Genomic DNA, 144,179 nt, shown 5'->3' on the forward strand with positions numbered 1-144,179 from the left:
TTCCTTTCGAAACTTCAAAGGTGGTCCCTCTACCTCTTCCCCTGCTGCTAAAAAAGAGGGGAATTTTACTCAATCCAAGTCAGTCTGGAGACCTAACCAGACTTGGAACAAAGGTAAACAGGCCAAGAAGCCCGCTGCTGCCATCAAGACAGCATGAAGGGGTAGCCCCCGATCCGGGACCGGATCTAGTAGGGGGCAGACTCTCTCTCTTTGATCAGGCTTGGGCAAGAGATGTTCAGGACTCCTGGGCATTAGAAATCATAACCCAGGGGTATCTTCTAGATTTCAAAAATTCTCCTCCAAGGGGGAGATTCCATCTTTCTCAATTGTCTGTAAACCAGACAAAAAGAGAGGCGTTCTTATGCTGTGTAGAAGACCTATATACCATGGGAGTGATCTGCCCAGTTCCGAAAAAAGAACAGGGGCAGGGGTTTTACTCCAATCTGTTTGTGGTTCCCAAAAAAGAAGGAACCTTCAGACTAATTTTAGATCTCAAGATTCTAAACAAATTTCTCAGAGTCCCATCCTTCAAGATGGAGACCATTCAAACTATTTTACCAATGATCCAGGAGGGTCAATATATGACCACCAACTAGCCAAATCTCACACGGATATCGTGTTGGCTTTTCTAAGATCTCACGGGTGGAAGGTGAACGTAAAAAAGAGTACTTATCCCGCTCACAAGAGTTCCATTCCTGGGAACTCTGATAGGTCAGGAAATCAAAGATTTTAACCACCTGCCGAACTCTTCATTCCATTCCTCGGCCGTCTGTGGCTCAGTGTATGGAGGTAATCGGACTAATGGTAGCGGCAATGGACATAGTTCCGTTTGCTCGCTTGCATCTCAGACCACTGCAACTATGCATGCTCAATCAGTGGAAGGGGGATTATGCAAATTTATCTCCTCAGATAAATCTGGATCAAGAGACCAGAGACTCTCTTCTTTGGTGGTTGTCACAGGATCATCTGTCCCAGGGAATGTGTTTCCGCAGGCCAGCATGGGTCATAGTGACGACGGACGCCAGCCTATTGGGCTGGGGTGCAGTCTGGAATTCCCTGAAAGCACAGGGTATGTGGACTCAGGAGGAGGCTTTCCTCACAATAAAAATTCTAGAACTGAGAGCGATATTCAATGCGCTTCAGGCGTGGCCTCAGCTGGCTTTGGCCAGATTCATAAGATTCCAGTCGGACAATATCACGACTGTAGCATATATCAATCATCAGGGGGGAACAAAGAGTTCTCTAGCGATGATAGAGGTTTCCAAAATAATTAGATGGGCAGAGGCTCATTCTTGCCATCTATCAGCAATCTATATCCCAGGAGTGGAGAACTGGGAAGCGGATTTTCTAAGTCGTCAGACTTTTCATCCGGGGTAGTGGGAACTTCATCCGGAGGTGTTTGCACAATTGATTCCTCAATGGGGCACACCAGAATTGGATCTGATGGCATCTCATCAGAATGCCAAACTTCCTTGTTACGGGTCCAGATCGAGGGATCCTCAAGCAGTACTGATAGATGCTCTAGCAGTACCTTGGTCGTTCAACCTGGCTTATGTGTTTCCACCATTTCCTCTCCTTCCTCGTCTGATCGCCAGAATCAAACAGGAGAGCGCTTCAGTGATTTTGATAGCACCTGCGTGGCCACGCAGGACTTGGTATGCAGATCTGGTGGACATGTCATCTCAGCCACCGTGGACTCTGCCACTGAGACAGGACCTTCTCATTCAGGGTTAGTTCCAACATCAAAATCTAGTTTCTCTGCGGCTGACTGCCTGGAGATTGAACGCTTGATTTTATCCAAGTGGGGATTCTCGGAGTCGGTCATAGATACCTTGATTCAGGCTTGAAAGCCTGTCACTAGGAAAATTTATCATAAGATATGGCTTAAATATCTTTATTGGTGCGAATCCAAAGGCTACTCATGGAGTAAGATCAGGATTCCTAGGATTTTGTCCTTTCTCCAAGAAGGATTGGAGAAGGGATTATCAGCTAGTTCCTTAAAGGGACAGATATATGCTTTGTCAATTTTACTGCACAAGCGTCTGGCAGATGTTCCAGACGTTCAGTCGTTCTGTCAGGCTTTAGTTAGAATCAAGCCTGTGTTTAAACCTGTTGCTCCGCCATGGAGTTTAAATTTAGTTCTTCAAGTTCTTCAAGGGGTTCCGTTTGAACCTATGCATTCCATAGATATTAAGCTTCTATCTGGGAAAGTTCTGTTTTTAGTTGCTATCTCTTCGGCTCGAAGAGTTTCTGAACTGTCCGCATTGCAATGTGACTCGCCTTATCTTGTTTTTCATGCTGATAAGGTGGTCTTGCGTACCAAACCTGGATTCCTTCCTAAGGTTGTTACTAATAAGAATATTAATCAGGAAATTGTTGTTCCTTCTCTGTGTCCTAATCCTTCCTCTAAGAATGAGCGTCTTTTGCACAATTTGGACGTGGTTCGTGCCTTGAAGTTTTACTTGCAAGCGACCAAAGATTTCCGTCAAACATCTTCTCTGTTTGTTGTCTATTCTGGAAAACGTAGAGGTCAGAAAGCTACGGCTACCTCTCTTTCTTTTTGGCTGAAAAGCGTCATCCGTTTCGCATACGAGGCTGCTGGACAGCAGCCTCCTGAAAGAATTACAGCTCACTCTACTAGAGGGGTTCCACATGGGCTTTTAAAAATGATGCTTCTGTTGAACAGATTTGTAAGGCTGCGACTTGGTCTTCGCTTTATACCTTTTCCAAATTTTCCAAATTTGATACTTTTGCTTCTTCAGAGGCTATTTTTGGGAGAAAAGTTCTTCAAGCAGTCGTGCCTTCTGTTTAGCCATCTGTCTTGTCCCTCCCGTTCATCCGTGTCCTGTAGCTTTGGTATTGTATCCCACTAGTAATGGATGAATCCGTGGACTCGTCGTACCTTTATAGAAGAAAAGTAAATTTATGCTTACCTGATAAATTGATTTCTTCTATGGTATGACGAGTCCACGGCCCGCCCTGTCATTTTAAGACAGATTATATTTTTTTATTTTAAACTTCAGTCACCTCTGCACCTTTTAGTTTCTCCTTTTTCTTCCTGTACCTTTGGTCGAATGACTGGGGGGGTGGAGCTAAGGGAGGAGCTATATAGACAGCTCTGCTGTGGTGCTCTTTGCCACTTCCTGTTAGGAAGGATAATATCCCACAAGTAATGGATGAATCCGTGGACTCGTCGTACCATAGAAGAAATCAATTTATCAGGTAAGCATAAATTTACTTTTTTTTTTTTTTTTTTTGTCTATTTACATATAATATGAAGTATCTATGAGGGTAAGAAGAAATAGAGAAGGAAAAGAGTTTGTGAGAGGAGAGTAGAGGAGGAAAGAGAGTATAAGGGCTTGCTCCAATGCCTAATTCAGTTCATGACGCATCCAGCTGTCGGGATCAAAGCTATATCTAAATACTATAGTGATGGATTAGCTAGGTTATGGGTTGTCTTGCTTAATATAAGATTCCCAAGTGGCCATCATTTCCGCATACACATACATTTTATTATTTTTAATATAAAAATATTCTTCCAGTTCCAGAAATCCTGAAACTTTGCGTGACCACATGTCGAGAGTTGGGGCCATTTTACTTTTCCAGTTCTTTACAATTAAGAACTTAACACTATTTGACAGTATATTGAATAAATGTTTGTGAGGTTTATGTCTTATTTTGGGGGTTTTACACAACAGCCAAATTAAGGGGTCTAAAGGATATTGAATTTCTAGGATTGATTCTATTTCTGCTATGATTTATCTCCAGAGAGTTTGGATAGAATTACACCACCATAACATGTGAGCTAGACCCACTACCCCTATGTCCACATCTCCAACAATGTTCAGTTTGATGCTGAAATAACCTATGTATTTTCTTAGGTGTTAGATACCATCTGTGTAGAATTTTTAAATTAACGACCATTAATAATGAGATTGATGATCTAACAATGTTCTGGCAAATATCTATGCATGTTTGGGGGAGAATAATAACTCCCAAGTCAGTTTCCCATCTTTCAAAGTATTCTGGAACATATCCAGGCGGTTTTGTAGATAAGATTTTATGAATCATTGATAGAGTATGTGTGATTGGCCGAGTGCGTGTGCATAGAGACTCAAAGTTTGTTAGGGGTCTGATCATGTTTCTATGTTGTGGATGTTGTGAGATAAATCTATAAACTCTGTGGTAATTGAACCAGTTGTGAAAGTGAGAATAGCCTCTGTCCAAAAGATCTGCTTGAGATAAGAGTTGCTCCCCAGAAGTCAGCATATGAATTGTTAGGTCTTGGATATTTGTGTCTACTGTGTTTATTAAGGGAATGTCTCCGACTGTAAATTGACCATTCTCTATAAGGGACATAAGAGGGGATGGTTTCAATGAGACCATCATGAATTTAGGGAGTATATGATCCCATACCGCAAAGTCTCAGTTATCAGTGGAGAACTATTTGTTAATCTATGTGTTAGTCTTTCTGAGCTCCAACACAGTCTGCCTAAGTGTGTGATATTTGCAATTGCGTGTTCCAATTGCACCCATCTTTTATGGTTGTAGTGTATATGCCAATCAACAATTCTCTGTAAGAAAATTGCTTGTCGGTATAAGGATATATTGGGGATACCAAGTCCTCCTTGTAGTTTAGGTGTTTGCATAATGTTGACATTAATTCTCGGTGATTTTCTACTCCACACAAAATCACTGAACGCTTTTTGTATATTTAGGATATAGGCTTTAAGAAGTGAGATTGGCAGTGCTTGCAAAATATATAGTAATCTGGGGAAAATATTCATTTTAAGAACATTTATTTTACCCGACCATGATAACTTTTTAGATAACCATGAAGAGAGATCTCTAATGATAATTTTTCTAATTGTTTCATAATTACTATCAAATGTATCTTCTACCTTTAAAGCTAGGTCAATTCCTAGGTACCGAAGTGTGTTTTTACGCCATGTAAAAGGGGTGATTCTTTTGACTTTGCGTAGGGCAGTATCATCCAGATTAATGTTAAGAACCTCAGACTTATCAGAGTTAATCTTAAAGTTAGATAGGGATTAGAATAACTGAAATTCTTGTAACAGTGGTGGGATTGAGGAGTCTAGTCTTGTGAGTGAGAACAATATGTCATCTGCAAAAAGCGAGAGGACATAAGACTGAGAGCCAACTTGCAAGCCTTTAATGAGGGTGTTTTGTCGGATTTTGGTCGCTATGGTTTCGATAAAGCATGCAAAAAGGAGGGGGAAAAGTGGGCATCCCTGACGTGTGCCATTGGAAATTATAAAAGGGGCTGAGAGGGTTCCGTTTATCAATAGTTTAGCTGTAGGCTGGGAATAGAGGGCGAAAATTCGGGTTAGTAACTTAGAGCCGAAGCCCATAGATTCAAGGGTAGAACGTAAAAATGACCAGTCAACACGGTCAAAGGCCTTTTCTGCGTCAGTAGATAGTAGAATGCATGGCACTCCCCTATCTTGTGCAAAGTGGATGAGGTTCAAGGCCCTGACCGTGTTGTCTTTAGCTTGTCTCTTAGGGATGAAACCCACCTGGTCTTGGTGAATTATGTCTGGCAATATACTGCTCATACGGTTCGCCAACACCTTCGCGTAGATTTTCATATCGGAATTTAAAAGGGATATTTGCCTATAGTGTGATGGATGATCTAATGATTTATTGGGTTTTGGCAACAGGGTTATATGGGCTTCTAATAAATCAGATGGAAGGGAGTTGGATTCTTCAATAAGGTTAAAAAAAATTAGTTAGTTGGGGTATTAATTCTTCTTGAAATTGTTTATAGTATCTGGCACCAAACCGGTCCGGGCCTGCTGCCTTTCCAGATGGGAGATCTTTAATGACTAGTTTAATCTCCTCCGCTGTTATGGGATCGTCAAGTCTTTCTTTTTGGTCTGAAGAAATTTGGGGGAGGCGGAGAGACTTAAGATATGAAGTTATTGCAATAGACTTAGCTTCTGTATCTGATGTTATTTTGTTAGTTGAATCGTTAATTTTATATTGGTTTTGATAGTAATCTCTAAAGGCTTTCGTTATAGTGGTGGTGGAGAAATGGTTCTTGTTGTGTTCGTCTTTTATGTGTAAGATGTATGATTTATATGTTTTTTGTTTTAGGTATCGTGCTAATGCTCTACCTGATTTATTATGCCTTTCATAGTGTGATTGTTGCAGGCGTAAGGTTTGTCTTTTATGCTCTGCATTATAATAGGAAGCTAACTTAAGTCTTTCTAACTGTAGGGCAGTTAGTAAGGGATAATCAGTTGGGGATGCTTTATGGCATAGTTCTAGTGCTGCAATAGATGCTAATAGAGAGGTTAAATATGTACGTTTTTTCTTTAGCATAGAGGCTTTTATACCCATCAATTCCCCCCTTATCACGCATTTGTGCGCTGCCCATATACTAGTGTAGGGTATGTCTTGTGTGTCGTTTAGGGTGAAGTATTCGTTTATAGAATTTGACATTTGTTGTGATACCGACATATCTGAGAGCAACTGTTCATCCAACCTCCATATATAGTCTTGAATCGGTTTAGTTGGCCAGGTCATTGTGCCCAAAATTGATGCATGATCAGACCAAGTTAGTGGGGTAATTTGTGTAGAGTGGAATAAGGATAACCCTGTAACATCTGTAAAAATTCTGGTATAAAGTTTATGAGGATACGAGTAAAATGTATAATCTCTTTTCTATGGATACGAAATTCTCCAGAGATCATGGGCAACTAACTTTTGGAGATATTTATTGGTACGTCTGATTTGTGAAATCGGGATTGAGGTATACGTGGAGGAACAATCGAGTTGGGGGTTTAATGGCAAGTTCAAATCACCACAAAGAATCAAAATACCCTTTTGGTGTTCTAGTATTAGGTTAGTTACTTTTTTAACAAAAATGGCCTGTTTGGAATTCGGAGAATATATGGATACAAGAGTTATCGGTCGGCCATAAAGAAGACCCACTAAAATAATATATCTGCCTTCCCTATCTCTAATGGTATAGAGCAGTGTAAACAGAGTATTTTTTTGAATTAAAATTCCTACCCCCTGTTTTTTAGTTTTTGAGTGTGAAGCGTAATAACTAGTCCCGAATTTAACTGCAAAGGTCACTGGTTCTCTACCTTTAATAAAATGGGTCTCCTGTAGGAAGACTATGTCTGATTTATGTCTATTAAAGTCCCTTAGCGCTTGAGTTCTTTTGGCGGGGATATTAAGCCCTTTAGCGTTTATTGTTTGAATTCTGATGGATTCGAATGATTTAGTGTGTTGCTGAAATTTAGCCATGAGTGAGTAAGTATGTTAACTATAGCGAGCAAATTAGGTTCCCTATGTGGACATGCCAAGATAACTATTAATGTTGCGATGATATGGAGCAAAAGAAAGTAAAGAGAAAAAGAAAGATGATATAGAAGAGAATAAATAGTAAATAATAAAAACATGAACGTTGTCGGGGCGGAGTAAGCTCTGAATCAGTTTGGTCGCATATTACTTCAGCTCCGCTGAAACTGTGATTAAACCTTATTTTTTCGACCATCAGATTCAGAAATAATTCACTACAGAAATTCTACTAACTTGGGAGACTAGCAGTGGCTAATTTTGAGAATCAGCAAATTCGCTACAAAAGAGAAAAGAAAGATTCCTTGGATAGCCCGGCACATAGACTGTGAGCAGACGGCCATTTTCCCATCCACGCGGCAGCCCGTCAGACACGGAGACAAGACTGGAGATCAGACTAGAGATAACGGTTAATTTGGCCCTAACGACAGCTACAACATCTAAGGTGGAGCGCTTAATACATTACAGAGGTACGTCAGGCAGCGCAACTCCGACTAATCACTCCCACGCTACTTGTTATGGAGGACAGTATATTGACCATACAATCCCTTTTCTCAGACTTTGAGGTGGCGTTACTAAAAGACCTAGACAGCTGGCTTGGACCCTCGGCGGCTAGGAGTGCAGAGACCCTTCCGTCCCTGAATTTTACTGATGGGGTATGTGTACCCATAGGTAGTCAAAGGCAAAGTAGTAAGCAGCGCACCAACTCTATCGGACAGACCAGGTCCCCAGGGGCGGCGATCGACCCCGTGGTACGGGCTACAACTAACATTGCTAGCCGCACCTACTGTTCAGTGGACAAGAGTGATAGTCTATTGATCGAGTCATTGCCCTTTGATAGGAGGAGGAATTGGGAGGTGAAGAGGCCTAATGATTCGATTGTACACCTGCAGGTAACCAGGGAAGGGATTCCATCACTTTTTCATGCCGGAGTGAAGACAGATGAGAAGAGTCCCCACATCTTAGCCACATATCCCGTACTGTCTACACAATGGCTAGCCAGGAACATGAATGCTAATAGTTCTCCAGCTCATAATCCTGGAATTGGCTGCAGAGATCACCAGAGAGCTGGAATAGGATAAAGTTTTATTGCCCTGGTCTAGCCCAACTGTGAATATGGGTGGAGTAGGCCACTTGGTACCGGGACATAATGAACCCCTGCAGCTCTCACAAAAGCTTGCAAACTGTGTTTTTTCTTTGCAGCATCCTACAAGGACAGTAATGCTAGCTGGGATCCTAAACATCGTGATGAATATAACTCTGGGTGTTTGTTTTATCTTTATTTTTAGGTTCTGGATTTGTAGTGCTAGGTCAGATATATAATATGTTTTCTACAAGACTAAGCAAGTAACCTAGTTGCTATTATATATAGTATTTAACTTAGGTAATTTTGGACATGTTTAAGGATTCAGAATTGGTCTACTTACTCTTATGTGTATTCTCAACTGAAACAATGCGTCTACTAGACGTTAGTTGCTTTAGTTTAAACTATTACCCTATCTGTTTAAGGTTTCTATAATATGGATATTACTCATACAGTTATATTGGTTATTGTACAGATTACTCATCCATTAGATATAGGTTTAGACATAGTATCGTCCTTATGTGTAAATACATTGCTGGGTCAAAACTAAGATATATCTATCTGTGCCATGTAACTATACATTCCTATAAGAAGGCTCACAACTTGCTGTATAAGGTTTTATATGCTTTATAGTACTTTCTGATATTTAAGCCCCTACAACCTGCTATATGCCTATATACACTATAAACAGGATAATTTATACTTAAGTGTTTTAAGAATGTTGAATTATACTTATAGTTTAAGTATCCTGAGAATGTTGAACTATAATTATAGTACTGTTGGTTTTCTAAGGCCCTATAATATGCTTCATGTTTATATATACTATAAGCAAAGGCACCTGGATTTCAGTATCTTCAGAATATTGGATTGTATCTATGGTTCTGTTTGTTCTCTAAGTCCCTACTACTTGCCCCATGCCTATATACACTATAAACAGGGTAAGTTATATATATATATATATATATATATATATATATATACATTTTGCTTTGGTCCTGGGGGTATAGGGCCCATACTCCTAGGGCAGAGTTATAATACACCCAATGTTAAATGTGACTCTAGCAGTAATTCTACTGGTACTCCTCAGTGGTAAACATATGTCTGATGCTCAAGTCTTACTTTAGTCGCAAGTTTTTGCTAGCAGATTTCAATGCTTACTCCTAATCCTTATAGGACAGTTTACACTAGAACATATAGCTCATATTCTGCCAAGATGCGGTTTAATCTTGTAACTAGTTAAATGAGTGCATCCAGCACCATCCTGTTATAACTTAACTTGAATATCTGTATACAGGTATTTTTTAATATGACCATTATGAGATTGACCCCCTATGTCCGCCCCCCCTATAGCTATACCTGCTTACTGGTTAAGCACAGGGACACAGATTCCATCGCCCTTTTTCCGAAATCTTCATATTTGTTTTAATTTTAGTAAGCACACGTTTCTTGCAGGTAGTTTAAGTGTAATTAGATTTTCGATAGGTGCATAGAGTGCATAGAGTAATGGTTTCTAGACAGATATTACATAAATCATGGACTTAACACTTGTACTTATTTCTTTACTTGTATTCTTAACCGTTAGCATACTTTAGTTTTGTTCTTTGACAAACAGATAAAACAAAACCCTTCGGTATTATGCAATTCTACTTAGCTAATCTTACAGTATAATATATTTGTATAGCACCTGTTAGACCTGTATAGCATTAGACGTGTGCTTTATCTACTGTTGTTACAATATCCCCCTTCCCCCTTTTCATACTGACCTGACCACCCATACTCATTTATCATAGTGGATATTTTTTGATGCTAGATAGAAAAAGTGTGGTTGTTAAAACTCAAGTTTGTTGACAAAACTACTATTTTGGAATATGTATGAAAAGAAAATCTATTTGAGGTTGTATTAATATGTTAATATAGGTGTATCAATATGCTTTGAGTTCCACTGACAATGAATCATTTCAGGCTCTGTGTACTTTGAAAATTATATACTGACTATTTTTGCTATTTACTAGATATGTATGGCATTTTGTTATGTTTACATATACCTCAATAAAAAAATTTATAAAAAAAAACAAACAAAAAAAAACATGAACGTTGTCAAAATTGACATTTGTGAGGCCGCGTTTTTTACTCCGTGGCCCATATTAAACATTAGAAGGGTGTTTGCCAGAGAAATAAACAGAATACACAACAATATCAGGAGTCATGTTCTGAGACTCTCAAGAACAACATTCAATTGAATGAAGCAAACAAAACATTTTCAACATTTAATACATTTTCACATAACTAAGACAGTATTAAGCATAGTTCACTTTTATAGGGTATTTTCTAAAATATATGTCCTCTAAAGCTCTATTCTGAACAAAACAAAGCCCCCACAAATAATCCTGAACGGGAGCATTAAGCTTAATGAAACAATAGAAACTCACAGTCTTTGAATCACCCATAGCACCGTCTAACATTTAACTATGATATAACAATCTTTTGCTCAGGAATGGTATATATCATTTTATCCTAGTAGTTCTGGCCAGTTAACATTTATCCTGAGTATCTATAAACATTGAATACTAACTTTTCTGCATTAGGTCAAAACAACTTTAGCTAATGGTGTTGTAGGTCAGTTTTATAAACATATATTTGTAACATATTAACATGGAATATACGACCTGTTCTTCACGTATGCCATTGTTGGTACAACATGTTAAGCAAAATAAGAGTTCCATCATTTATTTGGTAGATCTTTATTTCTTCGTCTAGAGACAAGAGACCAAATTGAATCTCGCTGCTGCCGAGGAGCTTTCACAGATTTGTCTTGTGTGCCTTGACGTCACCTCATTGGAGAAGAGTGGATACCCCTTGAAATGCCTCTGAAGACATCTAATTTTTCTGTGGCCAATTGTGGAGATATATAAATGAGCCCCAGCACTGATCAAGCAAGAACTATATGGAATGTTACAGGGTCATTGTTCTTGATCCTGCATTTTGTACTCCAGTCTTTCTGGGGGAAGTCGAAAACCACAATTTATTTATTTAATTTTTAGAGTTCTAATATCAGGCAAAATAATTAAAAAGCATTACAATCGTTTTACTACCCCAATTAAACTTTTTAATGAGGAATTCGCTTGATATTAATAACTTTACCATTCTTATGACGTGTACATTCAATTAAATGCAAATTAATTGTGCCCATAATATTACAACAACCAGATTTTACTATTTTTGGAGAATCATTTATGTGTGTGTAATATGTAGTGGGACAGTTTAAACCAAAGATGAAAGCTACAAGTTTGCAGTGAAACTGAAATAAAACAGACCCATATTTAATAACAAATAATCTTTTGGACTTGTCAGCTTTACACGGCCTCTTGAGTTAGCACGACTGGAGAAATATTTTCTTAACTGCACAGCTACTAAAATAGTCAATTATATCTTGCAATAGAAGATCTTTATCTGCATTTAAATACATAGGGCAACATCATGTTGTGATTTCAGAAACCAAGAGCAAATGAAAGAAAAAAAATAAATCTGTTTCTCACTGCATCTTTATGTAATAGTTTGCAGCTGTAGAGAATGTGAGATCCAGCCTGGTCCCCAAGAGAGCGTGAGTGGATGTTCTGTTATGGCAACTGGTTTTTATCACATGGGATCTTTCTGCAATACAGTCACATTATGAAAGCCCATTGGCTCTTTATTGGGCTATTCATAATTTCTTTGTGTTTATATTTTACCTAATACTTTTTGAATAGGTGTGGTTCTATGGTACATAGTGTCATTAATATTTATTGGTTTATACAAAATCTAGTTATAAAGATCAGTAAGCATTCGCTTTTTTTTCCATATGTATTGTATGTACTGGAAAACCTTACTTTTAATTTGCATACTTTTTCCTATCATTAGTTGTTTTTTCTAGTCCTAATAAATCAGCGATAGACAAAATGCAAGTAAATAGTGTATTTTAAAATGTTTGATCTGGTAATAAAAGCTGCTTAAAGGGATATGAAACCCAAATGTTTTCTTTCCTGATTCAGATGGAGCATGTGATTTTAAACAACTTTCTAATTTACTTCTATTATCAATTTTTCTTTGTTCTTGTGGTATCTTTTGTTGAAAAGCAGGGACTTATGCTTAGGAGCCGGCCTATTTCTGGAGCACTATACGCAGAAGTTTTGCAAGAATGTTATCCGTTTTCAAGAGCACTTAATAGCTGCACTATATCCTCCCATGTAGTACTCCAGATGTCTACCTAGGTATCTCTTCAACACAGAATACTATGGGAATAAAGCAAATTTGAAACTTTATTTATTTTTATTGAGGATATCCAATACAAGTATCAAGGAAAAGAGTGCTTTACAAACACGTTTCATATGCTTCAACCCATATATAGTAATTAAATATATACATCTATGCATAGGTACACAAAACATCAAGGAAGAGATGAACAATCATATTGTCGTGCAGGCAATAGTAAGAGAGGGTACTAACAGGAGCTATGGGTACTAACAGGAGCTATGGGTACTAAACTGTGTAGAATATTATAAGTTAGACCCACTAAGATATAGTCAAATATAGATTCAAATAGGCGCTCCATTACTATATAATCCTCAGTTTTACTTATATTTGAAGGTTGAAATGTCCTCCTCGAACCAAAGAGGCCTCTCTTGGGCCTCAACAAACTAGAAAACTATTGTGGAAAAGAGGGGAACAAAGCTATTTGCATTGGAATAATAGAGATATCTAGTGAAAGGAATAAACATATGAAATCAAACCTGTAGATGGTTAATATGGTATAGGAAGTAGATAACCATTTTTGGGTTACACTATACTATAACTTTTGTGTTTGGACTTTAAATTATTGGATTAATTGCGATCATTGCGAGAGAAACTGCTCTATAGGTATCCGACTAAATCCAAAAATGTTTAGACACCTTTAGGTTGATATGTGGAGAGTGTGACTAGGCAGCAAATTGGAGTGTGTTATACATATGGACAGGACCTTTAGGGAGCTTATGTTAGGAACATATGTAAACAGAGTAGGTATTTTGCGAAATAGCGATTAAAGGCAGTGATCAATGTTCTTTAAACTTAGGGGTTATCACCCACTCAGGCTGTGTATATCCTTAAAAATTGCATTATGGCTAGAAGCCCTCAAAGCATAAAGGTTAGAGTATTATAGTCTGATCCTTGGGTATTAGCTGAATTAGTTTAATGACTTAATTGTAGTAGTGGATTAGTTTAATTTGTCTCTATTTAACTAATGTATAACTCTAGCTATTATAACCAAAGTGATTTTCTCTTTGAGAAGGGAGGTAAGTATGTGAATGAATATGACCCCCTTTAGAGTCAGGAGACTAAAATGGTACATCTTGCTGTTTTGGCCGCTAACAGCGTAATTTAAATTCACCTTACTGTTAGAGGGGAGAGAGATCGCTAAGTGGCTGTTCTAGAGTTAAGTGTGTCTCCTTGTGGTGAAAGTAGAGTTTATACTAGCTATAGTTCTCCCAAAACAGAGCATGTGTAATCAATGAAATTGACTCTATGGGAATATATATTGTGTATTTCTAATCTAAGCTCAAAATGGGTACAGGTGTGCTTTTTATAAGATATATAGAAGTAAAACCATTTTAACCTTTATAGTCATGTTAACGTGTGAAGTTATGAGAAAATAAGCATACAGTGCATTGTGTATACAGTGTCATTATGCTTATATATACTGTACCTACTGGGTGTTATGAAAGGAATCACTAAGGTTTGCATTACCTAGGGATATAACACTATTTAGGGCTAAATATGATTTGACCATGAACAATATCTTATACTAGCTTTCGCTAACAACTGTGGTATATATGGAAAGTTGACTATAGTCCACAAAGCCCCTTGATAATGCTTCAGCAAATCTTTTCATAGACCGGTATATTCGGCAACCTTACAGACTTTGAGATAGGAGATTGTCACTAAAAGAGGGAGACTAGTAGGTGAACTTTTAGTGATAAACCACATTTAATATGTAGAAACAGTAAATAGTTATTTAAATTAAAGATCTGTACATTTGTTCTCATGTTAGTCTGGACACATGGTCAGTGAAATAAAATATGTTTTGGGAGTCTAGCTAACCCTGCAAGACTAACAAGTGTAAAGTAAATTATATTCAATCCAGATCAAGTTTGAGCAGTGCTTATTCACATAGGAGTCGACAAGCAAAGTCAGCATTTATCGATGTGCAGCGGACATGATACCCTACATCGTATCATGTCCGCTCACACTTTCATAAATATGCCCCTTAGTCTGTACTTCAAATGAGTAGCAAATTTTGAAGTTAAGTCTTCAAGGGCTTAGAAATGAGCATATAAGCCTACCTAGGTTTAGCTTTCAACAAAGAATACTAAGAGAACAAAGTAAGTTTGATTATAAAAGTAAATAGGAAAGTTGATTAAAATTGCATGCTCTATCGGAATCATGAAAGTTTAATATTGACTAGACTGTCCCTTTAAGTCACTGTGCTTCTTATGGAGGTCCCTACACTGAGCACCATGTGAATAATCACAAGCTATATCCTATATGAAGAACTGTGCAATCCTTCTCTTTAGCAAACATCATTTGTAGGGGAGGATACATCTGATGAGGAATTTATTTTTACATATATGGTGGATCTTCTTTATACTTAACCTGTAAAAAGTCTTCAAGAGCTTCAGAGTTTGGAACTGTCCTGGCCCATCCGATATGAGTCTGTAGCGTCCTTCATTCCTGTTTCGCTGCAGGTGGTTTCCCTCAGTAATCAGTGGGTTAAGATTGCTTAGGAGAGGATTATCACTGAGCTTTGTATGTGGATTTCATACTTGATGTATCTTGGTCACAGAGTGGTGGAGACCCTTATCATTGTGTAGCACTACCCATGTACTAAAGCTATGGAATCTGGCAGCATTTTACAAATGCCCCTTGTTAATGTGTTGAGTACACTCTACCAGATGAATTCTATGTGGGAGATCTGTAGAACAAATTTTTCTTAACCTAACAGTCATAAAGTTGTTTGTCTATTTCACATAGATGATGTGGTGCAATTCCATTAGCTGCAATATTGCTTGCCAATGTGCTATCTAATGAATTAGGTGCACTATATGACAAATCAAGGTGCCATTGCATAGCTGTCTTTCATTTGAGAGTGTTGATATATTTTAATTTTTATTTCCTTATTCGAAGAAGTCCAAAATTGACCATTTAGTATTTGCTTTCCTTCTAATATATCATTTACCATAACTATTACTAAGAGAGACCTCTCTAATATCAGTGAAGAAACTCTGTATTTTTCTGCCGAAGTGTTATATTTATGGATGTTCCTCCCTTTTTGTAATGTTTAAAATTCAAATTATGTAAAGAAAATGTAAAGTCAAAATTAAACTTGTGTGATTCAGATAGAACATGCAGTTTCAATCAACTTTCTAATTTACTTCTATTATGAAATTTGCTTTGTTCTCTTGGTATCCTTTGTTCAGGGGTAAACCTAGGTAGGCTCATGAGCAGCAATGCACTGATTGGCGCTAGCTGGTGATTGGTTGCTGCATGTATATGTCTCTTGTCTTAGGCTCATAAGATATGTTCAGCAAGCACTCAGTAATGCATTGCTGCTCCTGATCCTTCTCTTCACCAAAGAATACCAAAAGAACAAAAGCAGCTTTGACAATAGAAGTGAGGAAAGTTGTTTAAAATCACAAGCTATAGGGAAAAGTTGTTTAAAATGATATTCTCTTGGGAAGCTGGTGGGAGGAGCACAAGCACAAGGGCGCGCAAAGGCTTGTTCTCTGTCTCCCTGCAAGAGCTACTGGCAGGAAAATTCCGTGCTCTAAACCCTGGTCCCTGGGTGGCTCTCCTAAGTAATATTCCATATACTGCCAGCACCCCAGCAGTGACTTGCCATCTCACTGAGCTGCTACTAGCAGCAAAATTATAGACTGACCTAAATTTCTTTTTTTCTGCACCCCCCCCCCCCTGTAACGGCGCTGACACCAGTAAGGGAAAAACTTACACTTTGTACCTACTCCACCCTCCCACCGGTGTTGCGTGAGGGTGAGAGCATTTTTGGACTGGAATCCATGGTGGTGCGGCGCCCTGTGTAGCGGGGAGAGAAGAACATCTGTGAACTGCCCTAGCCTTTGTGAACCGCCCTTACCCTGTGCGGATGGTTCCGACTTACAGCGCTGATTAGACGGGGGATGCCCCGCCGAACTAAGGTGGTTCCTGACTGCACTGTGGAGGAAGCTTGCGGCCGCTTGCCCTGAGGTTTGGAGCCACACGTGATTGGGGCGGTCCTTCTCAGCCTGAACAGAGGACCCAGGTGAGCCTGGAAGACGCTATAGATCCTACGCCGCGCAGACCCGGCGAGGTGCCGGGATTGGAATAGGCTGGGTCCTTGACTCGCTCCCCCCCACCGATGCTGCGTGGGGGAGCTCTGGATATAAAGCAAAAGCTCTCCTTTTTTCCAGCAAAGTCGCCCCTTGGAACTCAAGAAAATTTGAGAACTGTGCCAGGTACCGAGCTGAAGCTGAAATCCCGTGGGTAAGATTCACCTCTTCTATCGGTCGGACTGACCTGGTTCCTCAGATTTCACTGAGTTCTTTTTTTTTTCCCTGCCTTGGCCCTTAGTAGAGGAAAGAGGGGATACTGCGGGACTAAGTGGAATTTGCAAGCAGACTCTCGTAGGAAACGGCCCTCTTGTTAGGAACATTAGCATTATTTAAGGCTGAAAGACTGAAGAGTGTATATTATATTAACACACTCTATATAAACATGTTACTGGACTATAAGGAAAGCCTCAGTTAGAGTGGGAGCTTCCCTTTTGTTTGTGGGTCTTTCTCTTTCCTTCCAGACTTTGTGATTGTATAATATGATATTATGTAACTATGATACGGATGAAGGAATAATATGTTTCCACAGTATACTAAAATTCCTTTCCTGGGACCGAGGGTTCATATGCCTAACTAATACTGCATAAATCCTTGTCATAGATTATCTTGTCTGTATAGAAAACCGGATAAGGCTCATTTATTTGAAGATAGGATAAAAAAAAAAAAAAAAAAAATATATATATCCAACTTGTCTGGAAGGCATGAATAACTACTCTTTCACAAGGGTTTTTTTTTTTTTTTTTTAGGTTAGACAAGAAGTTGGAATAGATATATAAAACCTTAAAATTTTCATTCTGGTTGTTGAATCTAAGCCAAACTGTTATAATTTTGCGCTCAATCTGTTTTCTATGTAACAGCACACTCTAGAAAAATCTGTCTGTAAATGGTTTTTTGAACTAAACTTTTTTTTAGTTTCAGTGGACTAAATAAAAGGGGAAAGAAAGGAGAAAAAGACTAGGAGGGAGTTAGTGTAAAGCTGAGGTAATAAGGTAAAACTTTCTTATTGGTTGATAATCCTTAGAAAAAACTTTATCATATTGTATATTATCACTGTATATAAGAACTATCCCAGTACATAGTTGTTCTGAATAGACATATTGAAGAACTGACAAGGGATTATAAAACTTAAAATCTCCTGTAAAAGTTTTTGAGATTTCTATGACCGGGGAGTAAGTTACCTACTTACTTCACAGATCACTTTTTTTTTTTTTTTTTTTTTTTCAGCACTCTTCACTAATAACCACTTATTTTCACGTATCACACCTATTTTTTTTCTTTTTTTTAACACTTTCAATAAGATCCCTACACTTTCACAACCCCTAATTCACACAAGTAACTTACATATTTATGGATAAATATTTCACCCCACCTGTCAAAACTTCTCCATCGGTCATGGCAGCAAGACAAAAGGAGAAAAGAAATAAAAATACACAAGAACCTCTAGTAGAAACACAGTCCAGCAGTAACGTTTCGCAAGTGAGCGAATCAATTGATTTACACGCTTTAGTGATAAAAATAACTGAGGCTCTATCCCCTAAATTCGATGATCTGAGGAAAGAAATTAAACATGATATGAACTCTCTTTCCACAGAAATTCGTCATTTTGCTAATAGAATGGCAGAGGCAGAACAAAGAATATCTGAATTAGAAGACACCTCAGTAAGGCAGAGTGCGGATTTAAAAGAGTTAAATGCTAAACTAATAAAAACCGAGTTAAAACTAGTAGATTTAGAAAATCGCGCGAGAAGAAACAATTTAAGAATAATAGGTGTACCTGAGGACAAACAATACGAGGATCTTGAGAAACTTCTTTCTTTAACAATACCACAGCTATTACAAATACCACAAACACAACCACGAATGACAATTGAAAGGGCCCATAGGATAGGTTGGTATAACACTGAAAAAAGGAATACTAGACCAAGACCAATTATTGTTAAAATGTTAAATTACCAGGATAAACTTACCTTGTTGCAACATTTTAGGAAACATCAACCTATATTCTTAGGAAACGCTAAAATATTGTTGTTTCAGGACTTCTCGGCTGAGACTTCAGCCAAGAGAAGGACACTGTCACCAATTTGTTCCAAACTAATTAATCAAGGGTATCAAGCTTCCATAATATTTCCAGCTAAATTGAAAATTACAATAGACAATAAGACTCAAGTTTTTGAAACAGCCAAAGAAGCTGAAAATTTCATAGCCCAATTACCACCCACAAGATGAGGGGAAGATTCAATTTTAAGGGTAGAGAGGTAGCAGAGGGAAATAATGCGATCAAGTGGGTCTAGGGAAAGGTTCACTACAATTGTATTAAAGAGAATGAGAATTTCTTGTTTGTTATTTTTTACACATGGTCAGTCTGTAAAATGGGTTGACAAATGGGGCACCGAGGATAGTATTCTCGGAGGGGGGGTGGGGAGAGGGGCAGAGGGGTCCTTCCTGTTTGGGGTTTTTTTTTTTTTTTTTTTTTTTTTTTTTCCTTCCTGGTGTGTCTGTCTTGGTTTTTTCTTGTCATGTCTTGCTTTATCTGGTCTGGTTTTGCTCTGTCCTGTTTTTGTTCTGTTCTGCACACTGTGGTTTTGTTGTGTTTTCCTTATCCTAAATAAATAATGGCTATGGATGACAATTTTAAGATGGTTTCCTGGAATATAGGAGGTTTAACATCTCCTATCAAAAGAAAGACAATTATCTCTCACTTAAGAAAGTTAAATACAGATGTTGCCTTCCTCCAGGAAACACACATGAAAATAGAAGAAATATCTAAACTTAAAAAATCATGGGTACAGGAAGTTATTGCTGCCCCAGCTCTGGGAAGGAAAGGGGGAGTAGCAATACTAGTTGGTAAGAAAGTTAAGGCAGAAACTTCAGTCCTTGAAATAGATCCAGGTGGGAGATTTTTAATATTAAAGGCTAAGATCGCAAAAAGTACTTACACACTCTGTAACATATATGCACCAAATATCATTGATTATAAATTCTGGGATTCTTTGCAAAATACAATACTTGCAAAAAAGGAGGGCTTATTGATAATCGGAGGCGATTTCAACATGACCCCACAGTATGCATTAGACAGATTAAGGCAAGATGTGCGAATTCCAAGAACAAAGAAAGATAATTTGGAAATTAAAATATTCTCTAAACTGTTTACAACTTTAAAAGTTAAGGATATTTGGAGACTATATAATCGTGATACTAAAGGCTACACGTGTCTCTCGAAGGCGCATAAAACGCTTTCGAGGATTGACTTATTCTTAGTAGACGAGAAATTTTTAAACTTAAATGTAAAACCTGAAATCCTTCCGATCACAGTGTCGGATCATGCCCCGATAACCTTTGAAGTCCGCATACAGGATCTTAGAAACAAACACCCACGATTTTATTTCCCAAAGTATCTGGCCACAGACCCAGAGTTTAAAACAATGCTGAGTCTAAAATTTCAAGAATATTCCGATTTAAACTGTGAGTATGTTAACCGACCAATAATATTCTGGGAAGCTGCAAAAGCAGTCTTACGGGGGGAAATTTTAGCGTACAATATTAATTGAACAAAAAAATATAAAAAGAAGGAAGAGGACATCTCAAAAACACTACTAAACACTTATAATAACTATATACTGAACAAAACCCCTGAGACATGGAATAGTTATACGCTAGCTAAAAAGGAAAGAGATACCTTCCTCATACATAAAACTTCACAGAAAGAATTAAAACTTCAAGCGCAGTTATTTAAATATGGAAACAAAGCTGGCAAGCTTCTTGCCAACTTGGTTAAACAAGATAAAGGAACTGCCCCAATTGAAGCCATTAAGAAGGAAGATAAACTGATTACAAAGCCAGATGAAATCTTAAATGTTATGGCAGAATATTATAAAGATCTTTATTTATTAAGGGCATCAAATATGACTGAACGTGGGAAGTTTTGGGAAAAGATTTCTTGTCCAAAAATAACTGAAGACTTAAATGGAAAAATGAACTCTCCTATTACGGAGACAGAGGTTAGGAAGGGTATTGAGGATATGCCTATTAATAAAGCGTCAGGCCCTGACGGACTGCCAAGTGAATTCTATAAAATAATATCGCCACTGATAGTTCCGCATTTGACAAGGCTATTCAATAGCATGTACATCGAGGGCCAATTGCCCTCGGCTAGCTTTTCAGCTTCTTTTACAACATTATTACCAAAACCAGAGAAAGATCTAACTCAGAAAGAATCATATAGGCCAATAGCCTTGTTAAATGCGGACTATAAACTTATGACTTCCATCCTCGCCCAAAGAATGCAAAACTTATTACCAACTATAATTCATAAAGATCAAGCAGGCTTCATGTTGAATAGAAATTCCTCAGCTAAAATACGAGAGTTATTTCTTACTATAGACTATTTTTCAGATCTAAATAAAGGACAGGAAAGAGATCGGCTTAACCATGATAAGGCAGTGATCACAATCGATGCCGAGAAGGCATTCGATTCAGTTCATCACGACCATCTCCTTCATACACTAGGTCAGTTTGGTTTTAAGGGCCAATTCTCTAATTTCATTAAAAATCTGTACAGCAATGCATCTACAAGGTTAATAGTAAATGCCAGACAATCATCAGATATATGTTTAGCAAGGGGCACAAGGCAGGGTTGTCCTCTTTCCCCTTTGCTTTTTAATGTAGCAATTGAACCCCTTGCGATTCTGATTAGGCAAGAGATTGAAGGAATAGAAATAGGCAATAAAGAACTCAAAGTAGCACTTTATGCCGACGATATTTTAATATATATAAGCCATACTCAGATAAATCTACCTAAGTTATTGGCAACTATAAACCAGTTTAGTTTGTTCTCTGGCTACAAAATGAACGCCTCAAAATCCGAATTATTCTGGTTAAAAAGACCTGAGCAAGTGGGGGAACATATACCATTTAAAATTGTTAACGAATCATTTAGATACTTAGGTATCATAGTATCACACACACCTGACAAATGGTATAGCCTTAACATTCCACCAATCTTAAAAAGTGTAATGTGTACAATGAGAAACTGGCAAAATCTTCCCATCTCACTCTCAGGGCGTATTGCCTTGTTCAAAATGATTTTATTTCCAAAAATCTTATATGTTATTCAAAATGTTCCAGTTCTTTTGAAGGTTAAAGATGTCAAAGTTTTAAATATCGCTCTTAGAAAATTTATCTGGCAGGGCAAAAAGCCTAGAATTTCGTTAGACAAACTTAGTTTACCTCAAAAAATAGGAGGCCTAGCCTTACCAGATCTTTATCTATATAATCTGGCGGGGCTGGCAAGAATTGTAATTGATTGGGTCTCCCTTAAAGACTATGTAACGGATAATGATCTAGAAAGAAATATAACTTCCCCATATCTCCCAACAGCATTAATACATAGCGAACTAGACGGGTTACCAAGGGCAATCAAGAATCTTAAAGCTATTATTACCCCGATTAAAGCTTGGTCAAAACTATGTAATCTTCTGAAAATAGATAAAAAAACTTCCAAGTATTTACCATTGAAAGGAAATCCCCATCTAATAATGGGTCTGCAATCAACCCCATTGCAAAGATGGCAAATGGCGGGTCTAGATAAAGTAATACAATTAATAGATATACCAGGGAGGTTTATCAAAACTTTTGCTGACTTAAGAACAGAGTTTGATATCTCCCATAAGGAATTTTATGTTTACTTACAGGCTAGACATTATATCTGGAAATTGATAAACCATTCAGGATGGGATTGGTCACTAGGTCTATTGGAGAACTGGCTGAATCAGGCCAAAAAGGGAAGATTAACAATTACATATTGTTATCAAATTCTGATCTCAGAAAAAGGGAGAAATAATTTATCAAGTATTGAAGCTAAGTGGGCGCCCAATCTAGCTCAGGAGCAAGTGGAGGTAGACTATATACAGACATCTATATCAGAGGTCAGACGAACAACTCTCTCTGCAACCTGGCGGGAATCCCATATAAAACTCTTATATATGACTTATTACACCCCTGAGAAAGGGTATAGATGGGGGAACCCTCAATTTAATAAATGTCCGAAATGCTCACTAAGGGCGGCTAACTTAAAACATATGATATGGGACTGCCCAAAATTAAAATCGATGTGGAAGAAACTGGAATATTGGTTAAATAAAAGGGTCGGAGTCCCCCATCTGGATCTATCATTTTTAGAGATAGTGTTTCTTAGGTTAGACCCAGGAGTGTTAATAGATAAAAAAAAATTGTTAATATGGCTATTTTAGCAACTAGGTATATAATTTTCAAGAAATGGAAGGAGAGGTCTGCTCCGTCTATCCCAGAAATAATTAACTCTATAAAAAAACAATGTATTCTAGAGCAATATAACACAAAACTATATGACACAAATAGTGTGTGTAGCTTTTTTCAAAAATGGTCTGCATTCATAAAAACTTTGTCAAAACAAGAAATTGATCATTTAGTTTACCCATTCAGACATTCAGAACTAGTTATACTGGGTGTATGGTAAGGAGAAAGGAAGGGAAAAATTGATATATCACCCAATTGGAGATACTTAATCGACAGCAGACAAATATTTTAGGTGTGTGTTGTGTTTCCCCTTTTTTTTTTTTTTTTTTTCTCCTTCTCCCCCCCCTTTTTTTTCACCCCCTCTCTGAGATAAGATAACAATGTTGGTATCACATGGTCAAAAACAGGATGAAAGATTAAACCGAGTCCCTACCCTCTATTTAGGAATCAAAATGTTTTTCTTTTTTTTTTCTCTCCTTCATATAAATATTCTAAGATAAGATGGTTGTAAAATGGGTAAGGACTCAAAGATAAAAGGGTTCTTATGAGCTTTCGTTTGTTTATTTGGTCATGTTTCTCCTGGTTTTTTTTTTTTTTTTTTTTCTTTTTTTTCTTTTTTTTTTTCTCTTTTCTCCCCTTGTGCTTTTCTGGCTATATTATGACAATGTATTTGGGGAATTTGTATGAGACAATATAAGAAAATAAATTTTTGTGTTAACATGTTGAAAATCTAATAAAAATATATATATAAAAAAAAAATCACAAGCTATATCCAAATTGTTTAAAGGGACAGTCTAGGCCAAAATAAACTTTCATGATTCAGATAGGGCATGTAATTTTAAACAATTTTCCAATTTACTTTTATCACCAATTTTGCTTTGTTCTCTTGGTATTCTTAGTTTAAAGCTTAACCTAGGAGGTCCATATGCTAATTTCTTAGACCTTGAAGGCCACCTCTTTTCAGAATGCATTTTAATAGTTTTTCACCACTAGAGGGTGTTAGTTCATATGTTTCATATAGATAACACTGTGCTTGTGCACGTGAAGTTATCTGGGAGCAGGCACTGATTGGCTAAACTGCAAGTCTGTCAAAAGAACTGAAATAAAGGGGCAGTTTGCAGAGGCTTAGATACAAGGTAATCACAGAGGTAAAACTTATATTAATATAACTGTGTTGGTTATGCAAAACTGGGGAATGGGTAATAAAGGGATTATCTATCTTTTAAAACAATAACAATTCTGGTGTAGACTGTCCCTTTAATTTTTACTTTACTGTTCCTTTAAAAAAAAAAGGAAACATCCATCAGCACAATGCAGAACATGCCCAGTGTTTAGAATCTAGAATCTGAAAATTGTTGTTTCAACGATCTTAATATTCTGTTACTCGCAGTTGTTACTTAGATCATCCTCTATAGAAGTGATGGCCAACTTCCTTGCACACAGGGGCCGCAGATCAATATTTTAGCCTTAAAGGACCAGTAAATACAGTAGATTTGCATAATCAAGAAATGTACGATAAAAAGACAATGTAATAGCACTTAGTCTGTACTTCAAATGAGTAACAGATATTTTTCGGACAAATTTCGAAGTTATGTCTATTTCCACTCCCTCTGTATCATGTGACAGCCATCAGCCAATCACAAATGCATATACATATATTCTGTGAATTCTTGCACATGCTCAGTAGGAGTTGGTGACTCAGAAAGAGTAAATATAAAAAGACTGTGCACCTTTTGTTAATGAAAGTAAATTGAAATATTTTCTTTTTATCCATAAATGTACAGTAGGTACATTGTCCACATGTCATTTTACCAAGCTATTTCTCCTTAAAGGGCCATAAAACCCCAAATTGTTCTGTCATGATTAAGATAGAGCATATCATTTTAAACAACTTTCCAATTGACTTCTATTATAATTTTGTTGTTGTTGCTGTGTCTGCAGCACTATATAGCAGCAGTTTAGCAATAATGCTATATATTAGCAAGACCACTAGATGGCAGCACTATTTCCTGTCATGCAGTGCCCCAGCCATGTGCACGCTAACTATCTAACAAGCTTTCTAATAACGTTGCTAGCTCCTTACCTCTTGGACTGTGCATGGGTATATCGTTTGTGGCTTTAATAAGGATGGTATATTCTAGATGTGCTAATAAAATTGGATATGTTTATTTTTAAAAAAAGAGTGCAGAAATCTCTTTTTTTGTAAGGTTGAGTAATTGTTCAAACCTGATTTTTCTTTCTATATTTCATATTTAATCAATATATTTATTTTAAAATACTTTTTATTGAAGATTTTTGCAAAATACATACAAAGAAAGAAGTACTTTCATCATTACTATGACATTCTCATCCTTTCTGACATATAGGTATTCGGGGCCCTACAATAATCCTTACGCCCACCTGTATACCCATCCAACTAACATATTACTAACTTGGGTAATCATTCCTTAGCACGTTTGCCCCTTGATCTTGACCTATCTTATATAACCAGAGAGGTAGGTCTCATAAATGTGGGATGAGTAGCGTTCATATCAAACATAATAAGGTCACTTAGGAAAGTAACAACTATAAACAAACCAAACAATTTCTCCCTCCTTTCATATATACAACAGTGTCTCTATTTAAGAATAGTACAGTACCTGGGTATTGGAGACACTTCTTCCCGCGGCGCACCCCCGTCAACCCCGTATCAGCTCATGTGAGTTTCAGACTTTAGACGTTTGTTCTGGTCTGCCTATCCAGTATAGCCATACCTTTTGTACTGTTTCTCTATTGTTAAGAATTCCTGCTGCTTCCTCGTACATGGTGTAGGTGTATTGTATTTTATTATATATTTCTGTCCATGTCGGTGTCCCTATCTTCCAGTATTTCGCGATACATATTCTTGTGACTGTGCATAGAATTCTAATGAAGGTATTCAGGTGTCTATGATAAGTTTCTATGGGTTCATGTAGTAGTGCTTGTTGTATGGTAAGAGTCACCTCCTCATCTAACATCTGGCCTATAAACGAAGATAGTTTACTCCATATTTCTTGTACAGCTATGCAATCACACCACATATGTTTATATGTACCTTTCTGTCCACATCCCCTGTAGCATAAATTATTCCCTTGAGGCTTGAAGTGTCCCGACCTAACTGGGGTCAAGTACCACCTGAAGGCTGTTTTTAGTGTGTTCTCTTTTAAATCAACGCTTAGTAAGCCCTTATCTCCTGATTGAAATATTATCTCCCACTCCTGTTTATGTTTTACTATGTCCAGCTCCCTTTCCCATGCAAGCATTACTTGTGTTTTGGGTTCAGATGGGGGGGATTGGATAGTTACATATAGCTTGGATATTGAGTGTTTGGGTCTATGTGGGCAAACACTAAAAATTTCTAAAGGTGTGGAGACCTTACTAGGCGCAGTTTTGAGGAACTCTCGGAGAGAAGATTGCAGCTGTAAATATATGAACCAGTGTAGCTTGAGGGGGGCGATCTTCTCTTGTAGGTTAGTGAAAGGTATCAGTGCTCTCTTCTCTATTATGTCCGCTACCCTATAGAGACCTTTGTTTTCCCATTTTTCTAGGTATTTATGTGTATCTCCCTGCAATAGGTATCTAATTGGGGTCAGCAATGAGTTTTTAGGGAAGATGTCTTCTCTTTTCCTAGTTGTTGACCATAATTTAATGGTAAGGTCTCTGGTATGTGTATCTGAATGACATTTGTCAACCTTATTCTGCTGTGTGGCCCACAAAATGGAATCTGGGTACGTCCTTCCCTCTAAATCCGCCTCTAGGTTAGTCCAAACAGCTTCTCCCTCCCTCTTTAATAACATTGCATCTTGTGCCAATCTTGCTGCTCTATAGTAGTCCATTAAATTAGGTCCCCCGACCCCACCCAATGATCTATGTTTATGTACTAGGTGTCTAGAAATCCTCACCATTTTAGTACCTCTTATGAAGGCTGAGAGATCCTTCTGTAGTCTTTCGATATCAGCATTGATAATCTTTATTGGCAGTGCTCTAAATAGATAGAGCAATCGAGGTAAAATGGTCATTTTGATGGCAGCCATTCTTCCCATCCAGGAGAAGTTATATTTATGCCATTTTGCTATATCTCGTCTGATTTTTTGAAACAGAGGTGGGTATTTATATTTATATAAGTGTTGTGTTTGTTGTGAAAGATGAATCCCTAGGTATTTAAGTGTGTGCTTAACCCATCGAAAATCAAAGTTTAGCTCCAGTAACTTCTTAGTCTGGTGAGGAATAGCAATAGGGAGAACCTCACATTTGTCTGAGTTAATTTTGTAACCTGAGATGGTCGAAAAGGATGCCAATACTGCGTATATGTTGGGTAGGGAGATGAGAGGTTTTGTAATGGTCAGTAGGATGCAAATAGGGTCAGTTTATATTCTGATTGTGCTACTTTAACTCCCTCTATGTCTGGGTGCATTCTAATTCTTGCTGCCAAAGGTTCAATGCAGAGCGCAAAAAGCAGGGGCGACAGGGGGCACCCCTGCCTCGTGCCGTTAAGTATGGGGAATATAGCGGATCTGTATCCTCCCGCAGTCACCTGAGCTTGGGGTTGCGAGTAGATAGCTTGAATAGCTGTCATAAAGGTGCCCTCAAAGCCCATTCTCAGTAAAACCTTGGTCATGAACCTCCAGTCAATTCTATCGAACGCCTTCTCCGCGTCCAGCGATAGTAGCAGAGAAGGCGTCCTCTGTTTTTCTAGATGGTAAATAATATTAGTAATTCTTCGTAAGTTGTCTGGGGCTTCCCTGTCTTTAATGAATCCTACTTGGTCTGGGTGGACAAAGCTGGGGAGAATCTCCTTAAGACGATTTGCTAATATCTTAGTAAACAGTTTCAGATCCTGATTTATTAATGAGATTGGGCGATAGTTTTTACATCTTTTATGATCTCTTTCGGGCTTGGGGATCACCACTATTTTGGCTAGCAGCAGCTCGTTCGGGATAGAATTCCCTTCTAATATATAGTTACAGAATTTGGTTAGGTGTGGTATTAAAGTGCCGCGAAACAATTTATAATATTCTCCCGTGAAACCGTCGGGGCCTGCTGCTTTACCAGGTTTAAGGTCTTTTACTGCTTTCACCACTTCCAAGGCAGTGATTGGGGCATTTAGAGTATCCTTTTGTTCTTTAGTGAGAACTTTTAATGGGCTATTTGCAAAGAATGATTCGGTGTGTTTATCTGTCTCCATATTATGTGAGACTTTTTTCCCGTCGTACAATTTGCTATAGAAGGTGGTGAATGTGTCAACTATATCTTGTGGGTCCGAAGTCAGTGTTCCCTGTTCTGTTTCTATTGTAGGAATGAATGTAGCCTTGCCTCTTTCCCTAATCTTGTGTGCCATGAATTTATCTGGCTTGTTGGCGTAGATAAAATAGTGTGCTTTTAATTTTTTAATTGCTCTTGCAGCCTGGGAGTTTAAGATTTTTGCTAGCATGGTTTTCTTGGTTTGAAGGGTCTGTAGTGTTGTCTTTTTCCCTGTTAATTTATGTTGTCTTTCTAGAATTTCTATTTCCTCTTGTAACTGTTCTAATAGATGTCTATTTTGGCGATTTAATCTGGCTTTCTCTTGTATCAGTTGTCCCCTGATCACTGCCTTGTGTGCTGCCCATGTGTTTATAGGGTTATTTGTGGTATCTATATTTATTCCCCAGAACTCCACCAGCGACTGCAGAATTTTGTCATATCTCTGTGGATTTTTCATAAGATTCGGGTCAAAAGTCCACAATCTTTTTCTATTGCTATCGTTCAACCCACTTAACTCTAATAACAGGATAGAGTGGTCTGACCACACACAAGTGTGGATTGTCGAGTTCTGCAGCAACGGGTGTAGCGCCTGACTGACATAGATGTAATCCAATCGTGTATAGGTTTTATAAGCCGTGGAGTAAAACGTGGTGTCATTTGTCGCTCCGTATAGCGTGTGCCAAGAGTCCATCAGGGTGTGTGGAGTTAGGGAATCCTGTATCGACTTGACTAGTCTATTATGTCTATGTTGTTTGTTGGATAAGGGAATATGTTTAGTTCCTACCAGTGGGGCCATAGATATATTAAAATCTCCCGCTAGTATAATTTTAGTTTGGGACCATTGGGTTAAGAGATTGGAAATGTGTCTGAAGAAATCATGTTGGTTTTTTCGTTGGGGGCGTAAATGTTACATAATGTAACCTCAGTATCTAGCATCCTCCCTCTGACTATTAAGTATCGGCCCTCCGGATCTGCCGTGGTGCTTTGGTGGGTAAAGTTCACAGAAGAGTGTATAAGGATTGAGACTCCCCTTTTTTTTGTGGCCGCAGTGGCATGGAAGTAGGTGCAGAAAGGTTTTGACCAGTATTTTGGGATATTGGTATTAAGGAAGTGTGTTTCCTGAAGAAACAAAATATTGGCCTTTATGCGTGTGTATTGGGCCATAGCTACCTTTCTTTTGGTGTCAGTATTGAGCCCTCTGACATTGTGTGAAACTACATATATATTAGTAGGCATAATAATTTCCCCTGTCCCATAACTGTGCTCTGAGAGTGTCGTGTGTGTCAATGATTACCTTCAGATGAGAAGTCTGACTGGCAGTGATGCTTTGTTTCGGAGCCCGGGTCCACAGGAGTGTGCCGTGGAGGTGTCGCTAGAAGGAGAAAAAACAAAAACAAGGGGGGGAAACAAATCCAATTATTGGGGGATATAACCAAAACTGCATCTTTGGGATTGAACATTTTATATAAAGAACTTGTTAACTGTTGCGAGTTCCCTGTTTATCCCTTGATTAGAGGGAAGGGCTGGGGGGGGCCCATCTAGACAAATCAGTTTTATCATAATAATTGAGGAAGAGAGAGGGAAGATGTTGCTAAATAGTAGAACTAGAACAATAACATTAGCATAACCCTCGCCCCTCATGAATCATGCAACTGTGTAGAACTTTTCCTGTAACTTTGAAAATGTCAAGCATGAATGATACATAGCCTGCCTCACTCTGTCAACTTTTTCTGCCACCTAGGTATCTTGTTGCAGGAGATACCCAGAAGAAGTCTTGCTTTCGGACTCTTGTTTTTAATTTTTACTTCAAAACTCCTTGTCTTTGAAGGTTGAGAGCTGAGATAATAGTCAAACTTCTTTCTCTCTATGTTCCTTTGTCCTCCGTTTCTTGTATTTTGATGTGTGCCACTTAGATTGGTCCTCTGTCCGCATAGATGGTGGTTTAGATGTCAGGGTCGATTCTCTCTCAGGAAGCGAGGGGGTTTCCAGACCTAGCACCTCACATACTTCGGGGATATCCTCTGGTTCTTTAATAGTAATTACTTTAGTGTCTTTAGTTATAAGTAATGCGAAGGGGAAGCCCCATCTGTATGGTATCTGCTTTTGTCTCAGCAAGGAGGTGAGTGGACGTAGGGCGCTTCGCCTCTGCAAGGTCCGAAGGCTCAAGTCTTGATAGAATTGAATCACATTACCTTGGAATTTGAAAGTGGGTTGTTTTCTAGCAGCTTGGAGAATCTTCTCTTTGTCTGGAAAGAAGGTCATTTTAATCACGACATCTCTGGGAGGAAGGCCTGCTTTCGGTTTCGCTTTCAATGCTCTATGAGCTCTTTCGATGTGGAAGGTATAGTCCGAGGGAGAGTTTGTGATTTGAGTGAAAAGCTGTGTTAGGTAGGCTGGAAGTTCTCCCCCTATTATTTCTTCTTGGACTCCTTTCAGCCTGAGATTGTTTCTTCTGCTCCTGTTTTCCAGGTCATCTAGTTTATCCTGGAATTCTAGCAGCTGTTGTTGCTGTGTGGAGACCATATTAGATATTTCATCCACATTTTCAACCATAGCATCTTTCTGGTCTTCAAGCGTGTATATCCTATTTCCCATATCTGTTAGGTCGGATTTAATCTCTGAGAGACTACTAGTGACCGATGAGTGAATGGAGTCGATTTTCTCCCATAGTTTCTCAAAATTATCAGCGATGTCTTTTTTTGAAACTAAGGTCTGTAGGTCTGCCTTAGTTAGTAGGTTATTATCTTCTGGTGGTTGTATGGAGTCGAGATCCGAATCCTCCTCTTCCTCCATGTCCTTATTGAGTTTGGCTGGTTGTGAAGATTTAAAGAAGGAAGATACTGTAGAAGATTTAGAGACCTGTTTATCACCTTTTGTCATTCTCCCCTCGAAAACATTGTGTTATTAAGAGGCGTATACAATTCTGTTGGGTTGGATAGTGTATTCCCACCTAAGGGGAATCGTATTTAGTATCTTGTTTATCAGGACCTTTACTTGTGGCAGAGTAGCAATGTTGTGGAGGACAAATGAATGTTAATATCTCATAGATTCAAAGGGCTTAGCTTCTTCCATGCATTACTGTGCGAGATGGACCCTCTCTTGTGAGGCTATCATATAGATTACATGTCAATGGTTAAAGCACAGGCAAATGAGTGAAGTACAGCCTTGTAGCTCCTTTAATTTATAGGGTTAGTATGAATGATAGGCAGAGGCTTTTAAACTGGTGTGGCTTTTCCTCCGATTCCCCCTCCAGAGAGCCCTACTTTCAGAGAGAGTCCTTCTCCCCAGGGTAGTTGCCCTCACAGGACGATCACGGGAAAGGGTATAGGGGGTATGACCTGCCACCTGTTTAGGATGACAGGAAAGGGAGGGGGAGAAGGCACTGAGGGTATCTGCAATTCAAGTAATATTAGGCTGTGCTGTGGGACTCAGCTGTGTATATTGCCCCTGAAGTTATATTTTTGATGTGCAAGGGGAGTTTACCCCACGGAGCTGCCAAATTCTGTAATTGGGGATTTATTTTTTTAAAAGTTTATTCCCCCCCCCCCATGTAGACTGTGTATTAAGCGTGTTTCTGTGCACCTAAGCACTCACTTTTATTGTCCTGTTGTGCTCAATCCTGAGAAAGTGTCCTGTGTATGAGGAAAGTTATTGCCCAGGATCGCTTTGTCACAATTATATAACCCTGTAATTTTCCGGGTTCCACTCCTTGTATATGTGGTAACTTGGGTATCTCAAAACCGCCCCGGTCTTACTGTGATTTAGCCCGTCTGAGCCCCCACGTGGACTTCTGCTTACAGTCTCTTTAGGCCTTAATCTAATCAATATATTTAAGGGTCTGCATTTAAATTATAATATATGAATAACGAACAGAAGCGCCACATGGTCTAGCATTGTATATACTCTTATAAGATGGTAAATGAGAAAATGACACTCACATTTGGTGAAGCACCCCTTGTGGTGCAAAAAGAGCAGGCTGGAATCTAACAGTCACCCAGCAGACTGACCTCCGGTGTGGCTCGAACTCCAGCAGTGCAGGGAACGATATCCCAGCAAAATAACACCTAGTGTCAGGTGTAAGGCAGAGAAAAAGATGGTATATAGGCAAGAAGTCAGTGTAACAACTTCATTAAAACAGATAAAAACAAGCAACGCGTTTCTCAGTCAACCGGTGACTGTTTCATTCTAAGCCTGATGAAACAGTTACTGGTTGACTGAGAAACGCTAATTTCTAAGCCCTTGAAGTCTGCCTCTTATCTGAATGCATTTGACAGTTATTCACAGCTAGAGGGTGTTAGTTCATGTGTTTCATAGAAATAATATTGTGCTCATGCACGTGGAGTTATTTAAGAGTCAGCACTAATTGCCTGAAATGCCCGTCTCTCAAAAGAACTGAAATAAGGGGACAGTCTGCAGAAGTTTAGATACAAGGTAATCACAGATGTAAAAAGTATATTTCTATAGTGTTGGTTATTCATAACTGGGGAATGGTAAATAAAGGCATTAGCTATCTTTTTTAAACAATAACATTTTTGGTGTTCACTATCCTTTTAAGCCTAGTTTCCATAGCTTTTGTAAACCGATGGTAACAAGTATCGCCATCAAAGTCAATGTGGATGTTTTATGTTACCACCATTTTAGACAGTTTACAACAACAATCGAGACTAGACCTTAAGTGACACAATTCATGATATTCATGTTTAGCATCTAGTGTCCATGTATTGTGTTATTGATACGCCATGATATTTCAAGTTTAAAGGGACATGATACCCAAATGTTGAAGCACTTGAAAGCTGTAAAAAGCTGACTAGAAATAAAACTTGAACATCTCTATTTAAAAAAGGAAGATATTTACCTCAAAATGTCCTATGTATTGAGACTTTAGTCCCAGGACTTCCAAGGGAGTGTGCATCTGGCATGTGCAGGCACAGTCATGTTATTTTCAAATTCAGTTTAAGGAAGTGTAAGTGAAATCTCATGAGATCACAGCAAAATAATGCAAGGCCTCGGCGCTACTGATGCTCATTGGCTATTGTGTTTGTTTTTTGTTTTTTTCAATTTGCAGATTTACAGCAGCTATAACTGTTCACAGAGCACTTACTTTAGTGAGCTGAAGAAATTTGGAGGTATAATATCTTCCTTTTTTACATAGAGATGCTCAGGTGGTATTTTCATGTCAGCTTTTTACAGTAATGCTGCATCACTTTCAGGTGATTTAGCATATGGGTATTATGTCCCTTTAATTAGAATAAGGACATGGTTTGACTTATAGATTTCAAATCTAAAGTCAAATTCAAATAAGTCAAACCTAAAGTTTTATTGCTCAGACAGAGCATGTACATTTAAAGAGGCTTTTCACTTAACATCTATGGTCAATTTGACATCCTTTTATCTGTTATTGGAAAGAATGCCTACAGTATAAAGAGTCAAGTGCAGCAATGCTGCTGACTGATGGCTACACACATATGCCACTTGCATTAATAAAATATTCTAACATATTAGAACATTTTTTGCTCTTTTATGTCAATTTGAAACTCAGTTTACTGTGAGCTCTAAAACTAACGTGTTATTGCATGTTCTCAAAATTTCCAATCTTCAAAGGGAATTTCCCAATTACAAGCTGGTGTGAAACAACCCTCTTGCTATGACTTGCTGCAGAATGGGGAAATACAGTATGGTTGAACAGACATGAAAAAGTGTGATGTAAAAGCTAAAGTTTAAATAAATACTGCTGTATCAAGTGTGCACTTCCTACTAACACTGATTGGTTGATAGGCGATTCCTAGTAACACTCATTGGTTGATAGGTGATTTCTACTTATGCTCAGTGGTTGATAGGCGTTTCCTACTAATGCTTAGTGGTGATAGGTGCTTCCTACTTACACTCATTGGTTGATAGGCGCTTCCTACTAATGCTCAGTGGTTGATAGGCACTTCCTACAAATGCTCAGTGGTTAATAGGTACTTCCTACTAAGACTCATTGGTTGATCGGCGATTCCTACTAACACTCATTGGTTGCTAGGCACTTCCTACTAATGCTCAGTGGTTAATAGGCACTTCCTACTAATGCTCAGTGGTTTATAGGCATTTTCTACTAATGCTTAGTGGCTGATAGGTGCTTCCTACTAATGCTCATTGGCTGATAGGCGCTTCCTACTAATACTCATTGGTTGATAGGCGCTTCCTACTAATGCTCATTGGTTGATAGGCGCTTCCTACTAACACTCATTGGTTGATAGGCGCTTCCTACTAACACTTGGCTGATAGGCATTTCCTACTAATGCTCCGTGGTTGATGGGTGCTTCCTACTAATGCTCAGTGGATGGGGGCTTCCTACTAATGCTCAGTGGCTGAAAGGTGCTCCCTACTAACACTCATTGGTTGATAGGCACTTCCTACTAATGCTCAGTGGTTGATAGGCGCTTGCTACTAATGCTCAGTGGCTGATAGGCACTTCCTACTAATGCTCAGTGGCTGATAGGCACTTCCTACCAATGCTCAGTGATTGATAGGCACTTTCTACTAATGTTAAGTGGATGACAGGTGCTTCCTACTAATGCTCATTGGCTGATAAGCATTTGCTATTTATGCTCATTGCCTTATAGGTGCTTCCTTCTAATGCTTAGTGGATGACAGGTGCTTTCTATTAATGGTCATTGACTGATAAGCACTTCCTACTAATGGTCATTGGCTCATAAGCGCTTCCTATTTATGGTCATTGGCTGATAATTGCTTCCTACTAAGGCTCAGTGGCTGATAAACACTTTCTACTAATGCTCAGTGGTTGATAACTGCTTACTACTAATGGTCATTGGCTGACAAGCGTATCCTACTAACACTCATTGGCTGATAAGCACTTCCTACTAATGCTCAGTGGCTGATAAGCACTTCCTACTAACACTTATTGGCTGATAAGCACTGCCTACTAATGCTCAGTGGCTGATAAGCACTTCCTACTAATGCTCAGTGGCTGATAAGCACTTCCTACTAATGCTCAGTGGTTGATAGATATTTTTCACTGTTTTAGAACATACTGTAGATGCTCAGCATCAGTAATGTCCCATATCGAGTGCAAGTTGCAGGGCTCTGTAAGCACCTTCTATACTCATCCAGCAGAAAGCAACAGCACCTTGGTATATTCCAAAACTATTTCTTTATTAGAACAGCATATAAAAAAAACAATGTTTCGTCTATTGTATACAACATGATTTAGGATAGACTTTTAAATAGATTGCAGAAAATTTGTGAGTACAGTGTCTCTTTAAGGAATTAATCCTTTTAAAGTCATCTTTTCCCCCAGATTACCAAAATATATTATTAGATTTTATATACACTTTATACACTTTCTGATTAATCCCACATTGACTCATTTAAACTCCCAGCTATATCCCAGAATTCACAAGTGCTCTAGAGAAGTTTATATATTCTGTGGAACTGCCCACTAATGGGTGTAACAGCCATGCCCTGAGCCACATCAATTCTCTGAAAGTATTTGGAAATAATCTGGATTAAATTTAGAGATAATAATAAATCTAAAATTAAGTAAACAATCACTTTTTGATCTGAAGAATAGTAGGTTTGTTGTACTTGGTGCTAACTTTAAATTCCAAATGTTTCTTCTTCAAGACTAAGTTACCCTTCCTGATCCCCTATCCAGGATTTTGGAAATGTAGCAGGTTTGTCCAGGTTTGTCCAAAGTTAGTCCTCAGAGTAAGTGTTGAGAGTTCCCTGTGTAACCAGTAGCTGTATGTTATCTGTGCCCTCCACTGAATTTACTTAAAATGTGGGCTTTATCAATGCCCTCAAGGACTAATCTTGAACTAGAGTCCCTCGTATTTCATGCTCTCCTTCATTACAGAATCCAATGTGATCACTATTGACACTGCAAATCTAAGTGCTTATCCCCTGCAAAGTCAAAATTAAACTTAAAATGATTGGATAGAGCATGAATTTTAAACTACTTTCTTAAAGGGACAGTAAAGTCAAAATTAAATGTTCATAATTTATATAGGCACATAATTTTAAACAACTTTCCAAATGTGTTTCTATTTTAATGTTTGCTTTGTTCTCTTGGTATCCTTTGTTAAACAGTAATCCTAGATGAGCTAAGATGAGCCATCTGGTAACAGTGTTTTCAAGAATGTTTTATATATATATATATATATATATATATATACAGCTATGGCAGCTGTGTTTGCAACTATGGTCATTGCTATAAACATTGTTGCAAACACTGCTGCCAGATTGCTAAAGACCACGTGCACTTTCCTGAGTTTACCTAGGATTGCTGTTTGTCAAAGGATACCAAGCGAACGAAGCGAAATTGATAACAGAAGTCAAGTGGAAAGATGTTTAAAATGTCATGCACTATCCAATTTATTTTACTTTAATTTTGACTTTACTGTCCATTTAAGCAGTCTGGCAGCAATATTTGCAACATTGTTCATGGTAATGTTGTACATAGTTACAAACACTGCTGCCATAGACTGCTATAGATATGGGCGTGCTCCTGAGCTCCTATTAGCCTACCTAACTTTACTCTTAAAGAATATTAAGAGAACAAAGCAAATTTAATAATGGAAGTAAATTGGAAGGTTCTTTAAAATGACATGCTCTATCTGAATCGTGACAGTTTAATTCTGACTTTATTGTCCCTTTAATTAGCTGCCTGTTTATGCTCAAATGAGTTTATTTCACTTTATTTCCCTCCAGTACAGATAGGTGACCACCTCCCTATACATTTAAGCTTAAAATATTAAACAGATCGCTTCCCCATTGTATTCCTCAGGGAACATCACACATTTATTGCACATCTGTTTCAAATCTAGTTTAATATATAGTACACTGTTGTTTCTTAACAATACCTAGGATTTCCATAAAATGCAAAAAGGAAATGTTACAACAGTCCATTTGGTTTTACAAATTCATTTTTATCTCTATGTGTTAGATTTGCAATACAGTAATCTTCAGTGTAACACATTTTAGAGTTTTTTAACTAAATCTTAAATATGGAAATATACATGCTTAGAATTCTATTTATTAATAATTATATTCAATAACACTCACAAGGTATACTCCAGTTGCTTGTCATGAAATATATATATATAAGTGTGTGTGTGTATTGCAAGATAGATTTACCCAAATGAAATGTGTTGAGAATTAACATGAAATTATAAAGTTCTGAAAAGTATGAAAAAATCTAAATTTTAAATTTATAAACATATATTTTTTGTTCCAGCTCCTATGGCTATGATTATGGCAACCTGCCGAAACGCGTAAACCTGTGTGCTACGTTGTACACGATTTTGGATTTCTTCCTGTAAAGCTGTTTTAAGCTGTTTTAAACCGAATAAATAAAATCGAGTTTTAAGGAGTGAACCAATTCTTCATTATTCACTTATCTATAGCCAGTGGGTTCTACTCTATGTGTGACTGCTGTAACCTGGAACCAGCTCCTCCCATTGCCAGATGACGTAATCTTGAGTGCCTGCATGCCAGGGAGCAACGGACAGCACGGACCGCCGGAAAGCCAAGAAGGCAAGGGGTAAAGCTCGCCTGGATCGTGTTCATGGAGGAAACGGAAACCCACTGTGCCTTGGCAGCAAGACCGGATGGGAGACGGTAAAGTGCATGCTTCCAGAGCAGAAGGTATACTTTTGAATTTGGGAAGGCAATACTAGGTTCAGGGGACTCAATATTATTTTGTGCCTTGTCCAGGATTCTGCGACTTTGAGAATACTCTACCGTTAACTTTCTCTTGAACTTTGGTATGAAATAATTGCCATACAGGGGCGAGATTACATATGCGGCGTCACCTGCAAAAGCCGGCGACACCAGTTTTTTTGAGAATCAAGCTATCACATATACAGCATAGCATACAAGTTACGCGTGTATATTTTACCCGTCACCCGCATATTTACTCCTGTAAACTAACATAGAACTGGCGTCGCCAGTCGGTATCCTATATTCAGCGCAAGGAGTTACGCACGCAGATTTGTAAAAACGACTCCATTTTCATCTCGCCACGCATAGGCAGGTGCAGCAACCCTTGCACTGACTACAAAAGCAACGTAACTCCCTGGAAGCCTTAACAAACACATACATTTAAGCAGCACATCTCAAATAGTTAAACCTTGCTGCTCATTTAATTTTTAAAAGCAATATTTCTTCTCTGCAATTCTATCAAATCAATCACAAACAACACAACCTTTCCCCCAGAAGCATTAAAACACCTGACACACAAAGCACACCCTTATTACCCACCATCATATCCTGAGACGTGAGAGGAAGTATTTGGAGAGGCTAAGTTATGAGGCACAAGGAGCTGGCACCAGCCCCAGGCGTGTCCCCTGTTGTTCCAGCTTCTGGTCCTGCTGGTCACGGCATGCTGGTCCTGCAAAGCCTAAAGCCTGCAGGTGTAATGGTATTAACATGTCATGGGATGTGTTTGTTAATTTGCATACAGAATGTTGATTGGCTGTTGGTCTTTCTACCATATATGGTAACAAGTTCAGTTAGGATAATAAACAGTTAGTGACTAGATGCAGATCTGTGTTCTCTGAGTTATTCCTTGGTAAGACACTAGTTTGAGTGACTACACAAGAACAATACAACAGGGCACACGTCTATTGGGGGCATTGAGCATCAGCAACATTATGTGATGTTTATAACTGAGGTTGTGGACAGGGGGACACTGAGCAGGATTACATGATCCAAGAATAATTCACATTTAAGTTACATGTTCTTAAGGACACTAAACCATATTGGTCACAATAATTAGGATGTATGGGTAATGTGTATATTACATATTTTGCATGATCTCATACCGAGGATTCACATTTAATGTAGATTCATCTACAACATTCCACACCCCTTCCCATAACCCCCCTAATTCATGCATATGTCTCATTGTGTTATTCATGTTTAGATGTCACTTTTAATTTCATATGTTTATGAATGGAAAAACACATGTCTCATCCCCATTTTCCATAAATAGATATCTAATTTTATAACCATCTATTACATATATGCCTGTGTGAATTTGTTTTGTGTGTGTAACATAGATACATATACTTCTATAGAATATTACAATCTGTGCCCATGATACACAACTATGTTGTGTGATTTAGAGTACAATATTATATCATATAGATAATATTACCTGTGGTGTAGTGCCACTCAAACACAGGACATATAATCATTATATTTAATATTAGTGTACTCTAACATCCATAACATGGATGTGTATTACATTCAAATGGTAAATAACAGAGGACAATGGTTATGGTGAAAGGGAAATATATTTATTTTTATGTGGCTTTTTTGTTGAGGGAGCTGAGGTGCCTGTGGTTGATAACCTTGTCCTCCTTCTTTCTACAGATGCTGGGGTTTCTGCTGGTATGCTGGCGACAGATGATAGGCTTGAGGCAGTGTCCTGTTGGTGTGTAAAGTGCTCAACCAACACACCTAAAAGCTGATTTTGTTTTCTCCATCTATTGTTCATCTGCATATCAGACAGAATTTGCATAATCTGTGACTGGTTTTGAACACTTGCACTTAACGATGCTGCAATGTTTCTCTGCAGCTCTATGAGGAGCTACGTCTGTAACCTCTCTTGGCCTCTGAAGAACCTCTCTTGGCCTCTGTGTAAACTCTCTGTGCTTGTAATGAGCCTCCTCTGGAGTGTAATGTATCCCTCACCCAGGGGAGAATACAATGCATCCACAGACTGTTGAGCAACAAGGATGGCAGTTGTTTGAGGGCCACGATATTGTAGAAGAGGTGATGCTGGTGTATGTGCTTCTGCTTCTGGAGGTGGAGGTGCAGCTGTAGCTTCTGCTTCTGGAGGTGCAGCTGTAGCTTCTGCTTCTGGAGGTGCAGCTATAGCTTCTGCTTCTGGAGGTGCAGCTGTAGCTTCTGCTTCTGGAGATGCAGCTGTAGCTTCTGCTTCTGGAGGTGCAGCTGTAGTTTTTGCTTCTGGAGGTGAAGCTGCTGCTGTAGCTTCCGCTGTAGTTTCCTCTGTAGATGTTGGAGCTTGTCCCAGGGAAGAAGATGGTGGAGCTCGTCCCACGGAAGAAGATGGTGGAGCTTGTCCCAGGGAAGAAGATGGTGGAGCTCTCACATATGATTGATATTCCCACTGAGGAGCAAGTGTGACCACTCAGCCTCTTCAAAAGGCACATCCTGAGACATTGTCCATGGGTAATTTTCATGAGTGACTTAAGACTGTGATTGTGTTGGGGGGGTGTAAATACATGGACCCTTTGTGCCGGCCTTGGCTCCCCCTCAAAACTTAAGGCAGGATATTCCTCTGGCCATGAATGTTGCCAGGGGTCATATGGCAATGTCAGTGGCATCACTCCTGGGTCCTCAATTGAAGCCATCCAACCATGCTTATGTCTGGGAGCACACTGTTCCTGCGGTTGCCTGAAGACTGGTGTTGGTTGTTTGTGGTGGTGGCATGGCTGTTTGTATCCTTGTCAAATTAGAAAAAATTGACCTCAGCGCCTAATATCAACCTATATGCCCGGGGAGGGGTATTCCTAGCTTTTACCCAATGAAAGAGAAGAAGAATGAGGTATAACCCCAGGCGCCTACCCTAAGGAGGCTAGGTGAATAAAACTGTAAAATAGAATCTAAACTTCAGTGTTGTCTAAAAATTGTGTTTTAATACATATGTTTAAAATCTTTGGAATGAATGTTTTACAAATTAAAACAAGTTTACATACAAAACTTCATGGATCCATGATGAATAACAAATAGAATAAAAAATAAAATAAAAACAATGAGATAATACTTGAGCAATAATATACAATAGCAGCGATGAAGAAATAAAAAACAGTTGCAGACAATTCTTGGTACAACTTCTCAAAATTGTTCAAAATTGAATTCAAGGTGAATAAATTATGGGGAGAAAAAAGTGAAAAATTGTAAAAAATCTGTGAGAAAAACTCCTCGAAATATAATCCAAAAAATATATATGATCCAAAAAAATGTGATCCAAAAAAATGTGTATAATAAAGGTGAAAGTCTGAAAAGGTGAAAGTCTAAAAAGTAGTCCTATTTAGTCCGGTGGCTGAAAATCCCAAATCACAGTGAAAATGGTGTATCCAAACTGTTACAAAATCAATGCAAATGATACAAACTTAGGTGTAGAAAATGTCACAATAGAAAATGATGTTTAAAAATAAAATGTGAGTGCTCCAATATTCCTCAAAATGCTTATCTTCAAACAAAAATCTTCAAATCAAATTAGGATGAGTGCATAAAAAGCGAAAAAAATGAAAAACAAAAACAATAACCTGTGGAGAGAGAAGAAAAAGAATATAGTGTAGATTGTCCTAAAAGTTCAGCAAACAATGAAATAAGGCTTACCAGTGCTGGTCAATGCGTTTCGGCCCGTGCTAGGCCTTTCTCAAGACTGGTTTTAGTTTACAAGTGGTAGCCTTATATAGGGTATTTGACCGGAAGTAGTTTGATGTTTACTTCCGGTTTGCCGAATTTAATTACTTTTTTGGCTAGATGTTCTTAGATTATATCTAGTTGTGTATAATTCTCTTGCCTTAGTTCAACACAATAATAGAATGCTTCCTCAGCTTAACCTATGTTGTTAAAAGGGGTTTTTTATTTACCCCTTCCTAATACCTCCGTGAGTTACGTGACGTCACTTCCGGTCTAGGTAATTTTACGATCAGTTTGTATAGATCGTATGCTCGAATTGGGTAATATATGTTATAATGGAAGTGGGGTGTATATATTTTTCTTCGTTCCTTACCATTTTGGGTTTCTTTAGGCTGCTGAAATTAGGTCCGTGATCGGACCGACCTGATTGGTCATGACGTCACGGCCTCGGGTTGGCGCCTTTGATTGGCTCTAAGAGGTGGGTTTGCCTAATCCTGCCTTGCTATTGGTGTATTTGTGGGCTATGTTAATGGCCCTGATTAGAGGCGTGTGAATGTTTTATCGTTCTGGTTGGATATAAGGATTATATTAATCCTAATGAGATGGTGTTATCTAATATTAATCTTCTAGGAATTTCTCTTGGGGATTTCTTTATTTGGACGATCTTCAAATAGAGGTCTCAATTTTAGGATGTCAGATATAACTATCGTATCTGTTTGTTCACAATAAATTTGTTTGTTCCCAACAAATTTTGATGATGTCGATAATAATAGATTTTTAACATATTCTTAATATATTTTTTAAAAATTGTTTAAAAATTGTGGAGGGAACATTTCTTGTTCCAATAGGTGGTATGTCACTTTATTGAAAATCTTCGTCAATGGAAAAGGGAACTTTTTTGGGAAAAAACTGAACTATTTCTGTATATATAACATGGGAGGTAGAATTTGGTTTTAAACGTAACCAATTGAGTGACAGGGGGAGGGGAGTTAGACCCTATATTCTCTTTCTTTGTACCTAATAGTGGGGGATATTTTCAAAAGCTCTTTGTGCTTTTAGAAGTCTGGAATTTAGTAATTTGAAATGTTCTTCTTAGAGAGGATTCTGCTTTATAGGGTATCTTTCCTAGTTTCGTTGCTACCTTTTGGTGATGGCAACGTGAAAACGGGATGTTATCATACTTCCTACTTATTCTAATTAGTACTAAAAATAAGATTAAGGAATAAAAAGAGATATGTGTACTATACCTAAATGGATAGTTATCTATATGTATTTTTCTCGTTAAAATAGATAATTCATTACTATGAGGAAATTGAAGGGGATATATGTTCCCTATAGAACTTTAGTATGGGCTTAGGAGACGTCAAGGTTTGGGGACTTAGAGCGGAATTTGGGTTTTGGTCTAACTAGAGTGTAACATTGTTCTCATTTAACTTTTCACTCTTTGCGTGTTTTTTGATGTTTCTTATCAAGGCTTGAATCATGAGATGTAGTTTGAGAGAGAGTGTTTTGGTCAAAGGAGATTCATTTTCTGGGGAATCTGTTTTCGATTCAGAATGTCTGGTATAGTGAGGACAATTTGAGAGAAAGTGGTTTGGTCAAAGGAGATTCATTTTGTGGGGAATCTGTTTTCGATTCGGAATGTCTGGTATAATCAGGCCATATTGAAAAGATGCGATAAATCTTCTTTATTATTAAGACCTCTTGGGTGTAGACAATCTAGGTTAAAGATCCACCTGGATTCTGCTGTGAGGAGTCTTTTTTCATAATTCCCTCCTCTCCAATCCTTTTTGATCTTTTGTATCCCTAGAAAGGTAAGTTCTTTAGTATTACCTTTATGTTTATCTGTAAAGTGTTTGTATAAAGCTGTGTCTACATTTAATTTTTCGATCAGTAGCAGATGTTCTCGCATCCTATCCTTCAGGGTTCTGGAAGTTTGACCCACATATTGTAGGCCACATGAGCATTGAAGCATGTAGATAATGCCTTTGTCTTGGCATCTGATTAGATCCTTGATCTTGTGTGTTTCCTTGGTGTTGTGACAGATGAAGGATGCTGCTTTTATGCCGTGTTTACAAGACTTGCATGATATGCACGGGAAAAATCCTTTTATTTCTTTTCCAAACACATTTGTAACTCCAGGGGTCTTTTTCTTAGGTATACTCGGGGCTAGTTTATTTTTCAGGTTCTTGGTTTTTCTATAAATGAACCTAGGTTGAGTAGGGAGTTTTTCGCCTATTAGATCATTGTCTTTTAGTATACCCCAGTGTTTTTTGAATATTTTTTCAATGATATTTTTATTATCACTGTACTCTGTGATCATCGCTATGTCAAATGACTCTTCATTTGTTGTTGTTTTGGGTTTTTTATATTTTGTAAGTGTCGATCTGTCGATCATCCTGACTTCTTGAATTTTCTGATCCAACTCTGTCTCGTTATACCCTCTCTCAAGAAATTTACATTTTATCGTTGTTGCCTGTTCTTCCCATTTATCTGCAGTAGAACAGTTTTTCCTCATTCTCAACAATTGACTCTTTGGTATGTTATTTTTCCAATTGAAGTGATGGCAGCTGGTCATATGTATATAGTTGTTGCTGTCTACTTGTTTAAAGTGGGAAGTTACTTCGATTTTCAAGTCAAGGAAGATTATATCAGTCTGGCTGCTGGTATATGTAAAATGTAGATTGTTCTTGTTTCTATTCATAATTTCAAAGGTGAAGTCAAGATCCGATTGTGTCCCCTTCCAAACTATTAGTATATCGTCAATATAACGACGGTAGAGGACCAGGTCCGCGCTAGCTGGGCAAGATTCCCAAAAAATATGCTCCCATTTGCCCATATACAGGTTGGCATAGCTAGGCGCGAACCTGGTCCCCATTGCTGTTCCACAAATTTGTTGGTAATATTGTCCGTTATTGCAGAAATAGTTGTGTTGTAGTATATACTGAATACTATCCAGAATAAATTTCCTTTGTTCATCTACGACTTTGTTATCCTTTTTTAGGAAATATTCCACCCCTTCAAGTCCTTCTTGATGAGGAATACAGGTGTATAATGAGGTGACGTCACAAGTGGCTAAAATATAGCCTTCTTCCCATATTTTATCTTCCAGTAGATTTAAAACCTGGGTAGAGTCTTTCAAGTAAGAGGGAAGTTGTTGAACATATCTCTGTAAATTCAGGTCAACGTATTCAGATAGATTACTACTGAGTGATCCGATACCTGAAATAATTGGTCTTCCGGGGGGTTTTTGCAGTGATTTATGTATTTTGGGTAGATGATATATCACAGGAGTTATATGATGATTTATGTTGATGTAATTATATTCTTTCTCGGTAAGGATCCCTTTCTCTTTTGCCTTATCCAGTATGCTCAATAGTTCTCTCTTGTATGTTCCCAGCGGATTTGAGCGTAGTTTGCAATAGGTGTTTTGGTCGCTCAATATTCTTTCGTTTTCCGATTCATAGTCACTCCTGTTCATGATGACGATGCCTCCTCCCTTATCAGCTGGTTTAATGCTTAGGTCATAGTTATTTTCGAGTTCCTTAATTGTTTTCAACTGTTGAGTTGTTAGATTGTGTTTCCTTATTTTGAGTTTCCTCTGTTGGATATCTCTAATTTCTCGACATACTAAATTCTCAAATGTTTCTATAGCTACTCCTTTGCTCGCAATTGGATAAAAAGTTGATTTAGGTTTAAGTTTGATTTTGATGCCGAAAAGGCGTTTGATTCGATTAATTGGGAATATTTATTTAGTTCAGTATCAAAATTTGGACTTCAAAACCAAATTCTGTGTTTTATTCGTAATCTGTATAAGATCCCTATTTCCTATCTGCTGGTGAATGGCTCCCTTTCATCAAAAATTATAATGGGTAGAGGCACGAGACAGGGTTGCCCGCTATCGCCACTATTGTTTAATTTAGCTGTAGAGCCTCTTGCAATATGCCTTTGTCTTGGCATCTGATTAGATCCTTGATCTTGTGTGTTTCCTTGGTGTTGTGACAGATGAAGGATGCTGCTTTTATGCCGTGTTTACAAGACTTGCATGATATGCACGGGAAAAATCCTTTTATTTCTTTTCCAAACACATTTGTAACTCCAGGGGTCTTTTTCTTAGGTATACTCGGGGCTAGTTTATTTTTCAGGTTCTTGGTTTTTCTATAAATGAACCTAGGTTGAGTAGGGAGTTTTTCGCCTATTAGATCATCGTCTTTTAGTATACCCCAGTGTTTTTTGAATATTTTTTCAATGATATTTTTATTATCACTGTACTCTGTGATCATCGCTATGTCAAATGACTCTTCATTTGTTGTTGTTTTGGGTTTTTTATATTTTGTAAGTGTCGATCTGTCGATCATCCTGACTTCTTGAATTTTCTGATCCAACTCTGTCTCGTTATACCCTCTCTCAAGATATTTACATTTTATCGTTGTTGCCTATTCTTCCCATTTATCTGCAGTAGAACAGTTTTTCCTCATTCTCAACAATTGACTCTTTGGTATGTTATTTTTCCAATTGAAGTGATGGCAGCTGGTCATATGTATATAGTTGTTGCTGTCTACTTGTTTAAAGTGGGTTGAGGTTTCTAACTTCCCATTTTTTACTTCGATTTTCAAGTCAAGGAAGATTATATCAGTCTGGCTGCTGGTATATGTAAAATGTAGATTGTTCTTGTTTCTATTCATAATTTGAAAGGTGAAGTCAAGATCCGATTGTGTCCCCTTCCAAACTATTAGTATATCGTCAATATAACAATGGTAGAGGACCAGGTCCGCGCTAGCTGGGCAAGATTCCCAAAATATATGCTCCCATTTGCCCATATACAGGTTGGCATAGCTAGGCGCGAACCTGGTCCCCATTGCTGTTCCACAAATTTGTTGGTAATATTGTCCGTTATTGCAGAAATAGTTGTGTTGTAGTATATACTGAATACTATCCAGAATAAATTTCCTTTGTTCATCTACGACTTCGTTATCCTTTTTTAGGAAATATTCCACCCCTTCAAGTCCTTCTTGATGAGGAATACAGGTGTATAATGAGGTGACGTCACAAGTGGCTAAAATATAGCCTTCTTCCCATATTATATCTTCCAGTAGATTTAAAACCTGGGTAGAGTCTTTCAAGTAAGAGGGAAGTTGTTGAACATATCTCTGTAAATTCAGGTCAACGTATTCAGATAGATTACTACTGAGTGATCCGATACCTGAAATAATTGGTCTTCCGGGGGGTTTTTGCAGTGATTTATGTATTTTGGGTAGATGATATATCACAGGAGTTATAGGATGATTTATGTTGATGTAATTATATTCTTTCTCGGTAAGGATCCCTTTCTCTTTTGCCTTATCCAGTATGCTCAATAGTTCTCTCTTGTATGTTCCCAGCGGATTTGAGCGTAGTTTGCAATAGGTGTTTTGGTCGCTCAATATTCTTTCGTTTTCCGATTCATAGTCACTCCTGTTCATGATGACGATGCCTCCTCCCTTATCAGCTGGTTTAATGCTTAGGTCATAGTTATTTTCGAGTTCCTTAATTGTTTTCAACTGTTGAGTTGTTAGATTGTGTTTCCTTATTTTGAGTTTCCTCTGTTGGATATCTCTAATTTCTCGACATACTAAATTCTCAAATGTTTCTATAGCTACTCCTTTGCTCGCAATTGGATAAAAAGTTGATTTAGGTTTAAGTTCCGTATGTCTATAAGAGTCTGTATATTCTCTTGGTGTATAAGCCAATCTCTCAGTTGGAGACCTCGAAAAGAACCTTTTGAGTGTGAGTTTCCTCACAAATTCCTTGGTGTTAATAAATGTTTGAAATTTATCTAGACTCTTAGTAGGAGCAAAGGATAAACCGAACTTCAGGACTGAGTTCTCATCTTTCGTCAGGGTGTGTGAACTAAGATTAAAAATGCCGCTGTTATTTTTCGCATTTTTGTCTGGTTAATGTCCCTGGTTTGATTTCATGTTTGGTTTCTTGTTTAGTTTTATTCCTCCTCTTCTTCCTCGATGAGTCTTCTTTTTGATGCTTTTGGTTTTTCTGGTCCTAGGTTTTTTTGGGTCATCAGTAGCTTGTCTTTCTCTTTGCTGGGTAGATGTTCCAACCCTAAAAAAGAGGAGGATGAAGATAGGACCTCGATGTTTGGAGTAGTGGATGTTTGTGGATCAACTCTTGGTTCTGTTCTTTTAATGCAATGTTGAATCCTCCACTCTTCCTTTGTGTGTCCGTCGTCTAGTGTCTTCCCAGGGTGTTCTTCTCGAGCTGTCTTACGACCTCCTTTTATTTGGGGTATCTTGTATGCCTCCCTATGTGTATAGTTGGAGTGGTCTCTTCTTTTGTATTCTTCAAAATTAGTATTTTCTCTTTGTTGGTAAAAGGCAGGTTTCCATTCGTTTTGTCTGTTTCCTTGTGTCCTCCTATAGTAGTGTTGTCTCCTTTGTGGATAATATTCCCCTCTCCAGTGGGTTTGATTGTTGAAGTTATGATGTTTTGGTGTCCTATTGTCATAATGATCCCACCCATTGTTCCATTGGTTTGTCCTTCTATCTGGGGAGTAGTAGACTCTAGGCCTCGTATCTCTCCTTCTTTGGGGAGTGTAACCATAATCATTTCCCCTTCTTTCGGGAGTATAATTATCTCTAGGTCTTCTGTCTCTGTTATCATTGAGTTCCCTGTAGTTATTGTAGTCGTTGTATCGCCTCCGGTTTTGTCTATACCCGGGCTTTTGTCCACGATTTGGATAAGGTGATCTTCTATGGTCATTTGCTCGCATCTCATAATTATTATAATTAGATGTGTTGGACTGTTCCTGTTTATGGAGTCGTCTTTTATATTCTTGCTTGTTCTCTGAAACTTGTATCTCATCTCTATGTTTCAGTGTGTGTGCAGTTTTTGTAGTCAGGCTTTCGCTGTTGACTATCTCTGCCTCAGTGTTCTCAATTTTAGTAGTGGGTTCCTTTGTGTCGTCACTACTTTCTTTATTTTCTTTGTTTTCAAGCTCCCTCATAAGTTTTTTGGTTTTCTTTTGGATAACATCTTCTCTGGCTTTTTTGACTCTCTTAACCAAATTGTCTCTCTTATCTGTAAGGTCTTTGGACTCATGTCCGGAATGTTCTAAATTTAGCAAGATTGCTTAGTTTTCTTTAATCTCATAATCCATCTCCGTGGTGAGAGATTCTCTATATTCGATAATGAGCCTCATTAACTGCCTTGATGTGTTGATTAACACCATTTTCCATTTGTCAGAGATCGAATTTGACAAGGGGAAGGCACACTCTTTATGAGTAATTAATCCTTTTGGTATGATGTCCAATTCAAGACATTTTTTTAAAAAAGATATTTCCGCTTTAAATTTGACTTCTGAAATTAATAGTTTTTCTAAGTCTTTAAAAATGGACTGAATCTATAGTTTCCTCTTCCTCAACTTCAATACTTATTAATTTAGTGTGTTGGTTAACTTCTATAAGTACATCTTGTCTCAATGAATTAAATGAATCCATCTTATTTGAAATATTTTAAAATATCTAAAATTCCTAATTTAATTGGCTGCTAAGGACTTGCTAGGTTATGTCAGAGTCAAATTAGAAAAAATTGACCTCAGCGCCTAATATCAACCTATATGCCCGGGGAGGGGTATTCCTAGCTTTTACCCATTGAAAGAGAAGAAGAATGAGGTATAACCCCAGGCGCCTACCCTAAGGAGGCTAGGTGAATAAAACTGTAAAATAGAATCTAAACTTCAGTGTTGTCTAAAAATTGTGTTTTAATACATATGTTTAAAATCTTTGGAATGAATGTTTTACAAATTAAAACAAGTTTACATACAAAACTTCATGGATCCATGATGAATAACAAATAGAATAAAAGTAGAATAAAAAATAAAATAAAAACAATGAGATAATACTTGAGCAATAATATACAATAGCAGCGATGAAGAAATAAAAAACAGTTGCAGACAATTCTTGGTACAACTTCTCAAAATTGTTCAAAATTGAATTCAAGGTGAATAAATTATGGGGAGAAAAAAGTGAAAAATTGTAAAAAATCTGTGAGAAAAACTCCTCGAAATATAATCCAAAAAATATATATGATCCAAAAAAATGTGATCCAAAAAAATGTGTATAATAAAGGTGAAAGTCTGAAAAGGTGAAAGTCTAAAAAGTAGTCCTATTTAGTCCGGTGGCTGAAAATCCCAAATCACAGTGAAAATGGTGTATCCAAACTGTTACAAAATCAATGCAAATGATACAAACTTAGGTGCAGAAAATGTCACAATAGAAAATGATGTTTAAAAATAAAATGTGAGTGCTCCAATATTCCTCAAAATGCTTATCTTCAAACAAAAATCTTCAAATCAAATTAGGATGAGTGCATAAAAAGCGAAAAAAATGAAAAACAAAAACAATAACCTGTGGAGAGAGAAGAAAAAGAATATAGTGTAGATTGTCCTAAAAGTTCAGCAAACAATGAAATAAGGCTTACCAGTGCTGGTCAATGCGTTTCGGCCCGTGCTAGGCCTTTCTCAAGACTGGTTTTAGTTTACAAGTGGTAGCCTTATATAGGGTATTTGACCGGAAGTAGTTTGATGTTTACTTCCGGTTTGCCGAATTTAATTACTTTTTTGGCTAGATGTTCTTAGATTATATCTAGTTGTGTATAATTCTCTTGCCTTAGTTCAACACAATAATAGAATGCTTCCTCAGCTTAACCTATGTTGTTAAAAGCGGTTTTTTATTTACCCCTTCCTAATACCTCCGTGAGTTACGTGACGTCACTTCCGGTCTAGGTAATTTTACGATCAGTTTGTATAGATCGTATGCTCGAATTGGGTAATATATGTTATAATGGAAGTGGGGTGTATATATTTTTCTTCGTTCCTTACCATTTTGGGTTTCTTTAGGCTGCTGAAATTAGGTCCGTGATCGGACCGACCTGATTGGTCATGACGTCACGGCCTCGGGTTGGCGCCTTTGATTGGCTCTAAGAGGTGGGTTTGCCTAATCCTGCCTTGCTATTGGTGTATTTGTGGGCTATGTTAATGGCCCTGATTAGAGGCGTGTGAATGTTTTATCGTTCTGGTTGGATATAAGGATTATATTAATCCTAATGAGATGGTGTTATCTAATATTAATCTTCTAGGAATTTCTCTTGGGGATTTCTTTATTTGGACGATCTTCAAATAGAGGTCTCAATTTTAGGATGTCAGATATAACTATCGAATCTGTTTGTTCACAATAAATTTGTTTGTTCCCAACAAATTTTGAGGATGTCGATAATAATAGATTTTTAACATATTCTTAATATATTTTTTAAAAATTGTTTAAAAATTGTGGAGGGAACATTTCTTGTTCCAATAGGTGGTATGTCACTTTATTGAAAATCTTCGTCAATGGAAAAGGGAACTTTTTTGGGAAAAAACGGAACTATTTCTGTATATATAACATGGGAGGTAGAATTTAGTTTTAAACGTAACCAATTGAGTGACAGGGGGAGGGGAGTTAGACCCTATATTCTCTTTCTTTGTACCTAATAGTGGGGGATATTTTCAAAAGCTCTTTGTGCTTTTAGAAGTCTGGAATTTAGTAATTTGAAATGTTCTTCTTAGAGAGGATTCTGCTTTATAGGGTATCTTTCCTAGTTTCGTTGCTACCTTTTGGTGATGGCAACGTGAAAACGGGATGTTATCATACTTCCTACTTATTCTAATTAGTACTAAAAATAAGATTAAGGAATAAAAAGAGATATGTGTACTATACCTAAATGGATAGTTATCTATATGTATTTTTCTCGTTAAAATAGATAATTCATTACTATGAGGAAATTGAAGGGGATATATGTTCCCTATAGAACTTTAGTATGGGCTTAGGAGACGTCAAGGTTTGGGGACTTAGAGCGGAATTTGGGTTTTGGTCTAACTAGAGTGTAACATTGTTCTCATTTAACTTTTCACTCTTTGCGTGTTTTTTGATGTTTCTTATCAAGGCTTGAATCATGAGATGTAGTTTGAGAGAGAGTGTTTTGGTCAAAGGAGATTCATTTTCTGGGGAATCTGTTTTCGATTCAGAATGTCTGGTATAGTGAGGACAATTTGAGAGAAAGTGGTTTGGTCAAAGGAGATTCATTTTGTGGGGAATCTGTTTTCGATTCGGAATGTCTGGTATAATCAGGCCATATTGAAAAGATGCGATAAATCTTCTTTATTATTAAGAGCTCTTGGGTGTAGACAATCTAGGTTAAAGATCCACCTGAATTCTGCTGTGAGGAGTCTTTTTTCATAATTCCCTCCTCTCCAATCCTTTTTGATCTTTTGTATCCCTAGAAAGGTAAGTTCTTTAGTATTACCTTTATGTTTATCTGTAAAGTGTTTGTATAAAGCTGTGTCTACATTTAATTTTTCGATCAGTAGCAGATGTTCTCGCATCCTATCCTTCAGGGTTCTGGAAGTTTGACCCACATATTGTAGGCCACATGAGCATTGAAGCATGTAGATAATGCCTTTGTCTTGGCATCTGATTAGATCCTTGATCTTGTGTGTTTCCTTGGTGTTGTGACAGATGAAGGATGCTGCTTTTATGCCGTGTTTACAAGACTTGCATGATATGCACGGGAAAAATCCTTTTATTTCTTTTCCAAACACATTTGTAACTCCAGGGGTCTTTTTCTTAGGTATACTCGGGGCTAGTTTATTTTTCAGGTTCTTGGTTTTTCTATAAATGAACCTAGGTTGAGTAGGGAGTTTTTCGCCTATTAGATCATCGTCTTTTAGTATACCCCAGTGTTTTTTGAATATTTTTTCAATGATATTTTTATTATCACTGTACTCTGTGATCATCGCTATGTCAAATGACTCTTCATTTGTTGTTGTTTTGGGTTTTTTATATTTTGTAAGTGTCGATCTGTCGATCATCCTGACTTCTTGAATTTTCTGATCCAACTCTGTCTCGTTATACCCTCTCTCAAGAAATTTACATTTTATCGTTGTTGCCTGTTCTTCCCATTTATCTGCAGTAGAACAGTTTTTCCTCATTCTCAACAATTGACTCTTTGGTATGTTATTTTTCCAATTGAAGTGATGGCAGCTGGTCATATGTATATAGTTGTTGCTGTCTACTTGTTTAAAGTGGGTTGAGGTTTCTAACTTCCCATTTTTTACTTCGATTTTCAAGTCAAGGAAGATTATATCAGTCTGGCTGCTGGTATATGTAAAATGTAGATTGTTCTTGTTTCTATTCATAATTTCAAAGGTGAAGTCAAGATTCGATTGTGTCCCCTTCCAAACTATTAGTATATCGTCAATATAACGACGGTAGAGGACCAGGTCCGCGCTAGCTGGGCAAGATTCCCAAAAAATATGCTCCCATTTGCCCATATACAGGTTGGCATAGCTAGGCGCGAACCTGGTCCCCATTGCTGTTCCACAAATTTGTTGGTAATATTGTCCGTTATTGCAGAAATAGTTGTGTTGTAGTATATACTGAATACTATCCAGAATAAATTTCCTTTGTTCATCTACGACTTCATTATCCTTTTTTAGGAAATATTCCACCCCTTCAAGTCCTTCTTGATGAGGAATACAGGTGTATAATGAGGTGACGTCACAAGTGGCTAAAATATAGCCTTCTTCCCATATTATATCTTCCAGTAGATTTAAAACCTGGGTAGAGTCTTTCAAGTAAGAGGGAAGTTGTTGAACATATCTCTGTAAATTCAGGTCAACGTATTCAGATAGATTACTACTGAGTGATCCGATACCTGAAATAATTGGTCTTCCGGGGGTTTTTTGCAGTGATTTATGTATTTTGGGTAGATGATATATCACAGGAGTTATATGATGATTTATGTTGATGTAATTATATTCTTTCTCGGTAAGGATCCCTTTCTCTTTTGCCTTATCCAGTATGCTCAATAGTTCTCTCTTGTATGTTCCCAGCGGATTTGAGCGTAGTTTGCAATAGGTGTTTTGGTCGCTCAATATTCTTTCGTTTTCCGATTCATAGTCACTCCTGTTCATGATGACGATGCCTCCTCCCTTATCAGCTGGTTTAATGCTTAGGTCATAGTTATTTTCGAGTTCCTTAATTGTTTTCAACTGTTGAGTTGTTAGATTGTGTTTCCTTATTTTGAGTTTCCTCTGTTGGATATCTCTAATTTCTCGACATACTAAATTCTCAAATGTTTCTATAGCTACTCCTTTGCTCGCAATTGGATAAAAAGTTGATTTAGGTTTAAGTTTGATTTTGATGCCGAAAAGGCGTTTGATTCGATTAATTGGGAATATTTATTTAGTTCAGTATCAAAATTTGGACTTCAAAACCAATTTCTGTGTTTTATTCGTAATCTGTATAAGAACCCTATTTCCTATCTGCTGGTGAATGGCTCCCTTTCATCAAAAATTATAATGGGTAGAGGCACGAGACAGGGTTGCCCGCTATCGCCACTATTGTTTAATTTAGCTGTAGAGCCTCTTGCAATATGGCTTAGGGATATAATATCAGGAATAAAGTAAGGTACGAGTAAATTAAAAATATTACTGTACGCTGATGATTTATTGATTTTTCTTCAGAACACTATAATAGTAGACACTTTACAGTTTTTTGCATCATTTTCCGGGTATAATATTAATTGTAATAAGAGTGAAATTATGTGGTTAAATAAAACTAATACTAGTCTGCAACAGATCCCGTTTAGAACCACTGAAACCCTTAATTACTTAGGCATTAAACTCAGCGCCAATCCTAATAAGTGGTACACAGAAAACTTTTGTCCTTTGATTCAAAAAATTAGTGCGGATTTAAAGTTATGGGTATCTTTGCCCCTGTCAATTTCAGCCCGAGTAAATCTAATTAAGACTATTGTCTTCCCTAGACTATTATATTTACTCCAAAATCTACCTCTTTTTATTAAGACTTATGATCGACGGAGAATTAACTCTGCCTTTTCTAATTTTATATGGAAAGACAAGAAACCAAGAATAGCGTTAAAAAAGATGATGCAACCCTATAAAATGGCAGGTCTTGCCTTACCAGATATTCACCTCTATAATATTGCCTTTTTAGCTAAAATAGCAATTGAGTGGTTGATAGATATAAATAAGGTCTCATCAAATGATATCGAGAGTTTTTTTGTATATCCTTTTTCTTTGAAAGCGATTTTACATTGCCCTTTGAAAGTACTCCCGAGGAATATAGATTGCTTAACATCCATTAAGAATATCATCATAGCTTGGTATAAAGTGTGTAGCATACTAGATATGGATCCATATTATTCAGATTTTCTTCCTATAAGGGGTAATCCTAGTTTTACACCAGGAATCAATCAAGATATCTTTAGAAAATGGGCAGACAAAGGAGTGAAGTATATTAGCCAGGTATTAACGAATGATTGGTGTGTTGTCTCCTTCGAAACCCTAGTATCACAATTTGAATTACCTAGAACTAGTTTTTTTGGTTATTTGCAAGTTAGACATTTTATAGAAGATATGAGAAGGGATAGGAATCAGTTTAAGGAATGGACAGAAATTAAAGGTTATATACATCAATATATGGTAGGCTCTACATCTATCTCTTTGTTATATGATATTCTACTTGCTAAGCAAAGCCTTATTCCCTTGAATAAAATATATGATAACTGGAAATATAATTTTCCTAATTTAGAGTTATCAAGAATGAATACAAGTCTTCTGACTACAAGGAAGTTAGCTATACCTATGAGCTGGAAAGAATCCCATTATAAACTTATTAATAATTTTTATCTAAACCCAGCCCGATTGACGAAAATGTACCCAGCACAAATTGCTAGCTGTCCGCGTTGTAATTTTTCGAAAGCGGGCATATGTCATATGTTTTACCTCTGTCCTAAAATGAAGCAAGTGTGGGAGAAGTTAGTTTATTGGATAAATAAACTTTATAATTCAAATATATTTATAGACATGGAAACAGTTATGTTTTTAAAAAGGTATACATCGGATCTAGGATTACAAGTTAAAACTTTAAATACACTTATACTACTGGTAAGACATTTGGTCGTAAAAAACTGGAAATCTATAGTTGCACCCTCATTGGCCAGGATAATAAAGGAAATTCAAAACCATATTGTATTTGAATCATTCCACATGAAGAATGTTAAGGAGCATAAAGTAAAAAGATTTATATTAGGATGGTTACCTATAATTAAAACATATACATTACAGATTCAGAAACAAATTTTGTATCCCTTTTTAAGTTCTGAGACGTTTGCAGAACTAGTTATGTTAGACATATTTCCAGCGAATTGGTATTCTTCAAGTAGAGAAATTTAGCTCTCCAAGTCACGAAGTACTAGTAAGATAGGGTTTTTTTTTTTTTTTCTTTTGAAATATTAGGAATAGTAGTGTTCTTTTTCTGGAGACTCGTGGCGAGAGGAGTCTTATTTCAGTTAAGATCACGAGAGGATAGATTTGGACGAGGGGATGAAGGGGGGGTTTTGCTTTTTTTTTTTTTTCCTCTTTCTTTTCTCTTTTCTTTTTTTATGTCGATTTTGTTTTATATAATTGGAAAATTTGAGGAACACATTTGGGTTAACAGAAAAAATATATATAATACAGGGAAAATGTGAGACAAATTTGAAAACAAAATGATGTTTAAATTTTTTTGGATGTTTATATATGTTTTGTCCTAATGGAAAACAATAGGCAATGTATGCCTTAAAATGACCAAGTCTCTGAGCCATGATTGTATTATTATAAATGTGTCTCATTCAATAAAGAAATATTAAAAAAATGTTTTTTTGAGATTGTTGTGTCTACAGTTAGAAAGCTAGTTTTCTTTTGGATTGTGATAATTTATATATATATATATATATATATATATATATATATATATATATATATATATATAATATCTTTTTAATTTTACACTAATTCCTTAATTTTGTGAATATCTAGCTAGTTGAGACTGTTATCCACTGAAAGTTCTTTTTATGGAAAAAAAAATTCATAGATAAATAAGAAAAGCAAAGGCTCTGTTTTTGATTAAACAAAGTGAGGATGTTAAAAAGAATCCGGGTAGTAAAGGGGTTAAATGCTGTGGGGGGTTTTATATGGATGAAAAAACATGGTTCTGTAAGTTCTGAAGGTTGTTTCTGTACAGATGTTATCTATCTCATTAGAAAAGAAAATCTATACAATAGGGTTACACTAAACAGTCTATTAAGATTATTATAATCTAATTGTTAATTTAATATACAAGCATACTTGCATAAAATTGAAGATACACAAATGTAGCTTGTCCAATATCTTAAGTCTTGCCAGACTATATGACAAAAGAGACCACGTTTCAAGGTTCCACCTCTTCATAAGGTCGTGGACTAAGTTAACTTTGTTAGCTGAGTTTAGATAAACCCCAGAACTGTGACTAATGGTTCACAGAGCCAATAGTAATCAATCTCCCATAAACAACATGAAATATATACTAATAGATGACATAACCAAATACTAATAAAATGATCAGAAAGATCATAAAAATTCAATAAACAGAATGACACCAAAATTGACATATGTTTTAGCCAATCATATAATACCACACATAAATGTTCTATTTGTATCAAACAATTAAATTAGCCCAGATATAGTTAAGCTATGGGCTCCTAGGAAAGCCCAATATACATCTAATAAGGTATATGACACCCCTAAAATAATTACTTTTTTAAGTAGTGCAGTACCTAAGTTCTCCAACAAGGGAACCAATTCTATAATTGAACACTTAGTGACCAATAAAAATGCTTTATTCATAATGAATGTTACAAGTGAGCAGTCAAAAATTGAATTACTACCCTGGGTATTTGAAGGTAAATATAACAAATTCTTTGCTTCACTAAAGGATATGAATATTCATTCCTGGAATGAGACAAAACGACAGTGCAGAAAGGAATTTGGGCAATATCGCACTAAAACTGCAGCGAAAATAGCTGTATACGGTTTAAAATGTAGTGTGATTGAGATACTCTCTCACATCAAAAATGTACTAGGCTGTTCTCTGCCTAATGACCCCAAGATCCTGTTATACTTATCACTGCCCAGGGTTGATAGTAAAGAGCATAAAGCTTTATTATTGATCATGCTGAATAGCGCTAAAATGCTGATTCCTAAAAATTGGAAATCACATGCTGCCCCGACTTTAGCGGATTGGAAAAGACAGGTCATTATGTTACTTCAACTTGAAAGATATCACCACCTAGTGCAGGGTTCCACTGACACACACGAGCTCATGCTATTAACCTGGGCAAATGGAGAAGCACACCACACAGACTAAATTATTAGATGACAGTAGAGAAACATACATACGAGCTTGCCGATGGGACACATCCTCTCTTTCCCTCCTCTGTTCACATTTTCTCTATCAGTGAATAAGCAATGCAGGCGTCTTAAGTGTTATATGAATGTGCTTTTGTTTTTTCTTTTTCTTTTTTTTTAATAATATATCATTGTTTGCAGCGTGTTACAATGTTGTTACAAGACTTGGTACTTACTAGGTCCTTCCGGTGATAGCACTGGAGAAGAGGATAGGAACCTGGACATTACAAATATTCAACTTGTACTTTTTGAAAGACTAATAGAATGCAATGTGCCACTTGCTATGTTTGTTACACTTTTGTTTTCAATAAAGCTTTTGAAACTGAAAAAATAATAAAAAAAAAAAATTAAATGTAGTGTGAATCAAAGTCCTATGGAATTCCTTTTTGTACTAAAAAGTGCGTACAGTATGGCTGAAGATTACCCCAAATTTGAATGCTCAGAATTTGTGAATTTATTTTTCGAATTTATTTTTCGAATTTATTTTTCGAAGCATTGCCCGCGCCCATCAAACTTAATTTAGCTAGAGATTTTGATGAGAAATGCTCATTGGACTGGCTGATCAAAGAGAGTACAAAATTATACTCTATTCAGCAGTCCGGTGAACAGGGGGTTAAAAGGGAACCAAAGCCCAACCCCAAAATTGTGGCAGAAACACAGGCCATCCCCACAAAGTTTTAACTCTGTCCCTCCCTCAACACGGGCTTAGGTGCAGAGAGAATATACTCAAAATGGGGGGCATACCCAAATAAATCATTTTCCCCAAAGAGAAGAAAACCCACAAGGTTATCGGTATCCCCATAAAAATAAATACCAAAAGTGGCGAAAATACTCTCAGGGTAACCAGACACCCCAAGTAAATGCTCCCCAAAGTATTAACGCTGAACAAGTTGAACCCCAAAGACAACCACATCAAAATAGGAACAATAGCTATGATTCTGAGGGATCCCAACGATCCAGGAATCAATACCCTGGGACATCAAAAAATCGGTCCATGGGTAAAGATAGCTTGTCCATTCAAGTGGGCCAACTCAGTACGCAAGTTAGATAATTATGTACACTATTTACTAATATGAGTCAAGTTTTGATTGCTCAAAACCCTAATAATCCTTTTTTAGGGGTACAGCCAGTGGCCAGCAGTGGGCCACAGGCACAGTCATAAATACTGCAGTATTACCTGAAAGAGAAGGGAGAGATATACCAAATGAAATGATAAATATCAATAATGGTACTAATCATATTCTCTCCCTACAGACCAGAAACGGACAATTTGATGTGATGACGAGCAACCTCAGCCTGAAAGCACTAACAAATCTCTTCTTTTGCAGTATTCTCTTAACCTTATTTCCACAGATGCAGTACACAGGAACCCTGTTGATCCTATTACAGAGGGATGGACTGGTAAGAATGAAATTTTTTCTGCATCAGGTAACACGGAGGATTCAGGTAACACGTGGTGAAGCCCACAATTGTGTAATCATGCCAATTTTATGTGTGAAATGGTAGAAACTGCAGGGAGATATTATGTATTAGCTGAATTCCAGGATTCAGTCTCCAACCCTATCATAGGATTAATTGATACTGGATCTCAGGCAACTATTTCATCCCACAGGTAAAATTATTAGGAATGTGAAATATGCTGTGTTTGTATGAATATAATGCCAGGATGTTAAATACTATGATTCTGGGGAGAGCAAATAATTGACAGTGCAATTTCTTATTAATATGATTTTTAAACGCATTTTTAATATATCATAAGTTGAATATTTTCACTTTTTGGTCTTAAAATGATCAGAAAAAAATGGTACTGTGTGATCCATTTGTATTTGAACATGTGACTTATTAATACTAAGAAATTATAGTATGTTGAATGAAAATATATAAGTGTGTTAAATGAACACTTTAAAATAATATATTAAGCTGTGGCAATAATTGATTGTGAAACTGCATTTCTGGTCGTTTGCTGCCCCCTAGGGGATTAAAAATGGTATGACAGCCAAAAGGAATTGACTGTTCAAAACATATGTTTCCAGTAGGCCAATTAAATGTTTCAATTCTAAGGGCGGACCAGGGAAAAGCACCGGATAAAGGGCCAATCCCAATTCTGTGGGAGCGATTAAAGAAACAGGGGATCAATTCTTTATTCTTAGAATAAAGGTCCAGACATCTCACTGCTAAAGGACAGACACAGACTCAAAGAGGCATTAACTTTGGAGAGAAAATACACAGGCTTTGGGCCCAGTATTTTCTTTGCCATCTTGGAACACTTTCATGAACAAAGAAAGATTAACAATTTGAGAGCTGTACTCGCAGCCTAAGCTGGGAGTGGAATACGCTGCTGCAATACAAGCTGTGCAAGACAACCACCTTGCGCCTGTTACCCAGAACCAGAAGGGAGGTGTCTCGTCTGGAGCCGTGTAAGAAGAGGATCGGAGGAGGGGGTCGGACACTGAAGCCTATATCATCAGCTTGGACTCACTGAAAAACGCAAGTATCACCCCTTGTACAGGGTGTTAAAGTACAATTGCATGTGTGCCTGTTAGATGAACATTATAAGGAGCTGCAGATAGATAAAAACTTGGGCCAAAAAGAAAAAGGAAAAAAAAAAAAAAGTTGGGGAAAGTGTTGATCGTGAAATAAGAAACATCCATTCTGATTACAAGTGTTGTTTGCACTTTGAGGGCCAGAGCGTGCAGACGAAGTTTGGGCCATATTGACATAAGTTACTATTAACTTTAAAACCCCTGGAAGAAATTATAGTGCCTTTCTTTGCATTTATTTTTTTCCAACGATACAGTAGTCTTGGAAGGCAGTAAAGGTATACCGCTTTACTTTTATCTATCAAAGAACTGCTGCTAACGTATAGAGGAGCCAAGAATAAGACCTAGGGAGGAAGAGCAGATAGCTCACTTGGTGTATCTGACTGATCTGAACACTAGGTCTGCCAGCAGTCTAAGTCAGAGATATCACAGGCGGTTGCAGAGTTAACAGATAAAGCCCTGTTAAGGAAGTTTGAACCATAAGCGGAGGAGCCAGACATGTACCAGCTAAATCTGAGAAAACTTGTACTTTAAACAGAGCATAAGGCAAAGAGTGCAAGCCCTCAGAGGAAAGGAGCACAAGAGAAGGAGTAGTAAAGAAGATTGGCAGATAACTAGATGATGTATTTTTTCCCTGACAAGGGTGCCCCAATCTTTCAGTTGGTACACCGAAAATCCTCATAAGTGACACTCTTGTCGGGTATACTGTTAAGCACGCTCTGTCTAGATCAACTCGCTAGGAGCGCTGGACTCTATTAAGCCCCACAACAGTAGGTGGTGGGCTTTAGATGTAGTTGCCAATTTGTATACAAAGAGTAACGCAGTTACCAATGTTTGATTTAATTATCTGATTTATTTACTTGTTTGTGGTTTTATTTCTGCAACCTGTTTTGCCATTATTGCATATTTGTATAATAATCATTTATAATATCTGATTATAATTTAAATTAGGCTGGTATTTCAGTAGCCTCTAGATTTAGGGGTGAAGAGTTAAGGGAGAGGTACTGGATAGTACAGGGCGTTCAGACAAGAGCTAGCTGTACAGGGCAAGGTATTGAAGTTCTGTGGAATAGCAAAATGTAGGGTACCAGCTATACAGGAAAGCTATCCCAAGTAAACCAGACAGGATAAAGGGCAGGTTGTGAGAATACCTGACTAAGATTTTGGTGAATCTATACACTAACACTAACTTTAGTTATTTCACATATTATTCACAGCGAGATCCTTTTTAGGGATCTCTATATTAATACTTTTTTGAATCAATATATCACTAATTGGAGTGGCACATTGAAGCTATTTATTTACTTGTTCGTTGTTTTATTTCTGCAACCTGTTTTGCCATTATTGCATATTTGTATAACAATCATTTATAATATTTGTTTATAATTTAAGTTAGGCTGGTATTTCAGTAGCCTCCAGATTTAGGGGTGAAGAGTCAAGGGAGAGGTACCTGATAGTACAGGGCGCTCAGACAAGAGCCAGCTGTACAGGGCAAGGTATTGAAGTTCTGTGGATTAGCAAATTTAGGGTACCATCTATACAGAAAAGCTAGCCCAAGTAAACCAGATAGGATAAAGGGCAGGTTGTGAGAATACCTGACTAAGAATTTGGTGAATCTATACACTAACACTAACTTTAGTTATTTCACATATTATTCACAGCGGGATCCTTTTTAGGGATCTCTATATTAATACTTTATTGAATTAATATATTACTAATTGGAGTAGCATATTGAAGCACAGACAGTCAGTAGGTTTATATAAGACCACTACGGTCCAAACTTTTTCTTCCATTTTCTCTTTACACTATTTTCTTATTTTTATCATCCCCTGCGATCACCTTTTTTCTTTTTCCAGTAACACTACAGTCACTTTCACTCTATGGAAAAATATATCCCTAACCTCAAAGTCAGGTTTCCCACCATGCCCCCTAAGAGAGATAAAAAGCTTAAAATGACACAAGAGATAGGATCTGAGAGCAACGCGGACTTACAGGTTCTAAGCTCAGATAAACAATTAACATTAAATCAATTAGCAGAAATGATATTACCTCAATTTGAAGCGGTGAACAGAAATTAGATCATTCTCAAATAGGATACTAGAAGTGGAGGAGAGAGTATCAGATTTAGATGATAGACTAAATGCTCACGAGACAAACTGGACAAATTATGAAGATAAAATAAAAATGATGCAATCTAAAATTGAAGATTTAGAGGATAGATCTCGTAGAAATAATGTATGCATTGTTGGTCTACCGGAAACAAGTGATTATGAAGATCTGATACTATTTGCCTCCACAACTTTACCACAACTGCTGGGGATGCAAATATCAGAAAAAAATCATATAGAAAGAGCACATAGAACAGGAATGGTAAGGAAGTTCTAAGATGGTAGCCCTAGACCAAGGATGGTAATGATCAAATATTTAAACTTTCAACACAAGGTACAGATAATGAGACACTATAGGAAAACTCAGGGTCTCAAGATAGGCACGGAAGCTATACATTTATTCCAGGATTTCTCTATGGAGACATCCTCAAAGAGAAAGATAATGGCACCTTACTGTACTAGCCTAATTAAGGCGGGAATTAAGGCAAACATGAGGTATCCGGCCAAGAATGTAATAAGTAATCCAGATGGGAATGCTCTTCTATTAAATACTGCAGCAGAAGCAAAATTATATTGTACAGAGAAAGGAATAGAGATCTGATGTAGTAATTATTAGTGCTATTGTTTCTCTCTTTTTTTCTTTTTCCTTCTTTCCACTATGTGGGTTTTTAGGCTAACATTAAGGTATAAGTCTGATTGCCTTTTTTTTTTACTTGTTTTTCTTTGCTCTTTGTTTTTCTTTTTTTTTTTTCTCACTTCGCCCCTCCTTGTCCTATCCTTTTCCCTCTTCCCCTTCCTCCGGGCCAAGGGGCAGACTGACTTGTATGCCGTAGTAGAAATTCGAAAAATGTTTTTTAAATATATTGATTTTAAAATAAATATTAAAACTATATGTTGAAGTGTGTTTCGTGGAATGTGGGGGGTGTAACCTCCCCTATTAAAAGAAAGAATATTCTGAGAATGCTTAAGTGCCACACCCCAGATGTCATGTTTCTGCAGGAGTTGCATTTAAAGGAAGAAGAAATACATAAATTAAAAACAAACTGGATTGCTGAAATTATTGCAACTTCATGCAGCAGCAGGAAGTGTGGGGTGGCTATAATGTTTAACAGAAGCCTGATATACAGTATTAAAAGTCAACTGTTAGACCCACACGGAAGATTTATGATCATACAAGCCGAAATTAATAATAGGTTGTGGACATTTTGTAATATCTATGGACCAAATGAAATTGATATAGAATTCTGGGAAAAAATTAAGAAAAAACTAACACATTATCTAGGGCAAAATATAGTTATGGCAGGGGATTTCAACGCCACGATGTGGCCAGAGATAGACAGGTTAAGATCTGGAGCCATTAGCAGACATAATAGAGAGGCAAAGCTACTAAGGGAATTTGCGAAGTCCTTAAAGTTAAATGATATATGGCGTCTACAGCATCCAGATGAGCGTGATTTCTCTTGTTAGTCTAAATCGTTCAAACATTTCTCTAGAATAGATATGTTTCTGATAGACAAGAGGTTATTGACCTTAGATCTGGTATCACAGATGGATGAGATAATAATATCTGATCACGCGATAATTAGTCTAAAGATAGATGCTGGAACAATAAAGAGTAATAATAGAAATTCATTCAGCTTCCTCAATCATATGATACAAGATGAAAATTTCCAGAATTTCTTGTCGGAAAGTTGGAAAGAATATTACAGGCAGAATAAACCAGATGCAAGCAGTACAGAAATACTTTGGGAGGCTGGGAAAGTGGTATTACGGGGCAAGATAAAAAGTTATGTGATAAAAAGGAAGCGGAATTCTAAAGCCAGAGAGATTCAAATAGCGAACCAACTAAGGAATTTATATGGTAGGTACTTGAACTCTCCAAATTCAAGTACCTGGAAGAGTTACAAAACAGCTAAACTAGAGAGGTAGATCTTCTTGAGAGAAAGATGGGCAATAGAAGATATGCGGACAAGAGCATATTGTAAGGGGCTTCAGGGGATCTCTGCAAAATATCTTGCTAAAATAATTAAATTCCGAAGAAGAAATAATCTAATTCCAATAATTAAAGAAGGTCCGAAAACATTTACGCAATCAGTTGAGATAAGAGAGGCCTTTTATAGGTATTATCAGAATCTATATTCTAGTGTTGGAATTGATGAGACTAAAAAGGCTGAATTTTGGCGAATGATCAAGGTACCAAAAATAGCTAAAAGGGACTTATTACAGATTAACTCGCGGATAACAGAGGAGAGAGTTAAAATTACAATTGATAGAATTAAAGTTAATAAGGCATCAGGGCCAGATGGCCTTCCGGCAGAATTCTATAAAATTATCAAAGAAGATATTGCGGGCACGTTGGCAGAGGTATATAATAGCTATTATTTGCAAGGGAAGCTAAACTCACCATTCTTTGCGGACTCCATCATTTCATTAATATACAAGAAAGGAAAAGCTCCGGAAGAGCTGGGGTCATACAGACCAATTTCACTCCTGAATCAAGATTACAAAATATTAATGTCAATTATAGCAGATAGACTGAAGAAAGGGATGGGAAACTTAATACACAGCGATCAATCAGGATTTATCCCAGGCAGAAACCCAGTACGCAATATGCAGAGAGCCTTAGTAATATTAGACCATTATTATAATAAGTCCCAGAACGAGAATCAAAAAAACAATCAGATTTGGCTATGCTTACAATCGACACGGATAAAGCGTTCAATTCGATAATCTGGGATCATTTATTTACGGCACTTAAGGAATTTGGTTTTGAAGGTAATATGGTACATCTAATTGAAAGGATATACACTAGTCCGCGGTCTCAATTGTTGGTGAATGGAGAACTATCCCATTACATAACTTTACAGAGAGGGACTAGACAGGGATGTCCCTTATCACCGTTATTATTCGATTTGGCTCTGGAACCATTGGCCATTTTATTCAGACAGGACATAGAGGGAGTGGAATTCAGGGGACATAATTTACTCATCTCCTTATATGCTGATGATATTATGTTACTTTTAAAGAACACTAAATCAAGTATTCCCAAATGTCTTGCGATCAATAATAAATTTAGTCTTTTTTCAGGGTATAAAATCAATGAGAAGTCTGAATTAATATGGATTAATAAAACAAGATTGAGTCATCTGCACCATGGATTTAGGGAGGTTAAGTCAATAAACTATTTAGGAAACAAAATAAGCAAAAACCCTAAAGACTGGTATGGCCTGAATTATGCTGAGTTTTTCAACAATATAGAGGGAAGACTAGGTAGATGGAATATCCACTACTTATCACTTTCCGCGAAAATAGCATTGATTAAAACAATTGTATTCCCGAAGTTATTGTTCCTAATGCAAAATTTACCATTATGGATCACTAGACGAGATGTAGCCAGGTACAATAGAGCTTGTGCGCTCTTTATTTGGGGTAAGAAAAGAGGCAGATTAGCAATGGAGAAACTTACTCAAAGTAAAAAATATGGCAGTTTTACCTTGCCGGATATTGTAAAATACAATGTTGTCGCGTTATCTAAATTCGGAATAGACTAGATAACAGAGGCTAATTATGTGACTTATTATAAATTAGAAACAGCATTGATAAAACCCTTTGATCTGAAGGCAATTCTACATCACCCGTATAGGAGTTTACCAAGTAACATAAGTAGTCTAGTATCCTTTTCTAATGTGGTTAGTGCTTGGCAAAAATTCTGTGGGTATGTGGGTCAAAATTTTCAACTGAAACAATATTTACCTATTATTGGTACCCCGGATTTTTCACCTGGGAGGAATAATATGGTCTTCAGAATATGGAAACATAGAGACGTATGCTATTTTTACCAGCTAATGCAAGCAGAAGGGCAAGTGGTGCAAACATTCGAGACACTCTCAAGACAATATCAATTACCGACAAAAAGTTTCTTTGCTTATTTACAGGCCAGGAGCTATTTATATAAACTACTACAAACGTATCGAATCACATGAGACCCAGGTATTAACTCAGGAGTGAAATTATATGTAGCAGGTAAAAGGGCAATCATTCTGGTATAAGATACTGCAAAATCTCTCAGGGAAAGAACATATAAACAGAATAAAAGAGTTTGTGAAGAGTTATGATAGTTCTCTACAGGGTGAGGAAGCTGTGAGGAGTATAAAACTGGCAGAAACAGCAACAAGACTGGTAAGTTGGAAAGAATCGCAGACTAAACTCCTGAATAATTATTATTTAACGCTTAAGAGGATAAGTAAATGGGCACAGAATGGGCATAAAGGGAATTGTTTCAAATGTATTAAAGAAGGGGCAGATCTGAGACATTGTCTCTGGGAATGCCCAAAAATCAGCCAATTCTGGAGTAAAGTTCAATATTGGGTGAACAGGTTCGTGTCAGAAGAGCTTAAGCTGTAGCCGCGATATATTCTTCTCTTAAAAGAGTACGGACGAGTGAAAGGTGAGGGACAACTAATTAATATGGCCATTCTGGCCCTTACTTTGTGCGAGTTTATCAACACCATAAAGTCACAAATAATGATTGAAAGACAGTTTCTGGTGCAAGCGTCTGAAAAGACTTTCAGATTATTCTTTGGTAAATGGAAGAATGTAATTTTATCATGGTCCAGGGTGGCACAGACCCAATTTGTCACCCCTTTGAAAAAGAATGCAAATTTCATATCTTTGGTGGCAGCAGAAATACTCCCCATACATTGGCTCTGAATATCCCTGTAGGGATCTGGGGTCATTCTGGCCTATAAGTATCCGGAGGCAGGGAGAGGGAGTTGTGTTTCCCTTTTCTTTCCCTTTTTTTTTTTTCTCTTTCTTTTCCTTTTTGTATACTTAAGGGAACTAGATTCCGAAATAGCACTTATCCACATGAATGTATTATTAAATGTTGATTCCATCCTGTTATATTGATAGATTGAAATATCATATACAAAGAGCCAAGATGGCGTATATTAGGCAATTTTTTTGTTGTTAACTTTGAAGCACATGAATACAGCATAAAATGTTGAATTTATAATTTAAAGTGAAAATTTTCATGCATTGTATTCAGGAATCATCATGACAAGTATTAGGATACTTTTTGTTATTTTGGAACCGTTGCTGTTCTAAGGTTTTTGTTTCTGTTATAAGATATGTTTTGTTAAATTAAATAAAACTTATGGAAAAAAAAAGAATTTATTTCAGCTCAGATAAATTGGCATAGAAGTTGGTTGTTTACACAAATAATATATATAATTTCTGATTATTTAAATTAGAGTTATAGAGGATCAATTGTAGGCTAAGTAGTTTAGTTGTACTGGTCTGAAAGTTAGTGGCTCATACTTTGATTTGGGAGATTATTGTGAGTAAAGTTAATTGTGAAGGTATATTTGGTTTGCTTTGTAAAGAATATTGTAACAACATAAGTGTGTATCATTTTATTCATAATCTGGTTTCTATAAATATAATTCAATGTGTCTATAACTTTAACTTATCGTAAAGAACTTAGAAATAAATATTGTATAATTGTTTCATATATGCATTTTAATTGGAGGTTATTTTAAAGAATAAATTATTAAGGAAATTGCTTATAACCCTGGTATATACTGACAGAACCAACATTGACCATTTTGTACTTCCTTTTAAAGTTTTAATAAAAATCTATTTTAAAATGTATCATACCATAATAACAAAAATAAATATAGCTGCAAGCAGCAATAGAGGTGGCCAGCGCATTATTTTTGCAATGCCATATAAGTAGTTATGTCACAAAATAAAGCTATATAACAACTGTTTACAGTTCTAACATAAGCATTTGGAAAAAAAAAAAAAAAACATTTTCGAAATGTTTGCATTTTTTAAAATGGCTGTCACACCATATGACCTATTCTTTCAACATAAACAAATGTAACTCTAGGTGACAATATATGGTTATACAGCAAATTTCACAGTTTTAACATAAGCGGTTGGAAAGAAAACACAGTTTCAAAATTTTTGCGTAAACCAATATGGCTGCCACAGCTTGTGACTAATTCCTTCAACATGAACAACTGTGACTCTAGGTCACAATATAAGACTTTACAGCAAATTTCACAGATCTTACATAAGCGGTTGCAGAGAAAATAGACTTTCGAAATTTTCGCGTAAACCAAGATGGCTGCCCGATCGTAAGATATACAGCCTCTATATTATGCACAATAGTGCTCACTATAGATGTCAATAAACATGGCAAAAATAAAGCATTTTTGTAAAACGGTTTTTGTTTTATTATGAATTTAAATATATCGTTAAGCAATTTTGAACAATTCAAAATGGCTGCCAAACCACATGACGTATCAACTTCTCTTGAACAAATCTGAATGTTAGTCATAAGATAACTCTATAAACAAAATTTCAAGTCTGTCCCATAAGCGGTTTCGGATAAAAAGATTTTTATAGTTTTTAAAAATGGCGCATACAAAACAAAATGGCCGCCAAGCTATGCAATGTATGGCTTTCAAATTGCACATACTAATGCTCACTATAGACCTCTACAATTTGCAGAAGTTTCATGAAAATTTGCAAATGTTTTATTTCACGAAGGCGACTGCGCTATGCGAATTTTAACTGCAATATTGTCTTTAAGGGTTATGACTATGTGTAATCATGTGTCTATTACACTGTAATATTGTTAAATATTGTAAAACTAATGTATAAAGTGCAAAATTACGCAATTAAATGGCGATAAAAAGGTTAATGTCTCACAGCAGCCATGTTGATTATGGAAAAATCGCAATTTTAACAATCTTGGTAGAGGACCTTGCAAGGAGCATACGTGCAAAATTGCGCTTTATTGCACTAAGCGGTTTAAGAGAAGAAGATGTTTAAAGATTTTCGCAAAATGCAAGATGGTTGCTACATCATGTGACCAAGTTACTTCTGTTGAGCAATGGAAAATCTAGGTCATAGCATCACTAAGCTCAGCAAGTTTCAAAGTTGCAACATAAGCAGTTCCAGAGCTAAAGATTATTAAGTAGTTCTCGAAATTTGTCGCAAAAAACAATATGGCTGCGTAACCTTATGACCTATGAGTTCAATATTGCATGAGATGTAGCATTGCAATAGGCTGTACCAGCATACCTGATTTCAAGAGTTTAGCATAAGTAATTTGTGTTTTGTGAGCAATTGACTCAAAAGAGGAAGTATTGAATTACAAATAATTACGATAAACATAAAACCGATATTGCTACCGCATCATGTGACTGATTCTCTCCTAATGAGCAATTATGAATCTAGGTAACAATATAAGACTGTACAGCAAATTTCACAGTTCTTACATAAGCGGTTGCAGAGAAAATAGACTTTCGAAATTTTCACGTAAACCAAGATGGCTGCCTAATCGTAAGATCTACAGCCTCCATATTACGCACCATAGTGCTCACTATAGATGTCAATAAACATGGCAAAAATAAAGCATTTTTGTAAAACGGTTTTTGTTTTATTTATAGTTTAAATATATCGTTAAGCAATTTTGAACAATTCAAAATGGCTGCCAAACCACATGACGTATCAACTTCTCTTGAACAAATCTGAATGTTAGTCATAAGATAACACTATAAACAAAATTTCAAGTCTGTCCCATAAGCGGTTTCGGAGAAGAAGATTTTTATAGTTTTTAAAAATGGCGCATACGAAACAAAATGGCCGCCAAGCTATGCAATGTATGGCTTTCAAATTGCACATACTAATGCTCACTATAGACCTCTACAATTTGCAGAAGTTTCATGAAAATTTGTAAATGTTTTATTTCGCAAAGGCGATTGCGCAATGCGAATTTTAACTGCAATATTGTCTTTAAGGGTTATGACTATGTGTAATCATGTGTCTATTACACTGTAATATTGTTAAATATTGTAAAACTAATGTATAAAGTGCAAAATTACGCAATTAAATGGCGATAAAAAGGTTAATGTCTCACAGCAGCCATGTTGATTATGGAAAAATCGCAGTTTGAACAAACTTGGTAGAGGACCTTGCAAGGAGCATATGTGCAAAATTGCGCATCATTGCACTAAGCGGTTTAGGAGAAGAAGATGTTTGAATATTTTTGCAAAATGCAAGATGGCTGCCACATCATGTGACCAAGGCACTTCTCTTGAGCAATAGCAATTTCAGGTCATAGTAGCACTAAGGACAGCGAGTTTCAAAGTTGTAACATAAGCAGTTCCAGAGCTAAAGATTTTTAAGCGTTTGTCGAAATTTGTCGCAAAAAGCAATATGGCTGCCAGAGCATGTGACCTATGAGTTCAATTTTGCATGAGATGTAGCACAGCAATAGGCTGTACCAGCATACCTGATTTTAAGAGCTTTGCAAAAACAGTTAAGCAGTTATGGGCAATTGAATACAAAGCTTGGCGGAATAAAAAGAATAATAATAATAATAAATATAGCTGCAAGCAGCAATAGAGGTGGCCAGCGCATTATTTTTGCAATGCCATATAAGTAGTTATGTCACAAAATAAAGCTATATAACAACTGTTTACAGTTCTAACATAAGCATTTGGAAAAAAACACATTTTCGAAATGTTTGCGTTTTTTTAAAATGTCTGCCACACCATATGACCTATACTTTTAATATGAACAAATTTAACTCTAGGCGACAATATATGGTTATACAGCAAATTTCACAGTTTTAACATAAGCGGTTGGAAAGAAAACACAGTTTCAAAATTTTTGCGTAAACCAATATGGCTGCCACAGCTTGTGACTAATTCCTTCAACATGAACAACTGTGACTCTAGGTCACAATATAAGACTGTACAGCAAATTTCACAGTTCTTACATAAGCAGTTGCAGAGAAAATAGACTTTCAAAATTTTTGCGTAAACCAAGATGGCTGCCCGATCGTAAGATATACAGCCTCTATATTATGCACAATAGTGCTCACTATAGATGTCAATAAACATTGCAAAAATAAAGCATTTTTGTAAAACGGTTTTTGTTTTATTATGAATTTAAATATAAAGTTAAGCAATTTTGAACCATTCAAAATGGCTGCCAAACCACATGATGTATCAAATTCTCTTGAACAAATCTGAATGTTAGTCATAAGATAACTCTATAAACAAAATTTCAAGTCTGTCCCATAAGCGGTTTCGGAGAAGAAGATTTTTATAGTTTTTAAAAATGGCGCATACGAAACAAAATGGCCGCCAAGCAGTACAATGTATGGCTTTCAAATTGCACATACTAATGCTCACTATAGACCTCTACAATTTGCAGAAGTTTCATGAAAATTTGCAAATGTTTTATTTCACGAAGGCGACTGCGCAATGCGAATTTTAACTGCAATATTGTCTTTAAGGGTTATGACTATGTGTAATCATGTGTCTATTACACTGTAATATTGTTAAATATTGTAAAACCAATGTATAAAGTGCAAAATTACGCAATTAAATGGCGATAAAAAGGTTAATGTCTCACAGCAGCCATGTTGATTATGGAAAAATCGCAATTTTAACAATCTTGGTAGAGGACCTTGCAAGGAGCATACGTGCAAAATTGCGCTCTATTGCACTAAGCGGTTTAAGAGAAGAAGATGTTTGAATATTTTCGCAAAATGCAAGATGGTTGCTACATCATGTGACCAAGTCACTTCTGTTGAGCAAGGGAAAATCTAGGTCATAGCATCACATCAAGTTTCAAAGTTGCAACATAAGCAGTTCCAGAGCTAAAGATTATTAAGCAGTTCTCGAAATTTGTCGCAAAAAACAATATGGCTGCGTAACCTTATGACCTATGAGTTCAATATTGCATGAGATGTAGCATTGCAATAGGCTGTACCAGCATACCTGATTTCAAGAGTTTAGCATAAGTAATTTGTGTTTTGTGAGCAATTGACTCAAAAGAGGAAGTATTGAATTACAAATAATTACGATAAACATAAAACCGATATTACTGCCGCATCATGTGACTGATTCTCTCCTAATGAGCAATTATGAATCTAGGTAACAATATAAGACTGTACAGCAAATTTCACAGTTCTTACATAAGCGGTTGCAGAGAAAATAGACTTTCGAAATTTTCGCGTAAACCAAGATGGCTGCCTGATCGTAAGATATACAGCCTCCATATTACTCACAATAGTGCTCACTATAGATGTCAATAAACATGGCAAAAATAAAGCATTTTTGTAAAACGGTTTTTGTTTTATTATTAATTTAAATATATCGTTAAGCAATTTTGAACAATTCAAAATGGCTGCCAAACCACATGACGTATCAACTTCTCTTGAACAAATCTGAATGTTAGTCATAAGATAACTCTATAAACAAAATTTCAAGTCTGTCCCATAAGCGGTTTCGGAGAAGAAGATTTTTATAGTTTTTAAAAATGGCGCATACGAAACAAAATGGCTGCCAAGCTATGCAATGTATGGCTTTCAAATTGCACATACTAATGCTCACTATAGACCTCTACAATTTGCAGAAGTTTCATGAAAATTTGCAAATGTTTTATTTCACGAAGGCGACTGCGCAATGGGAATTTTAACTGCAATATTGTCTTTAAGGGTTATGACTATGTGTAATCATGTGTCTATTACACTGTAATATTGTTAAATATTGTAAAACTAATGTATAAAGGGCAAAATTACGCAATTAAATGGCGATAAAAAGGTTAATGTCTCACAGCAGCCATGTTGATTATGGAAAAATCGCAGTTTGAACAAACTTGGTAGAGGACCTTGCAAGGAGCATATGTGCAAAATTGCGCGTCATTGCACTAAGCGGTTTAAGAGAAGAAGATGTTTGAATATTTTCGCAAAATGCAAGATGGCTGCCACATCATGTGACCAAGGCACTTCTCTTGAGCAATAGCAATTTCAGGTCATAGTAGCACTAAGCACAGCGAGTTTCAAAGTTGTACCATAAGCAGTTCCAGAGCTAAAGATTTTTAAGCGTTTGTCGAAATTTGTCGCAAAAAGCAATATGGCTGCCAGAGCATGTGACCTATGAGTTAAATTTTGCATGAGATGTAGCACAGCAATAGGCTCTACCAGCATACCTGATTTTAAGAGCTTTGCAAAAGCAGTTAAGCAGTTATGGGCAATTGAATACAAAGCTTGGCGGAATAAAAAGAATAATAATAATAATAATAATAATAATAATAATAATAATAAATATAGCTGCAAGCAGCAATAGAGGTGGCCAGCGCATCATTTTTGCAAAGCCATATAAGTAGTTATGTCACAAAATAAAGCTATACAACAACTGTTTACAGTTCTAACATAAGTATTTGGAAAAAAAACGCATTTTCGAAATGTTTGCATTTTTTAAAATGGCTACCACACCATATGACCTATACTTTCAAAATGAATGAATGTTACTCTAGGTGACAATATATGGTTATACAGCAAATTTCACAGCTTTAACATAAGCGGTTGGAAAGAAAACACAGTTTCAAATTTCTTGCGTAAACCAATATGGCTGCCACAGCTTGTGACTAATTCCTTCAACATGAACAACTGTGACTCTAGGTCACAATATAAGACTGTACAGCAAATTTCACAGTTCTTACATAAGCGGTTGCAGAGAAAATAGACTTTCAAAATTTTTGCGTAAGCCAAGATGGCTGCCCGATCGTAAGATATACAGCCTCTATATTATGCACAATAGTGCTCACTATAGATGTCCATAAACATGGCAAAAATAAAGCATTTTTGTGAAACAGTTTTTGTTTTATTATTAATTTAAATATATCGTTAAGCAATTTTGAACAATTCAAAATGGCTGCCAAACAACATGACGTATCAACTTTTCTTGAACAAATCTGAATGTTAGTCATAAGATAACTCTATAAACAAAATTTCAAGTCTGTCCCATAAGCGGTTTCGGAGAAGAAGATTTTTATAGTTTTTAAAAATGGCGCATACGAAACAAAATGGCCGCCAAGCTATGCACTGTATGGCTTTCAAATTGCACATACTAATGCTCACTATAGACCTCTACAATTTGCAGAAGTTTCATGAAAATTTGCAAATGTTTTATTTCACGAAGGCGACTGCGCAATGCGAATTTTAACTGCAATATTGTCTTTAAGGGTTATGACTATGTGTAATCATGGGTCTATTACACTGTAATATTGTTAAATATTGTAAAACTAATGTATAAAGTGCAAAATTACGCAATTAAATGGCGATAAAAAGGTTAATGTCTCACAGCAGCCATGTTGATTATGGAAAAATCGCAATTTTAACAAACTTGGTAGAGGACGTTGCAAGGAGCATATGTGCAAAATTGCGCTTTATTGCACTAAGCGGTTTAAGAGAAGAAGATGTTTAAAGATTTTCGCAAAATGCAAGATGGTTGCTACATCATGTGACCAAGTCACTTCTTTTGAGCAATGGCAAATCTAGGTCATAGCAGCACTAAGCACAGCAAGTTTCAAAGTTGCAACATAAGCAGTTCCAGAGCTAAAGATTATTAAGCAGTTCTCGAAATTTGTCGCAAAAAACAATATGGCTGCGTAACCTTATGACCTATGAGTTCAATATTGCATGAGATGTAGCAATGCAATAGTCTGTACCAGCATACCTGATTTCAAGAGTTTAGCATAAGTAATTTGTGTTTTGTGAGCAATTGACTCAAAAGAGGAAGTATTGAATTACAAATAATTACGATAATCATAAAACCGATATTGCTGCCGCATCATGTGACTGATTCTCTCCTAATGAGCAATTATGAATCTAGGTCACAATATAAGACTGTGCTGCAAATTTCACAGTTCTTACATAAGCGGTTGCAGAGAAAATAGACTTTCGAAATTTTCGCGTAAACCAAGATGGCTGCCCGATCGTAAGATATACAGCCTCCATATTATGCACAATAGTGCTCACTGTAGATGTCAATAAACATGGCAAAAATAAAGCATTTTTGTAAAACGGTTTTTGTTTTATTATTATTTTAAATATATCGTTAAGCAATTTTGAACAATTCAAAATGGCTGCCAAACCACATGACGTATCAACTTCTCTTGAACAAATCTGAATGTTAGTCCTAAGATAACTCTATAAACAAAATTTCAAGTCTGTCCCATAAGCGGTTTCGGAGAAGAAGATTTTTATAGTTTTTAAAAATGGCGCATACGAATCAAAATGGCCGCCAAGCTATGCAATGTATGGCTTTCAAATTGCACATACTAATGCTCACTATAGACCTCTACAATTTGCAGAAGATTCATGAAAATTTGCAAATGTTTTATTTCACGAAGGCGACTGCGCAATGCGAATTTTAACTGCAATATTGTCTTTAAGGGTTACGACTATGTGTAATCATGTGTCTATTACACTGTAATATTGTTAAATATTGTAAAACTAATGTATAAAGTGCAAAATTACGCAATTAAATGGCGATAAAAAGGTTAATGTCTCACAGCAGCCATGTTGATTATGGAAAAATCACAGTTTGAACAAACTTGGTAGAGGACCTTGCAAGGAGCATATGTGCAAAATTGCGTGTCATTGCACTAAGCGGTTTAAGAGAAGAAGATGTTTGAATATTTTCGCAAAATGCAAGATGGCTGCCACATCATGTGACCAAGGCACTTCTCTTGAGCAATAGCAATTTTAGATCATATTAGCACTAAGCACAGCAAGTTTCAAAGTTGTAACATAAGCAGTTCCAGAGCTAAAGGTTTTTAAGCGGTTGTCGAAATTTGGCGCAAAAAGCAATATGGCTGCCAGAGCATGTGACCTATGAGTTCAATTTTGCATGAGATGTAGCACAGCAATAGGCTGTACTAGCATACCTGATTTTAAGAGCTTTGCAAAAACAGTTAAGCAGTTATGGGCAATTGAATACAAAGCTTGGCGGAATAAAAAGAATAATAATAATAATAATAATAATAATAATAATAATAATAATAATAATAATAATAATAATAATACGAACAATAACAATAGGTTGTCCTGCAACTTTGTTGCTGGCCACCTAATAATAATAATAATCCGAACAATAACAATAGGTTGTCCTGCAACTTTGTTGCTGGCCACCTAATAATCCGAACAATAACAATAGGTTGTCCTGCAACTTTGTTGCTGGCCACCTAATTAGTGTAACTTAAAATAGTACCCCATTAAAGTGATTAAACATGTATTACAACAAAGTTATTTAAAAAATATAAAATACTCCCTAATTGATATCCTGTGCAGCCACAAAGTCGCATCTAATCATTGTGGAGGCCCAGTGGACAGGGAACCAACCCCAGCCAACTTGGGGACAGTGCCACTCCCTCATGCCTCCACACCACAGAGACACCAAGGGAACTTGCTACAGGATTACACATTTTAGGGAGAAACTAAACTAAAACATTCTAAACACATAAATTAAATGGACAGTCATGTCCAAAAAAAACTTTCATGATTCAAATAGGGCATGTAATTTTAAACAACTTTCCAATTTACTTTTATCACCAATTTTGCTTTGTTCTCTTAGTATTCTTAGTTAAAATCTAAACCTAGGAGGTTTATATGCTAATTTCTTAGACCTTGAAGGCCACCTCTGCATTTGACATTTTTCTTACCACTAGAGGGCATTAGTTTATGTGTTTCATATATATAACATTGAGCTCATGTTTGTGAATTTACAGAGGAGAGAGCACTGATTGGCTAAGATGCAAGTCTGTCAAAAGTACTGAAATAAGGGGGCAGTCTGCAGAGGCTTAGATTTAAAGAAATCACAGAGGTAAAATGTGTATTATTATAACTGTGTTGGTTATGCAAAACTTGGGAATGGGTAATTAAGGGATTATTTATCTTTTAAAACAACAAACATTCTGGTGTTGACAGTCCCTTTAATATGTATGAATTATATCAATTATATGAATCAAACAATATAATTCATAAACTCAAATAAATAACACATAATAAATGGAAATAAAATGCTAAACACATGATTAAAATAACCCAACAATGAATTACAAAAATGACACTAAATCATCAAAGTTTTCATTAAGTTCATTGGTTCATTTGGGATGCAAGGAATTCATCTGTACAATCCAATACATTTCTCTCTTTTTGAGTTTCATTCATCTGTCACCCCTTCTAGGTTCAGATTTAATTCTCTCAATAGCAAACATCACAAGGCCACCAGTTTAACGATTGTGTACCTGATCAAAATGTCGTCAGAATCCTTTTTAAAGCCATATTTAATATTAAATAGGTGTTCATACATTATATTTACAATTTATTTCCTATGTTTCTTAAAAAAAAAAACTTAGTTAAATTTACTTTTATTATTTTTTTGTTTTGTTAAAAAGAAAATATCAGTTCTGCACAATATTTATAATGATGATGATAATAATAATAATAATAATTATTATTATTAATAACATTAGTAATAATAACAACAACAATAATAATAATAATAATAATAATAATAATAATAATGATGGTGATGATATTATTGTTAATATTAATAATAATAATAATTACATTAAGAAATAATAATAATAATCATCATCATAATAACAATAAACATAGTAAAATAATAATAAAAATAAAATAATAATAATAGAAATAAAATAATAATAATAAAATTAATTAGTAGTAGTAGTAGTATTAATATTTGCAATATTAAATGCTCTTTAAGATTCAGAATAGCTCATAATGTTTAAACTTTAAATTTTCATGATAAAAATATTTAAATGACGGTTGCTGTCAGCGGCACTTGTAATTACCTGTGACTTGGTATATACCACTTTGCTGAAAGTTCACATCTGCTCAATAGGTTTGTAAATGTTACTCCTAAAAAATACAGATATCCCACACCACCAGAGCTTGTATTTAGATAGTGGATGCTGTTTTATTGACTGGCTGTTCAGTTGATGATTATTAACATTTCATTTTATTCGTTTCTGCAGGACACATTTTTATTACATCTTATAGCACATTTTTGGCAAACAAAACCAACATAAATCCACAGAGGTCCATTTGGGGTGTCTGTTTTAGGCACAGAGCTGATACGTTTAGCAGGATTCCTCTTTTCTCATATTGTGCTTGAGACAGGTGTAAGTTTATTGTGTAATCTATCTGTTTTTGTAGCTTTGCCAGATGACATCTCATGTAAAAATGTTACTTTGACTTAGCAGTATGAAGATACATTTGCTGCATCATATAAAGAGAAGGGAAAATGTATTGGCCTATAATACTAAGTGGTTAATCAGTTGGATGGAAAGCATCCTCATAAAATGTTTTTTAGCCCTTATTACAAATTTTATGGATTAGTTTGAAGCAGCAGCAAAGAACTACTGGGAACTAGAAGAGCACATAAGGTGAGCCAATGACAAGAGGTATGCAGCCACCAATCACTAGCTAGCTCTGAGTAGTACATTGCTTGATGCTCCTGAGCCTACCTTGGTGTGCTTTTCAACAAAGATATCAAGAGAACAGAGCACATTAGATAAAAGAAGTACATTGGAACGTTGTTTTTTATTACATATTCCATCTGAATCAGAAAAGAAAAAGTTTGGGTTTCATATGCCTTTAATGGTGAGACTGAAAGTTTCCAGACCTCTATGGTACAACCATGAAACCCAAATGACTTCATGGATGAGCTACAGTAACTTAAATGCTTTTCTAAATGTTCATAGAATCAGTATATAGCGTTCAATGTATTCTTGAAACTATTAGTCTAATTTAATTGCTTTGTTGTGGGGGTGTAGTCAGAGCAATAGTTTAAACCACAATATGGAAAAACTTGTGGTTTTCTGTTAGCAGTGGATTTGTTCTTTATATTTCTCAGTAATATTAAAAGAGTGCCTTAAAGGAACATATTTTATCTCAAAAGTATGCGGTTTTAAAATTGATATTTTCATGACATCGATTTAAATTTTGCTTATTAACAGCACAAGGGAGAAATGAGCCTTGCTATAAGCTCAGAGGTCTAGTTCATTTCCAGATAATTCTGTCACTGACTACCTAGCTGATTTGAACAGCCAATAGGATTTAAGCAGCTCTCATCCTATTGGCATATTTGAATATTTCAGCCAATAGGAATACAAGGTACCCCAAATATAAAAGGGGTACCTTGCATTCAATCGTCAGTGTGGGGCGGAGATCGCATGAAGAGTTGTCGTTGATGCTGCCGCGGGTCCTGCTCAGCTCCGCGCCAACACAGTTCCGCACCACTGGGATCAAGATAGAAGATGCCCCCGCGATGGATGAAGACTTGTCGCTGCCTGGATGAAGATGGATGTCCAATCTTCAGGAACTTTAAGTACATTTTTTGGGGTAAGTGTTAGTTGTTGTTTTTTATTTTTTCTGGTGTTTTTTTTTTTTAGATTAGGGCCTTTTTAAATTTTTTATGGTCAGCAAAAGAGCGGATTGCCCTTTTAAGGGCAAAGCCCATACAATTGCCCCTTTAGGGACAATGGGTACCTTAGGTTTTTTAGATTTAGGTTTTTTTTATTTTGGGGGTTGGTTGGGTGGGAATTTTACTCTTAGGGGGTACTTTGACATTTTTTATGTAAAAGAGCTGATTGCTTCAGGGCAATGCCCTACAAAAGGCCCTTTTAAGGGCTATTGATAGTTTATTGTTAGATTAAGGGGTGTTTTTATTTTGGGGTTGTTTTTTTTTTATAGGGGTATTAGATTAGGTTTAAATTTTTATTATTTTGCATAATTTCGTTTATAATTTTTTGTAATCTTAGATTTTTTTGTATTTTTCATCATTTTAGTGTGTTTTTTTGTAATGTTAGGTTTTTTTAATTTTGCAACTTAGATTTTTTATTTTTCGATTATTTAATTTTTTTTAAATAGTTATATTAGGTTTATTTATAGTTTAAGCTTAGGCTTTTTTAATTTCACAGGTAAGTTTTTTTTATTTTTTAAAGATAGTTATATTGTAACTTTTAATAAAAGTTAGGGGGTGTTAGGTTTAGGGGTTAATAGCTTAATTTAGTGTGTCGCAGTGTGGGGGCTTGTGGATTATTCTAAAGCGTGAACAATTTCAGTTCCCATTCGAGCCGTTTCCTATGTGTAAGTTCCCAATCAGGTCCATTTTGTTATTTCCCATCACGTGTGCTTATTTGTCCAATCAGTGACCATCGGTAATGTCCCATGAAAAAAGTTAATTTTTATCATCGGCTGCTATTTTTTATTTATAGTTTAAGTTTAGGCTTTTTTAATTTCACAGGTAAGTTTTTTTTATTTTTTAAAGATAGTTATATTGTAACTTTTATTTAAAGTTAGGGGGTGTTAGGTTTAGAGGTTAATAGCTTAATTTAGTGTGTCGCGGTGTGGGGGCTTGCAGATTAGGGGTTAATAGGTTTCATATAGTATTTGCGATGAGGGGGATGGCGGTTTAGGGGTTAATAGTGTAGTTTAAGGTTGTTAGTGTACTTTGTAACATTTTTGTTATGAGTTTTGTGAAACATTTTTGTTTTGCAAAATCCATAACTACTGGTCTTTGATCGCAAAACGGATCGTGGCGGTATAAGCTACAACGTGAGCGTAATAGCCTGACCAAACTTGTAATACGGGTGACCTGAAAATTCCACACTTAATTAAAAGCCATTTTTTGAGTGCAGAATGGAGAGTTGCGGTACAGGCTAAAACGCTAGCGGTATAGCTGTACAACCATGACTTATAATACGGGAGACCTGCCATTCCACGCGCAAAGGCCAATTTTTCAGTGGTATAGGCGTACCACACAACTTGTAATCTTGCCCACAATTTTGTACATAGATGGAATTTTCTTATATGAGCCAGGGGGTGATTAGTACAGGGCTTGACAAATTTATTTTAAATTTAGGAGCCATATTAACATGTTAGTAGCCAGATTTTATTTTATTTGCCATGGGATAATGTGCAACTAGTAATTATTATTTATCACCTTATATTACAGTCCCAAAATGATCCCAGTCCTGTTGCTATTAATTGTGCAGTGGCTGCCTCACTTCTAATTTCTCTTCCTAATGGCAACAATCTCCTGGGTTAGACAATGGAGAAATACATATAAATTGTGTGCAATATGCAGCTGTTCACAACCTCTTTACAGTTTACACTTAGAAAAAAAAAGCTCTGTAGTATCATGGAGCAGAGCTATTAGATAAAAGCAGATGCTGTTAACTCCATGGCTGCAAAACCGCTGCAATGTATTGCAAAAAAATGTATTGTAGCGCTCTTGGTTAGCCAAAGGGTGGGGGAGAGGGGGCAACCGTCACTTTTACAAAATGTTTGCACTGTGTAAGGACGCAGAGGTGGGGAGAAAGTGACTTGCGATATTGAAGGAAATGCACACCATGCAAATAGTTGTGTAGCAGTATGTCCTGCACCTCTCCATAAGAGCAGGCCCATTTCCTAGGCGCCCTGGTGCATGGGAAATTCGAGCCCTGGATATAGGGATTTTAATTCAAAATGATGATGAAGATGTGTGTTTGTAGACAAAAAGCTGTATGATAAACAAGATTGTTTTCTGTATGGAATAATTTGGTGTACCCCTATTGGACTTAAACCTTTATAAGGGAATCATATTTCAATGCAGAAACCCCCTTCTTTTTGGAATATAAAAACAAAATAATATACAATACGGATATGGACTACCCTCTGGTTTCAGAACCGCTGCCTTCCCACAGTCTCTCCCAATGGCTGTTCAATCGATTACTGGATGTAGAAGGAGGCGCTGGTTCACCAAAGGCCTTAGGATGATTACTTTGTAGACCCCACGGTTTCTTTAAATTCTCATCAGGATATAGTGGCTCCTGTTACTGATTACAGATATCACATTGGTGTGTTGCATCCATACACCATAATAAATAGTGTAGATACTCACAGAGTAGTTTAGGATAAATGGCTTCTTTATGTTCAAGGAAATGTTCACCAGCTTTTATGTATAAAAAAACAGCTTTATTGTGCTGAACGTGTTTCAAGAGCTTTCAAAGATAAAATTGCTTTCAAAACTTGCATAAATACCGCAACGCAGGCGGCTTTAAATATACAATGATAGACGCAATCTGTTGCCTCATTGGCTGAGGTCAGATTTACACCCGCTATACTAAATAAAACCTATAAAAAACTTAAAACATTAATAATATCAAAAACATTAATGTAAAAAATCAGCACTATGTATCATTATACAATTTATCGCAATTAACAAAGGTTAAAATGTTAAATTGATTCTTAGCGACCAATCAGAATTCATAAATTCAAAATTACTTCATCCTATTCTAAAGTGTGAACAATTTCAGTTCCCATTCAAGCTGTTTCCTATGTGTAAGTTCCCAATCAGGTCCATTTTGTTATTTCCCATCTCGTGTGCTTATTTGTCCAATCAGTGACCATCGGTAATGTCCCATGAAAAAAGTAAATTTTTATCATCGGCTGCTATTGCCGGAATAAGCAAAATAATAATAAGATAAAAAGAGTGTAGCTATTATTCTTGTAATCACAATTGACAATGATATCTTACGTGAAAATAGCCACCCTCAGAAATAATTACCTTCTACCATTACAGTCAAATTACGGAGAAGACAGAAAATTGAATAAGACAAATAAACATATGTATATATTCTTAGCATTCAGTTTTCATGAACCACATTGTCATTACCCTAAAGAACAATATTTATCAGAAATATTTAATATTTACCAGGGATGTGTTGAAAAGGCTTCAATATTTACATCCTAAGATATATATAGCCTAGGTACATCTATTCAAGTATTAATAGATATTGTTGTTCTGGTGACATTACTATCACACACCATAACAGTATGTGAGGCAGTGAGAACAAAACATGAAGACTCGTCTAAAATCAACATTTTATCTGCAAACTACATTTGTATAAATTGCAATATAAATGTTCCTTATCAACAATAAACTCACTATAAAAAATCGAATCGCATGTCAGGCCAACATAAATCGATATATAATCTATATAGATAATATATAGATTTATACAAAAACAGCAATTCTAGTGTCCGTATTAAGACCCCATTGTGCATATGTCTTAAGTGTGTGGATCCATCTCAGTTCTCTTTGGTCTTTGGTCCAATTCCTTTCCTATATCACCCCCTCTCCAATGAACCTTAACTTTTTCTATTCCCAGCTACAGAAAGGTCTCTTTCTTAAAATATTGACAGTTATTACAATGTAGTGGTATTCCATGATCATCATGCTCCTTTAATATTTTATTGCGATGTTCTAATATCCTAGTCTTAAAAACCTTACGTTTGCCACAAGTATTGATTTTTACATTCACAATGCAATAGATATATCACATTTTTTGTTTTACGTTATAAAATCCTTTATTTCATATGTTTTCCCAGTAACAGAAGAACTGAATGTTGTACATGTTCTTCTAGTGTAGTTACATCCCTTGCATTTACAACATGTGAAGAAGCCTGTCATATTGCTCATTTATAGTTTTATTTGGTATGATCCCTTTGATCATTGAGGGTGCTAACTTTTGTTTAAAATGTTGTCCTTTTATAAATATAATTATGGGCTTACTAGGTATCATTGAACCCAAAAATTCATCCTCCTTTAGAATTGCCAGTGTTTCTCTATAATTTTTTTAATGGATTGATGTTCAACATTAAAAGTGGTTACAATTTTGGGGAAATTGTTCATTTTGTTTTCTCTTTTGGTTTGGGTAAGAAACTCTGATCTATTCCTATTTCTTACTTCATTTTTCTCTGTCTCAAAAGTCATGTTTCCATAGCCCTTTTGTAAAAATCTCTGTTTTAGGATGTCAGACTGTTTATCATATTTTTCTATCATGCTACAGTTTCTTCGAATCCTGAAGAACTGACCTTTGGATACTGCCTTTAACCAGTTTGGATGATGACAACTGTCATGTTTTATATATGTGTTCGTGTCACATCGCTTAAGAAAAGTTCTTGCTATGTATCATGTTATTATTGACATATAGAGTCAAATCCAAAAAAATTATTTCATTATTATGGTGTTTAGCCTCCCTTCCTTTCCAAATACAGATTACGTCATCTATGTATCTATGCCTGGACACCAGGTCTGCACCAAATTCTTTATTTTGCCATATATGTAAGTTCTGAAAATAATCCATGTAAATATTGGCATAACTTGGCGCAAACCTGGTGCCCATGGCAGTTCCACATATTTGTAAAAAATATTGTTCGTCACGCCAAAAGAAATTATGATGTGAAAATAAAATCTATCGCTTTGATTATAAAGTCCAAGAGTTTGGGTTCTAGTTCTTGATCAGCTGAAAGTTTCCACTTAACATGCAATACCACTACATTTAATAACTGTCAATATTTTAAGAAAAAGACCTTCCTGTTGCTGGGAATAGAAAAAGTTAAGGTTCATTGGAGAGGGGGTGATAGTGAAGGAGACAGAGAGTCAAAAGGTATAGATACACTTTTTATAACTAATTTTAATAAAGATCACAAAGTAATTAACAAAATTCTCAGAAAACATTGGCACTTAGTGCAGGGGGATCCGTTTATAGGGGACAAAGTAACACCATACCCAAGAGTGATTTATAAGAAAGCAAGAAATCTTAAAAATATACTTGCACTAAGTGAGTTCAAACAAACTAACAAGACTCCAATTAATGTCAGCTTGCAGGGGGATACAATCAAAGTTTTTTTTTCCATGTTACACATGCAAAGCTTGCCAATATGCAAATAAAGTAAAGAAATTCACTGCTACTCAAACAAAAGAAGAGTTTAAAATTGAGGAAACCATAAGGTGCACAGATAAAGTGATTATCTTACTGAATGTTCATGCAAAATGCAGTATTTGGGGGAAACTACAATAACCCTCAGAAAAAGAATTGGGGAACACCTTAGTTGCATTAAAAATGGAAAACATGACACATTTATATACAAAAACTTTAGGGAAGTCCACAACAATAAACCAAATTATTTAAGATTCTGGGGGGGGGGGGGGAGGTGTGTAAAATAAAACTGGAGGGGGGGGGACCTTGAAGAAAGACTACTATTGAAAGAAGACAAACTAATAAATTAAAAGGAAAACCCTCCAACAAAGGGGGTTAAACTCTGAAATAGAAGTGGGCCCCTTCCTTTAATGTAATGGCTACCCCCACCCGCCCCTTTGAATGCACTATAATGACAAAATTATAAAAAAGGAATTGTAACAAATATTTGGATATACCAATATTAAGGTCCTATATGTTAAACACCTATCTCAATTTAAGACCTATTATTATCTATTTCTCATATTTCTAATGCCTTTTAAGGCCATTGGTGTATATTTTTGCCCTTTAATATGTGTTCTTCTTTAACTTGTACTGTTGTATATGTTTTTATATCTAGATATGTCCCTTTATGATAGTATATATAGGATCATAAGGGAAGAATATATGTGTCCTATATGTCAAAAACATGATTTAACTTTGTATACATACTTCTATTTTAAGATTGTTCATATTAATATACTTGTGTAATTTTATTTGTATATGTTTGCTAAGATCATAAGATTGCTAGTGTTTAGTTAGTACTATGCTCAGTTTGAGTACACTAAATCTCAGAAGGAAACCTACAAAATAAATGCCTCCTCTTTTTTGGATATACCATCTTAACTGGAAAGATGTACGCATTCTGGGACATTACCACCTTAAAAATTTGACTAGAAACTGGGCAAAACACGTTGATTAAGAACTGTGGAGAGCCAATGTGATTGCTGTGAACATTTAACTACAGAAGGAAACCTTGTAGCTATTTTACTATTAAAATTCAAAAGTCCGTTCTTTAGCCAATGGAAAAAACGACCTCAGGTCAGGTGACTGGTATTGGATGGAACCGTTACACTGAGTGGAACGCTACGCAGGGAAGCAGAGAGTCTCACCAGGTTCACACAAAGTGTGCTACGGCTTGGGAGATGTGGAACTCGCTGCTGTGGGATCGTAAGGCAAACGGAGGATACCAGGGTCAGGTAACATAAGCGGCTTTTGGCTACTCTAACTCTATTTGGAACTGAACTTGAACTGTATGGAACAATGATATGGAAAAGTGACACTGTACCCAATTATACACTGGAACGGTTAATAGTAACCGCAATCTGCAATACAAGTAAACGTGTTTGTTTTGTGGAATCACAATTAACTTTTCCTCAAACTGAGTCATAGAAGGTTTTTCTTTTACAAAGATATGACGAGTCCATGGATTTCATCCTTACTTGTGGGATATTAACCTCCTGCCAACAGGAAGTGGCAAAGAGCACCACAGCAGAGCTGTATATATAGCCCCTCCCCTTCCCCTCCACCCCAGTCATTCTCTTTGCCTGTGTTATACTAGGAAGACATGGTAAAGTGAGGTGTTAGTTTTAGTTTCTTCAATCAAGAAGTTTTTATTTTAAATGGTACCCGTGCATACTATTTTCCTCAGGGGGATATGGAAGAAGATTTCTGCCCTGAGGTTTGATGATCTTAGCATTTGTAACTAAGATCCACGCTGGTTCCCACAAGACTTCTGAAGGTAACCATGAGACATCTTCAGTGTGGAGACCGGTTTCATGCTACAAGCAGCATTAAGGTATGTGCAGCCTTTTTTTCTGAGGAGACTTGGTGTATCAGAACTGGCTGGCATTATTTCCCTGTATGGGAATGGGGTAAGCAGTAAAACCTATTTTAATAAGAGGGGTGTTACTGGAGTCCCTATTTTATATTTATCATTAGTTGATATTTGGGCATTATGTGACATGGGAGACATTATAAAAAACGATGTTTCATGTTTTTTATTTTTGGCACTTAAAACTTATTGGTTTTATGCTTGAGGGTTATATTGTGTGTGTATTTTTACTTTAGTGCAAAACTGCATTTCCATGCAGTGTTGTTTGGGCCTACTCCAACGTTTGACCTTAAGGGGCGGAGCCTATTTTGGCGCAATTTCTTCAGGCTTAGCAGCAGCAAACAGTAACTCGGTGGCTCCTGGACTGTGTAGCTGGTCTGAAGGGTTGGAAACTTGATTCGAAGTACCCTGGGGGCAGGTAGGCTCCAAAGCAGAGCTGTGGCGAGGTGCAGAGTGTATTTTTATCTATCTTTTGACTACATGTTGATATAAGTACTTCTAAAGCCTTATTTCTGCCCTTGCTTCTGGTTGCAGTAATTTTTGGATTAACCAACGATATTAAGTTAAATTTGAGAATAATTTAAAGTTTTTGTGCATTTTGGAAAAATTGTTCACTTTTTCTTTTCTTAAAGGCACAGTACATGTTTTTTCTAATGTTTATTTTATGCTATAAATAAGTGTTTAAATGACTTTTGTGGTATTACTAGTCTGTTCAACATGTCTGACATTGAGGTTTCTTATTGTTCTATGTGTTTAGAAGCTATTGTGCAACCCCCTCTAACATTGTGTAACTTTTGTACTGAAAGGGCTTTACAATGTAAAAAGCATATTTTAAATAAAGTAAGTGTGCCTAGGGATGATTCTCAGTCTGAAGAGAATCAGGATATGCCATCCAATTCTCCCCAAGTGTCACAACCTTTTATGCCCACACAAGCGACGCCTAGTACTTCTAGTGCGTTTAATTCCTTTACTCTGCAGGAGATGGCTGCAGTTATGTCAACTACCCTTACAGAGGTATTGTCTAAATTACCAGTGTTGCAGGGTAAATGCAGTAGGTCAAGTATTAATGTAAATACTGAATCCTCTGATGCTTTATTAGCTATTTCCGATGTTCCCTCACAGTGCTCTGAGTTGGGGATCAGGGAATTACTGTCTGAGGGTGAAATTTCTGAATCAAGGAATGTTTTCCCTCACACAGATTCGGATGCGATGTCATTTAAATTTAAGCTTGAACACCTCTGCCTGTTGCTTAGGGAGGTTTTAGCGACTCTGGATGATTGGGATGCTATTGTGATTCCTCCAGAGAAATTGTGTAAAATGGATAAATATTTGGAAGTTCCTACTTACACTGATGTTTTTCCGGTTCCTAAGAGAATTTCGGAAATTATTAGTAAGGAATGGGATAGACCAGGTATACCGTTTTCTCCCTCTCCTAATTTTAAGAAAATGTTTCCTATATCAGATACCATTCGGGACTCATGGCAAGTGGTCCCTAAGGTAGAGGGAGCTTATATCTTCCCTAGCTAAGCGTACTACTATACCCATTGAGGATAGTTGTGCTTTCAAGGATCTTATGGATAAGAAATTAGAGGGTCTACTAAAGAAATTATTTGTTAATCAGGGATTTCTTTTACAACCTACGGCTTGCATTGTTCCAGTAACTACTGCAGCAGCTTTTTGGTTTGAGGCTCTAGAAGAGTCTCTTAAGGTTGAGACTCCATTAGATGACATTCTAGATAAAATTAAGGCTCTTAAGCTAGTTAATTCTTTTATTACTGATGCCGCTTTTCAAATTGCTAAATTAGCGGCAAAAAAATGCAGGATTTGCTATTTTAGCACGTAGAGCATTGTGGCTCACATCTTGGTCTGCTGATGTGTCATCAAAACATAAGCTTTTAGCTATTCCCTTTAAAGGTAAGACCCTTTTTGGGCCAAAATTGAAGGAGATCATTTCTGATATTACAGGAGGTAAGGGCCATGCCCTACCTCAGGATAGGTCAGTTAAAATTAGTACCCCCACGCTTCTTCCACAAAGCAGCATGAAGGGGTGGCCACCGATCCGGGACCGGATCTAGTGGGGGGCAGACTTTCTTTTTTTGCTCAGGCTTGGGCAAGTGATGTTCAGGATTCCTGGGCACTAGAAATAGTGACCCACGGTTATCAATTGGAATTCAAGGATTTTCTCCCAAGAGGGAGATTTCATCTTTCAAAATTATCTGCAAACCAGATAAAGAGAGAGGCGTTCTTACGCTGTGTAAAAGACATTTTTACTATGGGAGTAATCTGTCCTGTTCCAAAATTGGAACAGGGACAGGGGTTTTACTCAAACCTATTTGTGGTCCCCAAAAAAGAGGGAACGTTCAGACCCATTTTGGACCTCAAGTGTCTAAACAAATTTCTAAGAGTTCCATCATTCAAGATGGAGACAATTCAAACGATTTTGCCAATTGATACAGGAGGGTCAATATATGACTACCGTGGATTTGAAGGATGCTTACCTTCATATTCCAATCCACAAAGATCATCATCAGTTTCTAAGGTTTGCCTTCTTGGACAAACATTATCAGTTCGTGGCTCTTCCTTTCGGGTTGGCCACAGCACCCAGAATCTTCACAAAGGTTCCAGGGTCTTTTTTGGCGGTTCTCAGACCACAAGGGATAGCTGTGGCGCCTTATCTGGACGATATTCTGATTCAGGCGTCAACATATCATCTGACAAAATCTCACACGGACACAGTGTTGTCTTTTCTGAGAACTCACGGCTGGAAGGTGAACATAGTGAAGAGTTCACTTGTTCCATAGACAAGGGTTCCTTTTCTGGGAACTCTGATAGACTCGGTAGCCATGAAAGTATTTCTGATGGAGGTCAGAAAATCAAAGATTTTAATTACTTGCCAAGCACTTCTGTCCATTCCTCGGCCATCAGTGGCTCAGTGTATGGAGGTAATCGGATTAATGGTAGCGGCAATGGACATCGTTCCGTTTGCTCGCTTTCATCTCAGACCACTGCAACTGTGCATGCTCGGTCAGTGGAATGGGGATTATGCGGATTTATCTCCAAAGATAATTCTGGATCAAGAGACCAGAAACTCTCTTCTTTGGTGGTTGTCGCCAGATCATCTGTCCCAGGGGACTTGTTTCCGCAGACCCTCGTGGGTGATAGTGACAAACGATGCCAACCTTCTGGGCTGGGGTGCAGTTTGGAACTCCCTGAAGGCTCAGGGTGTTTGGACTCAGGTGGAGTCTCTACTTCCAATCAATATTCTGGAACTGAGAGCAATATTCAATGTGCTTCAGGCGTGGCCTCAGTTGGCTTCAGCCAAATTCATCAGATTCCAGTCGGACAACATAACGACTGTGGCATATGTCAATCATCAGGGGGGAACAAGGAGTTCCTTAGCGATGATAGAAGTATCCAAGATAATCAGTTGGGCAGAGGCCCACTCTTGTCATCTGTCAGTGATCTACATCTCAGGGGTAGAGAACTGGGAAGCAGATTTTCTAAGTCGACAGACTTTTCATCCGGGGGAGTGGGAACTTCACCCGGAGGTATTTGCCTCATTGATTCTCAGATGGGGCAGACCGGAATTGGTTTTGATGGCATCTTGTCAGAATGCCAAGCTTCTAAGATACGGATCCCGGTCAAGGGATCCTCAGGCCGAACTGATAGATGCCTTGGCAGTACCTTGGTTGTTCAGCCTAGCTGATGTGTTTCCGACATTTCCTCTCCTCCCACGCGTGATTGCTCAAATCAAACAGGAGAGAGCTTCAGTGATCCTGATAGCGCCTGCGTGGCCATGCAGGACTTGGTATGCGGATCTAGTGGACATGTCCTCTCTGCCACCGTGGAAACTTCCGTTGAGACAGGACCTTCTCATTCAAGGTCCTTTCCAACATCCAAATCTAATTTCTCTGCAACTGACTGCGTGGAGATTGAACGCTTGATTTTATCGAAGCGAGGATTCTCTGGTTCAGTTATCAATACTTTGATACAGGCTAGAAAGCCTGTCACTAGAAAAATCTATCATGAGATATGGCGTAGATATCTTTTTGGTGTGAATCCAAGGGTTACTCATGGAGTAAAGTTAGGATTCCTAGGATTTTGTCTTTTCTCCAAGAAGGATTGGAGAAAGGGTTATCAGCAAGTTCCTTAAAGGGACAAATTTCAGCTTTGTCAATTCTGTTTCACAAACGTTTGGCAAATGTATCAGATGTTCAGTCTTTTTGTCAGGCTCTATCTAGAATTAAGTCTGTATTTAGACCTATTACTCCTCCCTGGAGTTTGAATTTAGTTCTTCGAGTTCTGCAAGGGGTTCCATTTGAACCTATGAATTCCATAGATATTAAACTATTATCTTGGAAAGTTCTGTTTTTGGTTGCTATTTCTTCTGCTCAAAGAGTTTCTGAGCTTTCAGCATTACAGTGTGATTCGCCTTATCTCATATTTCATTCTGATAAGGTGGTTTTTACGTACCAAACCTGGGTTCCTTCCTAAGGTTGTTTCGAATAAGAATATTAATCAGGAAATTGTTCTTCCTTCCTTGTGTCCTAATCCTTCTTCTAAGAAGGAGCGTCTGTTACATAACTTGGACGTGGTCCGTGCCTTAAAGTTTTACTTACAGGCAACTAAGGATTTCCGTCAATCATCTTCATTATTCATTGTTTATTCTAGAAAGCTTAGGGGTCAGAAAGCTACGGCTACCTCTCTTTCTTTTTTGGCTGAGAAGTATCATCCACCTGGCATATGAGACTGCTGGACAGCAGCCTCCTGAAAGAATTACGGCTCATTCTTCTAGGGCTGTGGCTTCCACATGGGCTTTTAAAAACGATGCATCTGTGGAACAGATTTGTAAGGCTGCGACTTGGTCGTCCCTTCACACTTTTTCCAAATTTTCCAAATTTGATACTTTTGCTTCTTCTGAGGCTATCTTTGGGAGAAAGGTTCTTCAAGCAGTGGTGCCTTCCGTTTAGGTTCCTGTCTTGTGTCTCCCTTTCATCCGTGTCCTATTGCTTTGGTATTGGTTTCCCACAAGTAAGGATGAAATCCGTGGACTCGTCATATCTTTGTAAAAGAAAACTAAATTTATGCTTACCTGATAAATTACTTTCTTTTACGATATGACGAGTCCACGGCCCACCCTGTTCTTTTTAAGACAGTTTTTCTTTATAGTTTTTTGTAAACTTCAGTCACCTCTGCACCTTTTTAGCCTTTCCTTTTTCTCTTCCTATACCTTTGGCCGAATGACTGAGGGATGAGGGGAAGGGGAGGGGCTATATATACAGCTCTGCTGTGGTGCTCTTTGCCACTTCCTGTTGGCAGGAAGTTTATATTCCACAAGTAAGGATGAAATCCGTGGACTCGTCATATCCTAAAAGAAAGTAATTTATCAGGTAAGCATAAATTTAGTTTTTCACTTGGCAGACTTCTGAAAGCAGTATCTGCATTGTGTTCTATTTAAATGTTTTTTTTTTTATTGCGCTTTATATTAGATTTATTAATTTGTCTTATAGGTAGACATCCCTTTTTTATAATCATACTGCGATCTATGATATATGAACATTGATTTTTAGACCTGTTTTTAGAAAAGTATTAAATACAGAAGATTTCTTGAAGCTTATCATCTCATATTATTTACTTTTTATTCAATAGTTTACTCATGTGTTAGCTGTATAGCGCCCTCTTCAAACTACACATTTTTCCTTGACTTTTTTTTTATAAGCTATTGAGGAGCTTATTCTGAAGAGTGGCTATAACACCCCCAGTGCCTACCCTAAACTTCTCACTACTAAACTGACTGGACAGATAAGCACACGGGATCGGAAAGAACAGAATAGCCCTGATTGGGAACTTACACATAGGAAACGTCTCGAAAGGGAACTGAAATTGTTCACGATTTAGGATAGGATGAAGTAAGTTTGAATGTATGAATTCTGATTGCTAAGAATACATTTAACTTATGTATAATTCTAAACTTTGTTAATTGCGATAAATTGTATAATGATACAAAGGGGCACATTTATCAAGCGGATGGAGCTTGAGGGCCCGTGTTTCTGGCAAGCCTGCTCCATAACCTGCCTGCCTGCTCTGAGCAGGGGGACACACATCGCTGAAAATCAACTTGATCGAGTACGATCGGATTGATTGACACCTCCCTGCTGGCGGCCAATCTGCAGGGGGCGGCGTTGCACCAGCAGCTCACAAGAGCTGCTGGTGCAATGCTGAATACGGAGAGCGCATTCAGCGAGGTCTGGCGGACCTGATCCACACTGTCAGATCAGGTCCGCCAGACCTTTGATAAATATCCCCCCATAGTGCTGATTTTTATATTGATGTTTTTGATATTATTAATGTTTTAAGTTTTTTATAGGTTTTATTTAGTATAAACGGTGTAAATCTGACCTCAGCCAATGAATCAACAGATAGCGTCTATCATTGTATATTTAAAGCCGCCTGCGTTGCGGTATTTTATGAAAGTTTTGAAAGCAATATTATCTTTGAAACCTCTTGATAAAGACGGTGTTAGCCGTTGAAACGCGTTGGGAAAAATAAAGATGCTTTTTTATTCATAAAAGCTGGTGAACATTTCCTTGAACATATAGAAGCCATTTATCCTAAACTACTCCGTGAGTATCTACACTTTTTATTATGGTGTATGGATGTAACACACCAATCTTTAATTAGTAACAGGAGCCACTATACCCTGACGAGAATTTGAAGAAACAGTGGGGTCTGCAAAGTGATCCTCCTGGGGCCTGTGGTGAACCAGACCCTCCTTCTACAAACAAAAATCATATATGGAATATGTAGCAAGCATCTATACTGATAGGAGTAACAACAATAGTAAGCTATACTTATTAGCTGTTTTTTGGATCCATGTGGTTGCGTTGCGTCTCAAAGATTGTTAAGAAATAGAACAATGTAACAAGTAAGACATTTCTGGGCAACTCACCAATGACTTACTCGATGTCTCGCAAACAAAATTGCCCCTCTATGTAGGACCTGCGACACGTGCTAGTGAAGATTGCTGAGTTTGTAGTTCAGGACACTCCTCCTGCCAGTAACACTATAGCGGGATTTCCAGCAAGATCGATTTTACGCGTTTCCTGCATCAACGGCACTTATTCAGGGTTCCCTGACTAAGTGCTGTTGAGGCAGGAAACATGTATCTAGTGGCTTGGTGTGAGGAGTGGTGTTCCCTATGAACTTTAAACTGAATTAATAAATACTGCTTTCTTTCATGTAATTAGCAAGAGTCCATGAGCTAGTGACGTATGGGATATACATTCCTACCAGGAGGGGCAAAGTTTCCCAAACCTCAAAATGCCTATAAATACACCCCTCACCACACCCACAATTCAGTTTTACAAACTTTGCCTCCGATGGAGGTGGTGAAGTAAGTTTGTGCTAGATTCTACGTTGATATGCGCTCCGCAGCAAGTTGGAGCCCGGTTTTCCTCTCAGCGTGCAGTGAATGTCAGAGGGATGTGAGGAGTATTGCCTATTTGAATGCAGTGATCTCCTTCTAAGGGGTCTATTTCATAGGTTCTCTGTTATCGGTCGTAGAGATTCATCTCTTACCTCCCTTTTCAGATCGACGATATACTCTTATATATACCATTACCTCTGCTGATTCTCGTTTCAGTACTGGTTTGGCTATCTACTATATGTAGATGAGTGTCCTGGGGTAAGTAAGTCTTATTTTCTGTGACACTCCTAGCTATGGTTGGGCACTTTGTTTATAAAGTTCTAAATATATGTATTCAAACATTTATTTGCCTTGACTCAGAATGTTCAACTTTCCTTTTTTTCAGACAGTCAGTTTCATATTTGGGATAATGCATTTTAACATTTTTCTTACCTTAAAATTTGACTTTTTCCCTGTGGGCTGTTAGGCTCGCGGGGGCTGAAAATGCTTCATTTTATTGCGTCATTCTTGGCGCGGACTTTTTTGGCGCAAAAATTCTATTTCCGTTTCCGGCGTCATACGTGTCGCCGGAAGTTGCGTCATTTTTTGACATTATTTTGCGCCAAAAATGTCGGCGTTCCGGATGTGGCGTCATTTTTGGCGCCAAAAAGCATTTAGGCGCCAAATAATGTGGGCGTCTTATTTGGGGCGAAAAAATATGGGCGTCACTTTTGTCTCAACATTATTTAAGTCTCATTTTTTATTGCTTCTGGTTGCTAGAAGCTTGTTCTTTGGCATTTTTTCCCATTCCTGAAACTGTCATTTAAGGAATTTGATCAATTTTGCTTTATATATATGTTGTTTTTTCTCTTACATATTGCAAGATGTCTCACGTTGCATCTGAGTCAGAAGATACTACAGGAAAATTGCTGTCAAGTGCTGAATCTACCAAAGCTAAGTGTATCTGCTGTAAACTTTTGGTAGCTATTTCTCCAGCTGTTGTTTGTATTGATTGTCATGACAAACTTGTTAAAGCAGATAATATTTCCTTTAGTAAAGTACCATTGCCTGTTGCAGTTCCTTCAACATCTAAGGTGCAGAATGTTCCTGATAATATAAGAGATTTTGTTTCTGAATCCATAAAGAAGGCTATGTCTGTTATTTCTCCTTCTAGTAAACGTAAAAAATCTTTTAAAACTTCTCTCCCTACAGATGAATTTTTAACTGAACATCATCATTCTGATTCTGATGATTCCTCTGGTTCAGAGGATTCTGTCTCAGAGGTTGATGCTGATAAATCTTCATATTTATTTAAAATGGAATTTATTCGTTCTTTACTTAAAGAAGTCCTAATTGCTTTAGAAATAGAGGATTCTGGTCCTCTTGATACTAAATCTAAACGTTTAAATAAGGTTTTTAAATCTCCTGTAGTTATTCCAGAAGTTTTTCCTGTCCCTGATGCTATTTCTGCAGTAATTTCCAAAGAATGGGATAATTTGGGTAATTCATTTACTCCTTCTAAACGTTTTAAGCAATTATATCCTGTGCCGTCTGACAGACTAGAATTTTGGGACAAGATCCCTAAAGTTGATGGGGCTATTTCTACCCTTGCTAAACGTACTACTATTCCTACGTCAGATGGTACTTCGTTTAAGGATCCTCTAGATAGGAAAATTGAGTCCTTTCTAAGAAAAGCTTATCTGTGTTCAGGTAATCTTCTTAGACCTGCTATATCTTTGGCTGATGTTGCTGCAGCTTCAACTTTTTGGTTGGAAACTTTAGCGCAACAAGTAACACATCGTGATTCTCATGATATTATTATTCTTCTTCAACATGCTAATAATTTTATCTGTGATGCCATTTTTGATATTATCAGAGTTGATGTCAGGTTTATGTCTCTAGCTATTTTAGCTAGAAGAGCTTTATGGCTTAAAACTTGGAATGCTGATATGGCTTCTAAATCAACTTTACTTTCCATTTCTTTCCAGGGTAACAAATTATTTGGTTCTCAGTTGGATTCCATTATTTCAACTGTTACTGGTGGGAAAGGAACTTTTTTACCACAGGATAAAAAATCTAAAGGTAAAAACAGGGCTAATAATCGTTTTCGTTCCTTTCGTTTCAACAAAGAACAAAAGCCTGATCCTTCATCCTCAGGAGCAGTTTCAGTTTGGAGACCATCTCCAGTTTGGAATAAATCCAAGCCAGCTAGAAAGGCAAAGCCTGCTTCTAAGTCCACATGAAGGTGCGGCCCTCATTCCAGCTCAGCTGGTAGGGGGCAGGTTACGTTTTTTCAAGGAAATTTGGATCAATTCTGTTCACAATCTTTGGATTCAGAGCATTGTTTCAGAAGGGTACAGAATTGGTTTCAAGTTGAGACCTCCTGCAAAGAGATTTTTTTCTTTCCCGTGTCCCAGTAAATCCAGTAAAAGCTCAAGCATTTCTGAAATGTGTTTCAGATCTAGAGTTGACTGGAGTAATTATGCCAGTTCCAGTTCCGGAACAGGGGATGGGGTTTTATTCAAATCTCTTCATTGTACCAAAGAAGGAGAATTCTTTCAGACCAGTTCTGGATCTAAAAATATTGAATCGTTATGTAAGGATACCAACGTTCAAGATGGTAACTGTAAGGACTATCTTACCTTTTGTTCAGCAAGGGAATTATATGTCCACAATAGATTTACAGGATGCATATCTGCATATTCCGATTCATCCAGATCATTATCAGTTTCTGAGATTCTCGTTTCTGGACAAGCATTACCAGTTTGTGGCTCTGCCGTTTGGCCTAGCTACAGCTCCAAGAATTTTTACAAAGGTTCTCGGTGCCCTGCTGTCTGTAATCAGAGAACAGGGTATTGTGGTATTTCCTTATTTGGACGATATCTTGGTACTTGCTCAGTCTTTACATTTAGCAGAATCTCATACGAATCGACTTGTGTTGTTTCTTCAAGATCATGGTTGGAGGATCAATTTACCAAAAAGTTCTTTGATTCCTCAGACAAGGGTAACCTTTCTGGGTTTCCAGATGGATTCAGTGTCCATGACTCTGTCTTTAACAGACAAGAGACGTCTAAAGTTGATTACAGCTTGTCGAAACCTTCAGTCACAATCATTCCCTTCGGTAGCCTTATGCATGGAAATTCTAGGTCTTATGACTGCTGCATCGGACGCGATCCCCTTTGCTCGTTTTCACATGCGACCTCTTCAGCTCTGTATGCTGAAGCAATGGTGCAAGGATTACACGAAGATATCTCAATTAATATCTTTAAAACCGATTGTTCGACACTCTCTAACATGGTGGACAGATCACCATCGTTTAATTCAGGGGGCTTCTTTTGTGCTTCCGACCTGGACTGTAATTTCAACAGATGCAAGTCTCACAGGTTGGGGAGCTGTGTGGGGATCTCTGACGGCACAAGGAGTTTGGGAATCTCAGGAGGTGAGATTACCGATCAATATTTTGGAACTCCGTGCAATTTTCAGAGCTCTTCAGTTTTGGCCTCTTCTGAAGAGAGAATCGTTCATTTGTTTTCAGACAGACAATGTCACAACTGTGGCATACATCAATCATCAAGGAGGGACTCACAGTCCTCTGGCTATGAAAGAAGTATCTCGAATTTTGGTTTGGGCGGAATCCAGCTCCTGTCTAATCTCTGCGGTTCATATCCCAGGTGTAGACAATTGGGAAGCGGATTATCTCAGTCGCCAAACGTTGCATCCGGGCGAATGGTCTCTTCACCCAGAGGTATTTCTTCAGATTGTTCAAATGTGGGAACTTCCAGAAATAGATCTGATGGCGTCCCATCTAAACAAGAAACTTCCCAGGTATCTGTCCAGATCCCGGGATCCTCAGGCGGAGGCAGTGGATGCATTATCACTTCCTTGGAAGTATCATCCTGCCTATATCTTTCCGCCTCTAGTTCTTCTTCCAAGAGTAATCTCCAAGATTCTGAAGGAATGCTCGTTTGTTCTGCTGGTAGCTCCGGCATGGCCTCACAGGTTTTGGTATGCGGATCTTGTCCGGATGGCCTCTTGCCAACCGTGGACTCTTCCGTTAAGACCAGACCTTCTGTCACAAGGTCCTTTTTTCCATCAGGATCTGAAATCCTTAAATTTAAAGGTATGGAGATTGAACGCTTGATTCTTGGTCAAAGAGGTTTCTCTGACTCTGTGATTAATACTATGTTACAGGCTCGTAAATCTGTATCTCGAGAGATATATTATAGAGTCTGGAAGACTTATATTTCTTGGTGTCTTTCTCATCATTTTTCCTGGCATTCTTTTAGAATACCGAGAATTTTACAGTTCCTTCAGGATGGTTTAGATAAAGGTTTGTCCGCAAGTTCTTTGAAAGGACAAATCTCTGCTCTTTCTGTTCTTTTTCACAGAAAGATTGCTATTCTTCCTGATATTCATTGTTTTGTACAAGCTTTGGTTCGTATAAAACCTGTCATTAAGTCAATTTCTCCTCCTTGGAGTTTGAATTTGGTTCTGGGAGCTCTTCAAGCTCCTCCGTTTGAACCTATGCATTCATTGGACATTAAATTACTTTCTTGGAAAGTTTTGTTCCTTTTGGCCATCTCTTCTGCCAGAAGAGTTTCTGAATTATCTGCTCTTTCTTGTGAGTCTCCTTTTCTGATTTTTCATCAGGATAAGGCGGTGTTGCGAACTTCTTTTGAATTTTTACCTAAAGTTGTGAATTCCAACAACATTAGTAGAGAAATTGTGGTTCCTTCATTATGTCCTAATCCTAAGAATTCTAAGGAGAAATCGTTGCATTCTTTGGATGTTGTTAGAGCTTTGAAATATTATGTTGAAGCTACGAAATCTTTTCGTAAGACTTCTAGTCTATTTGTTATCTTTTCCGGTTCTAGAAAAGGCCAGAAAGCTTCTGCCATTTCTTTGGCATCTTGGTTGAAATCTTTAATTCATCTTGCCTATGTTGAGTCGGGTAAAACTCCGCCTCAGAGAATTACAGCTCATTCTACTAGGTCAGTTTCTACTTCCTGGGCGTTTAGGAATGAAGCTTCGGTTGACCAGATCTGCAAAGCAGCAACTTGGTCCTCTTTGCATACTTTTACTAAATTCTACCATTTTGATGTATTTTCTTCTTCTGAAGCAGTTTTTGGTAGAAAAGTACTTCAGGCAGCGGTTTCAGTTTGAATCTTCTGCTTATGTTTTTCGTTAAACTTTATTTTGGGTGTGGATTATTTTCAGCAGGAATTGGCTGTCTTTATTTTATCCCTCCCTCTCTAGTGACTCTTGTGTGGAAAGATCCACTTCTTGGGTAGTCATTATCCCATACGTCACTAGCTCATGGACTCTTGCTAATTACATGAAAGAAAACATAATTTATGTAAGAACTTACCTGATAAATTCATTTCTTTCATATTAGCAAGAGTCCATGAGGCCCGCCCTTTTTTTGTGGTGGTTATGATTTTGTATAAAGCACAATTATTCCAATTCCTTATTTTATATGCTTTCGCACTTTTTTATCACCCCACTTCTTGGCTATTCGTTAAACTGAATTGTGGGTGTGGTGAGGGGTGTATTTATAGGCATTTTGAGGTTTGGGAAACTTTGCCCCTCCTGGTAGGAATGTATATCCCATACGTCACTAGCTCATGGACTCTTGCTAATATGAAAGAAATGAATTTATCAGGTAAGTTCTTACATAAATTATGTTTTTATATTTCTTCTTAAGCACGGTCTGGATTTTTTGCTACTTTCTTTGGTTTGACAAAAAGTTGAGCACTGTCCAAGCTCTATGCTGTAATGTCTGGCAGTAGTGCAGCTGGCGCCCCAGGCAGCTGCCTGGTTCACCCGCCCCTTGAAACAACCCTACACACACACTACACACAAAAAATGCACACACACACTATACAAAAAACATACACACACACTACACACACGCTATACACAAAACATACACAATACTCCGGTAACCTGTTTGCTTGCCCTATTGCAAAGTCTACTGGAATTTTTTTTTTTTTTTAAACGTTGGCAACTATGCAAGTATTCATTTTGTTGGGAGAGGGGGGATTAGGATCCTTGCTTTTTTATCTTTAAATTACTTTTTTTCAACCCACAAATGCATCTATATTCAAACCAAAATCCAAACTGTTTCTTTTAATACAACCTCTTAAATGATTAAAAACTATTGCACATTTGTATCTAAATAAAACACATGATTAAATTTACTATTTATGCAATAAAATAAAACCAATATGGTTAAAAAACTATCGCCTAGATTTAGAGTTTTGTCGGTAAAGACCCGCGTAGCTAACGCTGCTTTTTTTCCAGCGCACCCTTAAGACAACGCCCGTATTTAGAGTTGTCTGAGTGGCTGCTTTAGGCTCAGAAAAGGGAGCGTTGAGCCGAATTTAACGCCACTTCAACCCTCAATACCAGCGTTGCCTACGGTAGCGGTAAGCTGGAAAAACGTGCTCGTGCACGATTTCCCCATAGGAAACAATGGGGCAGTTTGGGCTGAAAAAAAACCCTAACACCTGCAAAAAAGCAGCGTTCAGCTCCTAATGCAGCCCCATTGTTTCCTATGGGGAAACACTTTCTAAGTGTACACCTAACACCTAACACCCTAACATGAACCCCAAGTCTAAACACCCCTAACCTTACACTTATTAACCCCTAACCTGCCGCCCCCGCTATCGCTGACACCTGCATTATACTATTAACCCCTAATCTGCCGCTCCGGACACCGCCGCCACCTACATTATCCCTATGAACCCCTAATCTGCTGCCCCTAACATCGCCAACACCTACATTATATTTATTAACCCCTAACCTGCCCCCTCCAATGTCGCCGCAACCTAACTACAAGTATTAACCCCTAATCTGCCGACTGGACCTCGTCGCCATTATAATAAATGTATTAACCCCTAAACCACTGCACTCCCGCCTCGCAAACGCTAGAATAAATTGTATTAACCCCTAATCTGCCCTCCCTAACATCGCCGCCACCTACCTACAATTATTAACCCCTAATCTCCCGCCCGCAACGTCGCCGCTACTATAATAAATGTATTAACCCCTAAACCTAAGTCTAACCCTAACCCTAACACCCCCCTAACTTAAATATAATTTAAATTAAACGAAATAATATTCCTATAATTAAATAAATTAATCCTATTTAAAATTAAATACTTACCTAGAAAATAAACCCTAATATAATTTAATTGTATCTATTTTAGGATTTATATTTATTTTACAGGCAACTTTGTATTTATTTTAACTAGGTAGAATAGCTATTAAATAGTTAATAACTATTTAATAGCTACCTAGTTAAAATAATTACAAAATTACATGAAATAAATCCTAACCTAAGTTACAATTAAACCTAACATTACACTATCATTAAATTAATTAAATAAACTACCTACAATTAGCTAAACTAAAATACAATTAAATAAACTAATCTATAATACAAAAAAAAAAACCTAAATTACAAAAAATAAAAAAATTACAAGAAGTTTAAACTAATTACACCTAATCTAAGCCCCCTAATAAAATAAAAAATCCCCCCAAAATAAAAAAATGCCCTACCCTATTCTAAATTACAAAAGTAATCAGCTCTTTTACCAGCCCTTAAAAGGGCTTTTTGCGGGGCATTGCCCCAAAGTAATCAGCTCTTTTACCTGAAAATAAAAATACAATACCCCCCCCAACATTACAACCCACCACCCACACCCCACTACTCTAACCCACCCAAACCCCCTGTAAAAAAACCTATCGCTAACCCCCTGAAGATCTCCCTACCTTGAGTCGTCTTCACTCAGCCGAGCCGAATTCTTCATCCAACCGGGGCAAGAAGATGTCCTCCATCCGGTAGAAGTCTTCATCCAGGCGGCGTCTTCAATCTTCATCCATCCGGAGCGGAGCCATCTTCAAAGGAGCCGACGCGGAGCCATCCTCTTCAACCGACGACTTCCCGGCGAATGAAGCTTCCTTTAAGGGACGTCATCCAAGATGGCGTCCCTTCAATTCTGATTGGCTGATAGGATTCTATCAGCCAATCGGAATTAAGGTAGGAAAAATCTGATTGGCTGATGCAATCAGCCAATCAGATTGAAGTTCAATCCATTTGGCTGATCCAATCAGCCAATCGTATTGAGCTTGCATTCTATTGGCTGTTGCATCAGCCAATCAGATTTTTCCTACCTTAATTCCGATTGGCTGATAGAATCCTATCAGCCAATCGGAATTGAATGGACGCCATCTTGGATGACGTCCCTTAAAGGAACCTTCATTCATCGGGAAGTCGTTGGTTGAAGAGGATGGCTCCGCGTTGGTTCCTTTGAAGATGGCTCCGCTCCGGATGGATGAAGATTGAAGACGCCGCCTGGATGAAGACTTCTACTGGATGAAGGACCTCCTCTGCGCACCTTGAATGAAGGGTTCGGCTCCGCTGAGTGAAGACGACTCAAGGTAGGATGATCTTCAGGGGGTTAGCGATAGGTTTTTTTAAGGGGGGTTTGAGTGGGTTAGAGTAGGGGTATGTGGGTGGTGGGTTTTAATGTTGAGGGGGTTGTATTTTTATTTTCAGGTAAAAGAGCTGATTACTTTGGGGCAATGCCCCGCAAAAAGCCCTTTTAAGGGCTGGTAAAAGAGCTGATTACTTTTGTAATTTAGAATAGGGTAGGGCATTTTTTTATTTTGGGGGGATTTTTTATTTTATTAGGGGGCTTAGATTAGGTGTAATTAGTTTAAACTTCTTGTAATTTTTTTATTTTTTGTAATTTAGTTTTTATTTTTGTATAGTGTTAGGTGTATTTGTAACTTAGGTTAGGATTTATTTTACAGATAATTTTGTCTTTATTTTAACTAGGTAGCTATTAAATAGTTATTAACTATTTAATAGCTATTGTACCTAGTTAAAATAAATACAAAGTTGCCTGTAAAATAAATATAAATCCTAAAATAGCTACAATGTAACTATTAGTTATATTGTAGCTATATTAGGGTTTATTTTATAGGTAAGTATTTAGTTTTAAATAGGAATAATTTATTTAATTATAGGAATATTATTTCGTTTAATTTAAATTATATTTATGTTAGGGGGGTGTTAGGGTTAGGGTTAGACTTAGGTTTAAGGGTTAATAACTTTATTATAGTAACGGCGACGTTGGGGTCAGGAGATTAGGGGTTAATATTTGATGGTAGGTGGCGGCGATGTTAGGAAGGGCAGATTAGGGTTAAATAAAATTTATTATAGTGTTTGCGAGGCGGGAGGGCGGCGGTTTAGGGGTTAATACATTTATTATAGTGGCGGTGAGGTCCGGTCGGCAGATTAGGGGTTAATAAGGGTAGTTAGGTAGCGACGACGTTGGGGGGGCAGATTAGGGGTTAATAAATATAATATAGGTGTCGGCGATGTTAGGGGCAGTAGATTAGGGGTTCATAGGGATAATGTAGGTGGCGGCGGTGTCCGGTCGGCAGATTAGGGGTTAAAACATTTTATTAGAGGGTTTGCGATGTGGGGGGGGGGCTCGGTTTAAGGGTACATAGGTAGTTTATGGGTATTAATGTACTTTATAGCACTGTAGTTAGGAACTTTATATTCCAGCGTTAGCCCATAAAGCTCTTAACTACAGACTTTTTTTGGCGGTAGGAGTCTTGTCGGTAGAGGCTCTACCGCTCACTTCTTCCAAGACTCCAAATACCAGCGTTAGGCAAATCCCATAGAAAAGATAGGATACGCAATTGGCATAAGGGGATCTGCGGTAGCCTGGAGTCGCGGTAAGGAAGTGAGCGGTAGACCCTTTCCTGTCTGACTCTAAATACCAGCAGGCGGTAAAAAGCAGCGTTAGGACACCTTAACGCTGCTTTTGACGGCTAACGCCAAACTCTAAATCTAGCCGTATGCTTCCTCATACCTTAAATATTAATTTTAAATTCTCTTAAAGTGAGTGGTAATGACAGCCCACAAAAGCAGGCTTGGTTTATGTAAATTTAGCTCCTGCCCCATTCATTGGCAGAGTGTCTGCGCACGGTAATTTAAATATTTAGATGTTATACTTTCTGTCCACGTCGCATGTACATTTGCTTTGTATGTAATTCACATGCACACTACTGAAAGAATACCACAGCGGTCATATTTGGTTTTACTTTACCTTGTGTCATGTCATTAAAGCACCTCTGAATCATACAACATTTGTTTAACTAAGGAGAGAGGACCCAGGAGAAACAATATGCGCATGCATTGGGAAAATGAAGCTTACAATGCGCATTAGGGCCGCCATGATGTTTCTACCTATGTAGAACATCGTAACAGGACCAGGGCAGCACAAAAGTTAAATATGTCACCACCCTTGACAAAATTGTTCAGGATTTTATAAAGCAGCAAATGTACATTTTTAGATAAGATAATGTACACACAACTTATGGTTCTTACCTGCTAACACGTCTATGTTTTCAGTTTTTAAATAATTATGCTGACTTGTTATTTTTGCCTGTTATAAAAATATTCCCAGAACAGCACTGGGCATTCACACTCTGTAAGGGTAAAGGGTTACCTAATTTATCTGTCTCCGGTTCTGCCTGTCAGAAGTGCCTATATCAGAGCATTTCTTTCTTTCAAGCACTTCTGCCCTACAGACATATTAATTTAGATGGGGTTGTCCACAAAGAAATGGCTGCTCTGTCATCACTCTTCTTAAATTAGCGCTTTACTCTGTGCTCTAATTCACACGCTGTGCAATGGGACTCTCTGTTACCTGCACCATCCCAAGGGGATTCATTTTAGCAGCTCTTGTCTCTCAAATTCTAGCAAGTAACCTTATCTCCATCGCTCAAGCTATTTCCTTCACTCTTATCATAGATATCTGTTTGTTGTTATGTTCATTGATTACAGGCCTTTTTTTCCATTGAATCATTTTAATGAATTTTGCATATATTAATGAAATTGGGATAGCGATAAGTATGTGTGTGTGCACATGTGTGTGTATGTGTGCTTGTGTATATGTGTGCTGATTATGAGTGTGTATGTATGCATGCATGCATGCATGTGTGTATGATTGAGTGTGTGTGTATGTGTGTATATGTGTGCACGTGTGTGTATGAGTGGGCGTGTTTATGTGTGCGTTTATGTGTGCGTGTGTATATGTGTGTTTTTGTATGTGTGTGCTTGTGTGTATATGTATGCATGCGTGTGTGTGCCTATGTGTATGCATGTGTGCCTGCATGCGTGAGTGTATGTTTATGCGTGTGTGCATGTGTGTTGTGTATGCGTGAGTGTATGTGTATGTGCACGTGTATGCGTGAGTGTATGTGTATGCGTGAGTGTATGTGCATGAGTATGCGTGAGTGTATGTGTATGCGTGAGTGTATGTGTATGCGTGAGTGTATGTGCATGTGTATGCGTGAGTGTATGTGTATCCGTGTGTGTATGTGAATGCGTGAGTGTATGTGCATGTGTATGTGTATGCGTGAGTGTATGTGTATGTGCATGTGCATGCGTGAGTGTATGTGCATGTGTATGCGTGAGTGTATGTGTATCCGTGTGTGTATGTGTATGCGTGAGTGTATGTGTATGTGTATGCGTATGTGTATGTGCATGTGTATGCGTGAGTGTATGTGTATGCATGTGTGTTGTGTATGCGTGAGTGAATGTGTATGTGCATGTGTATGCGTGAGTGAATGTGTATCCATGTGTGCATGTGTATGCATGAGTGTATGTGCATGTGTATGCGTGAGTGTATGTGTATGTGCATGTGTACGCATGAGTGTATGTGTATCCATGTGCATGTGTATGCGTGAATGTATGTGCATGTGTATACATGAGTGTATGTGCATGTGTGAGTGTATGTGTATGTGCATGTGTATGCGTGAGTGTATGTGTATGCGTGAGTGTATGTGTATCCGTGTGTGCATGTGTATGCATATGCATGTGTGTTGTGTATGCATGAGTGTATCTGTATGCATGTGTGCATGTGTATGCGTGAGTGTATATGTATGCTTGTGTGCATGTGTATGCATGTGTGTATGTGTATGCATGAATGTATGTGTATGTGCATGTGTATGCGTGAGTGTATGTGTATGTGCATGTGTATGCGTGAGTGTATGTGTATCCGTGTGACCATGTGTATGCGTGAGTGTATGTGCATCCGTGTGTGCATGTGTATGCGTGAGTGTATGTGTATCCGTGTGTGCATGTGTATGCGTGAGTGTATGTGCATGTGTATGCGTGAGTGTATGTGTATCCGTGTGTGCATGTGTATGCGTGAGTGTATGCATGTGTATGCGTGAGTGTATGCGTGTGTGAATGTGTATGCGTGAGTGTATGTGTATGCGTGTGTGCATGCGTGAGTGTATGCATGAGTGTATGTGTATGTGTGAGTGTATGCGTGTGTGCATGTGTATAGTGTATGTGTATGCATGTGTGCATGTGTATGCGTGAGTGTATGTTTATGCATGTGTGCATGTGTGTTGTGTATGTGTGAGTGTATGTGTATGTGCATGTGTATGCGTGAGTGTATGTGTATGCATGTGTGTTGTGTATGCGTGAGTGTATGATTATGCGTGTGTGCATGTGTGTTGTGTATGAGTGAGTGTATGTGTATTGTGTATGTGCATGTGTATGCGTGAGTGTATGTGCATGTGTATGCGTGAGTGTATGTTTATGCGTGTGTGCATGTGTGTTGTGTATGCGTGAGTGTATGTTTATGCGTGTGTGCATGTGTGTTGTGTATGCATGAGTGTATGTGTAGGTGCATGTGTATGTGTGAGTGTATGTGTATGTGCATGTGTGAGTGTATGTGTATGCATGTGTGCATGTGTGTTGTGTATGCGTGAGTGTATGTTTATGCATGTGTGCATGTGTGTTGTGTATGCGTGAGTGTATGTGTAGGTGCATGTGTATGCGTGAGTGTATGTGTATACTTTAATATTACACCGAATACAAATCAAATGATGCTGTTTTCTGTGCACTGTACCTTACATTTGCTGTTATTTTTATATGCATAGGTTTTTCTTTCAGAGTAATTCATTTTTTAAGTATTTTGATAAATGCTCACCACCTTTTAGTTTGCGAGAAAAATCAGTGAGATCTGTAGGGCGGAAATGTTTACAGAATTACGCTGGGATGTAAAAGCTAATTTAATTCACGCCCATGGAATGCCCATGTTCAGCCAGTGTACTTAAATTTTCACCGTGCATATTTAATATGATTTATTCCTGTGTAATTTGCATACAAATGTTATGTTTTTGATAAAATACGATTTTTGGTGAACAATTTTGTTACAGATTTTTAAGCACCTTAGCAATACAATTTTCCTGTGTATTTTTGTGTGAATAGTTACATTATTTGTTTTTGTTTGATTTTTAAATGATGAATTTTATTGTGCACTTTGTAAACTATGCAACTCATTCACATATGAAAATGCAGTATACAGCCTCTAGCGAGACGCCCTGTTTTCAGGGTACAAAGTGGCTTTATATAATTCCACCAGGGAAATAGAAGGACTGACGAGCACCAGCCCAGAGAGCTTTTCTGAATCAGACCCTAAGTATTAGCAAATAATGGGGAAAAAAGGTATATATGACAACTAAGCTATATTTATCAGGTGTTTTAATGAGAAATATTTAATGATAATATAAATAATTCCCTTATCTTAAATATAATTTACTTATATTATCAAATTTGCTTCATTATCTTGTTATTCTTTGTTGAAGATATATCTAGATAGGTAGCGTGCACATGACTGGAGTACTACATGACAGGAAATAGTGCTGCCCTCTAGTGCTCTTGCCAATGTACAACATTTTGCAAAACTGCTGTCATATAGTTCTACAGACACATGCACACTCCTGAACTTTACCTTCCTGCTTTTCAACAGAGGATAACAAGAAAACAAAGAAGATTTGATGAGAGAAGTGAATTGGAAAGTTGTTTCAAATTGTAATTTAAAATGAAGCAAATTTAATAATAAAAGTAATTTGGAAAGTTGTTTTTTCTTTGTCTTTATTTAAATAAAACTTAAAGGGACATTATACACTAGATTTTTCTTTGCATTTGGTTTGTAGATGATCTGTTTATACAGCCTAAAAATGGATAGTTTTGCTTATTTTTAAATAACATTCCTCTGATTTTCAGACTCCTAACCAAGCCCCAAAGTTTTAGGGGAATACCAAGGTATACCTACTCCAGTTTGATTCTGTTTGTGTAAAGGGTCTTTTCATATGCAGAGGAAGGGGGAGTGTCTGCTATTTCCCACTTGCAATGAGTGTTCCAGTAAGCTTTTAAACAGAGCTAAACTGGAAGCTTATAAGTAAGTTTTTAAAAGGTTTTATACTGGATTTTTATATCAGTATCTGTGCATATTATTCTTTATAATAGTATCTATTACATGCAGTTATATGAAAATTGGTGTATACTGTCCCTTTAAGTGCAAATATAGAAGCCTGAAAGGCTAATAATAGGCATGTGAATTCAGTAGTTTCGTTAGCTGCCGAATGCCGAAGAAGCTGGCCGCTTGCAGCATTCGTCTCTTTTCAGAGACGGCTTTCTTCTTGTGAAAGTGTAACACACATATCTGGATTTGCACACGCTGTGAGCGTCCGTCTTCTTCTGCATTTGGCAAATAACGAAATTGGCGAATGCACATGCCTAGCTAATAACAATCAACCATTGTTACACACATGAAATGCACATTGTTATAAATCTCTTACTGACACCAGTTTAATTATGATAAAATAAAAACAAATCAATATAATTCTGTGCAACACCCAGGTCCATTTTGTAAACATGAAATAGGGAGACTCCTCTAAGATAAAATATCTTTTTTTTTTTATATACAATGAATCACAAACACGTTTTGTTTTTTCCTTCTATCATTTTTGGTATATGATGGATCACAAGTAAATGCTTTTTGATCACATTTTTCACTTTTACATGATGAATCACTAGTAATGTACTTTTATTACTTTTTTTTCTAGTTCCCTTTTGTCTCTCTTATTTATATATGATGGGTTATAATGGTCTATTAACTCTCCTTTCTCACTTTCTTATCGTCTCTTCCTTTGGTTTGAAGATATTTTATTTATATACTATGTGCTGTATATCTCTGTATATTAATATGAAATGTGAAAATGCTCAAGGAAACATTAATAAAAACATAACATTATACAATGCAATAACAAAATAAAATGATACTGCTCTACTAAAGGACAAAGCCCATTGCCTACTGCCAGGGTAAACACATGGGTGAATGAACTGATTATGTTATTAGAGACTGAGACTTGTGTTGTACTTTCTCTCTGCGGTAAATCTGTTAAACACCTACCATGTTGATTCTCATTTAGCCTGAATGTGCTTCTTCTAAAGGATACAACACCTTATTCCTTAATTGTTCTGGGATGTATAACAAATGTGTATGTGTATGTGCATGTGTATGCGTGAGTGTATGTGTATGCATGTGTGTTGTGTATGCGTGAGTGTATGATTATGCGTGTGTGCATGTGTGTTGTGTATGCGTGAGTGTATGTGTATTGTGTATGTGCATGTGTATGCGTGAGTGTATGTGTATGTGCATGTGTATGCGTGAGTGTATGTTTATGCGTGTGTGCATGTGTGTTGTGTATGCATGAGTGTATGTTTATGCGTGTGTGCATGTGTGTTGTGTATGCGTGAGTGTATGTGTAGGTGCATGTGTATGTGTGAGTGTATGTGTATGTGCATGTGTGAGTGTATGTGTATGCATGTGTGCATGTGTGTTGTGTATGCGTGAGTGTATGTTTATGCATGTGTGCATGTGTGTTGTGTATGCGTGAGTGTATGTGTAGGTGCATGTGTATGCGTGAGTGTATGTGTATGCATGTGTGCATGCGTGTTGTGTATGCGTGAGTGTATGTGTAGGTGCATGTGTATGCGTGAGTGTATGTGTATGCATGTGTGCATGCGTGTTGTGTATGCGTGAGTGTATGTGTAGGTGCATGTGTATGTGTGAGTGTATGTGTATGTGCATGTGTGAGTGTATGTGTATGCATGTGTGCATGTGTGTTGTGTATGCGTGAGTGTATGTTTATGCATGTGTGCATGTGTGTTGTGTATGCGTGAGTGTATGTGTAGGTGCATGTGTATGCGTGAGTGTATGTGTATACTTTAATATTACACCGAATACAAATCAAATGATGCTGTTTTCTGTGCACTGTACTTTACATTTACTGTTATTTTTATATGCATAGGTTTTTCTTTCAGAGTAATTCATTTTTTAAGTATTTTGATAAATGCTCACCACCTTTTAGTTTGCGAGAAAAATCAGTGAGATCTGTAGGGCGGAAATGTTTACAGAATTACGCTGGGATGTAAAAGCTAATTTAATTCACGCCCATGGAATGCCCATGTTCAGCCAGTGTACTTAAATTTTCACCGTGCATATTTAATATGATTTATTCCTGTGTAACATGGATTGTAGTTGTAGCAGTGAGTCAGGCAGTTCAAGAATTATTTTGGTTAGGATGAAAAACAGATGAGAGATGGTAAAGCCTCTCAGAATAGGTGGGTTTTCAAGGAGCCTCTGAAGCTACCCAAGGTTGGAGACAGTCTTATGGATCGGGGTACAAAGTTCCAGAGGACAGGAGCAGCACATGCAAAGTCTTGGAGGCGGGAGTGGGACGTAGAGATAACAGGAGTGGCGAGATATACAGTATCTCACAAAAGTGAGTACGCCCCTCACATTTTTGAAAATATTTTATTATATATTTTTATCTGACAACACTGAAGAAATAACACTGTCAGGGTTCTGCTGCAGGCACTGCTCCTAATTGCTGTTCCACCAATGACACACCTGTTCTCCCTATTTAAACACCTGAAATACTAGCAATCATTGCTTAGTATTTTGTTTCTCCTGAGAGAGTTACTCTGAACCAAATTGTCTGCATATCTAATTGCCTTATCCTTTGCTCTTTCTCCTACAGACCGATACTGAGAGCTGCTTGTCACCAATTTGGATTTTCATCTATCTGCCAGATCGTGTACTTTTATTTGTTGAACCTCAATTTTTCCTATCAAATTGGATTCCGGAATTTCTCTGCTTCTAATCTACCTACAGAGTGTCGAGGTAATTACTCTCTGAACATTCATACTTACCGATATTCTGTTTTCTATTTTCCCTTGTGAACCCTCAGCATCCGTAGTTGTGACTGACGTCACACCAGTGATGTGCAGTGAGGTCAGAGGCTGGTGAGGCACTAGACATGATACGCCGGAGAAACACATGTACAGAGGGCCGCAAGTACCCCCAACAGGGCAGGTTTAAATGATAGCTGAACCAGTGCACAGGTGACATAATCAGGCGATGGGTGAGAGCAAGTTAGTAACCACTGAGTTACTGATCAGCTGATTACTTCACCTGTGCACTGATTCAGCTATAATGAAAACCTGGCCTGTTGGGGGTACTTGAGGACCATTGTTGAGAAACACTGCACTAAAGCACCAGCTCATTGGAAATGAATTGATTACCTGGAGAATAAAGCACACATACTCTGCTCACTGACACCCACACACACTCTGCTCACATACACACTCACACAATTCTGTGGCACAGTGCCAGATACTAAGCAATTAGAATGATACACAATCTCTTCTCTACTCACTACTGTATTGTAAAAATAGAAATAATTTAACATACAAGTTTTACACAAAGTTATCAATACTGCCAACACAGCTGCTGCAATATGGTGTTCATATGAACGTGCACATCCCACTTAGGTATGCTCTTCAACAAAGGACACCAAAGGATACCAAAAGAATGAAGTACATAATAAAAGTAAAATAGAAAGTTTATTTATTTATTTTTTGTGTGCAATTTCTATCTGAATGATGGCAATGTAATTATGATTTTCATGTTCCTTTCAAAAACGAATTTGATTTGCTGACATGGGGCCAGTAACAGTTGATGCTAATTCTCAAAATATAAATAACTAGAAAAGTCTATTAAAATAGCATGCTCTACCTCAATCATGAAAGTTTAATTTTAAATGTCTCCCTTTGACTATGTGTTTAACCAGTTACTTTACAGTAGCATTATTTCTAAAAACATTTAACTGCAATAATTACATATATTTTTTTAAATGACTCATTATCTCCTTTTATTAATATAAACTTGTATAAAAGCATCACATGTTAAAAACACAATGCAACAGCTTTCAATTGATTTGTGAATTACAAGTTAACAGCAGTCTTTAAATAAATGGAGACACAGAGAAAAATAAAAATAGATACTGCATCCTCTGACTGAACAGACATAACATATATGGAGTTTGTACCAAATTAAATCAAATAACCATGAAAAAGGGAGGCTTAGCAATATTCAATGTCAAAAACTGTAATTTAAATAATGTGGACACTGCACACTTAACTTCAAACTCTGGGTTTTAAATCATGGATTTAAATCTGAATTGACCCTTTGACTTCCTGTAAGTATTGGGTTATGCTCACTTACTGTCCCCCCCCCCCTGTTAATGATCTGTATCTGAACACAATTTGTGAATCACAAGATATATAGAATACTACTTTACTCTTCTGCTTGGGTTATGCTCACTTACTGTCCCCCTGTTAATGATCTGTATCTGAACACAATTTGTGAATCACAAGAGATATAGAATACTACTTTACTCTTCTGCTTGGGTTATGCTCACTTACTGTCCCCCTGTTAATGAGCTGCATCTGAACACAATTTGTGAATCACAAGAGATGTAGAATACTACTTTACTCTTCTGCTTGGGTTATGCTCACTTACTGTCCCCCTGTTAATGATCTGTATCTGAACACAATTTGTGAATCACAAGAGATATAGAATACTACTTTACTCTTCTGCTTGGGTTATGCTCACTTACTGTCCCCCCCCCCCCCTGTTAATGATCTGTATCTGAACACAATTTGTGAATCACAAGAGATATAGAATACTACTTTACTCTTCTGCTTGGGTTATGCTCACTTAATGTCCCCCTGTTAATGATCTGTATCTGAACACAATTTGTGAATCACAAGAGATATAGAATACTACTTTACTCTTCTGCTTGGGTTATGCTCACTTACTGTCCCCCTATTAATGAGCTGCATCTGAACACAATTTGTGAATCACAAGAGATGTAGAATACTACTTTACTCTTCTGCTTGGGTTATGCTCACTTACTGTCCCCCCCCCCCCCCTGTTAATGAGCTGTATCTGAACACAATTTGTGAATCACAAGAGATATAGAATACTACTTTACTCTTCTGCTTGGGTTATGCTAACTTACTGTCCCCCCTGTTAATTAGCTGTATCTGAACACAATTTGTGAATCACAAGAGATATAGAATACTACTTTACTCTTCTGCTTGGGTTATGCTCACTTACTGCCCCCCCCCCCTGTTAATGAGCTGTATCTGAACACAATTTGTGAATCACAAGAGATATAGAATACTACTTTACTCTTCTGTTTGGGTTATGCTCACTTACTGCCCCCCCCCCCCCCCTGTTAATGAGCTATATCTGAACACAATTTGTGAATCACAAGAGATATAGAATACTACTTTACTCTTCTGCTTGGGTTATGCTCACTTACTGCCCCCCCCCCCCCCCGTTAATGAGTTGTATCTGAACACAATTCAACAAAAACACTAAACCACATTCATTAAATTATCATTTTCACTAACAGAATCCATTTCAGTAAAATCTACGGCTGCAGCACTTACTACAATAAAATGTGGTTGAAACACTGCTCTCTCTGCCTCTCTTCCTTTCCTGCTCTGTAAGGATTCAGGAAGTGACAGTGGAACATTCCACTGCACTTAGAGGGGAAGAACAGAACTCTCTTTTTCACTTTAGCAAAGCTGTCGGCTTCACAGGACAGCAACAAAATACATGAAAGTTGTTTTTTTTCCGTTTTTGTTTTGTTTTATATGATTTAACATCCAGCCCCAACCATAAATTCCACTTACTAATGCCTCTCACTGGATTGGGTCAGCCCAAATGGGACTGCCTCAAATAAGCAGATAATGGGCCATGCAATGAGCTTAACCACTTTAATCCAGTAGATGGCGCAGCATGTTGTGTAATGGTGGGCAGACCTGCTTGTGCCTCTCCATTGCACAACATGTAGCTGTGAAAAAAAAAATGCTGGGGAAAAAAAAATAGCAATTTTTTAATTTTTTTTAAAACCAATAAAAAAAATATATTTATTTTTGCCCATATGAGAGGTGAAGCACTGCCTCACCTGCCTCTAGTGACTGCACATCACTGCGTCACACGCCTGCAGCACGCTCAGACTGAACACTCAGATTGCGGCCTTAGCTCCACTGCTGCTGCTGCCTACGCTCAATTCTGACACTATTCTACAAGATAACATCTGAAGAATATTTGTTATCTAAAACAAATAGTGTTACATTTACATTTTAGTTATATTGTGGGATTGTTAGTAATTATTAGTTCTGAAATTATATTTAGCCAGCTTGAAGTGGCTGGATATTACATAATACTAAGCCTGTAAAAGTATTGTTTACTAACATGGAACCCACAGAGCTACCCCAAGTTGATTTGCCACAAGTTGTCTATAACTTAAACCAAAAGGTAGATCGAATGGGGCAGGCAATACTAGATTTACAAGTTGAAAATCAGGTTTTGAGAGAACTAATTAAGGATTTAAAAGATCAGCTGACAACAAGCCCTGAACCACAGGTAAGCTTGCCTGAACATTTTTTTGGTGACAGAAGGTTGTTTCGGCAGTTTAAAAATGCCTGCCATCTATTATTTAATCTTAAACCAAAGACTTATCCTACTGACAGGATCAGGGTTCTATCCACCATTTATTTCCTAAGGTCTGAACCTAGGATCTGGGCAGACCACTTATGTGAGACCAATGATCCACTTCTAAATTCTTTATCAAATTTTTTTGCTGCTATGGACGAGTTATACCGAGACTCGGATATTCAACTAACAGCAGAACAAAAGATGAGGAGCCTAAAACAAGGGAAGAAATCGGTGGAGGAATACATAACCGAATTCAAACTGTACGCTTCTGATTCCGCTTGGAGTCTGATATCTCTAAGGAACCAATTCAGACTTGGATTGGCAGATGCTGTTAAGGATGAATTAGCACGAATGGAACTTCCAAGTACTCTTGAAGCACTCATGAAAGTAGCTACTCAGATCGATCGTAGGCTTAGAGAAAGGAAGGCTGAACGCACAACATCAGAGGGTCCTACCAGAGGAACCGCTTCTACACAATCCTACCTGAAAGCTGTACCGGTTTAACAACCAACACCTATGGAGATTGGTGTAATTCGAGGACCACTCACACCAGATGAACGTCTAAGAAGGAGGACTAACCGTCTGTGCATGTATTGTGCTAATCCAAACCATCCAGTTTCTGAATGTCCAATATTACGAAAGAATAAGAAAAGTAAGTTCGCTTATCTTAATAACTCAGCATGTGCGGGAAAAACCAGTATCTTACTGTAACCTGTCTCTTCTATTACAGTGGGACCTTAAGAGAATAACTACACACGCTATTGTTGATTCCGGAGCATTCGGCAATTTCATAGACCGAACCCTTGTTCAAGAAAATAAAATACCTTTGGTATTAAAAAAAAAACCTGTTTCATTGAAAGTTATTGATGGTTTCACAATAGCAAATGGTCCCATTACTCATAGTACAATTCCTCTCCTTGTTACTACAAAGGAAGGACATTCAGAGTATATTGCTTTTGACATGATAACATCACCACATTTCCCTTTAGTTTTAGGACTGTTTTGGTTACAATTACACAATCCTGAAATAAATTGGGAAAACTTCACATTACACTTTAAATCCTCATACTGCACAACAACTTGTTTCCCCCTTCCAGTTGTGTTGCAAACACAAACTGAAGAGATTATGATTCCAGACCCATATAAGGACTTCAAGGAGGTATTCAGCAAAACAGAGGCTGAATCATTACCTCCTCACAGAATATATGATTGCCCAATTGAGTTGATGCCGGGTTCCACTTTACCTGTAGGGCATTTATATCCTTTAAACCAACCAGAGTTAAACCACTTAAAACAGTATATACAAGATAATCTGAAGAAGGGTTTTATTCGACCATCTTCTTCTCCCACTGCAGCAGGTATGTTCTTCGTAACAAATAAAGATTCTACCCTAAGGCCGATAATAGATTACAGTGAATTTAACAAACGGACGGTAAAAAAACGATATCCCCTACCCTTAATCCCCGAATTAATTGAAAGATTGTCTAACGCCACTATTTTTACTAAGCTGGATTTAAGAGGGGCGTACAACCTCATACGTATTAGAGAAGGCGACGAATGGCTCACAGCATTTAGAACTAGGTATGGTCTATACGAATACCTTGTGATGCCCTTCGGCCTTTGTAATGCCCCTGCTGCTTTCCAGCACTTCATAAATGATATCTTTCGGGATTTGTTGGATATTTGCCTTGTAGTATACTTAGATGATATACTAATCTATTCAAACAGTTTAACAGAGCATATAAAGCATGTCCGTTGGGTGTTAGCACGTTTAAAGATACACAAACTATATGCTAAATTAGAAAAATGCTCTTTTCATAATTCCACTGTCTCATTTCTTGGTTATACAATTTCACCAAATGGTATTCAGATGCAATCTGAAAAAGTAGAGTCAGTTAAAGAATGGCCACAACCAAAAGACAGGAAATCCTTACAAAGGTTCCTAGGGTTCTCAAATTACTATCGTAAATTTATCAAAAACTTTTCATCCATTGTCAGACCACTTACTCAACTGACTGGATCCACACATCCTTATGTTTGGAATGACACTCATACAAAAGTTTTTAACTTCCTCAAACAAGCTTTTACTGAAGCACCAATACTACGTTTTCCTAACGTAGATTTACAGTTCATTTTGGAAGTTGACTCATCTGATTTTGCAATCAGAGCAGTTCTCTCCCAACAGGATGGACCAAAGAAACCTCTACACCCCATCTCCTTTTATTCAAAAACAATGACATCTGCCGAAAGGAATTCAATTGGGGATAAAGAGTTATTGGCCATCCGTAGGTCATTGGAGTTTTGGAGGCATCTCCTCGAGGGTGCAAAGACACCCTCGGGTTTTGGAGGCATCTCCTCGAGGGTGCAAAGACACCCTTTATCATTTTTACTGATCACAAAAACTTACAGTACCTACAAGACGTTATCTGCTAGACAGGTTAGGTGGAGTCTTTACTTTGCTAGATTCGATTTTCAAATCGTTTACCGACCTGCAGTAAAAAACGGAAAAGCAGATGCTCTCTCTCGTCAACTTCCAACACCTCAAATCACTCACAACCCCACAACCATCATACCTAACGAATGCTTTATTGCAGTTGCTTCAGATTTTCTCTCAGACGTTAAGAAAAATTCAACTACTATACCTGAAAACATAACAACTGTACTAAAAGAGAAAGATGGAATTTTCTATAGAGATGATAAACTTTACATTCCAGAAGTTCTACGGATGCAGATTATCAAACAACACCATGATTCACTTTTAGCAGGACACCCAGGAAAAAATCGTACATTGGAACTCATAAGAAGAAGATATTGGTGGCCACACCTCAAGGACTCTATATCGGATTACATAAAGGGTTGTGTCATCTGCCAAACTTGCAAGACCGAAAGAAACATGCCTTATGGACTCCTGATGTCAATACCAGTATCAGACAGACCTTGGAAACAGATTGGCATTGACTTTATTGTGGACTTACCTCCATCAAACAACCATAATGGTAGTGGTAGACACCTTTTCAAAGATGGCTCATTTTATACCATTCCATAAACTCCCAACATCAGCAGAAACAGCCACTCTTTTCATACAACAAGTCCTCCGTCTCCATGGTGTTCCATCTACTATAATTTCAGACTGAGGAACCCAGTTCACTTCACGGTTTTGGAAGAATTTATGTAAATCCCTCAATATCTCTCACCACTATACAACATCTTTTCACCCACAAGCAAATGGCCAAGTAGAAAGAATCAACCAATGGCTCGATGAATATTTGCGTTGCTTCTGTTCATATCAACAAAACCAATGGGTCACATATTTGCCTTTTGCAGAATTCTCTTATAATAATTTAACCAATTCTTCAACAAATCTTTCCCCATTCTTCGCAAATTATGGTTATCATCCTTCCATCTCCTCTATCCCAACTGAAGCATCAGACTCCCCTCTGATCGATGAACTAAATAATACTTTACTGGATACCTTTAGGTTCATAAAAGAAAATATAGTTAAAGCACAAACTAGCCAAAAGTACTACTATGATCTACGAAGAAGAGTACCACCTCAGTATCAAATTGGAGATCAAGTATGGTTATCTACTAAGAATTTAAAATTACAAGTACCGAGTAAGACATTAACTCAAAAATTCTGTGGACCCTTTTCCATAATCAAAGTAATAAATGAAAATGCAGTTACTCTGGAACTACCTCCCAGTATGACTGTGCATCCCACCTTTCATGTTTCTCTTTTGAAACCATACACTCCTACACGATCCGGTTCATCTTTTCCCTTAGCTATACAGGATTCGGATACGTATGAAGTGCAAGAGTTACTCGACTCTCGATACTCAAAAGGGGTTTTACAATATCTTGTCAGATGGAAAAATTATTCTGAAGAGGATAACACTTGGGAACCAGCTTCTAACCTTCAGGCACCACGTTTGGTTTCCCAGTTTCACAGGAAATTCCCGGACCGTCCCAGACCTCAAGCTGAGGGTCAGCTTGCTTGAGGGGGGAGTCATGTCAGGGTTGTGCTGCAGGCACTGCTCCTAATTACTGTTCCACCAATGACACACCTGTTCTCCCTATTTAAACACCTGAAATACTAGCAATCATTGCTTAGTATTTTGTTTCTCCTGAGAGAGTTACTCTGAGCCAAATTGTCTGCATATCTAATTGCCTTATCCTTTGCTCTTTCTCCTACAGACCGATACTGAGAGCTGCTTGTGCTAAAGAAAAATAACTTTTATCTTCACCAGTTTGGATTTTCATCTATCTGCCGGATCGTGTACTTTTATTTGTTGAACCTCAATTTTTCCTATCAAATTGGATTCCGGAATTTCTCCGCTTCTAATCTACCTACAGAGTGTCGAGGTAATTACTCTCTGAACATTCATACTTACCGATATTCTGTTTTCTATTTTCCCTTGTGAACCCTCAGCATCCGCAGTTGTGACTGTCGTCACACGCCTGCAGCACGCTCAGACTGAACACTCACATTGCGGCCTTTGCTCCGCTGCTGCTGCCTGCGCTCAGAGTTCTGTGTCCGTTGGAGAAAGATACGGAGCATTACTTTTCTCTAAAGTAGCCACCTGTTCTTCTAATGTGCGTGAGTACTACAAAGCCATATTTGAACTAATTCTGTTACCGTATTTGGTTACTTGATTTCTCCAGCTTATATGAGACTTTACTCTGTTCTTGTAAAATCCGCTCTTAACTAAATCTTATCCTGTGCCATTTTCTGTAAAAGTAAAATACCTGTGATAGAGTATTATATGCAGCCTAAATAATACTCATCTAACAAATCATATCTACTAATAATAATTCTGACACTATTCTACAAGATAACATCTGAAGAATATTTGTTATCTAAAACTAATAGTGTTACATTTACATTTTAGTTATATTGTGGGATTGTTAGTAATTATTAGTTCTGAAATTATATTTAGCCAGCTTGAAGTGGCTGGATATTACAAACACTTTGCTGCAATGTAAAGTAATGAGTGTATAGCCTGTATAACAGTGTAAATTTGCTGTCCCCTCAAAATAACTCAACACAAAGCCATTAATGTCTAAACCATTGGCAACAAAAGTGAGTACACCCCTAAGTGGAAATGTCCAAATTGGGCCCAATTAGCCTTTTTCCCTCTGCTGTGTCATGTAACTCGTTAGTATTACAAGGTCTCAGGTGTGAAGAAGGGAGCAGGTGTGTTAAATTTGGTGTTATCGCTCTTACACTCTCTCATACTAGTCACTGGAAGTTCAACATGGCACCTCATGACAAAGAACTCTCTGAGGATCTGGAAAAAAAAGAATTGTTGCTCTACATAAAGATGGCCTAGGCTATAAGAAGATTGCCAAGACCCTGAAACTGAGCTGCAGCATGGTGGGCAAGACCATACAGTGGTTTCACAGGACAGGTTCCACTCAGAGCAGGCCTTGCCATGGTCGACCAAAGAAGTTGAGTGCACGTGCTCAGCGTCATATCCAGAGGTTGTCTTTGGGAAATAGACGTATGAGTGCTGCCAGCATTGCTGCAGAGGTTGAAGGGGTGGGGGGTCAGCCTGTCAGTGCTCAGACCATACGCTGCACACTGTATCAAATTGGTCTGCATGGCTGTCGTCCCAGAAGGAAGCCTCTTCTAAAGATGATGCACAAGAAAGCCTGCAAACAGTTTGCTGAAGACAAGCAGACTAAGGACATGGATTACTGGAACCATGTCCTGTGGTCCCATGAGACTAAGATAAACTTATTTGGTTCAGATGGTGTCAAGCGTCTGTGGCGGCAACCAGGTGAGGAGTACAAAGACAAGTGTGTCTTGCCTACAGTCAAGCATAGTGGTGGGAGTGTCATTGTCTGGGCCTGCATTAGTGCTCCCGGCACTGGGGTGTTACAGTTCATTGAGGGAACCATGAATGCCAACATGTACTGTAACATACTGAAGCAGAGCATGATCCCCCCTTTAGGAGACTGGACCGCAGGGCAATATTCCAACATGATAACGACCCCAACACACCTCCAAGATGACCACTACCTTGGTGATGGACTGGCCAAGCATGTCTCCAGACCTAAACCCTATTGAGCATCTGTGGGGCATCCTCAAACGGAAGGTGGGGGAGCGCAAGGTCTCTAACATCCACCAGCTCTGTGATGTCATCATGGAGGAGTGAAAGAGAACTCCAGTGGCAACCTGTGAAGCTCTGGTAACTTCATGCCCAAGAGGATTAAGGCAGCTGGAAAATAATGGTGGCCACACAAAATATTGACACTTTGGGACGAATTTGGACATTTCCACTTTTGTTGCCAACGGTTTAGACATTAATGGCTGTGTGTTGAGTTATTTTGAGGGGACAGCAAATTTAAACTGTTATACAGGCTGTAAACTCACTACATTACATTGTAGCAAAGTGTAATTTCTTCAGTGTTGTCACATGAAAAGATATAATAAAATATTTACAAAAATGTGAGGGTGTACTCACTTTTGTGAGATACTGTAGGTCAGAGGTTGATCAAAGAGGACGGGTTGGGGAATATTTGGAGATGAGTCCTTTGAAAAAGTTCTTTGCGAAACATGGTAGGGGGCGTAGGGACCTAAACGTCTCTCTCCAGTTGTTTGTTTGTTTTTTAACTAGCAGTAACGGTATCTAGGGCAATTTAAATATTAATGTTATGGCAGTTTAAGATATAATACCTTAATATTATAATACCTACCTTGTTGACGGCTGACCTTTCAGCCGTAAATAGTTCTACCCTACTATTTGGGTGGCAGTTTTTTCTACGCTCCTACCATACCTCCTGTTCATCGTAACAATTCTGTAGCTTACTCCTAGTATTTATACGAACATTAAGGGGTTTCCTTTTATTGTAATGCTATAATAAGTATCTACTACCAGTGCTTTAATGAGACATTTGTTCTCAGTGCACCAGTACAATAGCCGGATATTGGCTTATTTGCAGTACATTTAGTGCTGAACAGTTCATATTACAACCGAATGGAAACCTAATAACTTAATTTATGCCCCATGAAGATATTTATTATTTATTGTCCAGCCTTTCTGGGACTGCCACAATGAGTATATATCGTTATTCTATCTAGAATTAATGTACAGCTCTGAAGTTTGACGTTTAGAACAACACAAGTGAATTACACTGACTATTTTTTACACATATCATGTTGACGTTTAGAACAACACAAGTGAATTACACTGACTATTTTTTACACATATCATGTTGATATATACCGTAGCAGATAATATCCCATGAGCATCCATTAATAATTAATGTGGATTACTTATTTACCGGATACTTTCATACTAGTACTACTACATACCTGTATATTGAGAGAACCCTTGAGGTCCATCATATGATCGTATCTATAACGATTTATCAGGTTTTTTTTTTTATATTATAGCCCCGATATAGTCCGTTATCCTAATATATTTGCTCCATGAAGATATTTATTATTCACTTTCCAGCCTTTCTGGGACTGCCACTTTGAGTATATATCGTTAATCTATCTAGAATTTATGTACAGCTCTGAAGTCTGATGTTTACAACAACACAAGTGAAGTGAATCACACTAACTATTTTTTACATATATCAGTTGAATTTCTGATCTAGCGTATGCTAATGTTGATATATACCTTAGCAGATAATATCCCATGAGCATCCATTAATAATCTATGTGGTTTATTTATTACAATAATACTTATCTACTTGATACTTTCATACTAGGACCACTACATACTCGTATATTGAGAGACCCTTGAGGTCCATCATATGATCGTATCTATAACGATTTGTTAGGGAGGATCTTTATACTATAGCCCCGACATAGTTCGTTATTCCAAAAATATTTTGAGACACAGTTAGACGTTTTGGTACTCAAACAAGGTAGCGTGTCCAACTCGATTTGATCTTTAATGCCATTTAGATACACCGTTCCTGTGTTTTTAATATTTAGGGCATGTTTTTTTCCCTTATTTTATTTTTATAAGTACCAATAAAAGTTAAATTTTACACTTCTCGAACCAGATATTTATACCGATATTTTCTCCTTTCTGTCCAAATTTGTGGAATTATTGAAATATAGGTTTGTTGAGTGCTATATATGTACATTCTTTTTCAGTCATGTACTGAATTTGTTTGCATATTACTTCTGTTAAGTGTACAGCACCCGCCCAATACTATTCGAATATTTAACCCTATACTTAGGGAGAATATCACTGAAAGTACTAAGGGCAACAACCTTTGTAGTGCCATTGTTATTGTTCTCTATTCATCGATGTACTGTGACATACTGAAGCAGAGCATGATCCCCCCTTTAGGAGACTGGGCCGCAGGGCAGTATTCCAACATGATAACGACCCCAACACACCTCCAAGATGACCACTACCTTGGTGATGGACTGGCCAAGCATGTCTCCAGACCTAAACCCTATTGAGCATCTGTGGGGCATCCTCAAATGGAAGGTGGGGGAGTGCAAGGTCTCTAACATCCACCAGCTCCGTGATGTCATCATGGAGGAGTGAAAGAGAACTCCAGTGGCAACCTGTGAAGCTCTGGTAACTTCATGCCCAAGAGGATTAAGGCAGTGCTGGAAAATAATGATGGCCACACAAAATATTGACACTTTGGGCCGAATTTGGACATTTCCACTTAGGGGTGTACTCACTTTTGTTGCCAACTGTTTAGACATTAATGGCTGTGTGTTGAGTTATTTTGACGGGACAGCAAATTTAAACTGTTATACAGGCTGTACACTCACTACATTACATTGTAGCAAAGTGTAATTTCTTCAGTGTTGTCACATGAAAAGATATAATAAAATATTTACAAAAATGTGAGGGTGTACTCACTTTTGTGAGATACTGTAGGTCAGAGGTTGATCAAAGAGGGTTGGGGAATATTTGGAGATGAGAGAGGAAATACAGTTGTGAGTGAGGCTGTTGAGTGCTTTGTAATTTAATTTAGGGTTAATACTTTAAAATGTATTCTGGAATGTATGGGGAGCCAGTGTAGAGACTGGCAGAGCGGAGCAGCTGATGTAGATCGACGTCTTAGGTGGATGAGTCTAGCAGAAGTATTCATAATAGATTGGAGGGAGGAGAGACAGTGTTTTGAAAGGCCCTTTAGAAGTAGATTGCAATAGTCAATGCATGATAAAATGAGGGAATTAATCACGATCTGTGCTGCATCTATGCACTCTGCTGAATAGCACTGACAGTCTGTTGAATCCAATTAGTGACTCTTTTGTAACTAGTGAAGCCTTTAATGCAGCCCAGATCATAATGTCATCAGTGGGCGGAGCTTGACAGCCATTTTAAAGTGACCAGAAACAATATTCATTTTAAAATAACATTTTTACTGTTACTGCTGCATGATATAGAAAGGGTACAGGAGGATAGTTGCAGCTTAATCTAAAGTAAGACTTGGTGTAGACTTTCCCTTTAACTAGGTTCTTGACAGGTGGAGAACGATTAATTGGCCTGTATTGAAGTATGAGTTTTTCTAGTCATGAGTAGGTCCATGTATGTGGTGTTTGGGATTGTGTGCCTATTCCTGAAAAAATAATATTAGCTGTGCATTTAATATCATTCTCTCTTTAGTCAATTTTGTGATCTTAAATTAGATTTAACCTCCAAAAAAAAATCAGTTTGGTAGGTTGCCAAAAACCGGTGGGTTTTGTCAGGTGAGTTGGTTGAACATTTATTAAGAATCTGTTGCCCTGGGAATTGGTAGTCTTGGTGTGAGGAATGCCTGATGTATAAACTTTGTATGAGTTTATTAACATTGTTATTAGTAATGCAGGAACATCTCACCCCCTGCCATTTAGATAATAGTTTTTGCAAGGAGAGTGGTTCAAAATGTGCAACAATCAGTCTGCACACATATGCAATGGAACGAGAACCGCTAAAGTACAGAGCCTATCTACACTTCACATCTCTGGCAATAAGGTCTGCAGAAAAAAAGAAATTGAATATATAATACCGCACTGAAAATATGCAAATGTATGTGTAGTAAGTAAGTGATATATTGTGTAAGGAAAGGGCTTGAAATGTGACAGGATGCAAAAACTGTGATGCCAGTGCCAAAAGTTTTCCGTAGTAAATCCCAGCAGAATTTAGGTTTTTCTTGAAAAGGTGTTTGCTGGCCTCATAGTCTGCACAGACTGGCTCAGGCCTTCAGAGGATTTCTGAGGAAAATATGCTGCATAATATGTACAGGGAGGAAAATTAACCTGGTATCCTGCAAATAAACTGAGTTAATAGGGCACAATTCCTCCTGTTCAAGCACTGAAGTGGTTAGAACCCGTTAACCAGTCTTTAATGAGTTTGATAATAGAAGCCCAGTTAAAACCATTGGCTGTTGGGCAGTCGCAGGCCCCCTGCCTCAATGGGCATTGCCAGATTAAATCTACTAATCCTCTGTTTTTAACTTTGTCAGAAGAAAGCACTGAAGAAAACTTGTTCTATATGAATCATGAAATGTTCTATATGAATCATAAAAGAAAATTTGTCGGTTTCCTGTCCCTTTATTAACATATCTTCGCATTAGAGAGTGGGATGATGAGGCGTGAATTAGTGTTGAAACAAGATATTAATTAATATATATTCCCTGTAAAACATGATTTAATAATTTATATCTTTGACTAAAATTCCTGGACTGGAGACAGTTCTTTTAAATAAAGTTATGTTGTATTGTTTATTATTTTACTAATGTATTTCTCACCTAAAGATGCAACATTGATTCATGAGAGTTAATAACTGAATATCTTCAGACCACTGAAAATATAAACAAATTAAGTTAAAATCTGCTATTTTTTCTGACCTGATTAAAGGCACAGGGCAGGTTAAAAATACGTATTATTTTCCTCTTAATGGGAATAACAACATTTTGTACCACATAGCACTGAGCTGTCTGTATAATTTTCCAGGCACACTTCCTGCCCTAACGAGCTTTTTTGTTGCCCTAGGCACCGCAAGATGCAATTACTTACCCAAAATCAAAAGAAACTGACACAAGGATATGAACCAGACCCCTTCTTTAAATTTAGCATAATTCTTTTATGGGTCATTGGCTGTATTCATTGGGTCATTGACTCCCTACAAGAAGGACATTAATAACATAAGTCTGCCAGTGCTCGTTATGTTATATTTTACTTAGGAGCAGTTATCATCATCCCTTTTAGTTTTATATATATATAAAAAAAATTAAGGGTAGGACTGGCACAATTTTTATTTTTCTTGGGAGGTTAAATCTCCTAAGCAGAGGCATGTATGCAATTCAAACACATTACGTTCAAATTCCTTTGGAGTACAAAGGTCAGGACCCCTTGGATACAGCTGGGATAATATTGTTTGTCTTATTACTGTGATAAAACACCAGAAGATCACACTGTTTAAAAAATGTTTTTGTGCTGCAGTTCCATGAAGTCTATAAATATATTACAAGCAAATCATTTACTCAATCATTTTGTTTTTTACATTTGGTGTTTTCCACATATTCTTTCTTAAAATATTTGAATGAATTAATTAGCAGTTCCATTGATGTGGCAATCAATACATTTAAAAAAATCACTGTACAAAAACAATCTAGTATACGTATTAAATGAATATGTAACAGTATTTTTCATTGCTGTGATAAAAAACCACTTGGCGACTTATATGTAAAGGGACAGTCAAGTAAAAATTAATTAATCTTTCATGATTCAGATAGGGCATGACATTTTAAACAACTTTTATCATCAAATTTACTTTGTACTCTTTGTATTCTTTGCTAAAAGCTAAACCTAGGTAGATTCAAACTGATTTCTAAGCCGTTGAAGGTTGCCCCATATCTCAGTGCATTTTGGCAGTTTTTCACAGCTAGACAGTGATAGTTCAAGTGTGTCAAATAGATGATATTGTGATCACTCCGGTGGAGTTATGTAAGAGTCATCACTGATTGGCTAAATGCAAGTCTGTTAAAAAACACTGAGATAAGGGGGCAGTCTGCAGAGGCTTAGATTCAAGATAATCACAGAAGTAAAAACTGTATTAATATAACCGTGTTGGTTGTGTAAAACTGGGGAATGGGATAAAGAAGCTATCTATGGGGGAGATTACAAGTTGTGCGTTTTTTGAGTGTGGAATGGTCAGCTCACCGGTTTTACAAGTTGCGCGTTATGGCTTTAACGTAATCGTTAGGGCCTATACCACAATGACTAATTCCACAATCAAAGACCAGTAGTTATGGATTTTGAAAAACAAAAATGTTTCACAAAATTATTATTATTATTATTATCAGGTATTTGTAGAGCACCAACAGATTCTGCAGCGCTATAAACATAGGCAGTATAGAAGATAACATTTACAGTCATCAAATGGGTAGAGGGCCTTGCCGAGAGTTTCACTGTTGTAGTCGACTCTTATGAAGGTGAACTACAAACAGCAGGGCTCATAGTCTTACATGCTAGGGTTTCAAGGGGATAGCATTGGAGATAGGAAGGTTAGTGTAGGTTGTATGCATCCCTGAATCGTAGAGTCTTTAGGGAGCACTTGAAGCTTTCAAAACTATGGGAGAGTCTTGTGGAGCTGGGCATAAAGTTTCAGAAATTGGGAGCCAGTCTGGAGAAGTCTTGTAAATGGGAATGTAAGGAGGTAACAAGAGTGGAGGAGAGTAGGAGATCATGAGCGGAGCGAAGATGACAGGAGGGAGAGTATCTGGAGACAAGGTCTGCGATGTAGGGGGGAGCAGTGCAGTTGAGGGCTTTGTGTGTCAGAGTGAGAAGTTTGTGTTTAATCCTAGAGGCAAGAGGAAGCCAGTGAAGGGATTGGCAGAGAGGTGCAAGCAGATGAAGAGCAGCGAGTAAGGAAGATGAGCCTGACAGAGGCATTCATTATGGATTGTAAAGGAGCAAGGCGGCAGCTAGGGAGAAATGTCTAATTTTAGAGATGTTTTTAAGGTGGAAGCGGCAGGCTTTAGCCAAGGACTGAATGTGAGGAGTGAAAGAAAGATGTCAAGTGTGACCCCAAGAAATCGGGCATGTGGGATTGGGGTAATGATGGAGTTATCAACAGTTATAGAGGAATAGGGGTGGAGATTTTGGTAGAAGGGGGTAAAATAAGGAGCTCAGTTTTGGAGAGATTTAGCTTGAGGTAGAGAGAGGACATCCAAGATAAGATATGAGAGAGATATTGAAACCCGTGAGACTTTATTAAGGAACCTAATGATAAGGGGACACCGAGGACAGAGCCTTGCGGTACCCCAACAGAAAGTGGTAACGGGGCAGAGGATGCCCCGGAGAAGGCTACTCTAAAGGTACGGTTAGACAGATAGGAAGAGAACCATGAGAGAGCTGTGTTTCAGATGCCAAAGGATTAGAGGGTTTGGAGCAAAAGAGGGTGGTTGACAGTATCAAAGGCTACAGACAGATTAAGGAGGATAAGCAGAGAGAAGTGGCCTTTGAATTTTGCTGCATGTAGGTCATTGGTAACCTTAACAATTGCTGTCTCTGTGGAGTAAAGGGGGAGAAATCCAGATTGCAGTGGGTTAAGGAGGGAGTTTAATGTAAGGAAATGGGATAGACGTGCATATACTAGCTTTTCAAGAAGCTTTGAGGCAAGAGGGAGTAGGGAAATAGGGCGGTATTTGGATGGGGGGTTGGATCGAGAGAAGGTTTTTTGAGGATAGGTGTGACCAGTGCATGTTTAAGAGATGTGGGAAATATACCAGTGCTGAGTGAGAGGTTGAAGATGTGTGTGAGTATAGGGGTAAGGGTAGAAGAGAGGGAGGGTAGTAACTGTAAGGGGATAGGGTCGAGGGGACAGGCAGTGAGGTGAGAGCACTGTATAAGGGCAGAAACTTCTTCCTCTGTAACAGGGGCAAAAGAGCTAAATTTATGACTATGTGGGTTTTGGATGATTGTGAGCTTTTGAGGGGCTGGGAGACCAGTAGTGTGTTGACAGCTGATTTCATTTCTGATGGAGTCGATTTTGTTGTTGAAGTAGCTGTCAAAATCTTGAGCTGAGAGAGAAGTTGTAGTAGGAAGAGATGATGTTGATGTTACAAGTGAGGAGATGATGGTCAGAAAGAGTAAATATGTTACAAAGTACACTAACGATAAACTACCTATTAACCCCTAAACCGACATCCCCCGCATCAAAAATACTATAATAAAACTATTAACCCCAAAACAGCCGCCCACCCACATTGCGACTCCTTAAATAAACCTATTAGCCCTTAAACCGCCGACCCCCCACATCGCGACAAACTAAATAAACCTATTAACCCTAAACTGCCGGCCCCTCACATGGCGACAAACAAAATAAAACTATCAACCCCTAAACCGCCGCCCCCCGATTGCGACAAACTAAATTAAACTATTAACCCCTAAACCTAACCTAACACCCGCTAACTTTAAATTAAAGTTACAATATAACTACCTTAGAATAAATAAAAACTTAGCTGTGAAATAAATAAAAAAACTAAGCTAAAACTATAAATAAACGTAACATTACTATTTAAAAAAAATAAGATACCAAAACTAAAAATCCTAAATTACAAAATTACAAAATCCTAAAACTTCAAAAAAAAATAAAAAATATTACAAATAATAACAAAATCTAAAATTAGGAAAAATAAAAAAATCTAAGATTACAGAAAATAATAAACGAAATTATCCAAAATAAAAAAATTAAACCTAATCTAATACCCCTAAAAAAACACAAAAGCCCCCCCAAAATAAAAACACCCCCAATCTAACACTAAACTACCAATAGCCCTTAAAGGGGCCTTTTGTAGGGCATTGCCCTAAATTTAACAGCTCTTTACATTAAAAAAATACAAATTACCACCTAACAGTACAACCCCCCACCCACCCAACCCCACAAAATAAAAAAGACCTAACTATAAAAAAAACTAAGCTACCCATTGCCCCTAAAGGGGTATTTTTATGGGAATTGCCTTTAAAAGGGCAATCAGCTCTTTTGCTGCCCATTAAAAAAATTAAAAAGCCCTAATGTTAAAAAACTGAAGATTGAATACAAGGTAGCTGTTTTATATTGGGGTACCTTGCATTTCTATTGGCTGAAATGTTCTCTTGGTATTCTTAGTTGGAAGCTAAACCTAGGTAGGCTCATATGCTAATGTCTTACCCCTTAAAGGCCGCCTCTTATCTGAATGCATTTTGACATTGTTTCACAACTAGAGGGCGTTCATATGTTACCTATAGATAACATTGTGCTCATGCATATGGAGTTACCTAGGAGTCAGCACTGATTGGCTAAAATGCAAGTCTGTCAAAAGAACTGAAATAAAGGGGCAGTCTGCAGAGGCTTAGATACAAGGTAATCACAGAGGTATAAAGTGTATTAATATAACTGTGTGAATGTGTAATAAAGGGATTATATATCTTTTTAAGCAATACAAATTCTGGTGTAGACTGTCCCTTTTAAATACAAAATAAAAGTGCAAAGCTTAAATGTAATAATACTGAAAGTACCAAATCTGAAGTCTAAAGTAATATAAAATACAAAGCACAAAGTGTAAGTTTAACATAACTCTCATTTCATGCAGTGCTATATTGCACTGGGCTCACTTGTCTCTCATTCAAATACAGAAACGAGAGAGAGATCCCAATGCTGCAGAGTTGATCCCTTTTTCTTTAAGCATTCAGTGAGTTCAGTCCCTGTGAAGTCTGCACTACAATTTCTCTCGAAGTAGGAGAATCTTTTATCAGCAGACCTTTAGAAAGAATAATTGGAAATTAACATTTTATTATTTACCTCACACTGGGGGCAAGATTACATATGCGGCGGCACCCGCAAAAGCTGGCGACGCTGGTTTTTACGCAGTTTTGGTATCACATATAGGGCGCCACATATAAATGCGGCGCACATATTTCACCCGTTGCCTGCAATTTTTACTCCCATAAGCTAACATAGAACCGCGTCGCAAATCAGTATCACATATTCAGTGCAAGGACTTACACGGCAAAAATGGAGAAAGTACCGTAACAAACACCTAACGCATGCGCAATATCTATCTACCTGTCAATCGCCAACCCCCACCGCATTTACTAATAAAATATATTAACCCCTAATCCGCCATTAACCCACATCACAATAAACCTAATAAAACTATTAACCCCTAATCTGCCATTAACCCACAACACATTAAACCTAATAAAACTATTAACCCCTAAACCGCCAAACATGATTTGAACAGCCAATATGATTTCAGTTGCTCTCATCCTATTGGTTGATTTGAATTTGAAGAATCAAATCAGCCAATAGGAATGCAAGGTACCCCATATTTAAAGGTGTACCTTGAATTCAATCCTCAGTGTGCGGCGGTGATAGCCCGAAGAGGATCGTCACGCTCAATGACTTTGCGGTCGCCAGTTTTCTGTTCCGCGCTCATCTCTGCTCTGCGTTGGCTTGGTCCTGGATGAAGATAGAAGACGTTGCTGCGATGGAAGAAGACTTCACCGCTTGGAAGAGGACCTTCTCTGCTGGACTTCAGGAACGGTGGGTACCTATTTGGGGGGTTAGAGTTAGGATTTTTTTTTTAGAATAGGGATTTTGGGTTGGCGGATCTAGGGGTTAATACATATATTAGGTAGATCGTGATGTGTGTGAATGGCGGATTAGGGGTTAATAGTTTAATTTGGCATATTGCGTTGTGGGGGGTGTTTGGCTTAGGGGTAAATACACTTATTATTAGTTCTGATATGGGGGTGATGGCGGATATATGGGTTTTTACGCATTGAGTTTATTTTTGGGAAGTGTGTTAGACATTTACGGGAGATTTAAAAAAATATATATTTTCTTAGGCAACTCCAGAAATGTGTATTTACGCACATTTCTGGACATCGCTAGTTTATCCGACTTACGGCAGTTTATGAACTGCCCACGCTGTATATGTGACTCCCCGATGTGTGACGTATATGTAATCTCGCCCTGGAAGTGTAATTTCTTCAGTTTTTTAAGCCTATACTTAAAGGGACAGTAAATTCAAAATTAAACTTTCATTATTCAGATAGGGCATGTAATTTTAAACAACTTTCCAATTTACTTTTATCATCAAATTTGCGTTGTTCTCTTGGTATTTTTACCTGAAAGCTAAACCTAGGTAGGCTCATATGCTAATTTCTAAGACCTAGAAGGCTAACTCTTATCTCAATGCATTTGATAGTTAATCACAGCTAGAGGGTGTTATTTCACGTGTGCCATGAAGATAACAGTGTGCTCATACCCATGGAGTTACTTATGAGAGAGCACTGATTGGCCAAAATGCAAGTCTGTTAAAAGAACGGCGGGCAGTCTGCAGAGAAAAGCGGGCAGTCTGCAGAGGCTAAGATACAAGGTAATCTCAGTGGTTAAAAGTATATTAATATAACCATGTTGGTTATGCAAAATTGGGGAATGTGTAATAAATGAATTATCTGTCTTTTTAAACATTAAACATTCTGGAGTGGACTGTCCCTTTAAGTATAGAAACTTCCAGTATAGGTTGGGATGCCAAAGGCATATTTGGCTATTTCAATTTCTGATATAAAATTAAAATATTTATTTGTAAACAATTTAAGACACCCCAGTAGGTAAAATGGATAATTGGTAACAAATGAAAGAAGAGAATTTTAGGCTAATTTGTCCTTTTTAAAAAGGTTGGTCCTCCCAATAATAACGCTACAGCTAAATTACTGTGAAATATGAATGTGAAAACAAATACTTCTGTTTGATGATCCATAAAAACTAGTTGGGTTTAGATTAAGGGGCCAATTTATCAAGCCGCCAATCGGCCCCAACGCATCTGTTTCCGTGCGAGCCTTCAGGCTCGCTGGTAACAGGAATTCAGAAACAGCAATTTTAAGACCGCTGCTCCTTAACTCATCATCAACTCTGAGGCGGTGGACAGAAATCAGCCCAATCGGATACAATCGGGTTGATTGACACCGAATCTGCAGGGGGCGGCATTGCACAAGCATTTCTTGTGAAATGTTTGTGCAAAGATAAATGCCGACAACGTATGCTGTTGGCATTTATCGATGTGGGGCGGACATGATTCTAGATCTGAACATGCGCTAATTTGTGCAAAGTTTACTTTTAAAGTCATACGCCTAGATTTAGAGTTCTGCGGCCAAAGGGGTGCGTTAGCTACGCGTGCTTTTTTCTGGCCGCACCTTTTAAATACCGCTGGTATTGAGAGTTCACAGAATGGCTGCGTTAGGCTCCAAAAAAGGAGCGTAGAGCATATTTAACGCAACTTCAACTCTCGATACCAGCGGTGCTTACGGACGCGGCCAGCTTCAAAAACGTGCTCGTGCACGATTCCCCCATAGGAAACAATGGGGCAGTTTGAGCTGAAAAAAAACCTAACACCAAAAAGCCGCGTTCAGCTCCTAACGCAGCCCCATTGTTTGCTATGGGGATACACTTCCTACGTCTGCACCTAACACCCTAACATGTACCCCGAGTCTAAACACCCCTAGCCTTACACTTATTAACCCCTAATCTGCCGCCCCCGCTATCGCTGACACCTGCATATTTTTTTTAACCCCTAATCTGCCGCTCCGTAAACCGCCGCTACTTACATTATCCCTATGTACCCCTAATCTGCTGCCCTAACATCGCCGACCCCTATATTATATTTATTAACCCCTAATCTGCCTCCCCCAACGTCACCTCCACCTGCCTACACTTATTAACCCCTAATCTGCAGAGTGGACCGCACCGCTATTATAATAAAGTTATTAACCCCTAATCCGCCTCACTCCCGCCTCAATAACCCTATAATAATTAGTATTAACCCCTAATCTGCCCTCCCTAACATCGCCGACACCTAACTTCAAACATTAACCCCTAATCTGCCGACTGGAGCTCACCGCTATTCTAATAAATTTATTAACCCCTAAAGCTAAGTCTAACCCTAACACTAACACCCCCCTAAATTAAATATAATTTAAATCTAACAAAATAAATTAACTCTTATTAAATAAATTATTCCTATTTAAAAAAGGTGACGGCCTTGAAGAGGCTTCTTTTGGCCTGGTGGATCGATGGACAGAGAGCATCAGCTTGGATCCAGACGAGGGCCCCTCGAGAGGGGTAGCGTCCTCATCTTTGTCTTCAAGTGATCAAGTGAACACGGCCCAGAATTCATTTCAGGCATTAAGGGGAGAGGGGCTGGTTTGTTTACGGCCCATATGGCCAGTCGGTTAAGTAGGGAGGCTGTGAGGGTGGGACGGCCAAGTTGGTCAGGTGGTGCTGAAGGTAATAGGAAAGATAAGCTGTCCAAGAGAGTTGCAGTTGGGGAGGGTGTTTTTTTGGACAGGACTAGAAGAAGAAAGAAGATTGAAGATGCCGTTGATAGAAGACTTCAGCCGGATCATGGACCTCTTCAGCTCCCGATTGGATGAAGACTTCAGCCAGATCATGGACCTCTTCAGCTCCCGCTTGGATGAAGACTTCAGCCGGATCATGGACATCTTCAGCCCCCCGCTTGGGCTTGGATCAAGACATCGGAGGCGCTCTTCTGGATCGATCGGTGAACCTGGTATAGTGAAGATAAGGTAGGAAGATCTTCAGGGGCTTAGTGTTAGGTTTATTTAAGGGGAGTTTGGGTTAGATTAGGGGTATGTGGGTGGTGGGTTGTAATGTTGGGGGGGGTATTGTATGTGTTTTTTTTTACAGGCAAAAGAGCTGAATTCTTTGGGGCATGCCCCACAAAGGGCCCTGTTCAGGGCTGGTAAGGTAAAAGAGCTTTGAACTTTTGTAATTTAGAATAGGGTAGGGCATTTTTTTTATTTTGGGGGTCTTTGTTATTTTATTAGGGGGCTTAGAGTAGGTGTAATTAGTTTAAAATTGTTGTAATATTTTTCTGATGTTTGTAAATATTTTTTTATTTTTTGTAACTTAGTTCTTTTTTATTTTTTGTACTTTAGTTAGTTTATTTCATTGTATTTATTTGTAGATATTGTATTTAATTAATTTATTGATAGTGTAGTGTTAGGTTTAATTGTAGATATTGTATTTAATTTATTTATTGATAGTGTAGTGTTAGGTTTAATTGTAGGTAATTGTAGGTATTTTATTTAATTAATTTATTGATAGTGTAGTGTTAGGTTTAATTGTAACTTAGGTTAGGATTTATTTTACAGGTAATTTTGTAATTATTTTAACTATTTTAGCTATTAAATAGTTCTTAACTATTTAATAGCTATTGTACCTGGTTAAAATAAATACAAAGTTACCTGTAAAATAAATATAAATCCTAAAATAGCTATAATATAATTATAATTTATATTGTAGCTATATTAGGGTTTATTTTACAGGTAAGTATTTAGCTTTAAATAGGAATAATTTATTTAATAAGAGTTAATTTATTTCGTTAGATTTAAATTATATTTAACTTAGGGGGGTGTTAGGGTTAGGGTTAGACTTAGCTTTAGGGGTTAATACATTTATTACAATAGCGGCGAGATTCGGTCGGCAGATTAGGGGTTAATAATTGAAGTTAGGTGTCAGTGATGTTAGGGAGGGCAGATTAGGGGTTAATAATATTTATTATAGGGTTATTGAGGCGGGAGTGAGGCGCATTAGGGGTTAATAACTTTATTATAGTAGCGGTGAGATCCGCTCGGCAGATTAGGGGTTAATAAGTGTAGGCAGGTGGAGGCGACGTTGAGGGGGCAGATTAGGGGCTAATAAATATAATATAGGGGTCGGCGGTGTTAGGGGCAGCAGATTAGGGGTACATAAGGATAACGTAGGTGGCGGTCGGCAGATTAGCGGTTAATTATTGTAGGTAGCTGGCGGCGACGTTGTGGGGGGCAGGTTAGGGTTTAATAAATATAATATAGGGTCGGCGGTGTTAGGGGCAGCAGATTAGGGGTACATAAGTATAACGTAGGTGGCGGTCGGCAGATTAGGGGTTAAAATTTTTTCGAGTGACGGCGATGTGGGGGGGCCTCGGTTTAGGGGTACATAGGTAGTTTATGGGTGTTAGTGTACTTTAGAGCACAGTAGTTAAGAGCTTTATAAACCGGCGTTAGCCCAGAAAGCTCTTAACTACTGACTTTTTTCTGCGGCTGGAGTTTTGTCGTTAGATTTCTAACGCTCACTTCAGACCCGACTCTAAATACCGGAGTTAGAAAGATCCCATTGAAAAGATAGGATATGCAATTGACGTAAGGGGATCTACGGTATGGAAAAGTCGCGGCTGGAAAGTGAGCGTTAGACCCTTTCCTGATTGACTCCAAATACCGGCGGTAGCCTAAAACCAGCGTTAGGAGCCTCTAACGCTGGTTTTGACGGCTACCTCCCAACTCTAAATCTAGGCCATAATTTTATATGCACAATACAGCATTGCAATATACCTGAAAACAAAATTAATTATTCAAAAGCAAAATTTAGCCACACCTCTACAAGCCTTACAAGAAAATATTGAAATTCAAAAAAAAGAAAAACACAGAATGCATTTAAAATGCCCTCTTTTAATTAAAAAATACAAAAAAACATGACTCCAATGTTCCTTTAAAGGGACATATTACTCAAAAAAAAACTGTGAGGTATAAGAAAGAAAACCAGTCACTTCATCCATCTAACAGAGGAACCAAAGATATTTGTTATAGGTGTTGGGCAAGGTATCTCAAAAACTGCAGGTTTATTTTGTTATTTAATTGTAGGTAAGATAAGAAGTTGAAAAATAAATCACAATGAATTAGACTCTGATAAGTGAGACTTGTTATGACTTAATGAAATCCCTGATGAGGTCTCTTTATCCTCATGATGGAAATTTGGGTCCTTTTCAATAAGTAAATAACGTGAGAGGTTTGGAGTGATCCTACAAAGAAATGTAATTGTAAACCAGGTTGTGATACTGTGAAACAGTGAGATATTGTTTTCAACCTCAGGAGGAAAAAAAAAGGCAGGTTTAAATTAACATCTTTCAGTAAAGGGTCGTGAGAATCCTCATTTTCAAAAGAAAAGGTTTGCAGATATGCAAGGGTTATATTTATGCAATGTATTAGATTAGAGCTAGCCAGAATGGTTTTTGAGCATTTAAGCTGTTAAAAAATAAATACAATTAAAGAAACAGTAGAGTCAAAATTAAACTTTCATGATTCAGGCAGATCAGGCAATTTTCCAGTTTACTAATATTATCAAATTTGATTTGTCATCTTGGTATTGTTTGTTGAATAGTAAACTTAGGTAGTCTAAGGAGCAGCAGTGCACTACTAGGAGCCAGCTGCTGATTGGTGGCTAGTGGCCCAGTAGTTCATTGCTGCTCCTGAGCTTATTCTTCAAACAAATTGCTTGCTCTATCGGAATCATGAAAGTTTAATGTTGATGTTACTGTCTCTTTAAATACATTTGGCACCAGAAGTGCTTGAGGTAAGCTAAAATCTTAATTTAAGGTATCATGGGTGAAAAAAGCTGAAACTGTTATAAGAGAAACAATAATTTGAGTAGAATGTACAATTAAAAAGATCGCCCCTGGACACGGGCAAAGCTTACAGGGAAGGGGCCTTTGACCCCTGGAGGAAGTGAGGCCCGATTGGTGGGGAGGTGTGTTGCTGGGCGGAGTCTGAGGGTAGGAGAAGGCAGCTGAGCGGGAAGACGACGTCACAGTTTTCAGTGAATTTGACAGTGACAGGTTCGTCTTGCCTGCTCAGCTTTGCCGGATGGAGGATTTTGAGATATTTCAGCAGCTGACGGCTGCTGCTGATGCAAAGGGCCCAGAATGGTTAGTGGAGCAGCTGAAAGGAGTTATATCTCTCCCTCAAGCGGAGCAGCCGGCGGAAAGGAGACAGCGACCGGCACGGCGTCCCCTGCACGGGGACAGTCCTGAGGCTGGGGGCAAAACTGGAAGAAGGAGGCGCAGTCCAAGCGCTGGGACCAGCAGGTATTTTGGGGAAGAGGATGGGTCGTAGTCGGTCAGGAGAGTGTGCAGGCCATAAGAAAATGGTTTATGAGGCAGGATGTTAGTCCTGGGAGACAACAGTTTCAGCTTTCAGGTGAGACACAGGAGCTGAGAGAGAGTTACAGCCAAGTTAGGCCTGATGTTAGTAAAGATAAGGCTACAGCCAGAAGAGGCCAGGACCTGAGTTACGTCCTTTCTGTGCCTGAAGGGAGGGTGAGAGAATTAAGGGAAAATGTATCATTTAATTCTGGTTCACCCTATGCAAGGGCAGGGTAGTGGGAAGAGAATTCAGATGTAAGACCTAAGCGACGGCCAGTTTAATATTTCTGGCCCTGCAGTTCCTGTTAGAATTGGTTTAATTCCTAGTGTATTTAGCTCAGGGGTTACGGGGTTGGGGGAGCAGGTTCATTTTAGTAGAGTCATTGGGGATTCATTGAGTAGTTTTGAAGACCCTTTGGAAAATCCTTCCCCTCCTAGTAGGGATTTTGTAATGGAGGAGGTGGGCAATATTGAATTGGTTTTATCTTCTTCAGATGAGGAGTTTGTCCCTCCTACTCCCAAAATTCAGGCCCCTATATCAGTGGTTGGGGGGTTGTTTACTAGGGATTGTGTTGTGGCTGGTAGGGAGAGAAGTTTGATTTCTGCAGGGGCTCAGGAGAGTGTTGGACGGCCTGTCAGTTGGGCAGGTCAAATGATTGTGACAGAAAAAGGTGACAGCCTTGAAGAGGCTTCTTTTGGCCTGGTGGATCGATGGACAGAGAGCATCAGCTTGGATCCAGACGAGGGCCCCTCGAGAGGGGTATCGTCCTCATCTTTGTCTTCAAGTGATCAAGTGAGCACGGCCCAGAATTCATTTCAGGCCTTAAGGGGAGAGGGGCTGGTTTGTTTACGGCCCATATGGCCAGTCGGTTAAGTAGGGAGGGTGTGAGGGTGGGATGGCCAAGTTGGTCAGGTGGTGCTGAAGGTAATAGGAAAGATAAGCTGTCCAAGAGAGTTGCAGTTGGGGAGGGTGTTTTTTTGGACAGGACTAGTTCAGAGCATAAGAGGGGTAGGAGGGTAATTACGACTGGGGTTCCCAGTCAGTGTTACAGCAGAGGGGAAAGGGTTTTTCTTCCTCCAAGAGGGGGCTTTCACAAACTTCTTGTTTGCAGAATCATCCGCAGCCGCCCCAGCAGTTGGAAGTGGTTGGAGTGAGCTTCGGTGAGCAGAAAAGGATAGGTAGACATGTAACGGACCCGCATGTAGGCGGTCCTCACGGCGTGGAAGTTCAGTCATTCAGTGACGCTACAGCTTCTCGCAGTGTTCAGGAAGATGCCAACTTGGTTGATGAGAAAATACTGGATTTGTTAGGGGAGGGGAATATTTGCATTTTGAGTGTGAGTGAGAATGTGGGGGGTTCTATACCGGTTTCTTTGGTAGCTAGTCTAAAAGATTTGTTTGCCAGATTTGAGAAATCAGTGGCACAGCCGGTTGTTCCATCTGTAGCGAATGTTTGAGTTCCTGCTGAGGGCTCATTAGTAGGTTCGGGATTGAATTTGGTTTCAGTTGGGAGTCAGGTTACAGAAAAAAGCTTAGGCCCAAGTATTGTGAGTAGTGGAGCGCAGTTCAGGGGAAGGGGTGCCGTTGGATGCAAAGAAGGCAGTAGGGGGTCCTGAGTTGCAAGTTGCGGATACGGGCATGGCTAGATCTTGTCTCTGTTCCATAGGTCCTTTAGGTTTGCGCTTAACAGGTGATGTTAGGGAAAATATTTTGAGGAGAGAGTTTATTGAGCTTTTTTCATTACTACCATTGTATCAGTCATTTGAAATTCCAGAGGATTCTAAAAAAAGACTTCTCTAAAAAGGAGGAAGAGGAGCGCAAGAAGTGTTACCGAAAGCTTCCCAAAACGTTCTCAAATTGGTTCCAGGCTTTTGTTATCTACACCAGGGTTATGGCTGGAAAATTTCCTGACCAAGGGGCCCCTCTTTTTGTTATCTTGAGGAGATAGCGGCATCGCAGAGGACGTATGGGGGGATGGTGTGGTGGTCCTATGACAGACATCTTCCTCAGAGGTAAATGGTTAAGCCCGAAATTAAATGGGACGACCAGGATATGGGGCTTTGGCTAAAGATCATGATGCCATTGAGGGCCGGCGGACAGTCAGTCAGTAGTTCGTTGGCAGGCGTTAAAAAAGGTTTCTGTTTTGTGTTCAATGAAGGATCTTGTAAGTGGGGAAATTCCTTTAAATTCAGGCATGACTGTTCAGGGTGTGGGGGAGCCCACCCCTATGCAAAATGCTTTAGAAGGGGTAAACCAGGGGTTAAGCAGGACCTGTCTGAAAAAGGGGGCATCTACGGTGAAGGTAAGGGAGATGGAACCCTGATTAAGCCATTACGCTAAGCGGAAGGGATGTAGGGAAAAGACTGCTTTGCTGTTACATGGTTTCAGTTTTGGTTTCATTATTCCATCAAGTGGTGGAGATTCAATATTCGTCTGCAGTCAGTAGTTTGTTGGCAGGTGATAAAAAAGGTTTCTGTTTCGCGTTCAATGAAAGATCTTGTAAGTGGGGAAATTCCTGTAAATTCAGGCATGTCAGTAGTTTGTCGGCAGGCGTTAAAAAAGGTTTCTGTTTTGCGTGCAATTAAGGATCTTGTAAGTGGGGAAATTCCTGTAAATTCAGGCATGAATGTTCAGGGTGTGGGGGAGCCCACCCTTATGCAAAATGCGTTAGAAGGGGTAAACCAGGGGTTAAGCAGGACCTGTCTGAAAAAGGGGGGCATCTCCTGTGAGTGTAAGGGAGATGGAACCCTGGTTAAGCCGTTACGCTAAGAGGAAGGGATGAAGGGAAAAGGCTGCTTTGCTGTTACATGGTTTCAGTTTTGGGTTCATTATTCCATCAAGTGGTGGAGATTCAATATTGGGTCAAAATTTAAAATCAGCAAGGGTTTGGCCTGAAGTCATGCGCGACAAGTTAAAGAAAGAACTTGCTTTGGGTTGCATGGCTGGCCCATTTTCGGAACCTCCTTCGTTGAATTTTAAATTATCCCCTCTGGGGGTTGTCCCTAAAAGGGAACCTGGAAAATACAGATTGATACATCATCTGTCGTACCCAAAAGGAAGCTCTGTTAACAATGAAATTCCTGAGGAATTAGTATCGGTCAAGTATGCGTCGTTTGATAAGGTTCTTGATTTGGTGAGAGATGCGGCTGTCGCAGCGCTCCTAGCAAAGGTAGATATCAAGGCAGCTTTCCAACTAATGCCGGTTCACTTACTGGGGTGTTTCTTTGAGGGATCCTTTTACGTGGATCTTTGTCTCCCCATGGAGTGCTCAATATCTTGCTCTCTATTCAAGTGTTTTAGCACCTTTTTGGAGTGGGTAGTGTGCAATCAATCGGGTTAAAAATCAGTCATACACTATCTTGATGATTTTTTGTTTATAGGTCCAGCTGGGTCGGATATATGTTTAAGGATGAGGGATGTTTTTTATCAGGTTGCGGAGGTTTTTGGGGTTCCCATTGCCTTTGAAAAATCTGAAGGCCCAGTTACAACCCTTTGTTTTCTTGAAATAACAATCGATTCTAAAAAGATGGAGTGCAGGCTCCATTAAAGGATTTACAATCGCTGTTGGGTACATTGAATTTTTCATGTAGAATACTGCCCATGGGTAGGGTTTTTTGCAGAAGGCTTTCATTGACTATGGCTGGTGTTATCCAACCTCATCATTTTGTTAGGCTCACAAAGGAGCTCAAGTTTGGTAAAAAACTTAGTTTTCCTTGAGCTTTTACCAATTCTTGTTGCATTGTTTGTATGGAAGAAGGATCTGGTGAATAAACATGTAGTCTTCTTTATTGACAACACGGGTGTGGTGTCTGCTATTAATACGTTGTCAGCATCGTCTCCACTGGTTTTGTAATGCCTGAGGATGAATGTATTGGTGAGGTCTCAGCATATTCCAGGTGTGAAGAACTTAATAGCTTTATCTTGTTCACAGTGGCGCCGTTTTCAGGAATTGGCACCGTTGGCGGATGAAGTGGGGCAGGAATGCACGGAATTTCTGTGGCGGCTCTGCACAGAGGACTTGCCGGATTGGTAAGGTTGTCCTTGGCGCCAAGTACTTGGGCAGTCTATTCAAAGGTTTGGTCAGAGTGGCTGTTTTGGTTAAGTCAGAAGGGCTTGGTTGAAGGCTGTGATAATTTAACTTGGGGACTCTTAGAGTGGATGCGGCAGTAGAATCTTGAAGGTTTGTCCCCTTCGGTTATGGAGAGAAAATTATCTGTGCTTGCCTTTCATTTTAACCTTTTGTGGTTGCCAGATGTGTCGAAAAGTTTCTGTGTTAGACAAGTTTTGAAAGGCTTGAAGAGGGGAAGAAGAAGTTTGGATAGTAGGCGATCTATTTCGTTTCAGTTGTTGGTTAAAATTTGCTCCGTATTACCAGAAGTCTGCTCTTCTCCTTATGAGGTGATCCTGTTTAAGGCAGCTTTTGTTATGGCATTTTTGGTGCCTTTAGATTATCTGAATTGGTTAGTAAGAATAGGTTGGGCCATGGTGGGCTGCTTTTATCCGATGTATTGTGGTCTAGTTCAAGGGTGGAAATATATTTGAAAAAGAGCAAAACAAATCAGAGGGATGAAGGGAAAAGGCTGCTTTGCTGTTACATGGTTTCAGTTTTGGGTTCATTATTCCATCAAGTGGTGGAGATTCAATATTGGGTCAAAATTTAAAATCAGCAAGGGTTTGGCCTGAAGTCATGCGCGACAAGTTAAAGAAAGAAGTTGCTTTGGGTTGCATGGCTGGCCCATTTTCGGAACCTCCTTCGTTGAATTTTAAATTATCCCCTCTGGGGGTTGTCCCTAAAAGGGAACCTGGAAAATACAGATTGATACATCATCTGTCTTACCCAAAAGGAAGCTCTGTTAATAATGAAATTCCTGAGGAATTAGTATCGGTCAAGTATGCGTCGTTTGATAAGGTTCTTTATGAGGTGATCCTGTTTAAGGCAGCTTTTGTTATGGCATTTTTGGTGCCTTTAGATTATCTGAATTGGTTAGTAAGAATAGGTTGGGCCATGGTGGGCTGCTTTTATCCGATGTATTGTGGTCTAGTTCAAGGGTGGAAATATATTTGAAAAAGAGCAAAACAAATCAGAGTGGTCGTGTGCAATCTGTTTGCGAGTCCTTAGGAAGGTTTTTGAGTGTTAGACCTCTAGTGGGAGGTTTGTTGTTAGTTCATCAGAATGGGGTTTCATTGTCCCACTTCCAGTTTCGGTCCGTCCTAAGTAAGTATCATTTGGGTTTGGTGCCGGGTGAGTTTGGGTCTCATTAGTTTAGAATAGGTGCAGCTACAGAGGCGACGTCTCTAGGTTTGGGTGAGAGTGTATTGAAGCATATTGGTAGTTGGGGATCAAACAGTTATCATCTGTATATTAGGCCTCATTTGGTTATTTGAAGTTAAGTGTGCTTTGTTCTTTGTTTATTTTATAGGTTTTCAGTAGATCTGGTTGGTAGGTCATTCTTTTGTATATTGGGCAAGGAAGACGGCAGCGCAGAAAAAGAATGGTCTCCAGTTGGGTTTCTCTAGGAAAGATTTTAAAGTGAGGTGGTTTGGAGTTCGTGGCCTCCAATGGGTTTAGATGTTAGGTTTGATAGTTGACAAGAGATGGAACCATCCAGATATATTATTAATACATGCGGGAGGATATGACCTTGGCTGTATGCCACAAAGAGAGTTGGTAAGAAAAATAAAGACTGATTTAGCTAGATTAAAGTCAATGTTCCCCAACATGTTTTTAATTTGGTCTGATATACTTCTGAGGTTATACTGCAGGTCTGCATGGGACCCAGTTAGGCTTGATAGGTGCAGAAAAAAAGTTAACAAACTAATTGGAGCATTTATGAGAAGACCTAATAGAGCTGTTATAAAATATC

This window comes from Bombina bombina, chromosome 6 (genome assembly GCF_027579735.1).
Source record: "Bombina bombina isolate aBomBom1 chromosome 6, aBomBom1.pri, whole genome shotgun sequence".
Taxonomy (NCBI): Eukaryota; Metazoa; Chordata; class Amphibia; order Anura; family Bombinatoridae; genus Bombina; species Bombina bombina.